This window comes from Dendropsophus ebraccatus, chromosome 14 (genome assembly GCF_027789765.1).
Source record: "Dendropsophus ebraccatus isolate aDenEbr1 chromosome 14, aDenEbr1.pat, whole genome shotgun sequence".
NCBI classification, from domain to species: Eukaryota; Metazoa; Chordata; class Amphibia; order Anura; family Hylidae; genus Dendropsophus; species Dendropsophus ebraccatus.
The window spans coordinates 57,456,556-57,600,734 of NC_091467.1; the positions used below are offsets into that span (position 1 = coordinate 57,456,556).

At 44.1% G+C, this 144,179-nt stretch overlaps 1 protein-coding gene across 3 annotated transcripts; it reads left to right on the forward strand.

Annotated features, from left to right (window-relative positions):
* The first annotated feature begins 16,369 nt into the window (after positions 1–16,369).
* On the forward strand, positions 16,370–96,320 carry MGAT5B (alpha-1,6-mannosylglycoprotein 6-beta-N-acetylglucosaminyltransferase B). Of its 3 annotated transcripts, none has more exons than XM_069953878.1 (18): positions 16,370–16,498; positions 33,731–33,845; positions 35,280–35,392; positions 52,836–52,983; positions 54,679–54,788; positions 55,610–55,683; positions 56,419–56,586; positions 59,093–59,257; positions 59,344–59,513; positions 59,968–60,099; positions 60,724–60,857; positions 62,983–63,113; positions 65,163–65,318; positions 79,854–80,000; positions 82,131–82,247; positions 85,905–85,979; positions 86,448–86,659; positions 95,208–96,320. In XM_069953878.1, exons 2-18 carry the CDS (start codon positions 33,778–33,780, stop codon positions 95,404–95,406), a joined length of 2,319 nt encoding a protein of 772 aa, XP_069809979.1. In that variant the 5' UTR covers positions 16,370–16,498; positions 33,731–33,777; the 3' UTR covers positions 95,407–96,320. The 3 variants fall into 3 exon arrangements, with proteins under 3 accessions (XP_069809979.1, XP_069809980.1, XP_069809981.1); XM_069953879.1 differs by having other exon boundaries at positions 86,507–86,659; positions 95,208–95,297; XM_069953880.1 differs by lacking the exon at positions 86,448–86,659 and having other exon boundaries at positions 95,208–95,327.
* Positions 96,321–144,179: the final 47,859 nt, after the last annotated feature.

Sequence of the window (144,179 nt, forward strand, 5' to 3'; positions counted from 1 at the left end):
TCCTTACCTACCAAACCTTCTCCTATGTTACTATCCTTACCTACCAAAACTTCTCCTATGTTACTATCCTTACCTACCAAACCTTCTCCTATGTTACTATACTTACCTACCAAACCTTCTCCTATGTCACTATCCTTACCTACCAATCCTTCTCCTATGTCACTATCCTTACCTACCAACCCTTCTCCTATGTCACCATCCTTACCTACCAAACCTTCTCCTATGTCACTATTCTTACCTACCAAACATTCTCCTATGTCACTATCCTTACCTACCAACCCTTCTCCTATGTCACTATTCTTACCTACCAAACATTCTCCTATGTCACTAACTTTACCTACTAAACCTTCTCCTATGTCACTATCCTTACCTACCAAGCCTTCTCCTATGTCACTATCCTTACCTACCAAACCTTCTCCTATGTCACTATCCCTACCTACCAAACCTTCTCCTATGTCATTATCCTTACCTACCAAACCACCTCCTATGTCACTATCCTTACCTACCAACCCATCTCCTATGTCACTATCCTTACCTACCAAACCTTCTCCTATATCACTATCCTTACCTACTAAACCCTCTCCTATGTTACTTACAAACATATTAAAAAGAACAGGACCCAGAACAGACCCATGTGGTCACCACTTGTAACCGGTCTCTGCTCGGAATATACACCATTAACAACAACCCTCTGATATCTATCCTTCAGCCAACCACAAATCCAGTGATTAAGTCCAATTTCCACTAACTTCTCAGTTCTTTATGGGAAACTGTCTGAAAGGTTTGCTGTAGCCCAGATAGGCGATATCCCCGGCATCACCTTCATCCAGCACTTTCAGACATAGTTAAAGAAATCAATGAGATTAGTCTGACATGATCTACCTGCAGTAGAGCCATGCTGGTTTGGGTTCATTATGTTGTAGGTTTTTAGGTGGTATCCATTAGCATTACTATTGCAGATGTCAAGCTAACTGGACTGTAGTTACTAGGCTCTTCTCTACTTCCCTTCTTGTGGATAGGTAAAACATTGGCCATTCTCCAATAACCAGGGACATCTGTTGTTAGAAGGACTAGGTATACAAATCAGTTAGGAGAGCAGGAATCACAGAACTCTTGGGTGGATGACATCAGCATCCATTATCTCATTCAACTTTAAATTGATACATTTTCCTAAAAGATTGGCCTCTAAAAAACACTGGGGCTAAGCCTTTACAACTGGGGGCAATGCTATGGTCCAAGCATGTTGTGATTTTGAAAGCCTCCATCTAAAAAAAACTAAACAGAAGGCTCAGTGCTGGAAACCAAACCCTGTAGGTCGATCGTGCAAAGCAGGGAGGGCAGGGAGAGAGGAGGCGTGCATGTTGTAGTTCATTATGTCCTTTATGACACTGATCTCGGAAGGAAAACAGGATTTTATAACTTTAAACAGCCATCAGATAAGAGACAGGTATCACGACTTTCATCTCCCTATCGGCTAAAGTCCATGTCTGCAGTGCTGAGCATGATATAGCGCTGACAGATTCCCTTTAAGGAATTGCTGTTGATAGATCACATATATATATATATATATATATATATATATATTAAACATAAGTATTGTGGTGAGATTAATGGATTTATATTTCAATGATTCTCAGAGCTACTTCTCTTTGCAAACAGGATGTAGCATATGAGATGATGAATAACCATACAATGGCAATGCTAAGCCACTTGTGTGATAATGCCATGTCTGTCCCCCGAAGCCGGAGAACAAATGTAACATTTCCTATCAGCATTAAAATCATGAGACATAATAGTGAAATCATAGCTCTAGCCACAAACATATAGAACCTGATTCATGGTCTGTACAATACCACCATTTTCCATCACAATAGGCTCTTCAAAGTGCAGTAAATCAGAAGACTGCTTCCATTGTCTACAGGGAATATTGGACAGAAAGGATGTTTACATGTTGATAAAAATATATCATGGTTAGATCTTGCGAGCTACATAAGCATAAAGTAACTGGATCAATACCGTACAATATATGGCCTGAAAACAAACCTGACAAGTAATAATGAGACCATCAACATCTATAGGATCATTATCTGATTCTGCCTTTGCCATGTGTTGTCATCTATCAACTAATACTGTATAATTCTTAACGCTCTCCTTGATGTCTCCAACATTGTTGGCGGCCATCATTTCTGCTTACCGGGAATCGACTTTCATCAGTGAACAGCATGGAGGCCTCTGGTCCCTCATTCAGCGTAGAAGGAGAGCTGTATGCATGAGCCCTGATCTGACCCACAGCCTCTGTCCCTGACTACTTGCCGGTCTTGCACTAGGCCCCATGTGCCAACTAGATGCCAGTCCCTACACTGTTAAGGGCCCGTTCACACTATGGAATCGGCATCAAAATTCCGTGCGGAATCCTGCCTTCTATCTGTTTGAATGGAAGGGCTTGCATGCCTCTGCTCTCCGCACCTCTCCATTCAAGGAATTTTGGCACCAATTCTGTAGTGTGAATGGGCCCTAAAGAGGTGTTCCAGGAAAAATCTCCTTATTGGGCCCGGCATCTGTATTATGAATAGAGCCGCGGCTATGGCATGTGATCCGCAGCTCTACTCATTCCTATGGCTCGAAAGAGCCGAGTACAGCGCTGTTCTGGTATACTCAGCTCTTTCTGTAGGCTCCATAGGAATGAATAGAGCTGTGGGTCATGTGCCGTACCCTCGGCTCTATTCATAATACAGATGCCAGGGCCAATACAGAGATTGGTGGGGGGCAGGGCTGTATTAACAGCTGCTGCTGCCCTAGGCACTAAACCTGAAGACGCCCCATCAACACGCACCTATTGGCGATACCAGACCTGACCAATACCACCATACCCCCCACCCCCCTGGAAAAGACACCAGATTTACTGGCAAGTCTGAACGGGAGAAGGGAAACTTAAAAATAAAAACAAAAACATTTGTTTTTTCGGTCCCCCTGCTCCTTGGTGCTGCCCCCCTGCAAGGTGCTGCCCTAGGCACCGGACCACGGGTGCCTAGTGGTAAATACTGCCCTGGTGGGGGGTACAGAGCTGGAACTCTCCACGATCTCCTACTTTTTCCCTATCCTGCGGATAGGGGGAAAGTTAATCTTTTCTGGAATACCCCTTTAAGTGCTGGGGCCGTCCGTTGGTGGCAAAAGTCAAACAGTCCGGGTCAAACATGCTACAGATATGTCAGGCTCCAAATCAGTATACGATAGGAAAACTAGAACATAAGACAGGGGTCAATACCGAGATCGCGGTATACTAGAAAATTAGTAACCAGAAGGTATACCGTAAGCCAAGCCGAGTTCGGGAACACAGACCGTAGTGAAGTACAAAATCACAAAAGGAAGCAGAGGTCAGGGAACAAATCAAAGGACAGGGAAACAGAAATTTACAAAGAGAGCAATAAGGATCGCTAGTGTAGCATCATTAGGGGACAGCTGGGGGACCTCACATGGAGGGGCCTACATTTTCTCTAGACCTAAATCCCATAGAAAACCTATAGGATCCGCTGAGTCCCTGTGTAGAGGCTCGTAACTTGTTACCCCCGAACCTCAAAGACCTGAGGGCCCTTCAAGAAGAGTGGGATGCCATGCCTCAGCAGACAATAAGTCGTCTGGTGAACAGCATGAGATGTTGTTGTCAATAATTGAGGCTCAAGGGCACATGACAAGTTATTGAGACATTGACATTTTATGTTGCTGTATACCCACCATTAATGTTGGCTTCCCTTACGTCCCATTGGCATCACAACATATGGGTAAATTCGCCCCTGCGAGCCCCTGGGACGAAGGAATATTTAATGAAAAAATAACAATAAAATTTTAATCCCCTCCTCCATGAGGTATAAATAGGCTCCACCTCCCCCTAGACCTCACTCTAGCCAGGCTAGTGGTTTATATGTATTGTAAAACATTGATTATTTGCAGATGTCTGAAATGGAGACCAGTCCTGCTGCTGGCAAAATACCTTCTAAGGAAGCACTTCATGTGCCGAGTGTGAGACTCCACTACCTGACGGCTATGGATACCGTAGGAGGATCATTTTTTTCAGATAAGATTCATCCTTTCTTTCATAAAAATATTTATGAATGCCTAAAAATATTTATAATGCCTAAGTACGCTGTCCTTCATGCAGACCTAAACCTATGAGGAGCCTGATGTTCAGGATGTAGTTGTATGGGTCAAGGACTATGTGCAAAAGACTTTAGCGGCTAATGAAGACATTCTCTAATGTGGTGTAGACAAGTCAAACATGGAGTTTTTATTTTCAGAACCCCAATGGATAACCATCACGACAGATGCTTCAGGAACAGGTTGGGGAGCTCATCTGACAGTCATCACGACTGCAGGATCTTAGAGTCAACAGGAATCCGCTCTGCCCTCCAACGTGAGGGAGCTTAGAGCGATTTACCTAGCTCTTCTTCATTTTTCTCCTCCTATTTTACAGAGAGCAGTCAGAATCCGGATGAACGACATGACCTGTGTGGCGTACCTAAACAGGGAGGTACCAGATCCCCTTCTCTCCTCAGGGAAGTAGAGAAGATTTTTCTGTTGGGCAGAAACCAGAATAACCAGACTCTCTGCGATTCATATCAGGGGTGTCGACAATATATTGGCGGATTGACTGAGTCGAGGCCTGACATTACCGGGGGAATGGTCTCTCTCAAGGAGAGTGTTCATTCAGTTTACCCAGAGGTGGGGGCTTCCTCAGAGAGACCTCATGGCATCAGCAAGCAATGCCAAACTGAGGAATTTCTGTTCCCTTTACAGGGCAGACAATCCCACGGTAGTGGACTCAATGACAATACCATGGACATACCAGCTGGCGTATATCTTTCCTCCCATAGCCATGATTCCCAGAGTTTGACGAAGATCAGTCTAGATCAGTCGTCAGTAATAATAATAACTCCCTTCTGGCCGAAGGGGTCATGGTTCACCCTGCCCATGAATATGAGCAGAGGGGAATTTTGGAGATTACCTCTGCATCCGGATCTAATATTCCAGGGTCAACATCTGTGCAGGAATCTTTCCAGCCTCAGCTTGACAGCTCGGAGACTGAGAGGACCGTATTGGACTCTAGTTTTTCTGAGAAGGTATGGTATACTCTTTCTCACGCTCGTAGTTGCACTACAAATAAATCTTATGCACGGATTTGGAAGATTTTCAAGATTGGTGTGCAAGCAGGAGTATTGATGGACTTAAACCTTCTACTCCACAGTCATTGGTATTTTTACAGGAAGGCTTCTATAAAGGATTAAAACCTAGTTCCATCAAGGTGCAGATAGCAGCCCTCTCTGCACACCTAAACTCACGTTTCTTTCAGATCTTGGAGATAAAGAATTTTGTTAAGGCTAGACTAGGCCTAACCTGGTAAAGCAGGTAGACCCATGGGACTTATCCTTTGTGTTGAGACGCCTGTGTCTTCCTCCCTTTAAGCCTTGGGAGGAAGTAGACTTCAAGTTAACATTGAAAGTTTCTCTTTTACTAGCCATTACCTCTGCTAAGAGAGTTGGAGAACTTCAAGCCCTTGGCTCCGCACCTCCATACGTGATTTTTTCCCAAGACAAAGTTATCCTTAGGTTCCTTCCAGGATTCCTGCCTATGGTGGCTTCATTTGCCAACATCAACCAGCCAATAGTATTGCCTGTATTTTCTCCTACTGGATCATCTAAAGAAGACTTGGATCTTTCTTTATTGGACGTATCCAGAGCTATCAAGATCTATCTACATAGAGTAGGTGATTTTCGTAAAGACGAGAATTGCTTTATCCCTTTCGCAGGAAAGAACAAGGGGAGAAAGACTTCAAAACCTTCAATATCCAGATGGATCTGTGACTCCATTGCCTTATGTTACTCTTCTGCTGATCTGGATCCACCAGAATTTACCAGGGCTCACTCTACTAGAGCTGTGGCCTCCACTTGGGCAGAGCGTGCCGCTGTGCCACTTGAGGACATATGCCAGGCAGCTACCTGGTCGTCTTTGACTACCTTTGTGAGATATTTCAGGCTGGATACTTCTTTCTTGTCAAGAACAACCTTTGCAAGATCTGTTCTTAATGCGGACGTAATAAATAACCCGCCCATTGGGGATAATGCTTGCTAATTCCCCATATGTTGTGATGCCAATGGGACGTAAGGGAAGCTAAAATTATTATGTTAATTTGTTTTCCCTAAGACCCATTGGCATCACAAGACTCCCTCCCTGTGTTTTATGTTTCTTTATAATTAGACTGAGGTCTAGGGGGAGGTGGAGCCTATTTATACCTCATGGAGGAGGGGATTAAAATTTTATTGTTATTTTTTCATTAAATATTCCTTCGTCCCAGGGGCTCGCAGGGGCGAATTTACCCATATGTTGTGATGCCAATGGGTCTTAGGGAAAACAAATTAACATAATAATTTTAGCTTTTTTTTTTTTTCAATAAATACTGTGAGATGAGGAAATCACCATTACATGCTTCTACCTAAGTGCCCCATGATATAACATTACTGTTGCATGACCTTTTCAACATTCTCCATACGCTTTACCCACGAGCCAAATATCCTTAACTTTTTGTGAGTCGTGTATATGGAAAGAAGTAAAGGTAATGGATGGGCCAAGCATGAGGAGGTTGATCCCCTGGATGACTGAGAAGTGCTGACGTTCCTTCCCCAAGGAGCAGAGTCTAAGGATCTCCTGGTTTTTACTGTGTCAGACTTCGCTGCGAGAAACTCCCAGGTGGCTACCCTAAGAGAAAGACCTCGGTGACCACCAACTGAAGAAGTGCTGGAGTCCAGGACTAGGTACCCTTCCTCTGTGGTAGAAGTGCAGGATGCAATGTTAGGATGTAGTTCAGGCTAAAGCTGAGCTGGACCAGAGAATGGACTGAGATCCAAGAAGCAAGAAGATTGCTAGGAAATGGTGGATAGCCAGGGAGCACGGACATGGTTGCTGACTGGCAAACCACAACAACTGAGCAAAGAGATGAGGAGGTGGAGACTATATATACCATCAGGAGAACATGCCAGAAGACTCCAGAGCCTGTGGGCTGAGCTTATATATGCAGGTGGACAGACGCATGCCTGCCACTAGAGGGAGCCCGATCCTCCAGGAGGTCAGCTCAGAGCAAGAGAAACTCCCAGAGGACAAGTAGGCTAAGAGAAAGGAAGATGATAACAGCACAGTACGACCCAGAGCGGTTAGGGGGTACCAGACACGGCCATCCGCTTTACAGTAAAGTGCTGTACTATGGTAAAAATACCAGGAAAAAAACAATTCTTTTGATGGAAGGAGAAGGAGATGACCGCCTCTCACACTCTCCTTACCGCCAGCATATTGTAATCAACAAATTGCTATTGTTCATCTACAAGAGTCAATAGAAGAATATTGGACAATGATAGCTTCAAAGCAGTTTAGTTTCCAATACAATTTCATCTTCTACTAAGCGGGGGAAACTAAAGAGATGAAGCGTTCTTAACAAGCACATAGCTGATAAATTATGAAAGCTTTAAACCTCATGTAATCTACAAAGACGGAAAACAACCAGATACAACGACATAGATAGAAAACTGAACAGCAGAATGAATGGCACAAAGCCTGACATGACTGCGGGATCATTTCTCCATTGTCTAAAATGAGTCAGTCATTAAAAAGTACCCTTTCACATTCCCTTTTTTTGTTAGGTGGGTCTCCTGTCAATAAGGCAATCCATTAGTTCCCTACCCTAGTAATCTGTGGAAGTACTGAATATCTCTGCAGTGCCCCCACAGGAGAACTAAAGCATTGCACAGACATCACTGGGCAGTCACAGACATTCTGTTCTCTGATCTGGGTAATAGAGGAGGGTCCTAATTAGGGAGACTCTGTCAGCAGGTTTATGGTGTCCTATCTAAGGGTAGCATAAACTAGTGACAGAGAAGCTGAACAGAATGATGTATTACTTACATTGTTCTGTGCAGCTGATCCAGAGATCTCCTCCGGAATAACATGGACAATAAGTAGTCCTCTCCATTATGTGCATGAGCCCAGAAGTCCTGGATATTCATGAGATGCAGAAAACTCCGCCCACCAGCTGCTGATTGGCAGTTATCTATCCATGCTGTGTGTAGCAGCTGGAAGGCAGGGGTAGGGGTGTGGCAAGAATCCTATTCTCCTGCATTTTAGGAGAACGGCTGAACAGAATGATGTAAGTAATACACTGATCTGTTCAGCATTTCTGTCACTAGTTTATGCTGCCCTCATGTAAGGCGGAATAAACCTAATCCTAGTGACAGATTTCCTTTAAGGTATTACCCATATCGCAAGGATACATTTTACAATCATGGTTGGGCCACACATATGATCGCTGGGATCGGTCATGCAGTTCCTTACATTATTGGTAATCAGTTGGTCAGGGGCTGGCAAAGACCCAACATGCCTGACCCTTTTTGGCACTTATATCATCTGTTGGTGGAAAGTCAGGAGGGCGCCATGAACCGTATTTGGCTAACTTTAGTATATGTGGGCACCCTAGGAGGCACATTAGAGAGGTTCAGTTCTTTACTGTCCATGTTTGTATCATAGAGAAGAAGAATGTCACAATACTTCCATATGTGCAAGTCATCCAGAATAAATTCTACCATGTAAGAGATACCATATTAATTTCAATACAAAGTCAATCAGCGCAGTCACATGATGCAATGTCGAAGCTCGATTACTTATCACACTTAACAGCAAAGAGCTAGCTGCTGTAATATGACATATAAGGGGAGCAAGAGATGTATTTGCCCTTTCCTAGGCCTAGAGTCCACCTCCCCTTTGCAGTGTATTTCAGCCTTGCTCTTCATATTGTGCTTAGAGTGCGGAACAATTATCATTACAGCTCCTTAAGGCCTGATAGATCAATTGTTCTGCAACACTTTTTGGACCATTAGTATCTGTTCTACAGCTGTAATGTTCAATATGAAACCAGTCGACTGAGAGAGGATGTCTGCTCTTAAACACTTTGTGCTCGAAGCTTGCCGTATAGATTTTCTTCTGTACAGATGTTGTTTCTTATTCTTTTCTATATCACACTGTAAGTCATTGCAATTACCGTTAAAGCCCCTCACTATAAGCTAGTTGTCATGTCCATACATTTTTGGACTGCTACAACATCCTCCTCTCTGGCCTTCCATCTAACACCCTTGCTCTCCTCCAGTCTATCCTTAACTATGCCGCCTGATGATCCCTCTCTCCCCTTACTCTGCCTCGACCCTCTGCCAATCCCTTTACTGGCTGCCCATTGCCCAACAAATCCAATAAATTGTTGACCCTGACATACAAGGCCATCTACAACCTGTCTCCTCCATATATCGCGCTACCATCCCTCAAGCAACCTCTGATCCGCCAATGACCTCCATTTCTGCTCCCCCCTTTTGCCCCAGCTTCCGCCATACTCTTGAATTCACTACCCCGTCATATCTGGCTCCCACCCACCATTAAGACTTTAGACATTAAAGGGGTACTCCAGCGGGGGGCACTTTTTTGCTGGGACCGGTGAGGAACCTCCCCGATTCCAGCAGCGGGTCCCGCATCGCGGACGTCTCAGGTCCGCTCAGCCACTCAGTGAAGGAGGCGGGATCTGAGTGGACTTGAAACGGATCCCGCCTCCTTCACTGAGTGGCTGAGCGGACCTGAGACGTCACGTCTCGGGCCCGCGTCAGACACCCGGAAGCGTTCGGGAACCAGGCACAAGAGCGTCCCAGCAAAAAAGTGCCCCCCCCCCCCGCTGGAGTACCCCTTTAAGACATTAAAATAAACCTGAAAACCCACCTCTTTGTACAAGGCTACAACCTACAGTAACTCTGCACCCCAATTTGACTAGCTACCCCCTTACCTGGGGTCGATGTTCCACATTTGGTGGATTTGCCCATCTATTGCGGCCTTGTGGAAAGGGGTTCGGGAGTTCTATAAAACATTCACTTCCAACCAGATAGCCCTTATGCCTGAGATCGATCCTACCAGTCCTAATATCCACGATTAAAGGGGTTATCCAGTGTTACAAAAACTTCCAGAGACAGCCCCACTCTTCTCTCCAGCTTGGGCGGGGTTTTGCTGCTCAGTTCCATTAAAGTGAATGGAGCTTAATTGCAAACCACACCTGAACTGGAGAAAAGAGTCGTGTTGTCTCTGAAAGGAAGTGGCCATGTTTTTGTAGCACTGGATAACCCCTTTAAGAAAAGTCTATTGGGCTTCTTTCTGCTGGCCACCAGGCAAATTATCCTGAAGTTATGGAAGTTATCTAGCCCCCCTACCAGACTTATGTAGGCCAAGGCACTGGGCAACCTAGTGAGAGTAGAGGAGCACAATACAAGCAAAAAGTTCTCAATCGGTGTAGGGCATGGATAATGTTCCAATCCTCCCCTGAAAAGGTCAGGTGGTTGGCAGGAGCATCCTTAGCGGGGGGTCCCATGCGGTCCTCCACTTAGGCACAGTTTTATGAAATGGGGTCAGATAAGTAAGTGATGTTTCTCTCCCCTACCATTACAGAATTCTCTGACACCACCCCAAAAGACCCCACTTTACCCTCCCCACCACCCTGTTCTCTTGGGTATGTGTAAGGATATGTTCGGTATCCTTTGTTGTTTTATACTCTATAATGTTTGATTTTACGCTGGTCACCCAATAGCTACACGTATATCTAGTCTGGTCATTTGAAACCTTGGCCCGCGGATGGCATCCCGGTACGCAGTTGTACCTTTTGTGTTTATTCTTGTCTTCAGGGACCTGTATCCTGGTGATTTATGACCAACGTGAAACATTCAGTTTCCACTGCAGCTTGTGGTTTTGTTGCACTTGATATGACCTCTCAGTGACTAGAATATGTTATTGTAATAAGCTTGTTACTATGGAACCTTAAAAAGGACCCGTGGTTATAGGGAAAAAATCTTTAAAGATCTTTGTTGTCTTAAAGGGGTTATCCAGTGCTACAAAAACATGGCCACTTTCTTTCAGAGACAACACGACTCTTGTCTACAGTTCAGGTTCGGTTTGCAATTAAGCTCCATTCACTTCAATGGAACTGAGCAGAAAACCCCCGCCCAAGCTGGAGACAAGAGTGGGGCTGTCTCTTGAAGTAAATGGCCATGTTTTTGTAGCGCTGGATAACCCCTTTAAGTCCAATGATGGTTCCTCTTTCTTGCTTCACCACCTTCCTAATATATAATATATATATATAATTTTACTATTTAGCGATTTTTACTTTTCACTGAATAGTCAGATGGGCGGGAATTTTGTCACATAATGGGGCGTGAATGCTCGGCTAAGGGTGTGTGATTAGGACCTTCACAATCACACCCCCATGAACAGGATTCACTCCCCCTCAGCCTCCTAATCACACCCCCTGAACCTAGTAGCCACACCCTATTCTGCAATAAAATTCCCACCCATCTGACTATTCTGTGAAAAGTTACGATAACAGAACTTGGGAACTGGGGATGTAGCAAGAAAGTGAAAACACTCCTAGAATCGTGGTATCCAAGGCTATAAAATAATATCAAGGGCTAATCACAGTTTATAGTCAACTTATTGTAGTCACTTAAAGGGGAACTCCGGTAAAAATTCTTTCAAACTAACTGGTGTCATAAAGCTATTTAGATTTGTTAATTACTTTTATTTCAAAATCTCTTATTATCTCTTATCAGCTCCTGTATGTCCTGCAGGAAGTGGTGTATTCTTTCCAGGCTGACATCGTGCTCTCTGCTGCCATCTCTGTCTGAGGCGGGAAGTGTCCAGAGAATTAGCAAATCCCCATAGAAAACCTCTCCTGCTCTGGACAGTTCCTGACATGGACAGAGGTGGCAGCATAGAGCACTGTGTCAGACTTGAAAGAATAAACTAACAGACTTGAAAGAATAAACTAACTTCCTGCAGGACATACAGCAGCTGATAAGTAGTGAAAGACTGGAGATTTTAAAATAGAAGTAAATTACAAGTCTATATAGCTTTCTTAACCAGTTGATTTAAAAGAAAAACATTTAGCCACAGTACCCCTTTAAAGGTTTTTTTTTCCAGACAAAACAGACTGATGGGCTATTCCCAATGGGCTATCAGTCACTCAACGGCGGGGTGCAGGCACCCCACACCCCTGGCGATCAGCAGTTCATTGCTTAATGTCGCATAAAGAACATAAGAAGCACATATAGACAGATATGGGGAGATTTATCAAACTGGTGTAAAGTAAAAATTTGACAAATCTCCCTTATAGTTTTTGTACACCGTAACTTTTCTGCTGATAAACAAACCAGGAGTCGCAGAGTATCACCAAGGCCCAGTGGTCATAGTGTGAAGAAGACGTCTCCTCTTCTCTCCTTCTGGGAGTCTGTCACATAGAAGACTCAGACGCATTCATTCCAGGTAGAGTTGCTCTTGTGAATAATGTAAGTCGATGTGCACAGACTGGACACTGGGCATATGGCTTCTCTTGGTAAGACATCATTGTGAAAATAAACTCCAGTTGCCTGGGGAAAGAGCAAGCATCTGCTAGGGGAAGGGAGCAAATGAGGTTGGCAGTAGTGGAATCTTACATTATGGTGCATCTATCTCTTTTAAGGCGTTAGGCCAGGCACACACTGCACCGCCACTCCAGTATATGGTGGGATACTGGAAAAAGGTTACGGGCCTAATGATTAGAGATGAGCGAACCTCAAACATGCTTGAGTCCATCCGAACCCGAACTTTCGGCATTTGATTAGCGGTGGCTGCTGAAGTTGGATAAAGCCCTAAGGCTATGTGGAAAACATGGATACAGCCAATGACTATATCCATGTTTTCCACATAGCCTTAGGGCTTTATCCAACTTCAGCAGCCACCGCTAATCAAATACCGAACATTCGGGTTCAGATGAACCCGGTTCGCTCATCTCTACTAATGACCTTAATGGGTCAAATATAGTCTATGTCAGATCCAGTTCTGTATAATTTTATTTTATAGGGCTCAAAACCATGGTCTTCTATACCTTTAAAGCAAATCTGTAAACACTCTGTAAACTGGCACTGTTCTTTGACTTGAGTCAATCCATGTCTGGTGCTGGTCTTCTGTCCGCACATGCGTGGTATTTTCCATTCATTCTAGGGACAGTCTTCCCCTGCTCCCCTGATCGCAGCATGATCCTCACAAAACAATTGCTATCCCTTATCCTCTAAATATGTCAGGAATAGCCCTTTAAATGATACAATTCTGGCTTCCTGCTGCGACCACTAGAGGGAGCTCACTGCGTTCAATGTAGACATTGAACTTAATAATAATACTACAATATGAAGTAAGCTCTTAAACTGCTGCTCATGTATTTATCAGCTCGGTGCCTTTGCAGAGCATGTCTATGTCGGAGAAAAGCTACGGAAATCTATTAAGAAACTCTTCAGTGGAGAATATCGGACTTGCTGGTAAAAGATGGACACTGATTTTTACAGAAGGAGCCTATTTCTTTCCTGTTATTGTGTGCTCCAGTAATCTTCATGTGCAGGACCAGCTGTAATCCATGGAACACAATCGCTTCCACACTATGATTAGAAGGGAAAATACTGAAGCGCTGCGCCTCCAATGATATTAGTTCATCAATAGGAGCAGACATAATCAAGATCAATAGCTCCATTCTCCCCGTCTAATGTAAAGGAAGAGAGGGCAGACTGTGCGCACGTTCACAGCGAGTTCACTGAACGTATTCATCTGCGCCCAGGGTCCATATAGACATCGTGCTGCACAGATCTGTCTAAATTTATCTCTCTCCACCCAATCCAGCGCTGGCGTCAGCGGGGAAACAGGAGGAATCGCCCATGAATGTGAATTTATAGATGATAAGTACTGGATGTGTATAGATCTCACTTCCTCTTCACACCTTATGCTTCGCGGCAGAGGCAACATATATTATTTATACCCACAAGGCCCTGATTTGTCTGTGAGCTGTAAATGTATACATGAAGTGGAAAAGACGAAATCACATTAACAGCAGATTACGACGACGTCTGGATGTGAGAAATATATTGTGCACTTAACGCCCCAGAAATGCAAAGAGCACATCCAGTAGTGTATGGAAGAAAGGTTTTATTACTACGTATACTGTGTATATTGGATGTACACCCTAAACATGTCCAGAAGGGTTCATTGCCAAAAACGTGTCCTTTCGGCCTCTTGTATACATTGGTATACTGCAAAAACATTAAGTATGGAATAGCATTGAAAAAAAAATCGATTAGGCTGGGTTCACACTACGTTTTTGCAATCCATTTTTTTTTTAACGTACACAAAAACGTACTTGACCATAGTTATAATGCAAGTCAATGGAAAAACAGATCAAAACGGATGAATAGTGTGAACCCAGCCTTAAAGGGGTTATCCACCTAAGAGCGAAAAAAAGAAATGCTAGCTGGTCTCACTCACCAAGTCCCCCTGAGTGTTTTGAGCCGTCTCCTGTCTTTCTAGCTGCTGCCATTCCTGAGTTAGAAGTTTTTCTAAAAGCCTCTCTATATCCAAGATAGGAAACTACATTTCCCATCATGCATCTCCCTGATTGGTCCGTTTGTGTACTCGCCCCCTTAGCTTTCTTTCCTGCCCACTGCTGTCATTACTATTGCACAGTAAACACACGACTGTTTTTTTTACTGATTTTACATCACGTCACCCCAGTATGTATTCCTTACTAGCTGATGATGTAGCAGAGCGGACGTGCGCATGGTGTAGCTATGTGCTGCATAACAGGCATCTGTTTACTAGGGGGTGGGGGGTGTAGTGCAGGTTTAGATCTCTGCTTGCTGACTCTAAGAACATCCATAACACTTACAATATGCAGAGCGGAGACACATAGGTACATATGCCTGCACTCACTGACAGCAAGCAGAGATAGCACTATAACTTTTTATATCACAGAAGCCCAGGCTCAGGGACACTTGTAAGTCTATGGAAGCAGCACAGGTGCATGGAGATGATGGAGATTATGTCTCCTGGGGGTCGGAATACCAAGTCAATAGACAGCTAACCCGACACCCAGAGAGGAGGTCACATGTCCTGTGTCTACAAAGGGAGGGGGGAAGAGGGAGCTGACTGTTGTCAGGGTGGACCCAGAGAAGAGGATTTTACACATCAAGAGTGAATTAGAATGAGAAAAAACAGGGAAAGGATACAAGATAGGTTATACATGTATATTAGACATAGGGTGGTATTGGGAAGGAGGGTTATTTAGAATATTGTTTTTGTTACCCGGAAAACCCCTTTAAATACACCATGTTAGTCTATAAGTGACAGATGCCAACGTATGGCATTCATTGCAGGCATCCGTTTTACAGCTACGTCATTAGCTTTCATAGTGTATCTGAGAAACAGACACCATTATACAGGTGACAGACGCCTATTTGTCACAAACCTCACCTACAGGTTATAATGCATCACTTTAACTGATCCTTCATGTACAAACTCACAGATTTCCCCCCCCCCATATAATACACACTTACCATCACTATTCCTGTAGAGTGATCTGTTTCATCCCAGATCTGCTTCAGCAATACATTTCATTACTGCGTCTGGGTCATGGGATCTCTGATCAGCCGCCATCTAAACTGCATTGTCTCCATTTTAACTGTAATGAGATCCATATAAATATCCATATTAATCATCAGTAACTGTGATGGGAGTTTCTGTGTCCCCTCTGTGAAGAGATTATGTAAAATAGTCCACGCAGCTTTATCATATTGGAGATTCTGCTGGCTGAGATGGTGGTGACCCAATGGAGAGCACAGAAACACCTGTCATTTCCTGGGGGGTCACCACGGGTCAGGTGATCAGATAGAAGGAAAGGATTCCAGATAGAAAGGAATATATAAATGAGATAAGACCATCGGAAAGCTGCGTAATAGATGATAATTCATATGGAACCCACATTACAACTATGTTCATCACAGCCTCTGTTTAACATATAGGTTGGGAGCTTCTCCCAGTGTATACATTACAAAGAGACCAAAAATGGCACAAGACCCCAGCCTATCTGCGCTGTATATGCCCAATGTGCATGTAGACCACCTATCCCAATAAATGCCAAATGAATAAATAACTATACCTTATACTGTTCAATAGATAAGACAAGATGGGGCACTGAATGGGTTACATTTTTCTCTTGTTTGTTTAAAAATGTATATTTTCCCAGAGCCTGACATATGAATTTATTCCAGCAGCTTTGGCAAAAAAAAAAAATGACACGTATCTAGCTCTTTGGGCTGGAGAGGGTTAAACATCTCTGGTCTACAGCCGTTTGATAGGGAAGCTGCAGTACCGACAGTTTGCCAGCAGATGGCGCAAGTGTAGTAGGTGTAATAGACCCGGCAGAAAACAATGCAGCCCCCACACTCAGCTGGCAGAGCGCAGTGCATGGCCGGGGAAGAAGGTACAGACAGGTTTGTGGAGAAGAGACAGAGCATGGAGCATCCTCTGCCACCCTGGAATACCCTGCTACCCACTTACCTTGGCTGCTGACTTATTCCAAGCACTCAGGGTAGGGGCTTTACTGAGTTCCAGGCTACCTATGTATATTGGGCAGCTGTACTAGATGCATGATGGATCACTTGATGCTTTGTATGCGTGTGAAGACTGGGAACCTCTGGCTTAGTTTGTCCTGTGTGCATAATGGATTATACTGTCTATTCCTGGCTATGAGGATTTGCCTATATGAGGAAGCATTGAGATGCTGATGGGGAGAGGTAACTTGATGCCCTGAAATGCATTGCATGAGGCTAAGGTGTTGGCATTTTTGGGGTATTTTTAAAGGGCTAAGTCTTGTCTGCAATATTTTTAAAGCTATATACCCAATAGGATGGTAGATGCACAATGTGCCCTGTACTGGTTCCAGGCACAGCAGGGAAATCTTCAACAATACAGATTTATTCTCATCTGCCATATATATATATATATATATATATATATATATATATATATATATATATCATTGAATGTCTAGGAGATGTAGTATGATCCTGTAGATGAAAGTAATGCCTCCATAAGTGATAGAAGCCTGGCCATAGGCGAGAGCCATGTGTCATCATTGATTCTCGATCTATGAGTGACTATCTAGGTGAGATGCATAATAAACCCAGCCATAGGGTGAGCACTGCAATGCTTACCAGACTTCTCTACAATTCTCTAGGTGCCCAGTCCAGGATTCTGTCATTCGCCTTTAAGAGTCGGATGCTGTGTAGGTATATTATCTATTGGTTGTTTGTGTTTTGTATTATTGTATTTTTTGTTTACAAAATATGAGATTTGTTTATTCTATTGTATTATACATTGTATCCTGGGGGGTACAGGGTCATGTTACCTTAAACTAGATGTAACAATAATGTATGGGCGTGTGGATGGGATAACTCTATAAGGTTTGTACTATTATGTCATGGAGAATGGTTACAGTGGTACGTCTGGTGTTACTTTTATATTATGGGCTGTTGTTGCACTGATATAGAAAGATAGATAGATAGATAGATAGATAGATAGATAGATAGGAGAAAGATAGATAGATAGATAGATAGATAGATAGATAGATAGATAGATAGATAGGAGATAGATAGATGATAGATAGATAGGAGATAGATAGATAGATAGATAGATAGATAGATAGATAGATAGATAGGAGATAGATAGATAGATAGATAGATAGATAGGAGATAGATAGATACATAGATAGATAGGAGATAGAAGATAGATAGATAGATAGATAGATAGATAGATAGATAGATAGATAGATAGATAGATAGATAGGAGATAGATAGATAGATAGATAGATAGATAGATAGATAATAGATAGATAGATAGATGATAGATAATAGATAGATAGATGATAGATAGATAGATAGATAGATAGGAGACAGATAGATAGATAGATAGATAGATGATAGATAATAGATAGATAGATAGGAGATAGATAGGAGACAGATAGATAGATAGATAATAGGAGATAGATAGATAGATAAGCAGTATGTATACAGAGAAATTTAGCTGTCAGATCTTTGAAGCCAAAGCCAGGTACAGACTATTAAAAGGGAAAAGGTCATGAAGGAAAGACTGAGACTTCTCCTCTTTTCAAATCCATTCCTGGCTTTGGCTTCAAAAACTGTCAGATAAATCTCTCTGTGTGAATGCACCCTTAGAGACACCAATCTTATATGTTATTCTATTTGTCTATATGGTGGCATGGTATATGTAGTATAAGTACATACATATACCTTATAAAAGGACAGGAGTTACCACACTTGCCCTCCTGCCACTTTGCTGTGGAAGGGATATATGCATTCATTTGCACCTTATGCCAGGCTGTATAACACCAAGCTCCATAGACTCTTCTCTGGCAGACAATATGTCCCTCTCTAAATTAAATACAGAGCAAACACTTAGTGCAAACCTATGCTGTATGTTGCGGCCAATAGAAAGGGAATAGCAGTAGAGTTAGGAACAGATGGTGGAGAAATATCTGTGCATTAAGTGCTATTATTACGTAGAGGACACAATTAATGGGCGCTGTTATTCTGCCCCTGTAGTAATCTCTAGAGCGCCCGCTTCCACCTGACTGTGCTGGAGGTTCAGGTGTTAGGCTGCTCATCCACAGTTCAATGGCTTGACAAGTTTTGTTCTTGAGCTTCTCATCACATTATTGATCGGCTTTGAGCCGCTCCAAGAATCCAGACCTGGCTGTACCTGCAAGGTTATTGGGCGAGTGGTATGGAATAGGGAATTGTTGGAGGAGAACATTATCAGATTATGGGGGCGCTCAGATGACTTTTATATTGATCTCTACATTAAATGGGAAGTACAGGGGTTTTATTGCAGGGAACTGTAGAAATTGCATTTAGCATCAGGGTTGGAGTGGAATGGTCACGCAGAATAATGATAAAGAAATCCAGCTCTCAAACAAAGGAGCAGCAACAAAGCCCATAAAAGATATATGTTTATTCAACAGGTAAAAAAAACCTTGTGCCTTCAAGAGGCTGACATGTAAGCAGATGCATAACCAGGAAAAGGTTTGCAGGAGTGCCTTGGACAAACAAGCAACTTCTCCTCGGCCAGAGCATTTATTTAGATTCCCACACAGGCTGACTCTTTTCAGGCAAATGTACTACTTTGGTCTGTGCAACATTTTTCTTTCATACATTGTGATTTAGCCAGTAAGTGCCGAAATGAAGAAATTGGAGCCAAGTATGGAGATAGATAAAATTTTTGGAAATTTTTGAAAGTAATGAGCTGGAGATATGGCTTTAGATTGGGATTGTTGAATGTCCAATACCCTGTATGTTGGATATGGGAATCATATGTTGGAATCTTGAGTCAGTGAGGAGCAACAGGCAGTTAGGTTTATTGTATGGGTCGAAGTTCTATCCATATACCAATGAAATAGACGTATATATGGCATTGGGTAATTAGGTAATAAAATGTGTCATTTTATGTTTCTATTGAATAATTGTAGACACCTCATGGGGTTTAAGAGGCTGCTATGTAAGCAGGGACATAACCAAAGAAAGGATGGCAGTAGTACCTTGAACAAACAAGCAATTTCACCTCAGCCAGAGCATTTATTTAGAAACAAAGCCTAGGATTTGCTAGTGTGAAGGGGAGTATTAGTCATCCTTTCTACACTCATTCATACATGGAGTATAATAATATATGAAACATAAAGCTGCTAATAAGTTAATCTGGTGCCTTAATTGTTTGAAATTATTGATGCACGTAATAGGAGAAAACTAGACTTTTATCTAGAACGACCAATTTTCTCAGCTGACAAATTCAAATGGTAGGAAAGGAGCTAAAGGATTAAAGAACAAAGGGAAGGCTGAAAACATGTATGATATAAGAGGCAAAACCCTCAGGGTCATATTGGTTCTTTATTATACAGCTGTTGATACCTCCTAAGTCTTATATAAAGAATGCCTTGTAATACATGTATTCACTGGACACTAATAGGGCATGCCTTGGAACATGAATAGTTCATGTTATGGAAAGTGAGGACTGTATTACACAGCCTGACCCCTGCCAGATTAGTGCTTGTTCCTGAGCCTATTACATGGCTTGGTATCAGCTGTGAATGATTGCTGAATCATTCGTACAGCTGTTTACTCTCGGTCGCACATGCTCTATTAAACAGGGCAATGTGCGGTAGACGAACAACAATTTCTAGCAATCAGCTAATGAACGGGTGTTTGCTTGTTTGTCAGCTGATTGTTATTGGCCTATCTGTCATATAACCTCCCCATGTAATAGGGCCCCACTATCTACATATATCATATGTCTAGTTTATGCGCATGTAACGACTGGAGTCGTGGATCCGCTGTGCCACCGCTAGCAATGGTGTAAGCTGCACCAGGGAGTGGATGTCTAAGAGGCTGCTGGTCTTCTCCAGTGCCCCTAGGTCGCTACCCCTGGCTTGGCTTGCTAGCGGCGGCGGCCGAGGTGCAGCTGGAGACACAAAGGCGGGCAGGAACACAGCAGGACTCATGGCTGGAACCACAGGGAGCAGAAATCACAGACAGGAATCATGGGCAGGAAACACGGGCAGGAGACAGAGGTGAGCTAGGACCCTAGGAAGCATGCAGAGGCTCTAGCAAGGAATGTCAGCACAGGTGTAGCATTTAAAGGGAAGGTGATTGGTGCACTAACCAATTAGGGACACACTGTCCCTTTAAATCTGTGACTCCTAGAGCACGCGCAGGCCAGGACAGCGGGGAGCAAGAGCGTGGAGTGGTAAGGCACAGAGGGTGTTGAAGAGGAAGCGGTGGCGGGCTGGGGCATGTCGGAGAGGACAGGGAGAGCGGGGGCGGTGAAGCCGGTCCGGAGCGTAAGACACTGCAGCGGATGTGAACCTATAAACAGGGTACCATTATAATGAAAAAGGGGTATTCCAAGCTTACAAAAAGTAAGAATGGATTTGGAAAGCTTCAGAATAAAAAAAAAATACTACTACTACATACTCTCCTGCCCTGAACACCCGCAGCTGCTGTGCTGACAACTCTAAATCCCTGTTGATCTTTTGTTCCTGTAGGAAATGTTCACACAGTCAATCACTGGCCACAGCAATGACACACCTCAGACAGTGATTGGCTGTGTGGACATTTCCTATAGAGAAAGCAGAAAGAAGCACACAGCAGAGGGGATCGGGAGCCATAAGTTTTGCAGCTGCTGGGGGATCTGGGCAGGTGAGTATGTTTTTCTCTTTTTTATTTTGTATGCCCAGAATACCCCTTTATCTCTTTGTAGTACCACCTTATATGTTGTGATTTCTGACTGTATTATTTACCATCTGTAGTTTCTTTTTCTTCTGCTAGGCTACTGTATGCCTGTCTGTCTATAATAAATCAGTGTTTTCTCACTTTAGTTTAAGGTCGAGTAGTGTAAAGGGCAGGGGCGTAACTAGAAATGGCTGGGCCCCATAGCAAACTTTTGATTGGGGCCCCCCCCTCCTCGACCAACCACTATGCCATCAACACACCCAGCTCTACACAGGTTCTATACACCATATAAATTACACTGCAGTTATATTAAGTGACTCACAGGGGACGCCTTCTCTCATTAGAGTTGTTTCCTTTTCATTTTCTTCTCCATCTGTCCTGGGCCATTATAAGAACTCCGAGCCACGAATCCACAGAATCTGCCAGACAGACAAATTAGGCTCTGTGTAGACAGCTTATAGATTGCCCCTTGTTCAGTCCTCCATATAGATGGCCCCATGTGCATCTACTATAGTAGAGATCCCGCTCTGTGTAATCCATTTATAGTAGATGACACCCTCTGTGCATCACCTATATCAGAGGTAGGGAATCTCTGCTCTCCAGCTTCTGCAAAACTACAACTCCCATCATGTATGGACAGTCAAAAATAAAGCTGTAGTTTTGCAATAGCTGGAGAGCCAAGGTTCCCTATCCCTGCCCTACAGTATATGGTCCCCTCTGTGTAGTCCTCTTAGATGACCCCTCTGTGTCAACCCCCCCAGTGTAGTTCCCCTTATAGATGCCCCCTAGTCCCCTTCATAAATGGCCCCTCTGTGTAGTTCCCCTTTTAGATGGCCCACATTCCCCATAAAGGTAGCCCCCAGTGTTGTCCATCCCCGTCCCGCATATAGGTAGCCCCCAGTGTTGTCCATCCCGGTCCCGCATATAGGTAGCCCCCAGTGTTGTCCATCCCCGTCCCGCATATAGGTAGCCCCCAGTGTTGTCCATCCCCCATATAGGTAGCCCCCAGTGTTGTGCATTCCCATCCCCCATATAGCCCCCAGTATTGTGCATCCCCCCATATAGCCCCAGTATTGTGCATCCCCCATATAGCCCCCAGTATTGTGCATCCCCCATATAGCCCCCAGTATTGTGCATCCCCCATATAGCCCCAGTGTTGTCCATCCTTAGCCCCCAGTATTGTGCATCCCCATCCTCACATAGCCCCCAGTATTGTGCATCCCCATCCCCACATAGCCCCCAGTATTGTGCATCCCCATCCCCACATAGCCCCCAGTATTGTGCATCCCCTTCCCCACATAGCCCCCAGTATTGTGCATCCCCTTCCCCACATAGCCCCCAGTATTGTGCATCCCCTTCCCCACATAGCCCCCAGTATTGTGCATCCCCTTCCCCACATAGCCCCCAGTATTGTGCATCCCCTTCCCCACATAGCCCCCAGTATTGTGCATCCCCTTCCTCACATAGCCCCCAGTATTGTGCACCCCTAGTCCACACATAGCCCCCAGTATTGTGCATCCCCTTCCTCACATAGCCCCCAGTATTGTGCATCCCCTTCCCCACATAGCCCCCAGTATTGTGCATCCCCTTCCCCACATAGCCCCCAGTATTGTGCATCCCCTTCCTCACATAGCCCCCAGTATTGTGCACCCCTAGTCCACACATAGCCCCCAGTATTGTGCATCCCCTTCGCCACATAGCCCCCAGTATTGTGCATCCCCTTCCCCACATAGCCCCCAGTATTGTGCATCCCCTTCCCCACATAGCCCCCAGTATTGTGCATCCCCTTCCCCACATAGCCCCCAGTATTGTGCATCCCCTTCCCCACATAGCCCCCAGTATTGTGCATCCCCTTCCCCACATAGCCCCCAGTATTGTGCATCCCCTTCCCCACATAGCCCCCAGTATTGTGCATCCCCTTCCTCACATAGCCCCCAGTATTGTGCACCCCTAGTCCACACATAGCCCCCAGTATTGTGCATCCCCTTCCTCACATAGCCCCCAGTATTGTGCATCCCCTTCCCCACATAGCCCCCAGTATTGTGCATCCCCTTCCCCACATAGCCCCCAGTATTGTGCATCCCCTTCCCCACATAGCCCCCAGTATTGTGCATCCCCTTCCCCGCATAGCCCCCAGTATTGTGCATCCCCTTCCCCACATAGCCCCCAGTATTGTGCATCCCCTTCCCCACATAGCCCCCAGTATTGTGCATCCCCTTCCCCACATAGCCCCCAGTATTGTGCATCCCCTTCCCCACATAGCCCCCAGTATTGTGCATCCCCTTCCCCACATAGCCCGCAGTGTTGCTCCTCTGATTAAAAAAACAAACAAACACATAACTCACCTAACCCCACGCTCCCCCGTCGGTCGCCGGTCTCCTCTTCTCTCTGCCTCTGCCCGATGAGCAGCCCTCTGGTGAAGTCCTGGCAGCGTCATCGCTGAGCACTCAGTGTGCGCCGCGGCGGCTGGGACTTCCGGTTTGTGTTCTTAGTACCGGAAGTCCCAGCCGCGGCGGCGCACACTGAGTGCTCAGCGATGACGCTGCCAGGACTTCACCAAAGAGCTGCTCATTGGGTGGGACACTCTTGTGATCGCAAGCGGAATACCGCTTGCGGTCACAAGAATGATTGACAGGGCGGGAAGCCTATGGCTTCTCGCGCTGTCAGTCAGAACACTGAACACCCGGGAGGCCCGCTCGGCCGCCGGGTGTTGCAAGCGGTCATCTTCGGGGGGCCGAGGCCACGGGCCCCCTGATGTTAGGGGCCCCGTAGCAGCCGCTACGGCTGCTACGGCGGTAGTTCCGCCCCTGGTAAAGGGGTAGTGCGGCGTTTAACATTTATTCACTGAATAACACACATTAAAAAGTTATACAACTTTGTGATGTGTGTTATTTAAATGAATGGCTCCCTCCCCCGTTTCCCCCCCACCCCGGAAGTGTGGTGCATTATACTTACTCAATCACTGTCGACCCCGGCTGCCATCTTTACGTCGACGACGTCATCTTCGGGAAGCCATTGAAGCCATCCCTCATGCCGGCCTCCCTCTGCTGCGTCATCAGCTGCTCAGCCACGATTGGCTGAGCATAGATTTATATGGATAGTCACATAAAAATAAATAAGTTTATAGTAAAAAAAAATACTAATGTCGTTATTTGATTGTGCCCTCCCTTTAAAAGAGAGAAGCAAGAAGTATTTCCAGCCATCTCAAGGCCAGTTTTGGGATGAGGCTTAAAGGAAATGTGTCATCAGAAAATGACCCATTTTCCATTCTCACCATTAGGCCTAGAACTACGCTGAGACTTCTTGTTACTGTACATCATTACAGTAAAAGTTACAACAGTAGAGAATGCTCACAGCTCAGCCTCCCCCTCCCTATAGAATGACCTGTGTAAAGGTCACAGAGTATGCCCAGTAACATTTCCTGTTCATGTCAACAGGAGAGGTCCCTATGTCCATGGAGCTTGCAGTAAAGCATATAACCAAATGCTGTTAAAAACGGGTCACGCAATAGGTCTGTCCCTCTAGATGTACAAAAATTGTACAAAAATTTTACAAAAATATTACAAACACACCCTGATTTAATAAAAAAAAAAAAATTAGGTTAGAACTAGTTGTTTCCTGTGTGTTGCCAGGAACTCAAGTGGTGCTTATTGTAAACCAGTGCACCAAATATTGCAGAAACTCTTCAATCAAAGTGGTAAAAGGGTTATTTTCACTCTAAGAAATTTTCTTCATTGACAATCATAAGTTGATTGGTGTTGGACCAACCATTGGAATCCCCAGCAGTTACAAGAATAAAGGTGTAATGTTCCCCTGGAGTGCACCACACGTGCGAAAATTGCTGAGCACTGAAGCCTCATAGTGAATGAATCAGACCCACCAACCGTCTTGTTATCCTCTATTCTGTGGCTGGCCGATAACTTCTTGAGCAATGTACGGAAGCCTCATAGAGGATAAATGGAGCACTGGCCATGGATGTGTGATGGGCTCCAGCCATTTCAGGGAGAATTTTCTCCCCGTTCTCAGGATCGGTGGATGTTCCATTGGTCAGACGACCACCAGTCAGCTTGCTATCCCCTAACCTGTGCATGGGGGATAATAACTTGTTGATATGGTAGTAAAATATCATGGCATACCCAGTCCTGTATTAAACTGCTTTTTAATAGGAATTGAGCCTGGATAGGAGTTATGTATAGATGAGAAAGTTATCCAACTTGTTACGATGTAGACATCTCTACGGGAATCATATGTGCTTATTACAGGTTTCAGTTTCTGCCGTGAACTTACAGCGTCAGGTTAAACAAGAGACGTTACATCTCAGACATAATATGGCAATCACAAGCAATCATTGCTCCCTCCTACTGTATTGTCACTTCTCACCTGGAGGATATGGAGACCGCTGTGCTGCTGTCTTTGGAATCACAGGGATTCGGCATATTAGCCTTAGACTTTGCTGCCGTGACCCATGTCACAGAGAACTCTAAGCGGTAATGTGTGCCACAGCGTATAATGAGAGCAAATGGGTTTCCATAACAACTGATTTTTTTGGGTCTGACTTTTCTCCAAAAACGTTAAAGTTGTTAATGGCTGGAAAAATTAACATTATCCCATTAGTGGGCTGCTTAACTTTTGAGTTCACATAATGTGCCTAGATAGAGCTGGATTTTAAGGGAATCCTTAAAGGGATATTCTGGTTCAAGAAAATAGTATTTAAAGAAAAAGTGCGGCCATTTTTAAAATCTGACAGTCGGCAGCCTGAAGGGGGGAATTTGATAACCAGTAGGAACTTGCCTCTCCCCGTGATTGTGGTGAGCGGCGGGACCAGCCTCGGGTTCCCCGCCAGGTTATGGGATCTTCGATGCAGGATACATCACGCCCCGGATGATGGACTGGCTGCTTTGCCAGTCAATGACATGGGTGTTATGTGGCTGGGTAGGTGTTATAATACCAAACGAGGCGCTTTGCATGGTGGCCAGGAGTGGTATGCGCTCACCTTTGGATACAATGACCCACAGCTTCTTGGTTTTGTAGGACAGGTCTAGGTAGTACAGGTGTTGTGGATCAAGAAGTGCTGAGTGACGATAATCTGAAACAAAGAGGTTACTTGAAGTCACTTTGTAGTCTTGTAAGAACAATAGACAGTCTATTCACAGTTTAGGAATCTTTAGCAGACAATAAATACTTGTAGTTTCACGTGTACAAATCACAGCTGGTATGCTGGCAGATAAGAGAAGATAATAGGCAATACTTTTCCAACTCAGCTTTGGCGCTGGGAGCAAAATAGAGATAAGCACTTGACACAGTCTCTGAAAACAATAGTTACTTGAAATAGACTTGACCTTGGCTGTAGTGACTTGAAGACAGTAATGGTCTTACGGCTGGTTCAGGGTAGTGGGGGCCGTCTAGATCCTAGGATTCTCATTTGGGAGGGCTTCAGAGAAGAGTTACCTACACCCACGGGTATGAACTTTCTCCTTATGCTGTCTATGGGCACAGAATGACAAAGATTCAGTGATGTAGGCCCCACCTTGTGGATACAGCGAGCCATCGGGGGAACCCCTTAGGAAACCTAGCAGCTTGCAGCAGAGACTCAATTATTTTACCTAAGTACTGACTGTGCCTGGAATGATTCTCAGGATGAGAGAAGAATAGCTGCCCAGCATAGACAGGGTTGCCCCTTGATCCCCTTTATTGCAGCCTTACCACCTTTATGCACTAGCCGGACATGGCTAGGAATACAAAGTTGGTAAGAAGAAAAATAATAGTTTTCATAAAGCCCCGCAAATGGGTCCTGGCCTCAGGCCAGGGCCTGGAAGTATCTCTTCAGCAAGTTCTTGAATCCCCCCCAACTATTACCCCTCCCCACTTTACATATGGCTCTTCAGCGGGGATCTGATTGGTTGAGAAAACTAAGATAACCCTCTCTGATAGGGTAGTTACCTAAGAGGTAGCTCTGGACCATGAATTGCAGCTGACAGATTCCCTTTAAGTGTGAGCAAAAGCCAGGCCAGTTGGATGGCATAGTGGGTCCATACCTAATGTCTCCATTTTTGATAGCTGATCGTCAAATGCTCATTCACGCTATCTCTCCCGATCCCCCATACACTTATTCACTCTCCGAATAGGGACAGAGAGAATGTTGTGGACAACCCTTATCTCCATGAGAATAGAAAGAACGAGTATGTTTAAATCCAATATGCCTGACCCATTTCTTCCCTGACATCTATTGAAATGGCCAGGGTCGGTTGACATTAGTTTCATGTGTAAGGTCAACTTAGCTGTATGGGTCTAGAGAAACTCAGCCACTGCTGCTTTCCTTGATACTGTAAGGGCATGCTCACATGGCATATTTTACCTTAAAAAAGGATGTTGAAGAATATGTGGCATAAATGTAAGATGTAGCTGTTTCTGCTGTTCCTTTTACTATCCATTGCTGCTGCAGTGGTTTTGGATGCAGATCAGCCACATTCAATGGGGCTAATCCCATCCTGGCACCATAACATGTTTTATGCACAGGAGAGTAAGTGACATGTTGCCTATGCGCATAGATTTCAAATACACGGTGAAAAAATTGTGGAGCATATTGCCAGTGAAAACATGTACAGTAATACAAGATATGCATGGAAAATACTCTGTGTCAGCATATACTTCTCTGCCCTAAGGTACTCCATACACCTTAAGTAGTTCTTGGCCAATGGATTACTTGGTCAATTCCATCCACCCTAAACACATGAATGTTCGGCTCAGCCAAACACTCACCTTTATGAATGAGGTGAGGGGAGGTAAGCCGCTTCCAAGCAGTTTTGGCAATGACTTAGATCCCACAAAGCATAAAGGATGGTGTAATGTACTAACCTGTCCATGTACCAGTGGCGGCCATGGCCTCCTCCATGTTCCGGCCCTGATGCTGTCAGCTCTGTGGCTACCCTACTGACTGGGTGGTACCCTCTTGGGTACCAAGGATGCCAGGCCACCATATTTAATTATGAGGCCACACTAGCCATTGATGGTTACTCCTAGTAGCCCACACAGTTATCTCCTGCTCCTTGGATCTTTGGTGTTCTGACCACCCGTATCCTTCTTCCCGTATTGGCTTCTCACTCTGGTAGAGTTTCTGACTTTCTCCTGGCTCTAACTTTGGCCCTGGCTTGTGATTTAGTTCTGGTTTTGTTATTGAAGTACCTGTCTAGTTGTGACCTGACTATCTTACTCTTTTCTGTGCACTTAAGGCCCTTGCACACTACAGAAATCATCCGGATAAGCTCTGGCGGATTCCGTGCACACTCCCACTTGAACATCTGGCCCATCCCATTCAGGCAGATTCCACAGTCTGCCCAAAAAAAGAATTGACAGGACAGTTCTTTGGATCTGCCTGAATAGAATGGAATCTATGGGTCAGGCAAATCTTTAAGCAGAAGCGCGGGGGGCGAGCGCACAGAATCCACCAGAGCTTCTCCGCATTATTTCCGTAGAATGCAAGGGCCCTAAGAGTGGATTCTCCAGGTAGCCAGGGACATGGGTTCAAGTGAAGATTAGGGTTGCTTGTTCCTGTCCCCTACCATTACAATGAGGCATCTGAAGTCCAAAATGCCCAACCCTTCTCGCCATCTGTTGGTTGAGAGTTGGGAAGCTCCATTGCACAATAGAGAGTCAGATGGTGCTGCTGGATCCACCAAGGTCGTTGTCAGGATGGTATCTTTGCGGAGCGTCATGCATCCCTCTGCTCATGCTGTGCGGCCGAGAAGGTGCTGATTTTCTTGCATTCTGTTTCTGTGTTTTGTTTTGTAGTGTGTGAACACTGGTTATTTGCTCACCTTGAGAGACACACCCGACTTCACCTGCTGAGTTCTGTCTGGCCATGTCAGGGTTAATCTGTGTTTTGGTTCTGCTGTGACTGACAGGTCTTCCTGCCAGTGGATCTGTTTTGTTCTCAGCTGTCTGTGCTTGGAGTTCAGGGGGATGGTCCAATTATGTTCTGGATCAGAACCCTGGCCTCCTATATAACTACCTCAGTCTGGGATACCATTGCCGGATATTGAGTTTGTCTCTGCCTGGTTCTGTTTCTCTTGCTCTGTTTATTCTGACTCTTCTGCTTTGTATTTCTGACCATCCCTGCTAGCTGCCTGCCCTGACCATATTGCCTGTTTATTGACCTCGCTTCATGGATTGTGATTTTGTACTTTTCTGCCCGATTGTTGTGACCCGGACTGTCGACTATTCTTTATTGTGTTTTGTCTGTCTGTCTTGTCTTTGTGTCCCACCAAGCCAGTACAGGGACCGCCGCCCAGTTGCTGCCCTAGGGTTTAGCCTAGGGGGGCAAGTAGGTAGAGGACAGTGGGTGGGGCTGAGCTTAGGGCTCACTGTCTTGTCTTGTCCTGCTGTCCAGTTCCTGACAGTCGTCTGACCTTTCCCCAAGGTGTATGGAGACTTAAGAGCTTAATCTCTGTTTGTACTGGAGACATCAATTGACACGCGCACAATCCAACAGAAAAATTGTAGATTGACGATATTTCACCCTAATAAAGCCCGTCCTCACAGTCACGTCTACCTCCGCAACATCTACTGTTTGACAAGTAAACTATGGAGGTTAGGGTGATTAAGTCATTGTAGTCATTCTTTATTCTCTCCTTTCATTCTGTTTGCCTTATTCTTTTTCCCATGCCACCAAATCTGATGATTTAATGCAAGGTGTAGAAGATGGATGTAGACAGAGTGATCTCTAGTGACACCCGGCTAGGCACACACGTCCACCTCAATTAAAATCCAGATCCAGAAAATAAAGTGAGACTATTAGAATAAGAGAATGAGGTGGGACTGAAGCATTTGAAGTTAATTTCTTGGGTTTACATTGGGTAATATAACCGCACTCCAGAAGCCCGTCTTTAATTTTGCATTAGCACTAAACTAAAAGCCCTCAGGCCTCATTCTTATACAATTCGAGCCTTGCTTCAGTCTAAGTACACTTGTGATTTACACCTAGGTACAACGTTCAAGAACAGAAGTACATAATGAATACGTCTGCAATCAGTGTAGAGACAGCAGAAACCAACATCCTGAACATTATCAATCCAAACAGGAATATAACACTGGCAAAATAGTATTCAGTCATTTTATTAGCTGTGGTGGTAGACAATGTGGTGTTTATCCTCCTCCTGTCTCTACTATCATGAAAGCAGTGCCGGACTGGCCCACCAGAGGACCGGAGAATCCTCCGGTGGGCCCCCAGCTTTAGAATCTGCACTAACACTGACTGACATGTCGTTTCTCACTGGTTCTTCATTGATGGGCCCCCAGGATCATTTCCTCTAGTGGGCCCCAGATACCCCAGTACGCCACTGCACAAAAGAGAGAGGAGCCCTAAAGCAAAGATCAGACTAGGTCCCCCAGTATGGTGCTGTGTTTTTACACCTTTCCAGACAGGCTTGGAGTGGACCATAAAGGGGCAAATGAATCTTCAGTTCGCACTTGAGATAGAGTGGGCCCCTTCTTATGTCTTGTTTGAGCACAATGACTCACCACATCTCTGTGGCACTATTAACATTAAAATAAAGTAGTAATGGGTCCTAGAAGGAGAGAAAAACTAAATTTGCTGCAACATTAAGGTCCATCTGATCAATGGCAGTAAGAACATTTGTGTATGAAACCTAACAGTGCTCCCCGCTACCCCATCCCGACACTTGGTCGTCACCTTATCCCATAATCTTTGGGATTCAGTTTACTCACCACAGCTGACTGATAGTAGAAGTGGTAAAATAACCAGATGTCAAGTCACCTTTCCACTTGTGTGGTGGCCCATCTTCTCCCTCTCTGGGCCATCTGAACTTACAGTGTGCCTCTTACTACAAGTGTCTTCAGCCAAGCGTGAAACAATACATTGGTTCCAGAATTCACTATATGGTAAAATAGAGACACCACTTGGAAGTACAATTAGTCCCGCAAAAAACAAGCTCCAATATGGCTCTATCGACATTAAAGTGAAGGAGTAATGGATCCTAGAAGGAGATAAAAACTAAATTTGCTGCAACATTAAGGTCTATTTTATCAACGGTAGAAGGAACATTTGTGCATGAAACCTAACAGTGCTCCCCGCTACCCCATCCCGACACTTGGTCCTCACCCTATCCCATAATCTTCGGGATTCAGATCCCTACTTGTTTGCTAATAATGTTCTTCTGTAGAGAAGAGCCCTGCCCAGGGTTCTCCTCCAACATTTATCTGACCCTAAGTTTTTTTATGAGTAACATCATGATAATTTTCACATATATGTTATCTATCAATAAATGAAATGGAAACACAATGAAAATTTCCACATGGTAGATACCTGTAGAAAGAGAAAACTGGGGGAGGGGTGTACACACTAGTCAATGAAGTGTCAGGTGCCACTTACCTGTTGAGGTTGCGCAGACACTAACGGTGCATTTACACAGAGAGATTTATCTGACAGATTTTTGAAGCCAAAGCCAGGAACTGACCATAAACAGGGAACAGGTGATAAAGGAAAGACTGAGATTGCTCCTCTTTTCAAATCCATTCCTGGCTTTGGCTTCCAAAATCTGTCAGATAAATCTGCATGTGTAAACACACCATTAGACACAACTCTAATTAGTGAGTATCGGAGAAATAGTACTGCTCCCAGAGGACCACGACTAGCACGAACACTGGAGCATGTAAATATCAGGAGGGATGCCAGCCAGGACCAGGATGGCAATGACGATCTTCTTCTAGTGCTGAAATCGCAACTTACCAAAAAAAACCCACATATATGCAGCTCAGTGAGAACAGGCCATAAAGTCCGTAGCGAAAAAAACGAAATAATTTATTAAAAACAACAACGTGTGTCGGCTCCTAAACTCTCATGGAGCCTTCATCGGGTGTTGCCATATCACAAATATTATTCATCTTAAGGCTATGTTCACACTACGTATGAGACCGGCCGTTCCGTTCCGTTCCGTTCAGCTATCTGAAGGTACAAGGGATTTGGCGGGGACAGATTGTGGGTACAGAGTCACTTTAAAGGACAACTCCGGCCAAAACGTGTCTTGGTCAATCTGATATGATTAACCAAGATACGAGGGAATGGTTTTTATAACACGTAATAAAGTTTGTATCTCATCAAAAGGTGTATACACCTCTATTGGGTAATTTACCTGTATATTTTAATACTCGTATGTTTTATTATCGATTGGATGTTTTAACTTGTATTGTGGATTTGTATGTGTATTAGTACTACTTGACCGTGACCTCTAACCCAAAAATGGGCGGAGTCCTGGCTGAGCAATGTGGCTATTAAATAGAAATCTGTCACTAGGCTTATGCTGCCTTAAATGAGGGCAGCATAAACTAGTGCTGAACAGATCGGTGTATTACATCATTCTGTTCTCCTAATATGCAGGAGAATAGGTTTCTTGTCACACCCCTCCCTCCAGCTGCTGACTGGCAGTTGTCTGCCTATACACAGCATAGATAGATAACTGCCAATCAGCAGCTGGTGGGCGGAGTTTTCTGCTTCTCATGAATATCCAGGACTACTGGGCACATGCACATAATAGAGAGGACTACTTATTGTCCATGTTATTCAGCCGGATATCTCTGGATCAGCTGCACAGAACAATGTAAGTGATACAGCTTCTCTGTCACTAGTTTATGCCACCCTTATATAAGACAGCATAAACCTGCTGACAGAGTCTGTTTAACGCGAGTAACATTTGTGATATGGATACACCCGATGAAGGCTCTATGCAAGTTTACAAGCCGAAACGTTGTTGTTGTTGTTTTTAATAAAATATTTAGGTTTATTATTATTTTTCCACCTGTTCTCATTGAGCAGCATATATGCATTTTTTTGGTCGGTTGCAATTTCAACACTAATGGAAGAGGCATCCCTCTTCACATTGTAGATAAATTCTAGATAATATAACCTTTATTTGGCTATGTTCACACTACGTAAGTTTCCGGCCGTAGCGCGTTCCGTGAGTAAGCGGCCTTAGACTTACGTAGTTTGCGTATAATGGAAAGTATACGAAGTACGGCTGCACAGTTCACACTACGTACAAACATACGCCTGGATCGTACGCGGCGCCGTAAAAAACTGAACCAGACCATTGTTTGCGGACAAAAGTGCCGTAACTTACGCACGTAGCGTTACATGCGGTCCCGTATGTAGTGGTGATTTCTTCATTTTTGCAGCTTTTTGTGCCGATCCAAAAGGTTCTGTGGGGTGTCCGGGGCTAGGCGAAGATTTCCAAGTAAAAGACCGCTGTCAGATCGCTACGTATGGCGCTCGGGAAGCGTAAGTAGACTATGGGCGTAAGTTCGCTGTCCGTACGTAGCCGGCCGCAAGTAGCGTAAATCTCCGGCTGGAGTTTACCGCGTATATGTCCGGCCGCGAAAATATGCGGCCGGACATATACGCAGTGTGAACATAGCCTTATATTGTGTATATTATATATCAGTGCTTCCCGCACGTCACTCATCTTTATTCCATCTGAACAGATAATAGCCGTGTTTGTGTTTGTTTATAGGGTGCAACGCCGGACGACCAGCTGCAGATTATCATTTGGGTTCAAGGATGCTGTCTGTCAACTCTGATGGGAAGGTTTTGGTACGAAGATGTTTTCTTACGCTCAGGCCGTTCCGGTAAGCCCCATTATAATAGACTGAAGTCTGTGTTTATTAAAAATTTAAGTCTGTAGGACATGATCTTGTTTCCTATTTATCCAATGTGGACTATATGAATGAACGCATATGCATAAAAGTGTTAGCCTGACCAATTAAAACTTTTATAAAACAATTTAAAGGGCCTGTCCTATGAGGACAACCTTTGTCCATACGTCCTGTTAGACCATGTGGGTCTGGTTTGTAGCTGCCAGACCTAGTGTCGGACTGGCCCACCAGAGAACAGAGGATCCTCCGGTGGGCCCCCAGCTTTAGAACCTGCACTGACTGACATGTCTTTTCTCACTGGTTCTTCATTGGTGGGCCCTCAGAGTCAAATCCTCTGGTGGGCCCCAGACACCCCAGTCCGACACTGGCCAGACCCATGGTGACCTGCTAAAGTGGTAGCAAGCACTCTAATAGCTGGGATACAACTGTGCAAGTTGGCTCCCACAATGCACTGCTCTCTGGTAGCAGAAATACTGCATTGATTTGAATTTAATATTCTGTCCAAGTGGACAATAAAACGTCTCATAATTAAATAGCAGCACGAGGGAAATAAATCTGTAAAGATGCAGAGACCAGGGACTGGCGGGGAGCTTGATAGTTGTAATTAGTTATAATCATTTTTGTACTCTATGAATGAATATATATATATATATATATATATATATATATATATATTATTCTCCTAAAGATAATGAAATGTCTCTGTGCTTCCTGTCCCAGTTTATACAGCAAAGCAGACAAGTGATAAAAAAGGAAACAATCAGTTTATTGTGTCTGCTGTCCTATTGGCCAGGATGCAATCTTAGATATGTGAGAATTAAATGTATATATTTTTCCCTAAAGATAAAGAAATGGCTCTGTGCATTCTGTCCCAGTTTACACAGCAAAGCAGACATATCAGCTAAAAAGGAAATAGGAGAGGTCAGTTTGTTGTGTCTGCTATCATGTTGGTCAGTATGGAATCTGGAAAATGTCAGGATGTTTTTGTTTTTTTTTAATACAAATCATGACATAAAATGTATATATAAAAAAGGCCAGAAAACTCTTAGGTTTTTTTGTTTATGACCTAAACCAAAAGATTCTTTTCTAATGAAACATTCTGTGACTGTGACTGATCTCCGTACTGCTTCTCCTACTGTAAACCTTTCACAGCCAAAGAAGTTTTTACACCTTTTTATTGAAAAATAAAAAATAAAAAAAAATATTCAACCACTTTTTCCATCTTGTAAAATACAAACACCAGTTCCCTAGTGAGGAAGTCTGACAACGTGAACTTCTACTATTTCCAATCATTGCAGCAAGAAGAATATATGAAATATATAAAAATATATGAAAGTATGAAAAGAGTTCCATAACAAGTCAATTGCTTGATATGTTTTTAAGTTACTTCTCAATTTTCTCCTATAGGATTTTCGTCCTGGGGATTGGATTTTTCACCCTTTGCTTTCTGATGACCTCACTTGGCGGACAGTTCTCAGCCAAACGACTAGCGGATTCACCGTTTACCATCAGGACAGAAGGTTAGCCTTACTGTGATTTCAGGGGACACCGCTAAAGCCACTGACTGGCTGAGAGGGCCTGGAATGTAACGTCCCAAGTCCTGTCTCTACACCGGGGACCAGACAGGAAGACTTATGATGAATGTCCACTCAAGAACACAGTTACACACAGATATATATATATATATATATATATATATATATATATATATATACACTGTGGTGCCAAAACCACTCTTAAACCAAAGCAAATTTTCCCATAAGAAATCACTGATATGCAGACAATTGGTTCCACATCCCAAAAATATAGATTTTTTTTAATTCTGAACAACATGTAGAACAGATGAAACAAACAATGAGAAACAACTGAATTAGTCATATTACACGTTACTGTACAGCAGGGGTCTCAAACTCGCGGCCCGCGGGCCAACTGCGGCCCTCGGGACACTAGTTTGCGGCCCCCACCTCAATGGTAATTTTACTGTAAGTGTGGCCCAGCCTCGGATTAAATGCCTGCCGCCCCAAATCTTTTTTCCCCCAGCATCTTGCGAGCCAGATGCGGCTCTTTTGATGGCCGCATCTGGCTCGCAGGTCGCCGCGGCTGCCCCTCCGCCTCACACACCGCCCACCCGACGTAGTGTCCGAACATCCTTGTCCAATCAAATCAGCGCATGGAGGGAGCGTGGAGCCTCAGCGGCTCCACGCTCCCTCCCTGCGCTGATTTGTGTGTGTGTGTGTTGGGGGTCAGGCAGTGTGTGTGTTGTGGGGGTCAGGCAGAGTGTGTGGGGGGGCTCAGGCATTGTGTGTGTGTGTGGGGGGGGGGGGTCAGGCAGTGTGTGTGTGTGGGGGGGGGGGGTCAGGCAGTGTGTGTGTGGGGTGGGGGTCAGGCAGTGTGTGTGTGTTGGGGGTCAGGCAGTGTGTGTGTGTGTGTGTTGGGGGTCAGGCAGTGTGTGTGTGTTGGGGGTCAGGCAGTGTGTGTGTTGGGGTCAGGCAGTGTGTGTTTGTTGGGGTCAGGCAGTGTGTGTGTGTTGGGGTCAGGCAGTGTGTGTGTGTGTGTTGGGGGTCAAGCAGTGAGTGTGTGTGTGTTGGGGGTCAGGCAGTGTGTGTGTGTGTGTGTGTGTGTTGGGGGTCAGGCAGTGTGTGTGTGTGTGTGTTGGGGGTCAAGCAGTGAGTGTGTGTGTGTTGGGGGTCAGGCAGTGTGTGTGTATGTGTGTGTTGGGGGTCAGGCAGTGTGTGTGTGTTGGCGGTCAGGCAGTGTGTGTGTGTTGGGGGTCAGGCAGTGTGTGTGTGTGTGTGTTGGGGGTCAGGCAGCGTGTGTGTGTGTGTTGGGGGTCAGGCAGTGTATGTGTGTGTGTGTGTGTGGGGGGGGGGTCAGGCAGTGTGTGTGTGTGTGGTGGGGGTCAGGCAGTGGGTGTGTAGGGTGGGGGTCAGGCTGTGTGTATGTGGTTGGGGGTCAGGGTGGGGGTCAGGGGTGTGTGTGTGTGTGTGTGTGGTGGGGGTCAGGCAGTGTGTGTGTGTGTGTGTGTGTGTGTGTGTGTGTGTGTTCCATTCATGTTCAGAAAGTTAAATGTTAAGGAACTGTCAATACAGACATTTGAATCTGAATAATAATAATTACATTTCTCTAGTCAGCAACTATATGTGGTTTTAACAGATGAAAAGATAAAAACATTTGATGACATTGGAATGTTTTTGTAAGAGCTTTTCTTGTGGAAAACCTGATGCGGCCCAGCCTCACCCAGACTCTACCTCCAGCGGCCCCCGGGTAAATTGAGTTTGAGACCCTGCTGTACAGTATAGCAATCAGCATGTGGACTATAATGTATAGTGACTGCAGGGGAGTGTGGAGTATAATGTATAGTGACTGCAGGGGAGTGTGTTCGGCATGGACCAATCAGGAAATGAGAATCACAGAGCTGTGCGGGAGGACAGTGACAGAAACTTTTCTATACAGCAGCTGAGTGACAGCTGAATGGCTGAGTGTAAGTGGAGGCACATTATAGCAGCAGTGTGTATAGCTGAGTGTGAGTGCAGGCACATTATAGCAGGAATGGAGAGGATGGGAAACACAAGGGCTGACAGAGACCACAGGGAGCATGAAGGAATAAACAGGGCAGATGTAGGCACAGTATAGCAGCACTCTGTCTGGGGAGAGAGGGGTTACAGCTATGAAGAGATTACCTCCACAGTCCTGTCCCCTGATGTAAGCCCCAGCCTGAAGTGGATCTGCTATGATTTGGAAGGTGAGGGAGACTTCCTGGGTCAGAGTACAGTGCTGTAGACCAGGCTATGCAGACCATGCCCCTCCCCCACTCAATGCTCTTAAACCAAGTTACAATTTTGAAAAACTGTGAGCTTTTCTTGCAAAACGCTCTTAATCCAAGTTACTTTTAAACCAAGGTACCACTGTATATATATTATATATGTTGGTATACATTTTCCTAAGGCTATGTTCACACAACGTCAAAAAAAGAAAAAAGTCATCCGCTTTTTCTATTTAAAAAGACGTCCCTTACTGTGCGATTTACGTCCAATGCACACAGTGCATGAAATAAGGGACGTTATCTGCGCGGATGTCAAAATAATGATCATGTCAATTATTTTCGGATCGTCCTTTCGCAGTTTTTACTATTAAATTAAATGGACTTTTCAATTCAAGACACAACCAAAGGGCAAGCAGTCCACCTGACCTAGAAACGTTGTGTGAACATAGCCTTACATACAAAGTAACTGTGCTGCTGAGTGGCAATCCATCATGTTATTGGACAAGATCTACATATTTCTATATATTTTAATATATTCATTTACAGCATGTCTGTGTTTCTATGTACATATACAAGTACGGGATTGAAATTGATCTCTATGATTATTTACTATACGGAGCTCAGCAATAACAGCGCTATAAAAAACTGAACCAGCGAAACTATTTTTCTGCATGTGTCATAAAAAGTAATCATAAAAATTTGTGAGCATGAAATTGCATTGCCGGTCCCACTAGGATGTTGGCGGTGTCAAATTGTTGTTGCTGTGTTTATGATTTTAATGTTAGGGCAAATATCTGAAAGTTAGTTTTTGTTAGAAGAAGTGAGCGGTCAAATTGCAGCAATTTTCGGGCAGCATGAAGTGGTTGGAGATGTCTACGTGCGGACAAAGCATTACACGTACGGAATAAGAACGCCCTGGGAGGAATATATTGTACGAAAGGCACTGATAAACTTAAAGGGGTACTCCAGTGGGGGGCACTTTTGTGCTGGGACCGGGGATTTCCCGACTCCAGAGGTGAGTCCCGCATCGCGGCGCTCCGGTGCCCGGTTCCCAGTCGCTTCCGGGTGTCTGACGCGGGCCCGAGACGTGACGTCTCAGGTCCGCTCAGCCACTCAGTGAAGGAGGCAGGATCCGTTTTAAGTCCGCTTAGATCCCGTCTCCTTCTCTGAGTGGCTGAGTGGACCTGGGAACCGGGCACCGGAGCGCCGCGATGCGGGACCCGCCGCTGGAACCGGGGAGGTGAGTGGACGTCATTTCCCTCGGCCACCTCCTCCCCGGTCCCAGCACAAAAGTGCCCCCCCCGCTGGAGTACCCCTTTAAAGTGTCACTGTCATTTTTATTTTATTTTTTGCAGAAATCAATAGTCCAGGCGATTTTTAAGAAACTTTGTAATTGGGTTTATTAGGCAAATATGCCATTATCTGCATTCAAAAAGCCTTTCCCCATGTCCCCCCCTCCCCTCCTTCCTCTCATTCACTGCTCATTATCAGGAAATCTTGACTCTTTTACAGGGGAGGGGGGAGGAGGGAGGAGAGAGATAAGTCTCCAGCAGAGAGCAGAAAAAAAAGGATTACACAGCGGGACCTGCGTGAAAGCCGGTATTCAGAGGTCAGAGAGGTCAGTGCTGACTTCAGAGGAGATAGCCTGGTGATGTAGCTGTAAATTAACTCTTTGTTGTCCTGTTTTGTTGCCACATCTCCCTCCACCCCTCCCCTCTCTATAAGAGAACCATGAAGACAGGGGGAAGAGCTTCAAACTGCTTTTTCATGATAAAAATGCATTTTTCGGCTAATAAACCCAATTGCAAAGTTTCTTAAAACCGCCTGTACTACTGATTTCTGGAAAAAAAAAAAAATTAAACAACAGTGACACTTTAAGTAGGAATGAAAAGGCTGATGAATATGTTTTACGATGACATTCAGGAACCGTTCTAAGATGGCACCTACAATGCACAGCGGATCTGGGAGAAAGTATCACTGATGACTAGATACAACTCAGCTGCAAAATGTCTTTGGCGATAACCTGAAATGTTTGCTGTTACGTGGATAGAATACAACGAATGGGAGTGGATGCTGAGAGGGGAAATTTGTGGGAAACTGGGAGAAATTAAAGTGGAATTTTATCTAAGGGCCCCAATATTCTGCATAAGTAGGGTAAATGATTTATACTTAAAGGGGTACTCCGAAGAAAACAAAAATGTCAAAAAGTTATGCAGATTTGTAAATGACTTCCATTATAAAAAGTCTTCCAATACTTATCAGATGCTGTATGTCCTGCAGGAAGTGATGTATTTTTTCCAGTCTCTGGTGCCACCTTTGTCCGTGTTGGAGGCTGTCCAAAGCAGGAGAGAGTTTTCTATAGGGATTTGCTACTCCCCTTTAAAGGGGTTATCCAGCGTTAAAAAAAAATGGCCACTTTCTTCCAGAAACAGCACCTGCTCTTGTCTCCAGTTTGGGTGCAAGTTTTGTAACTCAGTTCCATTGAAGTGATTAGAGCTTATTCGCAAACCACACCTGAAGTGGAGACAAGAGTGGTGCTGTCTCTGAAAGAAAGTGTCCGTGTTTCTCTAACACTGGATAACCCCTTTAAGGAGACAATTTTCTTTGATAATTAAGGGCTGTACCTGGACTCACCACAGTTTAAGGCAACAAGTCCAGGTGGCACCAAGTCCTGCTGTGGTAGCATGATATGTAAAGGCTGCAAGCGAGTGCTGATCTTCTGTATCGGCACTATTACATGGCTCGATAGCTGTGCAGCCAGGGCTGTGCTTGCTGTCACCAGCCGTCGGCCACACGTCTCCTGTTAAAGGGAGAGACTATAAGTCAAGATCTGTTAGTATATGTCAGAGTTTTCATTATGCAGTGAACTTGTGGATATTCCTTTAAGGTAAGGTAAAAAAGGGGGACTTTGCAGAAATTAATATAACAAGGGATTTTAAGAAACTCTGTAATAGGTTATATTAGGTAAAAAAGCCTCTTTCTGTATTCAAAAAGCTGTTTTATATCCTTTCCCCCACTCATTTCTTATCTGTCCATTATCAGGCAAAGCCGTCTTCATTACAGAGGAGCAAAGTGAAGACGGGTTTGCTGAGTCTATTATAACCTATTGAGGGGGGAGGAGTCAAGGGGGATGAGTGAGCAGGGAGAGCAGACAAGCATCTGTACAGTTTGGAGACTGGGCACATAAAACGCTGGATTCAGAGGTTAGAAAGGTCAGTGCTTATCTGCGAGCTTGGTGAGAGTAGATTACAGGATGTTGTTTTGTACAGCACTGCTTTTCTCCTCTCCGTGCTCACTAACCCCCTTCGACCCCTCTCCTCTCCATAGAGCATAATGGATACAGAAATCCTGCTTCTTCTGAAGTGAGGGGGGAGGTGGGAAAACAGCTTTCTGAGTACAGAAAGGAACTCTTTTTCCTAATAAAACCTATTACAGAGTTTCTTAAAATCGTTTGTACTATTAATATTTATTGATTTCTGAAAAGTGACATTTAAATGACAGTTACACTTTAAATGCTGACTGGGAATTATGTTAATCAGTCTATCATTTGCAGCTGCAGTAAATGGAGGAGAAGTCCATTTTTTTCTACTTTTAATGCGTTTCCATATATTCTTATGTGGAGGTCAGCAGCCACTGTACAAATAGCCTGAAGATATATGAGATGAGGGCAGACAACCCTTGATCCAATGAGAAGGTCTTGCTGAGTCAGACACCCACGAGATCCTGTGGGCTCACCTGCATATTTAGTTCCCTTTAATGCTGGAACATTTATACTAATAACCTCGGGGTTAAATTGATTTGCTGTCTCTTTATTTGATCTTTTCTCGATAGTAATGTTGCCCTTCTGGACATTTAGTTGCAAATTCCCCGAACGTTTCTATGAAGGTATAAACGTTAGTTTTAGGGGTCAAACCGAGAAAAATGGGGCCGTTCTGTGAATATCAATAAAGAAGCCGTAAAAAGCGGTTTCCATTTTAACCCACACCATTTAACCTTCTGAATCACACCCTGAAGGTGGAACTAGAATATCTAGGGCTAAATATGTCTGCGGGGGTGTCTCATACCAAGTTTGCTTAGGAAGTGTTATGCACCGCTCCTGAAGACTGTATGGAATGTCCAATGCTTGATTCCTTTATTGTCTCTTCATAAAACTGGACATGGAGAAAGACAACATGGACGTGTTTTGGGTTGGTACCACCCTTAGTCATCCTTCATTGTCTCTTCTGAAACCATCCATGGAGAAAGACAACATGGACGTGTTTTGGGTTGGTACCACCCTTAGTCTTCCTTTATTGTCTCTTCAAGAAACCATCCATAGAAAAGACAACATGGACGCGTTTTGTGTGGGTACTACCCTTAGGGCCCTATTCCACCGGATGATTATCGTTCAGATTATCGTTAAATCGTTCGCATCTTAACGATAATCGTTGAATAGCAGTTAACGTTGAATAACAGTTAACGACTAACGACCAAACGAGAAATCGTTGATCGTTTCATAAGACCCATACCAATTTTTATCGTTGCTAATTCGCAAATCGTTCGCATTGAATAAGAAGTCGTTTGGTCGTTCGCAGTAGTGACAAACACAATAGCGCCGACAAGACGACCCCAAGAACGATCATAAGTAACGATTATCTTTCCATGTAAATGGGTGAACGATTTCAGGTCTTTCGTAACAGCGGTCGTTTGGATCGTTTATTGTTAACGATTATGCTAACGATAATCGTCCCTTAGTCATCCTTTATTGTCTCTTCATAAAACCACCCATAGAAAAAACAACATGGAGGCGTTTAGGGTGGTTACCAACGCTAGTCATCCTTTATTGTCTCTTAACGAAACCACCCATAGAAAAGAAAACATGAACGCGTTTCATGTAGATACGACCACTAGTCTTCCTTTATTGTCTCTTCGTGAAACCACCCATAGAAAAGACAACATGGACCCGTTTCGGGTGGGTACCAACTCTAGTCATTCTTTATTGTCTCTTCATGAAAAGACAACATGGACATTTTTTGAGTGGGTTGTCACCCTTTGGATAACTAGGAGTCGCAACCCACCCGAAACACGTCCATGCTGGCTGTTTCTATGTGGTTTTATAAGGAGACAATAAAGGTTGACTAAGGGCCTTATTACTCCAAGCTTTAAACTGGCAGATCCGGCTGAATGTGTCTTTTGGTCCAGCCTAAAAATGATTGGCTGTCCAGTCTAGGCCTGTGATTGGCTGAGCGGACTGTTGTCACTTCCAGCGGCTGCGGAGCAGGAAAAACAGCTGGGGGAGTGTGGAAAGGTAACGTATATACTTTATTATATACAGCAAGGGCTGCATGGACATCACTAACTATATATATATATATATATATATATATATATATATATATACAGCCCTTACTGCACAATTATTGAGCCGTGTAAGAGGCTCTGTAAGCGAACATTGATCTAGCAGATCAGCACTCGTTTACAGCCCGTGTAATACAGCCCTAAGGGTGATAACCCACCTGAAACCCGTCCATGCTGTCTGTTTTCATGTGCTGTTCTATAAAGGGACAATAAAGGAATCTTTTCTACATTAGTCCTGTATATTCCATAAATCTGCTTGCTTCAAACTGAGCATCTGTCAGTGCTCGGACTATAGGCTGGCAGGTGAGCAGGAAAAAGTATACAAAAATGGACAACTCTGGAATAGGGGAGAGGTTGCTTTCTTAGTGTGCCCCCTATTGGAGGTAGCTGCCTATTAAGTCCAGCACAATAAGGTTGTTCCATAATTTATCTTCAAATTCCCTTCAAATGGATGAATTTCTGGCTGCCTGCAGCATCCACTAGAGGGCGCTGACTGCAGACAGATGCATACAGCTCTTATTCAGATGTAGTCAGTGCTAGCTGAGTAACTCTGTAATCCCACCACCTCTTCTCCCACAGTGTCACTTAATGCATTCATATGATGATGCAGTGAAGAGATAGAACCTGCTAGCTGTACAGAACAAAGCATATATGTATATATCCATGCAAGCTATGTACATAAACGGTGATGTGCTGTACGTAGAGGGGCTGTAGAGGACGGCAGTGCTAAAAATAGCAAGTGATGGTTCAGAGGAATCGGCTCCACGTTTTTCCATTGGAGCCCGTGAGCTGTAAGCAATGTGAGCAATGCCTCTAGATATAGAACAGCGCACATTTCCATCTACAGGATCTTAGATCGGGGATCAGAAGGGATATCTGGGAAGATAATAACGTTCTTTACATACACCTACCTAGGCCCATAGTGATCGCTGAAAACAAAGCACATGTCTAAATGGCCGTGTTCTCTAGTAGCTTTGCTGTGCACAGATTTCCATTCTCCTACTCTGCCGCTTAGATAATGAAATCTTCGGGCTGCGGGGAAGGGGATATTGCCAGAGCAGCTTAAATTCTTCTGGGAGCTGTTGAGAATTGGAATCAAAGACAACTTTATAAACCCCTCCAGCAATTCCCCCCCCCCCCCCAACTCACGAGGAACGACAGAGCCTCAAGGGACTGGGGAGTGATGAGGAAAACCTGCAGCGCAATCCGAGCTGAGAGTAATAATTATACATACAGCTCCATGTTTAATGCATAAGTGCTGGCTGTGTCAGTGTGTCACCCTGCAGACGAAGAATGGGTTCTGTGTCCCAAACATCCCCGCTGCCCTCTGTCACTGTGTCACTTTGCATATGAGCGGCAGAGTTTACTAGCAGGAGCGAGCGCTTATGGATTATTCAAATTAATGGCTCTTCAGACAGAGAAAGTGCATCGTGAATCGCTGCTCCGAAGTCACTTTGGTCCCTTATGTGTCATGTCTCCTTTGTGTTGTAGCCTGAGTCACTTGGAGATATTAGGTAGTCAACCGCAGGGATTGCTTACCTTAGGTATTAGCTACCTTCCTCGAAGACGCTCATATTCTTAAAGAAGCATACTGTATGTCCTTGTTATGGAATCTTATTATGGTGTTAATATGGTAATTGTGCCCTTTACAAGCAGGAGAGATTCTGACTGTTAATACAGTGCCCCTAACTACCTTTGCGGGTTCTGTTCTGGAATAATAATAGTTACTTAAAGGGATATTTCGCTCAGGTAAAATACATCTTGAATCATTCCCCCTCCTAGAGACTAACAATTTGTTCCATTTGTTATTATGATTTCAGTCTCCTTCCCTCAGTTCTGAATTGCTGCTTTATACTGAAGACACTGAAAACTGTGTGTGAGCTGTTCGCTCCATCTCTGATCTGATCTTCCTCCTCCCTTTCTGAGATGGCCAATGTAAACAGTGTCCCCGGATGGCTTTCTCTGCACTATGTAATGCCAGAAGGATTAATCTGAGGTCAAGTTGCTGATGATCTCACTATGATTAACCCTCCTTGCATTACAGAGTGCAGATACAGCCAGCCAGGGACCGGGTTTACATGAGCCGACATGGAAGGGGGAGAAGAATCGCTGCTCCAAAGTCACTTTGGTCCCTTATGTGTCATGTCTTATGTGTCATGTGTCATGTGTTGTAGCCTGAGCTACTTTGAGATATTAGGTAGTCAACCGCAGGGATTGCATACCTTAGGTATTAGCTACCTTCCTCGAAGACGCTCATATTCTTAAAAAAGCATACTGTATGTCCTTGTTATGGAGCCAACTTAAAAAGAGAATCTTATTATGGTGTTAATATGGTAATTGTGCCCTTTACAAGCAGGAGAGATTCTGACTATTAATACAGTGCCCCTAACTACCTTTGCGGGTTCTGTTCTGGAATAATAAATAGTGTTAGTATTCTGTCACTTAAAAGGTATTCTGCTCAGGTAAAATACATGGTTAATCATCGCCCCTCCTGGAGACTAACAATTTGTTCCATACTTGTTATTATCTTTTTAGTCTTCTTCCCCTCTGGACTGAGCTGCTACTTTCTGCTGAAGACACAGAAAACTGTGTGTGAGCTGTTCACTCTGTCTCCACTCTGATCTTTCTCCTCCTTACTAAGGCAGCTCATGTAAACAGGGTCCACGGATGGCTGTCTCTGCACTCTGTGATGCCAGGAGGGTTAATCTCACTACAATTAACCCTTCAGACATTACAGAGTACAGATATAGCCAGTGAGCGAACCAGTTTACATAAGCCGACGTGGAACTGATATCTGTAGGAGAACATTGAATATTCATATACAAAGGGGGCGCTCCTGCAGTATACAGCTTGGTTGGGGTAATTAAAGGGTCACTCAGGAGGGATTTTGCAGGGTTGTGATGGTATAAAGGTTGGGGAGTTTTAGTAGACTCACAGTTGTCTAGGTGATGTTTTCTCTCTTCTTTCTGTCTTTTAGGCATATAGTATGGTGTTCATCAAGTCTTATTATTTAGGCTGCTTGTATGATGGGTAAAGTTTTATACAATGTATTAAATAAAGGAATGGGTCATCAGAATTTTTTTTTTCTGGTGTTTTTTTCTAACTCCCCAATTTTTTTTAATCTATATTGTGAAATAATCCTGAAATCTTGCAGTTTTCAGTCTGGCCACTAGGGCTAATATTAAGCAGATACTTCCCGTCTCTTCACTATGATTATAGGAAAATATGAAAATAGTTTGGTGTACAGTGTTTGGCTAGGTTCACACTATGTATCTGTGCGGCTGTATTGCGGGCGGTAAATCATCGGCCGGATTTTTCCTGTTCATGCGTACGCTTGGAAAGTATACGATATACGGCTGCACAGTGCACACTATGTATGAATCTATGGCCCGATCGTAAACGGACCCGTAAAAAATGAACAAGACCATTGTTTGCGGCTGGAAATGTGCAAATTCACGGCTGTGGATTGACAGACGGTCCGTACTGAGTACTTCAAAAATAGCCGTCAATGATGCCGAATGCCGATGCCTCTAATAGTTAATATATTAAATAAATAAAACACATTTTCGTTGTAATAAAGTCCCTTTCGTTGTTCAATAATTTAATTCTAACGAATCCATCATTGTGCAATTAAATATACTGTTAAAATAAATATATATATAAATAAATGTATATTTATATATATATTTATTTTTTGACAGTATATTTAATTGCACAATGATGGATTCATTTAAATTAAATTATTGAACAACGAAACTGATTTTATTACAACGAAAATGTGTTTTATTAATTAAATATTAATTAGTACAGGAAGCTCCATTAAGCCGTTAATTCATATTGCCGGCAACAGAGCTTTCTGTACTAATCATCACTTTACTTTAATTAAAACATCAAATGTTTCTTCTAATTATGTTATCACAATAGCATTATTAGAAGAAACATTTAGAATTATATGTGCGCTCAGCTGATTGGCTGATCGGCTCAGCGCACATATAATTAGCGGGTCCGCATCACAGTGACTTCATTGTGCTGCGGACCAGCGAAGAGGCAACATCGGGGTGAGTATAAAGCTCTCCCCACCCCCTCCCCAGCACTGCACCCATCCCAGCAAGGAAGGGGGGTCACTTAACCCCTTCCTTGCTGGGATGGGTGCAGTCTGACATCAGTCTGGCCCCCAAGGGGTTAAGGGGGAGGCAATACATCCTCCCTTAACCCCTTGGGGGCCAGACTGTAAGCAGCGATCTGTAAAGATGCTGCATACTGTAAGGTGCACAACACCGCTCACAATGATGGGTGTTGTGCTCCTGTTTGTGTGTTTTTTTGTGTTTCTCCCTTTTTGTTTTTCAGATATCGGTATCCTGGGGATTACGTCGATGACCAGCGGTTGTTTGGTGTTTTTTTTTAATAAAATGGTCAATGAGGGGTGTGGGGGTGTTTTTATTTGAATAAAAAATTTTTTTTAACTTGTGTCTTGTCTTTATTTCTTTACTTTATAGACTTAGTAGTGGAAGCCGTCTAATAGACGGAATCCATTACTAAGTTGGGGCCTAGTGTTAGCCGGTATAAAATGGCTAACACTAACCCCCTATTATTACCCCAGTACCCAATGCCACCAGGGGTACTGGGAAGAGCTGGGTGCCAGTGGTCCCGGAGCGTCAATATTGGCGCTCCTGGACCGGGCGGCAGCAGGCTGGTAAGATTTAGGCTGGGGAGGGCCTAAACCAATGGCTCTTCCCACCCTGGTGTTACCAGGCTGCTGTCGTTTGGTTTTTAACCCGGCTGGTTATAAAAATAGGGGGGACCCTATGCGTTTTTTTTTTATTATTTATTTAAAAAAAAAAAAACGCATAGGGTCCCCCCTATTTTTATAACCAGCCGGGTTAAAAACCAAACGACAGCAGCCTGGTAACACCAGGGTGGGAAGAGCCATTGGTTTAGGCCCTCCCCAGACTAAATATTACCAGCCTGCTGCCGCCCGGTTCAGGAGCGCCAATTTTGATGCTCCAGGACCACTGGCACCCGGCTCTTCACAGTACCCCTGGTGGCAGTGGGTACTGGGGTAATAATAGGGGGTTAGTGTTAGCCATTTTATACCGGCTAACACTAGGCCCCGACTTAGTAATGGATTCCGTCTATTAGACGGCTTCCACTACTAAGTCTATAAAGTAAAGAAATAAAGACACACAAGTGAAATTTTTTTTTAATTCAAATAAAAACACCCCCACACCCCTCATTGACCATTATATTAAAAAAAACACCAAACAACCGCTGGTCATCGACGTAGTCCACGGAATCCGACGTAATCCCCAGGATACCGATATCTGAAAAACAAAAAGGGAGAAACACACAAAAATCACAGGACAGGAGCACAACACCCATCATTGTGAGCGGTGTTGTGCTCCTTACAGTATGCAGCATCTTTACAGATCGCTGCTTACAGTCTGGCCCCCAAGGGGTTAAGGGAGGATGTATTGCATCCCCCTTAACCCCTTGGGGGCCAGACTGATGTCAGACTGCACCCATCCCAGCAAGGAAGGGGTTAAGTGACCCCCCTTCCTTGCTGGGATGGGTGCAGTGCTGGGGAGGGGATGGGGAGAGCTCTATACTCACCCCGATGTGTCCTCTTCGCTGGTCCGCAGCACAATGAAGTCACTGTACTGCGGACCGGCTCTTAATATGTGTGCTCAGCCGATCAGCCAATCAGCTGAGCGCACATATAATTCTATATGTTTCTTCTAATAATGCTATTGTGATAACATAATTAGAAGAAACATTTGATGTTTTAATTAAAGTAAAGTGATGATTAGTACAGAATGCTCTATTACCGGGAATATGAATTAATGGCTTAATGGAGCTTCCTGTACTAATTAATATTTAATTAATAAAACACATTTTCGTTGTAATAAAATCAGTTTCGTTGTTCAATAATTTAATTCTAACGAATCCATCATTGTGCAATTCAATATACTGTCAAAAAATAAATATATATATAAATATACATTTATTTATATATATATTTATTTTAACAGTATATTTAATTGCAAAATGATGGATTCGTTTAAATTTAATTATTGAACAATGAAAGGGACTTTATTACAACGAAAATGTGTTTTATTAATTAAATATATTAACCATGAGAGGCATCGGCATACTGCAGAGGATCGCAAACCCCGGTAATAGAAATTCATGTAAACTGTTTCCCTGCTTTCCCAGATGCATCCAGAGGTGTTTGCATCACTTTCTAAAGATTTTATTTGTTATTTTTGGTTGAACCAGATTTCCAAGTAAATGACCGTATGTTTTCAGCCGCATGTCTATTTTTTCCCACGGCCGTAGTTTCATCCGCACATTTCCAGCCACATAAAAAATACAGCCGCACACATACATAGTGTGAACATAGCCTTAGTAAGTGTACTCACTGTATATACAGACAGCAGATTCCTGTGTACCTCATAGAGCTAAAACCAGACTCCCCTCCTCCAGGCTGTGCTGTCCTGCTTTGTGGTGATTCTTTCCATAAGATGGCCGACATGGAGGGGCATGTGACCATGCCCCGCTCCCTGTCTCCACCCCTGAGCCTGTATTTGTTTATGGAAGACATTGGGGGCGGGGCATGGTCACATGCTGCTCTATGTCGGCCATCTTATGGACAGAATCACCATAAAGCAGGACAGCACAGCCTGGAGAAGGGGAGTCTGGTTTTAGCTCTATGAAGTACACAGGGAGCTGCTGTCTGTATATACAGTGAGTACACTTACTAATACTGTACACTGAACTGTGGCCCACCCCTTTAAGTATAGCAGTCAGCAATACCATGGCAATAGTAGACAATCCTATGTGGCCCAAAGAGTCAGAGCTTTTACCCTTAAGCCTTTATAGATTTCAGTATAGATTTTAGCAGTGACAAGAAGCACTGTGGGCAGACGGGTGTCCCCGCCGCTGCGGTAATTAGTCCGGGCGGCAGCGCAGTCATTAAACACGGCCACCTAATGAGTCTCTGCAGCCTAAACAAAATGTCATATGCTTCATTCTCCCTTGAGGCTTTCGAAGGGACCGACATATAAGACATGACTTCTCTTTCTTTGACTAGTGTTGGTGTCTGATCACCAGTTATCTCCTCATAATGTCACTTGATAGAACTTGACAGGCAGAGGTTGCTGTACTGACCACAGTCTATTCTTTTTCTCAGCTCTTCAGAGATAACTCAGAGTATTAAAGCCGAAGCACACGGCCGTATTACCGCTGAGGCCGAAATAGAGCTGCCCTAGAGAGTCATAAGGACTGTGCTATACCTTCATATCCCTCTAAATGGAGGCCTATGGAGTTTTTTTTTCTGGAGGATTTATCAAACTTCCATCTTCGTACAAGAAGAGTCTGATGGCGCCGGTGCTGAAGTGCACTGAGCTCTATGCCTCCTACTACGGCACATTCTAGGGAACCATGCAGGCTCCATGCATTGCCATACAGGTTCCAAACACATTGCATTACAGAATGATAGCTTGTCTTTTTCTTTCAAATCAACTGGTTATAGAAAGTTTTATAGATTTGTAATTTACTTCTATTAAAAAGTCTTCCAGTACTTATCAGCTGATGTATGTGCTGCAGGAAGTGGTGTATTCTTTCCAGTCTGACACAGTGCTCTCTGCTGACACCTCTGTCCATGTCGGGAACTGTTCAGAGATAAAGAAAATTCCCATAAAAAACCTTTCCTGGTCTCCAGACTGGAAAGAACACACCACTTCCTGCAGGACGTACAGCAGCTGATAAGTACAGGAGATTTTTTTTTTTTATAGAAGTAAATTACAAATCTCTGGCACTTTCTGGCACCATACAAAACAAGAGTCCGTGGAGTCTCAGTTGCAAATCTCAATACACAGGATCGCCAGATATCTCTAGCCTGTTGCCACGGGGTGCCTCCATGATGGGGAGAGCACCACACCACCCTGATAAATAGCCCCTTAAGTCCCACTCGGTTGCGAGTATTGGAACATACATAGGGAAATTGCCCCAAGTAGCCAGAATCTTACTCTACACTGACGAGGGGCAAATATCCTGAAACGGCTGTCTGTGGATGGAAGCCTGCCTTGGCAAGCCCTTGTCATGATCGCAATGCTCGTACCTTGAGTTAGACATTTACAAAAAGGGGCCACCCTGGTATTGCCCTATGTATGTTCCAATACTTGCAACCGAGTGGGACTTAAGGGGCTATTTATCAGGGTGGTGTGGTGTTCTCCCCATCATGGAGGCACCCCGTGGCAACAAGCTAGAGATATCTGGTGATCCTGTGTTTTGAGACTCACAACCGAGACTCCACGGACTCTTGTTTTGCATATTTAAATTTTTGGGGGCATCAGTGGAGACTCTTAATTGAGAACTTCATTGGAGTTTTTTTCACTGTTCTCCTTGAGTTCAGTGATTACTGTGCTTTGTTACTTTCTGGCACCAGTTGTTTTGAAAGGAAACTTTTTTTTTGCTGAACTACCCCTTTAAGGGTAAATATAGACTAAGATGCGATTAGCTGTGTCAGCCTATTTCTAATAGGTACGGCCAGTCCAGGAAATTTGCTTATAAACTGCAGCATAGGCTATTAATAGAACATAATGTAAAGGTTCTTGTATATACTTGTGGCATGCGTGGGTTTTCTATCATCTTGATTCCTGTTTCCCCGCTGGTATGGTTTCTTAAAGCAGCCCAGATTTTCATTGATGCCTCTCAAAGAAACAGAGGGTTGGACTCTTATCATTCCTTTTTAAGCTTTATCTGCAGCAAGTTATAGATCAGTGACAAAGAACCTCTGTTCCCTTATATGATGCAGTATTATTCATGTATGTGGTATAGCTACAGCTGGTCTCTTTTTCTCCCTGTTACTGTAACTATCAGCAGGTTAGACTTTTAACATCTAACTAGGCATCTAACTTACTGATCTGTCCTTATAGTGTACAGGGCACTGAGGCTGAAGGTACGTTTCTTACCTTGATCCTTGTCGCTGTTTTCAGGATATTTGTAGTGGTACACTGGGGACGGAACTAGCACCCTTAGAGCACCGAGCCGGCTCTGATGAATATGGGGCTGCACTCATCACATCACTTTAGAGCACCGGATGAATAATCATTAGAAGGGGCGTGCCGGCCTGTGCAGTCGGTGCACTGAGGGTGGTAGTCCCGCCCCTGGTGCACCAAACCACCTCATTAACATATGAACTACACTATAAAGTTTCTGGAAACGGTGCTAAACATCAAGGTAAGAACATTACCGTCATCCTCAGTGCCCCATGAGCCCCTTGTGACCCTCAACAGATTAAAGTAGTTAGTAAACAAGTTGAAAACTTTATTAACTACTTCTGTCTTTAAACAACACTGTGGGGACAGCTAATACCATTGACTACCATACTGTGTCTCTGCACTCAAAATTGTTACTTCAGCAGATTAGAAGGGGCATGAATTGCCAGTAGGGATCTGATAGGTGCTCAGTCTTTTGATGGCCAGTCTTGGATCTGGCCACTAGAAAATTACATGTACTTATGGGCAAACTAGAGGTCAGTCTTTCCTGTGTTACTGATTTCCTGAAAAATACAGGATTATATCATATATAATTGGTCGCATGGTGGTGAGTGAGTGGTGGTCACATGGTAGTGAGTGGTGGTCACATGACCCAACTGCTGTAATGAAAATGTCTAGATGCAGCTGAGCTGGGGTGAAATAGATGACACTGCAGGAATACTGGTGGGGAGTGACTAGTATTTGAGTGAAAAAAAAACCTGGAATACTTCTTCAAGAGGAGGGTCTAGAGTTGAATTGAAGGAGAAGTGGGTAAAAATGTATCACTTCAGTACAAATCCAATAAATATGTCCATTTCTTTTTAGTACTAGGTGTAGGAGAATCTCGAGGAGCCCTTCGCAGAATGAATGACATACTGGAGACCCTGGTGAGGAGGATGGATATCTTAGCCAGACTGGAAAATGCCAGCGAGTCCCGTAGGACAGAGGACAATGGACACTTTGCCTTGGACAGGTATATACAGCCAGACTCTTCTGCATGGAATAAATCAGCACAAACGCTACCAAGGCACGCAGCATAACTTATCACACCATGTCTGTGAAGGGAAAGAGGAGGAGGAGGATTTTCATGAGAAATTGTCAGCTCTGCACAGAAGTCTAGGAACAGAATATGACATCATGTCAGGCTTTGTGTGCATTGTCCCTGAAATATTCCTGACAGTTCTGTGCCAGTCTCTGGATTCTTACATTTATATAGCATAGCAGCAAAGCAAGTTTACATAATATTGGAATGATGTACGGACATAGTTTAACGTAAACTCTGTGTGAGCATTAGCAGTGGGTCAGAGGTCACGGTTTTATCTGGAAACTTCATGACTGAAGTGCAATAAAACAATAAATCCAGGTAGAGAGATGGATATTCACTAGGAGTCTATGGGTGGCCCTTGGGAAAGAGCATCTGGTAAAGGCGGGATAATAGTCTGTGAGTGAGACTTGTTGCAGCGGATATGGCTTTATATAAGTCTAGTACTGTCCAAGTCTGTTATACGCAGAATTGGTTGCAAAATTTTGGCAATGGTTACTACATTGCCAGCCAAAGGATTTTCCACTCTAATCAGTTTATAAATGCTGTACTGTTGCAGCCAACATTGGACGGTATACTTCCTATTGTATCAATGAGCCTGGAATGAGCCATATGACTTGAATGTTGGAATATGGCTCCCATTGTGCAAATGACACCTGACTGACTATCTACGTCATTGCCAAATTTCTTGCTATTTTACCAAGTAAAATTTTGCACCAGTATGTGGGGTGCAAGAACATACCCACCCGATAAATTACATTATGAAATACAATAAATAAATAAATAAATAAAAAATAATAAAATAAAAAAAATAATTACATATATATATATATATATATATATATACATACACACACAGGGTAGTCCAAAAGTAGGCTATGTTCACACAATGTTTTTACAGCTCTGTTTAGAATGACGTCCATTATAACGGACGTTATTTAGCTCTCTGGCCTCCCCTTAATGCACTGACGGCTGTTGGTACATTATTCTAGTTTGGGTTACTAATTGGCCTTTGGGTGCGGCTTAATTAAAAAGTCCATTGAATTTAATAGTAAAAATGGATAAAGAAAAAAAGTCCATTGAATTTAAAATTAAAAAGTGACAAAGAAAAACTGTGTTTTAACAACTAATAAAAAACGTCCGCTGTTTGCAAAAGATGTCCGAAAATAATTGTCATGATCATAATTTTGACGTCTGCAGCAATAATGTCCGTTATTCAATACATTGTGTGCATTGGACGTCCGTCTTCCCATTGACTGCAATGCATTGCACTGCAGTCAGTTAAATGGTGGCAATAATGGACGTTTGTTTAAATAGCAAAAGTGGCCGCCTTTTCTCTATTTTTGACGTTGTGTGAACAATTACACATACTGTCCAATCAATATATATATATTTTTTATTATTATTTTTAATTTTATTATTTATTTGTTTTATTATTATTTATTTACCAGAGATTATAGGGAAAAAATTGTCCTATAGATTTTGGGGCCGGCATATAGCAGAATGTTTGATAGAGACACACCACAGGGTAACACAGTAAAATGTTTTATGAGAAAAAACCTGACAGATAATAAAAAAATAACATGTGACTGGCTGTCACTGGCAATGTGTGTATGTGTCTTGCAGTGTGCACTCAGTGGGTCTGATGGAGAAGATTCAGGCAATTGCTCAGAACGTGTCTGAAATTGCAGTCAAGGTCGATCAGATCTTGCGGAACAGCCTCCTGAGAGGAAAAGGTGAGGAAGAGAAGTCGTATGTATCCCTGGACAGGACTGATCTTAAGCATGACAAGGTCTGAGTTAGCTGCAGGCTTTTTGGTATGGTTATAACTTTTACAGTAATTTATATATAAAAATACCTTTAATAAATCACAGGTTCCACTCACCAGACACTTGGGGAACCTACTGGCCGGATCCATGCAAGGTTACTGTTAGGCAAATCCTAGGTGGTAGTCCAGGCAAATATCCAGAACCAACAAACAAAACCTGAGCAGCAACCTCATAGTTACTGTATATCCAGTAGAAGGGTAGAGTCTTTCTCTGTGTCTCTGTCTCTGAGTGCAATGCAATTGGATCAGTTTGGATATAGCCCCTAGACCACCAAAACCAAGGATTTATCCATGAATCCCTTTCAAGCCTTAGACTATCTGGAATTTAAAGTGTACCGGTCGGGGTTTGAGTGTTGAGTATGCTCCGCTCCCCGATCAGTGCCAAACCAGTTCCAGGCTAAGGATCACAGTACCTTGAGATATACTGTATATACACAAATTGTACAGAAATAGTAAATGGGAGCTATATTTTCTATTTTACCCAGGGTCTTTATTTCTCTAAAACCAGCTGTGCCTTATATCACTCTTAGGAGACCCACAGGCCTTCAGACAAAACAACAGATCTGTTATACAGCTATTTAGCTCAGGTCTAGGGAGGCCTCCAGCACATGGAGTTGTGATGGGGTCATTGTTGTATCATGTAGTAACCATTTTTTATTATTATTATTATTTTATTTTATTTTTAATAACTTGCTTCTTTACTTGTTGAATTCTTCATATATACTTCAGTTATTGAAGGTCAAAGGGATCTGTGTGAAATCCCAAGAGATCCCCGATACCCAGACTGCTCTGGAAAAGTGGAGGTGAGCAGATAATATATATTTTGTAGAGCTAATTTACTATACATATAGGGGGACAGTTATCAATCTTGTGCCATATGTCCGCTTGCCCGATGGCTGGGCATGCGTGGGGTTGGATGGGGGGGTGTTGTGGTGTTGGCATATCGGGGAGGAACTGTGAGCTCCTCCTGTGCCTCTTTTACCATGATTTACGCCTGCGAGCATGGTGGAAGTCTAAACCTGCTCAGGAACAGGTGTAGATTTCTGCAAATCAGTCCAGATTCACTAAGATTAAATCTGGCGGGGAAATTGGGGGCAAGGCCTAACGTAAGACTGGCATATGGGTACACCGGTCTTCATAAATGTCCCCCATACTGTGTTAATAACGTTACATAAGCAATGTTCACAAGTAGTGTTCAGAGGACTTAAAGAAACTGTCCGAGTTTGGTTACTTCTCCAAACTTGACATTCGATTCCCAGCATCTGGAGAAGTTGGATGCCGTCCTAGGAAATTCTGGAAAACATGGATACGCCCTTTTTCTGTATCCATGTTTTCATGGCAGCCTTAGGGCAGCATCCAATTTATTTAGACGCCGGGAAGAGTTTGGGTTTGGAGAAGTTGCCGTACCCAGAGAGTTTCCTCAACTCTGCTGATCGCTAGTCACAATAAATTGTACATATTTATACTCATTCATTACCAATTGTTAACATTACCACTCTAAACCTCCAGTCTTCTAACCTAGCCTTTACCGTTTCCAGTGGATGCGCTCACGATGGACGTCAGATCCATGTTACGCCTTCTATGGAGTGGACGGCACGGAATGCTCATTCCTGGTGTACCTCAGCGAGGTGGAATGGTTCTGTCCAGTTCTACCCTGGAGAAATCAATCTATCAGTCCATTTTCCAAACCTCACACTAAAAAACAGGTAGGCATGAGAAAAAAAAATCCCTAGTACAATGCAAAACAATAGATACAAGGCAAATGTAAGTACATGAACAACTATACCGGCCACTTTCCAAACATACCTGACCTATTGCTATGAGTTGGGCTTTGCCCGAGCAATCCGTGAGAGTTTATACTCAAACCCAGTATGGAGGTAGTGGCACTGGTCACGTGATTTAACATGTGAACGCTGTGTCCACACACCGTTTAAAAGTAATAGCACATTTATAAGATTTGAATTGGAGCTTTCAGTATATATATATATATATATATATATATATATATAGTCAAAAGATGGGAGCAGCACTACTTAAGTTGCATGCGGTGCCAGCGGGTTGGACCTTAGACTCGGGTCCTCTGCAATATATTCAAGGATAAACCAGCAGCACTCCGTTCACGTAAAGTTCAAATAAAGTGTAGTTTATTCCATATAAAGTGCACTTTATATGGAATAAACTACACTTTATTTGAACTTTACGTGAACGGAGTGCTGCTGGTTTATCCTTGAATATATATATATATATATATATATATATATATATATATATATATATATAAAAAGTTGAAAATTATATCAGTTATAGAAATCAGAGCAAAAAAAGAGTACATTGGGTATAGTGTCAGCCATCAAAAGGTGTCATATCTGCAAAATTGCTATTTTATTTCTCTCGAGAAAAGCAATAAGAAGTTGGAAACTAATAGTCAATTCCGGTGCAGCCCTCCAGGGTGAATTTATATATGCAGCCACTGACTCAAGTGCTAAGCTCTCAGATCCCCGGCTATTGAGACGTAATTGCATGAAGATCAGGGGGGCCCCATCCTGAGATTTTTTTTTTTTTTTAGAGGGTCCTCTTTTTTTGCTTCTTAAAGGTAGACCCCTTTTTTTTAACCAAACAACCTCTAAAACTTCACATATGTCTCCCATGGTGTAAAAATTGGATTTGTCTGTGAAAAGAGGCTAAACATGGTATATTTGTGATTCCGACTAGGTTGCAAATGAGAGTGAGTCTGATAATGTTAAGTATAATGGTGACTCCTTGTGCATTTTAAGAGTCATTTTTCATCTATACCAGGTCCCTTCCAAGGATTCTAATCATGGTTACATGTACTCAGATGTCCCCAGGTACTAACAGTAGAACAGCATAGGGAGACCATTATTATTGCAAAATATATAAAAGCTTGTATTGAGTCCAAATTGGAGTAGTGGGACCATTGGGTAGCCACTTACAGAGGGATCCACTATTCACTTGTGAATATTGTAAATGACAGTAGTAGTATTTGCAAATCCTAACAGACAAGGACCACATATGTTGGCCAACACATACAGAAAACACTGAAATATTGAATGTCAAAAGGAACATCCTCAGTGGAGTAAAATGATTCCTCAAGAGGTTATCCAGGTGTAGAAAACCATGGTTGCTTTCTTCCAAAAATAGCACATGCATTTGTCTCTGGGATGTGTGTGTGGTGTTATATCTTGGCTCCATTCACTTCAAAGGACCGGAGGTGCAATAACAAAAACCAACATGAGTGGCGCTGTTTCCGAAAAAGAAAAGCAACTGGATAGGCTTAGGACAAATCAATTGTTGGCAGTGCCCTTGTGAGCATGTTACCTTTAGTGGAGTGGATGATGCACAATCTTGGGTCTCATACTGTATTGAAGAGTCAAAAAAGAGTTGTGGTTAAGTGTTTGTGTCGCACTCTGGCATGCCTTACGCCTCAATCTCTGCTGCCCGGGCTCCTGCTCGCCCACACTTTCAGCTAGTGGCTCTGAATGTTTATTGCAGACTTAAACAGCCTACAGAGCAATGATCTGTGATCAGCTATAGTTGAATCTCTTACTGGAACTGTGTAGGAGCTATTGACTAGAGGTAAATCACCTACCAAGAAACCAACAACAGTATTTTTCCTGGGTTCGATTTCAGAGATGGTAATGAAATTTTTTTAAAACATTATTGTATAATTTTTAAAAGTGCAAAGAATTCCTTTGGTCCAAATTAGCTTTAAAATTCTTTTGCTACACAATGATGAGTAAAAAAACAACAACTATATTTAATTTCCATCAGGGGAATCAAACCCAGGAAAAACTGTTGTTGGTCTCTAGACAGGTGACTTACCCCTAGATCACAGCTCCTACATAGCACAAGAGAGCAGGAGGCCGGGCAGCAGAGATTATTCATGAAGAAGAGGGAGGAGAAAGCAGTGGTGAGGCGTGCCAGAGTGAGGCACAAACACTGAGCTGAGCTACAACTCCAGTGGACCTGAGATGCATAATCCACTCTACGGACAAGTTACCAAAATGCTTACTGGGGGACGGCAAACTACGGCACACTGTCAGCACTGTAGGGCCCAGGTGCTGACAGATTCCCTTTAGGGCTGAAGACAGCTACGGTCCTTATCTAAACAGTTAGCCTATATTTTCCCAATATTTCTGAACATTGCCTATATAAAATACTCCTGAATGCTCATATACGGTTTTCTATTCCCAGGCAGCCTTCCGCACAGAACTCTCTTCCCTCCTTGACCTGATGGGCACTGGTAAAGAATCTCTCATCTTCATGAAGAAAAGGCTGAGGAGGCTCGAGGCTCAGTGGCTTTTTGCTGCTAGGAGGTTAGAGGGCAAGATTCAAGCTTCTCCAAATGAGCAGAAACAGGTATTAAAAACTTTGGTTCTGTAAATCTAATCTAATCTGATGTTATATTCACATAAAACAAGACATTTTCTACCATATTTCATTAGATTTTAGTCCATATTGGATTTCTGACAGAAGAGTCCGGTGATGTTTTTAGCCCGCGGGTGCTGAAAGGTGGACCCCTGGGGGAGATGGTGCAGTGGGCAGACGTCCTTGCGGCTTTGTATGTATTAGGCCACAGTCTGAAAATAACAGTATCTGTGAAGGAACTGCAAAGGTGAGGAAGACAGTGGTACTACGCCATTTATTTGTACAGTGGACCTCCCAAGTAGTGTTGAGTGAACATCATGAACGTGTCCGGGTTCGGCAACTTCTCTGAACCTGAGCGCTCGCCATTAAACTCCCCCATCTGAAGAAGGTGTAGGCAGCCCAAGGACTGCTTGGAAAATATAGATAGTGCCTATGGCTGTATCCAGGTTTTCCAGGACTCCCTAGGGCAGCACCCAACTTCTGCAGACTCTGGGAGTTAAATGGTTTGGAGAAGTTGCCAAACCCGGTCACATTCATGACATTCGTTCAACATTTCTCTCAAGTCCAAGTCTAAATTTTTATATTTTTCTTGGCTACACGGCTGATGGTTGATGGAATGATTCTATGTTGATTCTAAGTAAATGCATAAGACCAGATAATCCTGAGAACATTCCGCTCTTACGACACTTTCTTCCTTGCAGTTACTTAGGCGTCCCTCCTGGAAGAGGAAATTGTCCACTTACAGAACCCTTAAGTTTCGATCTCATCTACACCGATTATCATGGCATGCAGCAGATGAAGCAGCATATGGGACTGTCATTCAGGAAATACAGGTAAGAGGATGTGTTCAACTCCAGGCCATGGACCCAGATATATGTATATAAAGGGGTATTTCAGCTTGCAGAATTTACTACCTATACCCTGGATAGGTAACAATGATAGACTGGTGAGTGTCTGACTGCTGGGACCTCTGGCAATTTCCAGATCAGCACTTGGCTGATGCTAGTGCCATAGACTTTAAACGTGGTGGAAGGGTGCATAGCTCAGTTGCCTTATTGTTTCTGAGGGGGTCTGAGGTCAGCATCCCCCCCCCCTCCCCCAATCTAGCATTTTTCACCTGTCCAGTGGATAGGTGATCATTTCTGTGAGCCAAAATACCCCTTTATGTCTGTAATTATATCTGGGGCTTCCAGGCTTTCTTGGACCATTGACTTTCTACTGACACCTTGACCTATAACAGAGACACCTGACCTCCTGTGGCATCATTTGGCTACTTGATGGTTTACTGTGACTATTGACTTGTCCCAGAGCTCCACCAGCTGTAATTGTAACTCCCCATAGTTTCCTATTGTGCTTTGATGTATGTTGACACCCCGTAAAGAACTAGATCCCTACACTCCACACCGACATTTGGCCCCTTACAGAGGGTCCACACCATGAACACCCCCCTCCTGCAGGTGCCGTCTGCGTGTGGTGGACACATTTGGGACAGAGCCAGCGTATAACCATGAAGAGTATGCCACACTCCACGGCTACCGCACAAACTGGGGATACTGGAACCTGCACCCCAAACAGTTCATGACAATGTTCCGTGAGTTTGGGGGAAAAAATTCTTGGGGGGGTTGTAAACTGAAGTAATCTGACATCTTGCTAAGCATGCTACATGACATTCATGTGTCTTTATTGGAGTCTGTGTATAGTCTGTGCTGGAATTTCCTAGATAATAAAGGGGAAGTATCACTGGGTATTATTGGCCCCCAACATATGGTACTCATATAGCTTGGCTCCCGAACCTCAAACCATTGGCTAACCTACAGATCTAAAGACTAGAAGATAAAACGATGACTATTGTAAACGGCTATTGTGCCGAGAGCCGTCTGGTTCTCGAAAATATAAATGGCCTTTTATCGAAACTTCCCCTTTGTTCTGCCCTTGGAGTGAATGAACGTCCATCGGGGCCCTGCGGAGTTCATTCATCTAAACTGGATCCGACGCCGTGTTGTTTTTCATCGTTAATACTGACAACAATTGTAACAGAGCGCTTACAGTATCCAGTGCACTACACCATATTAGTGGGAAATGGCATCGAAGGTGAAGCTCATTTAGAGTAATTGGAGGACAGGGAGGTGCGATGGGGAAGTGTGATTTATGAAAGAGCACATTCATTTAGGAGGAAATTTGGTTGCGTAGATAGATTACATTGAAATGTAGTTTAAAGTCTGGATAATAGGGAGTCCTATGACCTGAAGATAGCTAAACAAGCTATATGGCACATATTCGAAAGTTTGCACCTCATATAGTACAGAAGAATATTAATAGAGTTGAACCTGCATGAGGACACCTTGCAAAGCGGCTGTCAGACAATACAGTATCGAGGGCGACTATTTAAATTATACCCCACCATGCAATATATAGGACCGCCAGATTGGGAGATGCTCCCCTCTCTGTGAACATCCCAAGCCACTAACAACCAATAGGACAGATCTAGTGGATTAGCATGAATATGTCACAGTCTATGGCTACGGCGCCTACTGTGGATATTAGAATATGCATTCAGACTGACTAACTAGACTGAGACTGATTCGGAGATATCCTCCTAAATAGCAAGGACTCCGAGCACTCACGGCACACTAGTTCTTTCCATTATGTGCATGTGCTCAGTAGTCCTCAATATTCATGAGCACCAGCTCCCTCTGCCCACTGTCCACTGATTGGAAGTCGTCTATCTATATTGTGTAAATATACTGTGTATAGGCATACAGGTGTCAATCTGCAGCTGGAGGGCAAAGAGAATGGTGCGGCACCAAGCCCATTCTCCTGTATATCAGGATGATGTAAGTATTACACTGTTCTGTTCAGCATTTCTGAAGACAGCATAAACCTAGTGATAGATTCCCTTTAAGTTGGTGTTTGGTTTTATTTCAGTTAAAACTTTATGAGAAGACTCTCTGAGCTATAGAAAAGTGGTGCATTATAACTGCCGTTATGCTACATACAATCTCACTGTAGCCAAACTTTAGGGGGTTAGTGGTATAAGGGGTCATACAGTCCATACCAGTCTGTGGGAAGGAAACAACCAGGATTTAAAGGGAATTTGTTAGGTAGAATTTAAGTTCCACATTCCCAACACTTTTACTAGGGGGAGACACATGGTACCTTTAATATATGTGACTGTGCTTCCATGACATAAAATCTTTTTATCCCCCTGGGACCAAGTGTCCAAGAGGCTTTTCCAGACTCCTGAAGTGCTGAGGGCTGTAACACGTCCTCGCTCCCCATCCCACCCCTGGCCCTGTGTGTCAGGTAGTTTAGTTATCCGGCAGACCATGTTGGATACATATATACATACACATATATAAAAGTCATACATACGGTATAGTCAAAGTGTTATGTACATACAGAACATTTCTGTCAATGATTCTATCATGGGGTCAGTCACTCAGTCAATGAATGAATGAATCAATCATAGCACTTGCATGGAGCTAGTGGCCCTGTCCCGGCACTTGTGGCCCTCCGGTGTTGTTGCATGTCCCTTTGGCAGAGTCTGCTTACCTCTGTGCTTGCTGCTTTCTTTCCCCATCAGTGCCGCACTGCTTGATTCCTTGTATTGCCCAGCCTTGTACATGCACCTCTGTGTCCTTTATAGCTCCTTCCCAGCAGTATAGATGCAGAACACTACTTCTAGACTGTTTCAGCTCTGTGTCCTTATTCTACAGCTCACACTCCAGATAATTCCTTCATGGGGTTTGTAACCGATGAACTGAATGAAACTGAGCGCCAACAGGTGGCTCAGAATAAGGTCAGAAACATGGCTGTTGTATATGGAAAGGAAGCCGCTATGTGGAAGGTAAACTATTACATATTATATTCCTCACTCATCTGCCCATGTTATTATATCTCACTCATAAAAATTTATTGCAATCCTAATTTGTCATTTCCATGAATTATTCTGTTTGCTTGTAGTCCTCATGTGTTTTGCTTCCATACAATGTTTTAGACATAAAACCTCGAAAAAACTGCCCGGCACTCAGTTTACACATAGTTTCATTTTAGGGCTGTAAAACAAAGTGCTAGGGCCTCTTCTCTTAATATATGGCTGTGCATTGGCACATAATCTGTTACAATAGGAGATATATACTGAACTATACTTTGACATGACATCCATACATATACTGTTAGTACTAGGTTGAACCATTCTGTGGTATAGTTGCCTTGTGTACTTGTGTAGAGTGTGTACAGATGCATGTAGGCTACCAGTGTTGGACTAGGCTACTTGGGGCCCACCAGTGGAAATGATCCTGGGCGCTCACTAATGAAGAACACCGGAGACTTGTCTGAGCTTTGGTGAGGGTGGGAACCTTAGCCATCAACAAGATGCAGCAAGCTGCAGGGGGCCCCCTTGGGGATGGAGGCCGTGGGCAATAGCCCTGTTTGCTCACTCCTATTGCCAGCCCTGCACAAAAAGGCTCTGACTGTTCACTCCTGTGCATGCCGCTGCTAGGGCTCAGGCTGTCAGTGTGCAGTGTTCTGGGCTGAGGACCCACCGGAGGATTGTCCGATCCCCCGGAGGGCCAGTCTGACACAAATTTATTTTCTCTGATTAATTTATCAGAACTATTCTGTACTGAACTATTATTACTCAGCGATCAACTACAAGCATTTTCATTATAATTGCCTCATAGAAAGTTGATTTCTTTCTCCATTTTTTCTTTCAAACTTCACAATTTCATGAGTAACTCACATCCCTTTCTTTTTCTCTTACTTCTCCTTCCCCGATGATGTCGTGCAGTTGCAGGTATGAATGTATATCAACACCCTCCCAATTACCTTTCTCATAGCCATTGGCCCATGAACATTGAAATTTTTACAATATCTAGATGGTTAGGTTGATAACCGGTGTGTATCCCAAGATCAAAAGTTAGCCCCTATACTGTGGAGAAGCTAAACGGTCCGGGTTAGACTCTTAGGACCGCCACAGATACAAGAACAGAGGTCAGTTGACCCCCAGTTAAGCTTAGTGCTCAGCATTGTTTGGAAACCCTACAAGAAATAAATGTGTGCTACCTCTCTACTCATTTGGCATTTGACATCTATTCTCTAGATCATTGGGGCCCTAGTGGTTGGACCCCACCAATTATCTAGTAAGACCTTGTATTGTGAATATTGGATACCTTTTCATCTTTTTTATAATCTTATGACATTAAATTTCATATGAATTTGATATTGGATACAGGTAGTAGTGTCAGAGGTAAAGTAAATTAAGATGGCAGAGGGATCTTGTTGTATATGTATCTGCCCCATGTATTACATAGGGACGCATTGTTATGTATCACATTTTTTTTTTCCAAACTGAACTATTGCATGGTCATAAGTATTCAGGCCCTCTGCTATGACACTTGAAACTTAGCTTTGGGGCCTCCTACTTCTCTTCATCATCTTTTAGATATTTTTACACCTTGATTGGAGTCACCTGTGGTAAATTTCGCTGATTGGACAGAACTGATTGGACAGACGCAGCCCAGTCTATAAGGTCTCACAGCTGACAATGTATATAAGAGCAAACACCATGAGGCGGGAAAGCTCAGAGACATGATTATTATGAGGACAAAGATCTGGAAAAGGGGACAAAAAAGTTAGTCTGCACTGAAAGTTCCCAAGACCAGTGGCATTCATATTTTTTTTATTGGAAGAGGTTTAGAACAGCCAGCTGGCCCACCATGCTATGTAATCAGGGAAGGACGAAGGTCTTCATAAGAGACATGACCAAGAACCCAGTGGTCCCTCTAGCTTAGCTTAAAAGGTCCCATGTGCAGATAAGGTCAACCATCATGGCATGCTGTTTTAGTTTATTGTTAATTGAAGTGTTTCTTTTCCAAAAACCATCCTCTTTTTCTAGGGTAAAGAAAAGTTCCTGGCGGTACTGCACAAGCACATGGAAGTACATGGCACTGTATACTATGAGACCCAGAGGCCGCCTGAAGTTCCTGCCTTCGTGAAAAACCATGGATTGCTGCCACAGCAGGATCTACAGCAGCTGTTAAAGAAGGCCAAGGTGGGAGACACGTATAAGGGTGTTAGCGAGGGACACGTGGAGAGCCGCAGATGTAAAGGCTGTCTTATAAGAGACAGCAATTGGCATAACTTTAGATTTTCCAATGTTTCACACCAATTTTGTGGGGATAGGTCGATTATCTAATGTGTAAGGGGAAGTCCTGACTGTTCATTAATGGCACGTATCTGGAGAGAGAAGGTTTGGTTATTTTGGATTTTTTGCATACTCATGCTTTTATTTCCACAGGAGACAAGATAGCTCTGGCAGTGGTTTATGAACTGGGTGCTTAAGGGGTATCGGGAATAGCTGTCAGCTGAACGACTTCTTGGTTGACAGCTATTAATGGTGTATGGCCTTAAGCACTCTTGTTTGCCTATATAGTGTGACATAGGTTATGGTTAGAGATGAGCGAACCTGGAGCATGCTCGAGTTGATCCGAACCCGAACTTTCAGCATTTGATTAGCGGTGGCTGCTGAAGTTGGGTAAAGCCCTAAGGCTATGTGGAAAACATGGATTTAGTCATTGGCTGTATCCATGTTTTCCAGACAACCTAAGAGCTTTATCCAAGTTCAGCAGCCCCCGCTAACCAAATGCCGATCGTTCGGGTTTGGATGGACTCGAACCCGAACCCAGTTTGCTCATCTCTAGTTATGGTTACATTTTAAAGAAGAAGCTCTTGTATGTGTCCTCTGGAGACCCATCTTAGTTGATGTGACATTCATGGGTCGTACTTCATCTTGATTTCTGTTTCCTCTCTTAAATAACTCTCCTAATGTAACCTACATTTCCCATGATGCATCTGGATTTGCTGGTGCAGAGGGGTGAAGTATTACACTACAACAGCAGCTGGTGATAGATCAGTGACATAGAACTTCCCTCCTCTAACTCACACTAAAGAGTATTGATAAGTGAGGATGTCAACCTGTACTACACAGGAAGTCAGACACAGACACACAGGAGATATTGCCATCCTGCCTACACATTAGAGAAAGTAATTGCTTGGTTGTCAGCCCAGTGGGTAGACAGGTGTCATCATTAAATAAGTAGACAGGTGCCTCCAGTAGATTGGTAGGTAGTTTCCCCGATTTGGTAGGCAGGTGCCCCCAGTAGCTAGGTAGGTAATTTCTCCATTAGTTATACACATGTCACAGTAGGTAGGTAGTTTAATCCATTAGATAGACAGGTGCCCCCAATAGGGTAGTTAGTTTCCCACTTTACACAGACAAGTTCCCCATCTATGCAGTTTCCCCCAATAAGTACACAAGTGCCTATTTGCCAGTATGAAAAATAAAATTATCCAACTTAAACCCTACTCCCACACAGTGCACCTAAATTTTGTCTTCCTGCTCCACTGTGGTGCATCATCATGTACACCTTTCGTAGAGTGGTAGAGTGCTGAGATGCTCCCGGCATCTTGTATATAGATGCCTGAGACTTACAGGACATACAGTTGTTCCTGGCTCTTTCACAGCTTTGAGCTACAAGCATGGGTAGCCCCATTGGATAGCCCCCACCATCAGGTACACTGCTGTGAATAGACTGCAGCCATTGATGGAACTGAAGACAGTAAAGAGAACACCAGACATTCCTTATCTTTTCTTCTTCCTGTTAACTAAGCTGACAAGAAAACTAAGATTACTGCCCCTGTAATATCCCTGCACTTGCCCTAGACTAAACTGTACAAAAAAAGTCACAACTGAGGCAAGACACTGAAAATTGCCAGAGACACACGCTAAGCAAGGCTCAGTGACACCCAAATACCAAAATAAAGATAACAAGAACAGGGAACAAGAAATACAAAAGGAACAGAAGACAAGAACATGGAGTAAACAGGAACCAGCACTTGGACAGGTTGCCAGGCAACTGCCTTGGTGCTTAGAGCCGAGGAAAAGAAATAGCAGAGATTCCTACTATACGTTATCACTGAATCCCATACTGTCTTTAGCTGAATTAATTCCTTGATATGTCTACATGAACTTTGATATAGATGAGCCCAAATCAATATTTGAATATCACTAAAAGGGTAACCAGATATGAAGCTGTTACTGGGATGTCTCAGTCCTGTCAGGAAGCTGTGACATCTCCATAGTTTAAAAAAGCATCTATCACTCCTTCACGCTTGTCTATTTTAGTACACACTTGCTTAGACCAATGAAATAACTTAAAGGGGTTGGCTACTTTATAGTAAAATTGTTCAGTGTATAGTATTAGTAACTGTACTTACTGTATATACTGACAGCAGCTCCCTGTGTGCCTCATAAAGCTAAAACCAGACTCCCCTCCTCCATGCTGTACTGCCCTGCTCTGTGGTGATTCTGTCCATAAGATGGCCGACATGGACCATGCCACACACACCAGTGTCCACCACTGAGCCTATATATGCCTATTGAGGACACTAAAGGGCGGGGAATGGTCACATGCTCCTCCACGTCAGCCATCTCATGGACAGAGTTACCACAAAGCAGGGCAGCACAGCCTGGAGGAGGGGAGTCTAATTTTAACTCTATGAAGTACACAGGGAAATGCTATCAGTAATAAGGGCTTGAGTACACTTACTAATACTATACACTAAACAATTTTACTATAAAGTTGCCAACCCCCTTAAGGAGAATTCTGTATTACACCATTCCTCTTTTATTCTTTCTTACCTTATGTTCATAGGGTTATTCCTACAGAAACAAAACCCTTCTAAACTACAAAAAAAAAAAAAGAAAAAAAAAGAAACGGTCTACAAATTAGTGCAATGCACTATGGAAAATGATGCACTTGAAATACAGGATGAGGCTATATGACTCTGCAGAGGGTGATTAAAAGCATCATCCGCAGCACGCTTGCAGAACCACTAATTACATTTGAAAAAAAAATTCAACATATTTATATAAATTATTTGTTTGTTTTTTCAATTATGTGTGATTTCTCCCCACACTACAAACACATACTGATAATAATACATACAAAATACATACGTCATTTGGGACTTAGATTGTGAGCAAAATTTACATTTTAAAGCACTTCTCCGGCGCTAGATGAAAAAAAAAAGCTACAAAAGTGACTGTATGTTATTACCATTATATATGTAACTGTCAGCCCAAAACGCGCTGTTCCTCTACCCCAGAGACCCCCATTACGCTTATCCCCTCACCAAGCCTGCGTAAATTAGATGAAAATAGCTCCGGGTGGAGGCCAGAGGGGTCGACTGTCAATACAAAGACGTTTGGTCATCATTTTGACAATGGCCGGCTCGCCCCCTCCTTCAGTGACCCCTATCTATGCATAATCAGGCCAGTCTTTGATGTGCATGTTTAGTAGTGCATTTGCTGCCGTACAACCAGCAGGGAATGGGAAGACAAGGACAGTGGGCCCTGACGCTATACTTACCCAGCTGCCCCTACCTGCTTGCCATAATTACCCTAACTGGGAGTGGACAACTGGGCTATATGCCCTCCCTGTGCCAAAGGTGATAAAACAAAACACGGACAAGACAAACAAACAAATATGGATGGGGAATAAGCTAGCAGTTAGAATCTATGGTGCAACAAGGTTCAAAATCAGAACCAGGGGAATAGTCAACAGCAATAGCAGAGGGTCAGAATACACAACATATGAAAGAAACGAAAAAAACACCAATACGTTCAAATGAGACTGATAGCAAGCACTGGAATCTTGGCTACAGAACAGTTTACAGGTTGTCAGGAACCTGTCCCAGGAGTGATTGGACTGGTCCCTGACATTGCAACCACATACAGAAAGGAACAGGAGAAGCAAAGGTGGCAAGGAAAGATGTCAGTCACACCATCAAAACCCAACTCAACTGTCTAAAGGCCAGAGGGAACTCAGCAGGAGAAGAGGTGGGTGTGGTCGAGATTCAGTTACCACAGTATTCGATTCATAAGGTGGATTTAAAGCATACCCGTCATAATAAATGTCCCACTGCTGAGACCCCCACTGTGCTTCACTTCACTTACACCTGTGCGTTATCAGACATTTCAAAAGTTAATGATCGTGTGTGTGTGTGGGGGGGGGGGGCGGCGGGTTCCAGAAGACATAGCTGAGTACAGAGCTTAACAGCAGTGTGATCCGTTCCCCAGCTGTATCTCCTGATCGGCTAGTTCAGACAATGGAAATCTATGAGGCTACATTGTCGGAATTAGCGAATGGCTGTATCTCCTGATCACAGCAGGTCTGAGCAGTGAGACCCTCTGCGATCAACAACTTCTGACTTGCCTGATGACATTTATTTTTAATGACAGTGACTCTTTAAGGGTAATGAGTAACTCTTTTCCTTCTGCAGAAACCTACTTTGCAAATTTTGTAGGAGCACGCTCCAGTGACTAAAGGAATAATAAGTCCTTTTTATGCATTTTATATACGAGTCGTAGCATACCAGGGTGGCATGTTAGGTGTCCTCTCTATAGGTTTTCTGAGACAGAGGCCATTTACACAGCTTTTATGAGTGACAACCAACCAATTATTTTCTTGGACCTAAAAGACATAATTGACGTTAATGTTGATAGATTAAATTGGTGAAGGGTTCAGAATCACATTTTACGCTTACACTCCATTATTCTGACAAATCGCTGCCTCATTTACTTCTGATTAATAAGCCAGGTCAGTTAATAGGTCCATCCAGACATTCTTATACAAAAAAGACGTCAGGTGTCATTGTGTCTTTCCACATTGTTACTGCTCCTTAAAGGGGTTATCCAGTGCTACAAAAACATGGCCACTTTCTTTCAGAGACAACACGACTCTTGTCTCCAATTCAGGTGTGGTTTGCAATTAAGCTCCATTCACTTCAATGGAACTGAGCAGCAAAACCCCACCCAAGCTGGAGACAAGAGTTGGGCTGTCTCTGGAAGAAAGTGGCCATGTTTTTAGCACTGGATAACCCCTTTAAAAAGTAACACTGAACTATAGTGGGGCACATAGTGGCTTTGATCTGGTCCATTCGTTGAGTACCGACTCTATAAAGTAGTGTTCCCAGCTGTTGCAGAACTAAAAGTCTTATCATGGTCTGGACGGAGACCTAACCTAATATTAAAGCAAATATGTCACCTGGAAATTGAGGACCAAAGTGCTGATAGTGTTACATAAGTTGTGTGGAAAGAATACACGTATTACCTTTCTTGTAGCTGTACGTATAGTACGTACGAATTTTTGCTTTCTTTCTTTTTTCAGAGAATATGAATGATAACACAAAAAGTTTTTCCCCCGTTCATGGTTTGTGGTCGGAGACGCTATTTACTGTCAGACTACTGTGTTTTCTCTTTTTTAATAGTAATGACAACAAAAAACATCCAAATGACCCTGATCAAAAGTTTACATACCCCAATTCTTAATACCGTGTATTGTCCCCTCTAACATCAATGACAGCTTGAAGTCTTTTGTGGTAGTTGCGGATGAGTCTCTTAAGTTTCTCAGATGGTAAAGCTGCCCATTCTTCTTGGCAAAAATCCTCCAGTTCCAGTTAATTCCTGGGCTGTCCTGCACTTGGGATCTCCCAGACATGGCCACTCCAGAAGCTTTACTTTGTTCTGATGCCCAAGGAATTGATAATTCCAGTCAGCTTTGCACTGCCTCTCCATCCCTTCTTCCTGCCCTCATCATTAGGAATGCCCTGAGCAGGATTTTTCCTATTCATCCCTTGTGAGAACACTGCACAAGTTCCTTAACGATCCAGCTCATGTGCAGTGTTCACACAGGTGATGAATAGGAAAAATCCTGCCAGTGTCATTCCTAATGATGAGGAGGGTGGGGAGGAGGGATGGGAGGTGGTGCAAGGCTTGGGCACACACACTCTAGGCCACGCCAATTTGTTACAGGGCTGCAAGTTTAAGTTGTTTTTTAGGACAATCACTGCATTAAAGGACAACTCCCACGAAAATTTTTTTTAGCTTATTTAACACACATTACAAAGTTATATAACTTTGTAATGTGGTTAAATACCCGGTCTGGCCCCCTTCCCCCACTTTCGCACCCCCGACCCCCCCGCCCGGAAGTTAAAGAATATATACATTACCTATTACGATCGTCACGGTCCTCTTCTCCCGGGCGGCATCTTGTGACGACGACGTCAGAGCTGGGGGGCGGTCCGGGTCTTCTTCCTCCTCGGCGTCTTCATAGAGAGTGAATGGGACGGAAAAGGCTGCTGGTGCACATGCGCACCAGCAGCCTTTTCATTGGCTGGAGCGCATCACATGGCTTCCAGCTTCGTCAGCCCTGATTGGCTGAGGTTGCTGGAAGCCATGTGATGCGCTCCAGCCAATGAAAAGGCTGCCGGTGCGCAAGCGCACTGGCAGCCTTTTCCATCCCCAGGACCCGGAAATCAGAGACATCGCTGGACGGCGGACGGCAGTGACGGTGAGGCGGACGGCGGGCGAATGGAGTGGCGATCGTCACCGGAGGGATGGTGAGTATGGTGTCTGTGTGTGTCTGTGTTTTTTTTTTTGGGGGGGGGTCCCGCGGGAGTTGTCCTTTAACTGCCAAACGGACCCCAGGACAGATCTTGGATTAAAAGCAGCTATCTGAAGGTACAAGTGGTTGGGGGAGGGAAGGGGGGGTCAGATTGTGGGTACAGAGTGGCTTTAAGATCTGGGGAATTTAGAGGCCAAGTCAACATCTTGAACTCTTTGTCATGTTCCCTAAACCATTCCTGAACACTTTTGCACTATGGCAGGGTGACTTATCATTCTGGAAAGAGCCCACTGCCAGTAGGGAATGCATCTACAATGGAGGGATATACTTGGACTTTACAAGATGTAAAGATAGGCTAGCCCTTGCTCCTCTCGTACATCGGTGGCCCATGACCTTGTTGCTGGCTTATTGGTTGACTTTTATTGGTTTACCTACTTGCCCCCTCCAAAAGATCTTCTGTATTGGAGATTCTCTATCCCAGTCTTGTAGCCATTCCAATGTATTCCTTGTATGTTGTAGAGATCCCTATGCATGCCCATTTTTTCTCTTTCTAGTACATGGAAGTGATTTCACTTGCTATCCAACATATCCGACCCCTGGACAGGTGTCATTGGTCATCATATAATGTTATTCACTTCACCTGTCAGTGGTTTAATGTTATGGCTGATCAATGTACTGTATATACAGTATTCACAACCAAAAGCACAAGGCGTATAACTGACTACATCCATCCCAATTTAGTAGGCAGTGTATCCTTCCTGTATATAGATGAAACACTTTACTATACAGTCCTTTTCACTCTTGTCTTATATGTCTCTTTTATATATATTCTTATGTTTCCCGTGGGAAAAATAATACACTCGGAGGAAGCCGCAAAAAAAGGCAAATAGAGATAGCTTTCTCGGAGGGGTTGAGCAGCGTCTCTCTCCTCCGTCTGATGCCCAGCAGGTATTGTGCATGTGTACTATTAATTAGAATAGGACATGTGCACGATACCTGCCGGGCATCGGACAGTTGCCTCGGTAACTGTCTCGCTTGGCGTGCGGCATTATCTCTCTATACCCGATGTCAGATTGGGCAGAGGAATTTTCTGTTACTGATGAGATGTTTTGTATACAGTGGAACTAAGCATTGCATAATGGGGGGGGGGGGGAAATAAAATAGGAAAAGTAAAAATAAAAATTATATATATATATCTCAAGCTCAATAAAGAAAAAAAAGCACAAAAACTGAAAAATATATTTTATTTATTGCATTTTATGTTTTACTGTTATAGTGTTGAGCTAAAATTTTATTTGAATTGCAAATTTTGGGGAAATTTTTTATGTTTTGCCTGGGATATCAAAATTGTGCCGTGGTAATTTTGCTGCCGTGTATCTGCTGATGCGGCAAGCTGGGGTTGTAATTTTTTTTCTTCCTTCTGAGTCATCTCATTTAGTATTATAAGTTATTTCATAGATGTTAAGATTTATGCCAGGCTGTTTATATAGTGGAGGTCATATTTTATTCTTTCACTGAGTTGTGGAATATAGTTAACCTTGTATTACTTAGGATGCCTACGGGTCTTGGTTAATTTTTATGATCTCTTTGGAGGCAGCAGGAGATTTGTCAATGGGGGTCTGCCATGTTCAGACATCGTATGACCGGGCCGGGTCACAGAACGGACGGTGTCCAAGAAGATCAACCCGGCTGGTACTGCAGTACCGTATGGGAGATCTTCATTTCTGTTGAATTCGGATGCGGGCACACCCGTATGCGCCCGCATCCCAAATCACCAGTGCACACAATGGCCGAAGCCGCACTCTCCATTGTGTGGACTGACATGTTTGTGTGGCCGCTATTCAATGAATAGCGGCCGCAGAAAACTGACATGTCAGTTTGTCCTGTGGCCGGATGGAATCCCGACCGGTGCGTATACTGTGTGTATATGCTCCGGCCCGGATTCCATTAATTACAATATAACATATGTTTAGTGTAAATCACGCCCGTTGTTGCAAATTGCAACAACGGCCGTAATTTATGCTAAACATACGTTGTGTGAACATGGCCTTAACTTGTAGAATATAAGAAGAGGTATATAAAGCTTTAGTAGAGGACAGATTTAGAGAGTCTCTAGGGGAGACTACAACTAGGTTATCCTTGAGTCACTTTGAGTGTTACTCTGAAGATAAAGTCCAGATATAGATTAGCTCTACTGATGAATAAGACAACTGCTTGTCCCATGGTGAATAAGACTACTTAGAAGGCTTCGGTTACTCATGTTTCGTTGCGTATGATGCCCTGTGGCGAGGTATAGGCGGTAAGGTAACGTCACATAGTGTGGCTCTGGCTGGAGGCCTATTAAGAGCCTAGAAGATGCAGTTGTTCCTTACTTTTCCCATTGGAAGACACTTTCGGAAGAATAAAAATTTTTAAAAGTTCTCCCTTAAGCTTGGACTGATTGAATCTTGTGGGCGTATATTTGCTCGACATGATGTCTTGAGATTCAGTGTGAACAACCTAGAACTTATTTGAGTAGTCGATTAATTGGAATGGATTTACTGGGACAGCCAGGGTAACTAGTGTTCTGCTTAGCAGCAGCGCAAGTGATAATGTGTATAAAGAAGTATCAGGATGAATGGGTTATGAGAGGGGGTCTGTATAGAGATCGGATGGGTAACCACACCCCAGACTGCCCCTTCTCTCTGAAACAACCCTACCTCACACGAGAGGAGGTCCGCCCTGTGCGCAAAGCTTTCTGGTATCCCTCAGGAGATACAGGGTTATTATGGCCAATTAATTATACCATGCACTGGATACTCAGATATCACATGTAGGCAAATAAAATCTGTACAAAAATAGCCGAATGATCCCGCCTGATATCACAATCACTCTCCGACGTGTTTCCTTATGCAGCATTTGTTGCTCTTAGTTCATCAGGGAGAAGCTATTTATCATTTCAAAAATAATTATTGCCAAAGTAATAGTCAATTAAATTAACCAATAAAAATTAGATTTTATATGGGAATTTTTCAATTTTCTTCCTGATGTTATAGTTCCTGTAGATATCCATGACTTATGTGACCTTGTGGACAGGTCACAAGGATTCGTGCTTAGCAGCAGACCTGGCAGATGACCTCACACCTCTCTCTCCAGGGTCAGATTAACTGGTTTGGATTAACCCTTTGTGTAGAGTGAGACAGATCTGGGAGAAGACCCATGTGGGAAGGTCATGTGACCTACTTCTCATACACTTATACAGGAGCATCCACCAGAGGTAGCAGCACAGAGAGTATTAACCATTGAACACTTATGTACCACAGCGTTAAAGAGTGTAAAGGAATATAGTACATAAAAAACATGGATACATTACTAATCTACTACCACACGACAACTTGTATTGAACAGAAGCAGATAGACTGGGTACTGGGACACTGCTGGCAATAATAGGGGCCTGGGTATCTATTGTATATCTATGATTTCATACAAATGTGTTTTATCTTAGGGCCCTATTCCACGGGACGATTATCGTTCGAATTATCGTTACATCGTTTGGATCTAAACGATAATCGTTCGGTTGAATAGCAGTTAACAATTAAACGACGAACGAGAAATCGTTGATCGCTTAATAAGACCTGGACCTGTTTTTAACGTTGCTCGTTCGCAAATCGTTCGCATTGAATAAGACATCGTCCGGTCGTTCGCAGTTGCAACAAACGCAATAACAACGTCAAGACGACCGTAAGAACGATCATAAGTAACCGATTATCGTTCCATGTAAATGGGTGAACGATTTCAGGCCGTTCGCAATAGCGGTCTTTTGAAATCGTTTATCGTTAACGATTATGCAAACTATAATGGTCCCGTGGAATAAGGCCCTTAGACCAGGACATCAAACCATCATTATCTATCAAGGATTCAGACCCCTTTGGTTCTACCCAGATATTTCTGCCCCTATTTGTGTCCCTATTTTGCTCCCCTATAGTCCCTATCGTTCCATCTGCCCCATCTTATTCCAGCTTTGCACGTAGTCTGTATTAACCACTGGAGACATGTAGGCCTGTATATATTCCCAGTAGGATAGCTTTAGTGAAGACTACTTACACAGTTGCTGCCTTTACTGTATAGCGATGAATGCCAGGGTGTAGATACCCTTTAAGGAGAATCCTACTTGGGATAAAAGCACAGAAAAAACAAGATTCCGCTCTTTCCAGATGCTATGATAGATGCGTACAGACCAGCTGCCATTTGCCAGCACAGAAAAAGAACTTAGTCTATCTCCTTGATAACACTCCTGAGGACGTACACGTGAGATTTACGTGATAAAAACAGCTGGCTGCTTTTGTGCGCTGACTGACTATATGACAACTGAGGTTTATCTTTCCTCAGGATTAATACATGCAGGCAGAATTATTCCGAGAGGTTATTTTTATAGCAAGTCAAGAGACTCTTTCACTGTATTCAGCCAGTATGTAAGATCCCAAAGCTTCTATTTCCTGCTTAGAAGAATACTCAAAGTATGTTTAACTGGTATTAAAGTGATATGTGAGATACTGGAGCTGGGCTGTATTGGAAATACGTTCTTTAGTATTTCACAGCGTGTACATAAAAGAGCTTTTCCTGGCAGTAAAAGAACGGGGCGCGTCTACTATACACATATATAAAGTAAATACATTCCTACATCTTTGGCTATTGTGGAATCATTGTCTACATTTCATCTCTGCTTGTTTCTCAGTCCCCTGATGAACTTTTTTATTAAGGGGGAAATGTATCGGGCGCTGCATTTATCTGAACGTGACTATCACAATCAACAAACATTGATAGCTTGGTATATTTAGCTTTTTTAGCCTAGGATTTAAAGCTTATACCGTTAAATAACTGCTTTTAATCCAAGATCTGTCCTGGGGTCCGTTCAGCAGGTGATGCAGTTATTGTCTTAAAAAACAACTTTTAAACTTACAGCCCTGTGCCAAATTGGAGTGGCCTAAAGTGTCCGTGCCCTAGGCCTGCAACGCCTCTCTGTCCTTCCTCCTTGCCCTCCTCATCATTAGGAACACCCCTGGGCACAATTTCTTCTAATCATCACTTGTCTGAACACTGCACAGGTACCTTAACGATGCAGCACATGTCCAGTGTTCAGACTATTGATGAATAGGAGAAAACCTGCTTGGGGCATTCCTAATGGTGAAGAGGGCGGGGAGGAGGGATGGACAGGCGGTGCAGGCCTAGGGCACAGACAGTGTAAGCCATGCCAATTTGACATAAGGCAAGTTTAAAAGTTGTTTTTTAGGACAATAACTGAATCACCTGGCGAATGGACCTCAGGACGGATCTCAAATAAAATGCAGCTATCCGACAGTACAAGCTGTTTGGGACAGGGGGGGGGGGGGGAGAGGAGGGCAGATTGTGGATACAGAGTCGCCTTAAGCTTTTGGTGGAGTACTCCATTTCATTTATTCGGTCCATCCTGTGTGTTCTGGTTGGGCCATCATTTCTGTGATATACATATGCGGCCTATTTTACATAGTACCGTTTGCTTTGCATTTTGTGGCCCACATTCACATTGGTTATTGATAGTATAATATGTGTGTAACTGGTACATACTTTGTGATAGGGTTGCAACGATTTTGGTGTTGACCCCACAGTAATAGATATTGTGGCATCATGTTTGGGTTTATCAGGATTTACGGGGCTGTTGGTGAGCACGGGCATCCATCTGATAGGGAAAAATAATTATATAACGCGAACATGAGAAATATGTATACAGCGTAGAACAGCTGGAAGCTTAGCGTCTGACATTATAAACATACAGTAGTTAATAAATGAAGACGCGGGCTACTGTATCATCACCAGAGAAGAACACTGCCATGGGAATAAGGATTATCGCCATTGTAACATGATAACAATAGAAACAGTGCCTCCAGAAAAACACTATTGTTAAGCAAACACATTAGAAAACCCCATATGGATTAGGACAAAGGGCGATGTGACATGGCAGTGGTAGAACACAGCCTGGGAGTAAGACTAAGGGTCCTATTAGACAAAGCGATGTTTAACAATTGACGGTTAACAATAAACGAGTGCAAGCGAGATTGTTTATAGTTAAACTGAACTCATTCATCATATTACATAGAACAGTAGTCGGTAGTTACGATTGTTAGTACGATTGTTTACTCCATCTGATCCCAGAAAAAAATTTATGTGGAATTAAGTCCCTATTACATGGGGCGATCTCCTGTCAGGTCAGCTCTCACTTGATAGTTGCTCCCCGTTCGCTGCCGGCCCTATTACACAAGCCGGCAGCAAGTGGGGCCGCGGTGAGCTGTGGGGGGGCTGCCCAGGCAATCTTTAGATCGTCTAGGGAGCCCATAGGAAATAACGGTGGTCTGCTGCCTCCGCTTCTATTACGGAGTGGCGGCAGCAGATCGTTGCTATCCTTGCTGTTAGTCTTTCAAGATGTTGAAAAACGTTAAAAGAAAACGATCAGCCGACATTGTGCATGTCGGCTGATTGTTGCCTTTTATAACACAAAGCGACTATCGGCCGTAATGGCCGATAATCGGCCAAATACGGCTGATAATCGCTGAATGATTAGTGAGCAAATGTGGAATTACAGCAAACTATAAGCGAACGATTAACAATGATTTAAGGGTTAGAACTAGAGATGAGCCAACCGGGTTCGGGTTTGAGTCCATCCGAACCTGATCGTTCGGCATTTGATTAGCTGGGGCTGCTGAACTTAGATAAAGCCCTAAGGTTGTCTGGAAAACATGGATACAGCCAATGACTATATCCATGTTTTCCACATAGCCTTAGGGCTTTATCCAAGTTCAGCAGCCCCAGCCCCAGCATGCTCGAGATTCACTCATCTCTAGTTAGAACTAAATCAACGACACACAAACTACTATTACAATTACACAGGGCGATTATTGATTAAATTCGAACGATATAACGATTTTCTGCACAATAATCATCCCGTGTTATAGGGCCCTTACACTAATGTGACATCATCATAGTAAAGCACAGCATAGAAATAAAGACAAGAACTATAATGACATCATAACAATCTAACATGGCCTTATATAAAGTAATATATATATATATATATATATATATATATGAGAAGTCATACTCACATGCAGGGCCGTATTTATCACTAGGCACCCGTGGTCCGGTGCCTAGGGCAGCACCTTGCAGGGGGGCAGCACCAGGGAGCAGGGGGAACAACTTTTTATTTTATTTAATTTTTTTTTTTGTCTCCCACCTCCTGGTCAGACTTGCCAGTAAATCTGGTGACTTTTTGAGGGGGGAGGTATGATCAGGTCTGGTATGGCTGTGGCGCCTGGAGCTCAATCTACCAATCTTGTGGTGAGAATTCCTTTAGACAATATGCAGACTATTCTAATCATTCATTTAATGTGGAAATTTATGTTTTAAGCAGTTAAAAACTATGAAAATGCAATTCAGACAATATTTCTACATGTAGAGAAATGCATGTGGTCGAAATCACTCTCCCCGTCGCTCCCCAAGATGGGGCGTCTTCAGGTATAGTGCCTAGGGCAGCAGCAGATGGTAATACGGTCCTACCGGTAGTACCGCAAGGTTTCGGGGGTGATTTTAAATCACCACCCATCCTCTTTGTTCTTGGAGAGATAAGCCGCAACCAGAGCTCCCTGGCTACAGCTTAACCCTACCCACCCCATAGAGAACACAAGAATGCTTGGCCACGGAAAATGTTCCTGTGTATGGGGAAGACAGGTGCCGGATAAAAGATATAACTGACGGCCGAATTATCGTTCAGGCTTCAGCTATTGAAGTTGTATGTCCCCATACACATTATACTAAAGTAGGCTGCCAGTATAAAGTGTATGGCGATTTCTTCAGTCTCCACTAATGTTGGTGGGGATTTCAGGCAGGATGGATTTTTACTGCCTGACTCCTTTGTTCTTGGAAGGATAAGACGGCACCAGAACTGTCCGGCTGCGGCTTACCCCTCCGCATAAGGAACGCATGATTGTTTGCCAATGTCAAACATTCCGTCTATATTCTCAGTAATTTGGTGACATTTATAACCTTAATGTATTTAGTGATTTCTCCAACCACTCACTGAAAACTTAGCTTTATGTGTTTTTGTGTTTCAGTTGTTCATCGGGTTCGGTTTCCCCTACGAAGGTCCGGCCCCCTTGGAAGCAGTGGCCAATGGCTGTGTGTTTCTGCAACCTCGATTTAATCCGCCACACAGTTCACTGAACCATGAGTTCTTCCGCGGTAAACCAACCTCCAGGGAGGTAGGAGGCAATAACTTTTCATTAAGATCGGTCATGATCCCGGTTCTTCTAGCAGTCCGTCTCTGTGATCTCACCGAGCATTTTACAAGATTACCACCGCCTATATAAAGACTTTATATTGATTTAACCACAAGTAGAAAATTGTGTTTTGCACAGCAGGCCCGGGGAATTAATCATAGGCACCTGACAAAAATGATAATTACCTCCATTAATTAGGCAAGATTTCCCGCTGAGTTCTGATGAATGGAGGTGTCAGTCAAGAACTGTCAGGATTCACCCCCATGCATACTCATTTTATTTCCAATATCGGAATCAGTGAATTGGGAAAAATGAACAACCAAAGTGGCTGGGGCTGTCAAGAAGAAACGCGGGGAATCAAGACAAATAATGTTAACCCATTACATGCTTGTTAACTTTTTTCCTCTTAATGACCATAACGCTTGGCGGCAGACGATAAGTAGCCAAATAATTGTAGATACATAGACAAGTCGGATGTATTGCTGTGCTACTGAAGGGGTTCAGCTTTGGGCAACACCCAGGTTTTCCCTCAAAGGGTATGTTCACACTGAGCAATCCGCGTGGATCACCCACGGCGCATTTGGCACCTCGCCCCACGTTCACGGCCGCATGCATTTCCACCTGTGCCATAGACTCCATTCTATGATCAGGCAGATTCCGCCTTCTGTCCAAAGAATGAACCTGTTCCGCCTGACCATAGAATGGAATCTATGGCACAGGCGGAAATATGTGCTGCCGTAAGTGGGGGCGAGCTGCGGAGTCTGCTGTGGGTGATCTGCGCGGATTGCTCAATGTGAACATACCCTAAGGGCCCTTTTACACTGAGGAATAGGCGAGGATCTGAAGAGGAAAGTTTTCTACTTGAAATTCCTTGCCTATTCAGCTTTGTCAGAATAGAAGCAGAATTCAAGCAGAATTTAAGCCCCCATTGACTTCTATAGGATTCCTCTAGCAGAGTCCGCCCCAAGAATTAACATGTCAATTGTTTGGGTGGAAATCGTATCTGCGACTGAATTTTCCTGACAGAAATTCCACCGTTGGGAATTATGAGCGGAAAGCCTATTCAACACATCGAAAAATGAAATGTTCATTTTTTTACGGGTGGAATTTTGAGCAGATTCCGCGCACATTTTGCAGCGGAATCCACTTGAAATTTCCACGAGAAGTCCCACGAAATCGAAAAAAGTCAGACAGGAAGAAAATAATAAGTAAACTCACCTGTTCTGGGGCCACTATTGGGCCGCTCCCATGTCCCATTGACGGCCGCTTGCAGTCATCTTTTGGACCTGGGAAAATAATAAACAAAGTAAACTTACCTATACTCATGCCCTTTAGCGCTGCTCCCAGGTCCCATTTTCCTGCACCACCTGTTTGTCTGACTTTTTTCAATTTCATGGAACTTTCATGGTACCAGGGCGCTCCACAAGTGCGGTCCTGGTGTGGATAGCCGCTGCTCCAGTAGACCAAGAGGTACTGATACTTGGCACCAATGGATCAGGCAGATGAACTTAGCGGTCTGAGGAGAATCAAAGCAGTAGCAAGGGATGAGGCAGAGATCCTCTGATGTTACATGTTGACCATAAGTGTAATTACATTGAAGTCAATCTATTTATTATCTAAAATATAACTGATGCAAATCCAATATGATAGAAAACACAGATCCCTTAGCAGCCACTATGACTGTCACAGTGGTGGTTACTTTCATTACGATTTCTGATTTTAAATAATTTGACTATAATAGTGAATCTCTGGTAAGACATCAATAAGTTTATGCCACCTTAAATGAGGGCAGCATAAACTAGTGATTTAAATTCTGAACAGATCGGTGTATTACTTACATCTTTCTCCTGAGCCGTTCTCCTAATATGCAGGAGAATAGGATTCTTGCTGCACCCCTCCCCCCTCCCTCCAGCTGCTGATTGACAGTTGACTGCCTTTACACAGCATGGGTAGATAACTGCCAATAAGCAGCCACTGGGCAGAGTTTTCTGCTTTTCATGAATATCCAGGCTTACTGGTATCATGCACAAGAGTCTTTCTAAAATAAAAATCTATTTGTCCCCGATCTGTTCTTTTCAGATGAAACATTTAAAAAATGTTCTACTTTTGCAGGTCTCATCTCAACACCCGTACATGGAGATGACTATTGGGAGGCCTCATGTCATAACAGTGGACTACAATGACACAAAGGAGTTTGAGGCGGCTATCAAAGCCATCATAAGGAGCAAGGTATTATGAAGGACAAAATGGATTATAGGAGAAGTCTGGCTAAATTTTTTATTAAAGTATTGTATTGCCCCCCCAAAAGTTATACAAATCACCAATATACACTTATTATGGGAAATGCTTATAAAGTGCTTTTTTTCCTGCACTTACTACTGCATCAAGGCTTCACTTCCTGGATAACATGGTGATGTCACTTCCTGAATAACATGGTGATGTCACTTCCTGGATAACATGGTGATGTCACTTCCTGGATAACATGGTGATGTCACGTTCTGGATAAAATGGTGATGTCACTTCCTGGATAACATGGTGATGTCACTTCCTGGATAAAATGGTGATGTCACGACCCAACTCCAAGAGCTGTGCGGGCTGTGGCTGCTGGAGAGGATGATGGCAGAGGGATGCTCAGTGTCCCTCCAGTGCCCTGTGTCCCTCAGTGTCCTCCTTTCATCATCCTCTCCAGCAGCCACAGCCCGCACAGCTCTGGGAGTCAGGTCGTGACATCACCATGTTATCCAGGAAGTGAAGCCTTGATGCGATAGTAAGTGCCGGGATAAAAATATAAATATTTTTAAATAAAAATTTTACCTGGACTTCTCCTTTAAGTGTGCAAGCAGCCAGTCAGTTTGCTGCATTCATTTGCTTTAAGTAAAATAAGTGCTGAACTTGATCGGCTCTTTTAGGTAACACTTATACTTTTTGCTTGCAGTAGTAGTAATACACCCTATAGTGGCTGCTCCATAGAAAATGTTTTAGGGCAAGGATTTGTGTGGCTTAATCAGTTATTTCCCACACAACAGCATGTAATAGCCTATGATCTCTAACATACAGTATTTGTAAATTACTTAGCTAACCAAAAATAATTACTTAGGTCATGTAACGTTAGACAAGAATATCTAAAGAAGCCCCAACTTTATCATACAGCACAAACCACTGTGATAAATTCAGCGCATCCTCAGACTGCCTGGACTTAGTTACACTGTCTAAATATTAGTCAGAAATAGAAAATCTTACCCATGTTTAAATCTTCGTGGGACTGTACTGATACAGCTGTGCAGCTGTGTCAGTACAGTCCCATAAAGAGTCAGACCACAGGTGTCAAACTCAGCCCCCCCAGCTGTTACGATTCCCATCATGCCTGGCTGTTCAGGCATGATGGGAATTGTAAGTTTGCAAAAACTGGAGGGCACCCCTGATTTAGACATTTTCATTGCTCTTGGCATCATAATGATACATGATACCGGGAGGTCCGTGATTCCACCACTCAGCTTCACGGTCCACGCCTTTCACAGTTCACGAAACATGTGTACGAGGCCTAATAGACTAGTTGTAAGGAAGTGTGTTTCTGGCAATCAGTCTGTCTGCGACTACAGGTGTTCGGCTCATATGTACTGACATTCAAGATAAAGGCGGCTTGTCAAGTCATACCGTTCCCCGCAGCCTGCAGTAGTAATAAGATTTTCTGGAGCCAGAAATTATTACCATTATTCCATCATTAGGTGAAAGTTAGGGTCCTATTAATTATTGTGTGGAAAATTGTTAAATCGTTCAAATACAAAGTATAATCGTTCAGTGTAATTGCAGGCATTAATTAAAAAATCGTTCATGTGTCGTTGATCGTACATTTAGATCTGACCCTAAAATCCCTAAATTCTTTTGCTGGGATCAGATGGAGTAAACGATGAACGTAGTAATTATCGTTGTAACGATCATGACTTATGATCCGTTTACATGAAGCGATAATTCACCCAATCGATCGTTTAATGATTTTGTTTTTATAATGATTAGCATTGAGACAGAAAGATAAATTGTTTAAAAAATCGTTATTGCGATCGTTTTTAAAATTGCTTAAGCCCACCTCGCACATAGGGTGAATCGGTGAAAGAATGTTTACACAAAGCAATCTGCGAATTTTCAGTGAACGGCCAACGGCGATTTGAGAACATATTGAAAGACCAAAATTAGCGAGATCATTGGCTATGTTTACACGAGCCGATTATCGCTTAAATGCGAAAATTCGAACGATAATCGCTCCATGTAAAAGGACCATTAGGGTCCTATTAGAAGAAGTGATTTGTAACAATTAACAATAAAGTTTATCTTTAACCTGATTCACCATATTACACGGAACGATAGTCGTTGATTACCATCGTTACAACAATCATTACTACGATCGTTTGCTCCATCTGATCCCAGCACAAGAAGGAACAATGTGGAATCACACTAAACAAATAGCGCACAATTATCAATAATTTTAGGGTCAGATCTAAATCAATGATACTTAAACGACTTTTCGATCGTTGCCTGCAATTACACAGAATGATTATTGTTTAAATTCGAACAATATAACGATCATCCTGTGTGATACGGCCCTTAGTCTTATAGGGCACTCCACAACGTCTATAGGTACTTTTCCTATTTGTATGGGTGTGGACGTGCTATGACCTAAGAAGGATCTTACACAAACAAGAATAACTCAGTGCTGGTGTATAGAACTAGATTTAGAAGGGAGGGAGATAGATAATAGATAGATAGATACTTACTTGCACTAGATGTGTATTTGACACGTGTGTAGGGTGAACACACCCCCTAATTTTGTGAGCACCTGTGAATGAGATTATAAAATTGTATCACTAGTCACATGTTACATGCTTGAAAAAGGCCGCGAGAGGCCGTTGAAACGTCGCACCTATTTGGAATAAAAGTCACTTTTTGTGTTTGAACTACAGAGAACAGAGTGCTGCTGGTTTATCTACGTAGATAGATAGATAGATAGATAGATAGATAGATAGATAGATAGATAGATAGATAGATAGATAGATAGACAGGCAGGCAGACAGATAGATAGATAGATAGATAGATAGATAGATAGATAGATAGGAGATAGATAGATAGATAGATAGATAGATAGATAGACAGACAGACAGACAGACAGACAGACAGATAGATAGATAGATAGATAGATAGATAGATAGATAGATAGATAGATAGACTTTTACTGCATTCCCTTAAGCAAAAAGATAGATATGTAACTAGCTGGAGGGAGGACAGAGGGGATGGGATGGGGGGGGGGGGGGGCGGGCATCCTGGCCGTAAAGGGGCTTAAGGTCTGGCTAATGCTTCAATTTGAGGTCATTGAGCCGTAGAGGTGTCAGTTGCGGGTGGTTTAACAGCCAATATTCCTGAGAAACTGTGAGAGAGGTCTCATTATCTGGAAGGTTCTTTGCAGAAGAATAATAGTATATCACTGAGCTCAGGGACGAGGCCCAGGGGAACTCATTAGACAATGTGATGAGGAGAGAAAAGCTGCAGTCATGGAAGCAGAACCCTAATATTCTCTGTTTATTACCCCTGGTGAACAGGGGCTAGGCGCCGGTTGCTAAAGTAATGTGGCTACGTGGAGACAACTCTGTCCTTTAATATGTTGTTGAATATGTCGTCTTGCCATGGTCATACCATACATATACACAATTCTGTCAGAACTCATGTACCATGAGCCTAAATAGCCGCTGTTATGAGATGTCCGGATCGGCTTATGAGTCACGCTCCCTTTTTGGGAAATAAAAATGCATTTTATAGCTAGAGGGTGTTTGTCGTCAGATAGATTAGTCTATAGCCAGGCGTAATGATAATGCATCTTATTCATTGCCCTTTCCATAGATTGAACCCTACCTGCCCTACGAGTTTACTAGTGAAGGAATGCTGCAGAGACTCCATGCCTATATCCAGCACCAGGTAAGCCGCCTATCGATAGTGTCTGGTACTTAGATACCTGCAACAATCCAGAAAACATGCACAGCCCGCTTGACTCTTACTGAATACTCGGAAAATGTATTCTGCGCTGCCGGTGACCCTCAGTAAACTGTGCTCCGTACTACACCACTAAATTGTTAAATCAATGGGAAGCTGACAGCTGGATGGCCGTCTCCGGACCACTGATATTAGCATAGCCCGCTTAGCTGGAAATGTTCATTACAGATAATGCCGAGCCATGCATAATGGACCAGAATGTGCTTTAAATTCCCTTTCTGTTTCTGTTTCTATTTCCATCACTTGCCATCCTCCATTGCCTCACAACAACATTTCATTCTATATTTCACTTTTATCATTCGTTACGTTTATTTATACCCCTCCAATGTTAATCCCTTCAAGGAGTTTTGCTCGCCTCCTTTTCCCTTGCCCATTTCTGTTAACACATCCCAGGTTCCTCTTCACTCACCACTGGTTCTCATCAATCATACGCACTTGGTTTGGTCATCCAGCGAACCTCCTTCCTCCATGTGGCCCCCCGTCACGTCAATGCAAGTGTGGTTGTCGGCAGAAGGAGAATCCTGCACAAGTGCATGCTGGGACCGGGACTTGGTGTGTGAGCCCACCTTCTTCAATATCATCAACAGCCAACGTGTTCTGGAACAGTAAGTATATGACAGTCCAAGGTAATAGACTCTAGAATCTACTGTCTAGGTGGCCTGAAGTCTAAGAGCATCTGATGTTCCATGATAGTCAAAGACTAGTAATGCGCCTGATTTGCCAAACGTTTGGATTCGTTGAAACCCGAACACACAACATTTGACTCTCGGTGGCTGGAAAAGTTGGTTGCAGCCCAGTCCTGGAAAACATGGATACAGCCATAGGGAGTCAAATACTGGTTAGAACTAGAGATGATCAAACAGCGCTGATGTTCAGGTTTGTACAAACTCAAACCACCGGTATTTGACTCCCGCAGTCTTCCCCTTCCGTGTGGAAGGTGGAGACAGCCCGAGTCCCAGTCTGGGTCATAGGTTGTATTCCTGTTTTCCAGGCAGGACTTGGGCTGTCTCTACCTTCCCCACGGAACGGGAAGACTGCGGGAGTCAAATATCGATGGTTCGAGTTCGTACGAACCTGAACATCAGTGCTGTTCGATCTTCTCTAGTTAAGACTACAGATGAGCGAATTCACAGTATTAACGAAGCGGAGCGTTTCGTTACGTTTGGCTATCGGCTTGTCAGGCTGCTGGCTTTGAACACTGTGCCACTCCACTCTGGGTGCCTGCAAAACCTGGATCCAGTCCTGGGAAACGCCTTTCAGTTTTCCAGGACTGGAGTTGAGCCGCACAGAGTTTAAAGCCAGTAGCCTGCCAAGCCAACAGACAATCCCAAGGAAGCACTTTGCTTCGCTAATACTATAAATTCGCTCATCTCTAGTTAGGACAAACCTAAAGTTCGTCAAGTTCTCTCATCACTTATAGAGGCATGTCAAAAGTCTGATCGCTTGGGGCCTGGGTGTTCAGACCCCACTGATCATAACAAGCTGGGAGATAGAACAAGCTAGGAGAAGTGCTTGGTTTTGCGCCTTTCTCCCCACCTGGAGAGCAGCAAGTTGTGAAGAAAAGTGCTCAGCTGAGAGCTTCTTCTCGCTAGCTCTAGCGATCAAGGGGGTCTGATCTCCCAAACATTAGATTTGATCGAACCTCGGAAAATCCAAGGTTCGATCAAACTCGAACATACCCGAACCTTCCGCATTAGATTGCTGATGCTTTCCCGGTCCGTAGGGAAGGAGGAGACAGCCCGGGGACTAGGTAATAGGCTGAATCCCGGAATTCCATGCGGTCCCTGGGCACTCACCTCCTTCCACACGGACTGGGAAGGCATCAGCAATCTAATGCGGAAGGTTCGGGTATGTTCAAACTCTACCAGACATCAACCAATCGAAACTAAATATATTTCAGTTAAATAACAATACAACGTACTCATTTACGTGTACGATCCTTGGAACCGTGGATGTCCATATGTGCAAATTTCCTTTCTCAGTAATAACATAGCTCCGTCTGAAATTAGGAGAATATCACCAGATCCAGAAAGTTCTTCTTCAATATCTGCCAACAGTTTCACGTCTGGATGAAAAAAACAACTGTCCCTCAGCACTTTTGGACGGGCTGGATAGGGCAGACTAACCTGTCTGATCTTTTGTTCCAAAGTAATGCCAGGAGTGTCCGGCAGCTGCCAGTCTCGCCCCTATGGAAATAACATGACTGCCTTCCTAATGTCAGAGACGATACCTCTCTGCTGAATGACTATTCGGCTGACAGAGATCTTTTGCATAGAAGCAATTTTCCTTTGTTCTTGTAGATGCTAACTGTTCCCTACTGCCACACTGTCAATTTCCAGATGATTTACGTCTTCCTGTGAAAAGTTCACATTCATTTTACCACTCAACTTTCAAATAAGGTCGTCTCGTCTTCCATCCGGCACATAGACTTTCATGGCTATATTACGATATCAGTTGATTGCTTCCTTATCTCCATTATTATGCCTAAGGAGATCAAGAGCGCCCACTGGAAGTAGATAAGTGTGGACAGGTGGATTGCCATGTTACTAAACAAGCTCTATAGTTGAGTTCCTCTAATATAAAGAAAGGCCGACAGTGATGTTGGGTCAAGGTGATATGTTTTATAGTATTTGTAAAGAAGAAATAGAACAGTATGGTTCAATGGGTCGGACTTGGCTGTATCTAAAACTCAAAGATGTTCACAATACCGAGGGCTTTATGTTCGACTTCAAGTCGAATGTTACTTTTAAAATAGAAAGTAGGTTCTACTGATCTGAACAAGATTTTTTTTTCATCATTACTTTTTTACGTCTCCAAGGAGGAGGAAGAAAGGAAACTTTGTTTTATTTGAAGACGCGTTATTTTTGGCTTGTTTTTACTTCGATATAACGTAACGGCTTCCTTTTTGTTCCATTTTCAAAGTAGTCTACCAGGAACAAACCGTTCAAAGTCTCTATTTCTTGGTGGTTAAAGCAGGTAATGATCGGGGTTCTCGCTGTCATGGGAAATTTTCTTCAGTCAAGGTGAAATTTTTAGAATTGGGGTAAGAGAGTGAGTTACAGATGACACTTAGATAAGAGAATGCAGAAAATTATGGAGAAAATTTTTTTGTACAAAAACAGATTTAACCCCTTAAGCACCGGGCCAATTGTCACTTTTGCATTTTCGTTTTTTCCTCCTCGCATTTTAAGACCCATAACTCTTTCATTTTTGCACCTACAGGGCCATGTGAGAGCTTGTTTTTTTCAGGAGCAGGTGTTCTTTGTAATGGCATCTTTCAATCTGCCATAAAATGAATGACAGAACCCCCAAACTATCATTTATGGGGTGAACTTGGGTCAAAAAATGCGATTTTTTTGGGGGGGGGTTCCATGTGCATAGCAAATAGCATAGCAGGGATCAGTGTTATCTGCGATCTTCTGATAGAGCCGGCCTGTAGCAGACTCTATCAGAAGAGTGAAGACCTGACTGCATGGAGGAAGGTTCGAGACCCCCGCAGACATGCTGTGGGGCTCCCAATTGCTAAGTGACCAGAGATGCTCCGGTCACTTCTACTTAATCGCTGCGGCGATCGCTGTGTTTAAGGGGTTAATGGCAGACGGCCACTCGATCGCGACAGCCCGCCATTGAGGGTGAGGGCCTGGCTGCGGATAGCAGCCGGTCCTCACCAGCTATGGAGTGAGCTCAGCTTGTGAGCCCGCTCCATAGCCCGGGACCCTGGCAGGGCGTACTTTTAAGGCAGTGGGGGCGTAAATGTACGCCCATGGTCGTTAAGGGGTTAAACAACAAGGTGTCCATGGCTGTTATCCCAAGACAGCTGGGAAAAGGAGTCATCCGGATCCATCCAGTGGCAATAGGTTTCTATTTTGTTCTCTGCCAGATCTGACAGCTCTCTTGATCCGGCTGCTTTAGTGAATATTTGTATTCTTCCTGATATATAAAAGCTAGAACATCTAGACCTTCACATTTTGACTTTTCTCTTTTACTCCTGCTAATGAAAACTCAAAATAAATTTGTGCTTCCAGAACTGGTCCACATTAGTAGTTTTTGACTTACATGAACCTCAGTCCAGGCTCACATGTGTACACAAACTCCTACGCTCAGATGCTCCTACAGACTTATATGACTAAGCAGGGCCGGACTGGGGCTGAAAAGCAGCCCTGGCACACATACCCCACCAGCCCACATATATATTCCCCACACACCTATTGCACTATGTTGAGCAGAATTTTTTTTAGCTTTACTACTGTCACATTATTTTCTTACATATGTAAAGTATTACTCCCTGCAGACTATAGAAGAGTATACAGCAGTGATATCCCATAGCAGGTGTACACAGATGCTGAGAGTATACAGCAGTGGTCAGACAGTCACAGGTAGAATACAGAGCCATTACAGAGGATCTTTCCCCACTCCTGTCATTGTGCTGTTCCCCTATCCGACGCCTAAATAAATTATCTCAGACTGCTGACTAAATGGAGTTCACAGACGCTGAAATAAATTCATAACCTGGACCCCAAAAAAATGTATGACACAGGCCTAAAATGCATACCCCAACATGTAACTTCACACCCCAGGCCACATTAACTTATACTGCAAACACCAAAGGAAACACAGATCCAAGACTGCCTCTCCCCACACAGCTCAATCCCCTCAACCTCCAATCTCTCGAGTGCACCTCCTCCGTACTCCTCCATTCTCTATAGTGTGCACCACCTCCGTACTCCTCCATTCTCTATAGTGTGCACCACCTCCGTACTCCTCCATTCTCTATAGTGTGCACCACCTCCGTACTCCTCCATTCTCTATAGTGTGCACCCCCTCTGTACTCCTCCATTCTCTATAGTGTGCACCCCCTCGTACTCCTCCATTCTCTATAGTGTGCACCCCCTCCGTACTCCTCCATTCTCTATAGTGTGCACCCCCTCCGTACTCCTCCATTCTCTATAGTGTGCACCTCCTCCAGGTAACACAGAGGGGACACAACCAGAGTGACACTGCCAGGAGCCACACTGTGTGACAATGTGAGTGCGATGTGCTGCATCACCAGCTCTCACACACACCTGTCCTAGCTGATCCTTTCTTGCACAGTAAACGCTTAGGGGAAGATTTATGAAAGGGTGTAAATATACACCTGGTGTAAACTGCCCACAGCAACCAATCACAGCTCAGCTTCCAGCTCTGGTAAAATATAAGAGGAGCTGTTATTGGTTGCTGTGGGCAGTTTACACCACGTGTATATTTACATCCTTCTTCTATGCCCCATATTTTTCACTTCAAGTCCGATCTGTGCCCCATATATTTGATTAAAGCCCCTCTATGCTCCAATTACTAGTGTCCCCCCCACAGTGCCCCCACCAGAGAAAAAAAACAAACAAACAACAACTCTCCTGTGACCCATTCCTGCAGCTCCTCTCCCGGAAGCGCGTGTCTTTTCTCTATAAGGCATCAGTGTGACTTCTGGTGCTGCATGGTTTTGCTGATGGCTTTGTAGTCCTAGTCCTACACACTACTTACCCCACCTGACCCCTCCCCCCTACACACACACTAGAATCCCCTGCTGTGCTCCGATATAATAATAAGGCCACCTGTGCAGTGCCCCAATAGTAATAATCCCCCCCGTGCTCTGTCCCATAGTAGTTATCCCCCCTGTGCTGTCCCCATAGTACTCCCCCTGTTCTGCACCCCCATAGTAATCCCCCCGTGCTGCACCCCCATAGTAATCCCCCCATGCTGCACCCCCACAGTAATCCCCCTGTGCTCTGCTCCATAATACAGCCCCCATTCCCCCCCCCCCCCACCCCGCATTGCCAAATACAAACAAAGACATTATACTCACCTTATTCTGAAATACAGCGGGTCCTTCTCTCTTCTGATCTCCTCGCAGGCTGTATCCTCCCAATAAACTTGCGGTCCCGTGGGCTGTGGGTGGGCGGCACTATCGTCAGTCTGAGCATGATGTTTCGGAGGGGCGGCCGCTGACAGGGGCACACTAATTAAGATCCCCCCCCCCACACACTTACACACTACCCTACCTGCCCCCCCCCCACACACACACACACATTAGCCCACCTGACAAATCCCCCCACACTCACTACCCCACCTGACACTCCACACACACTCACACACTACCCCACATGACCCACCACACTCACACACTACCCCACCTGACAAATCCCCTACACACGCTCACACTACCCCACCTGACAAATCCCCCCCACACACACTCACACTATCCCACCTGACAAATCCCCCCCACACACACACTATCCCACCTGACAAATCCCCCCCACACACACTCACACTATCCCACCTGACAAATCCCCCCCCCACACACACTATGCCACCTGCCAAATCCCCCCCACACACTCACACTCTCCCACCTGACAAATCCCCCCCTCCCCTCTCCACTCCTCCACCTGACAATCCCGCCCCTGCCACCGCCTCCCCCCGCCTGTCCGAATCGGCGCTTCTGCCACCTCACCCCTCCGTGGCCTGCTCCTCCCACCGCAGCCCGCTTTTTTCCGTGCGGCCCGCTCCTCCCACCGCAGCCCGCTTTTTTCCGTGAGGCCCGCTCCTTCCACCGCAGCTTGTCCCGTCCTGGCCCGCTCCTTTCACCGCAGCCCGCCCCTGCTCCTGGCGTGCTCAACCAATCAATGTGGAACAGGAGCGTGGGGCCGCTGCGACTGGCTGTTGTGCATGTACAACGCGTGCGCCACAGCCAGTCGCAGCGGCCCCACGCTCCTGCTCCAAGTTGATTGGATGAGCACGCCAGGAGCAGGGGCGGGCTGCGGTGGAAGGAGCCGGCCAGGACGGGACGGGCTACGGTGGAAGGAGCGGGCCGGGAGGAGAGGAGCTGGCTGCTTGGTGGGAGGAGCGGGCCGCATCGGTGATTTTTTTTTTTTTTTTATTGTGCAACCCGGGCGGCCCACGGACTGGTAATCCGGCCAGCCCAGCGGGCATTTGCCCGGCTTGCCAGATTACCAGTCCGGGCCTGTGACTAAGAGCCCTGCTACATAGGGTCAATATCAGCCAAACAGTTCAATATTGCTTCCTGTAATAGGACGAGTGATAAGCCAACGAACAACACAGTTACATAGTTAATAGGGTTCAAAAAAGGCAAGAGTCCATCAAGTTTAACATATAACCCTACTGTGTTGATCCAGAAGAAGACAAAAAAAAACCTCATGCGTCAATTGCTGGAGGTGAAACCTTCTTTCCTCTAGACGTAGAGGATGCCCCCTTGTCATGGTTACAGGCCTAGGTGTAAAAATTTCATTTATTTGCTCCTCATCTCCTCATGTAATAGAGGATGTGTGGCCCGTAAATGATGGAAGAAAGGGATCACAAGCATTATCATTCATGCCGCCCTTCCTGCATGGCGGTTGAGAAGAATAAAGACTTATCGAGCACTGATTCACAAGATCTGTGCTGAATACTAGGACCTGCTCAACAGGTTTATTACAGCCCTGACCATTGAGAAAGATCAAGGTGACCGTGTCTGTCCATCTTTCTTCTATTAACAAATGCTGTTTGTTTGTGTATACATATATGTCTGGACTGATGTTCATGTAAATTTATGGATTACTGTCATTGATATTGATGAGCCCATACCTGGCACCCCAACCTAATATCAAGTGCGGGACAATTTTTGTTGTTTTCTTTGTTCTTCCTCTAAGACACTAGCTACACAATCTGACACTAGCTACACAATCTGACACTAGCTACACAATCTGACACTAGCTACACAATCTGACACTAGCTACACAATCTGACACTAGCTACAAAGGTTGATTATCTGTCAAATCTGGTTGATAAGGAGGGCCAGCGATCAGCCAGCAAAGAAGCTTGTTTACCCGTTTCTAACAAGTTTAAAAATCACCAGTCATCAGCCGCACATCTCCCCATAGCGGATAATAGTGGATTAAAGCAAATTAGACAGATTGTTCATGCAGACGTCATTGAGCCATGTAATAGGCTCTGTAAGAAAGCTCCAAGTTGGGAGATCGACAGTCGTTTACAATGCAGCATGTAAATGGTGCTGATGGTACTACTCACAATTATTATATCATGGGGGACACATGTCTTCACATAGCAGGAGAAGTGGTAGATGCCTTGTAACATATGAATGTATTTACGTATCCAACAAAAAACAAACATGACATTTAAAGGAAAAGTTATTTTTCAAATCTGGCAGCCGGCAGGAGCAGGGGGTAATTTGATAACGGGTACAAACTGACCTCTCCCCTTGCCCGTGGTGAGCAGTGGGACCAGCCTCAGGATCCCTGTCGAAAGGCCTTTTCCCCCCGAGTCATGAAGTCCCGCCCCTGTCACTGACCAGCGACCAGTCCATCAGTCGGGTTGTGATGTGTGCAGCAACCGAAATCCCAGAGCCTGGAAGGGGTCCTAAGGCCGGTCCTGTCGCTCACCGCTGGTAAAGGGGAGGTAAGTTTGTACTTGTTCATATTCATTACTGAATTTCCCCATGGTGGGACTAATGAAGGAGTATCTTATCTTAAGTTCGTACTTGTTATGAAATTCCCCTCTGCCCCTGCCAGCTGCCCGGTTTTGTAAATGGCTGGACTTCTTTAAAAGCATCTTCTACGTTATAAAAGCCAGATATATCACAGGTACCATGTGTCTCACTAACACTAGCGTTGAGCGAACTTGCTGAACTCTTTGGGTTTGACAACATTCTCCGAAACACTCAGCATTTGACTCCCGGCGACTGGAGAAGTTGGATGTCGCCCTAGGGTGTCCTGAAAAACATGGCTACAACAATAGGCTGTATCCATGTTTTCCGGGAAGCCCTAGGGCAGCATCCACCTTCTTTGGTGATCTTGACGATCGCTAGAATTCACGCAAACCCAAACTTTTTGCAAATTCGCTCATCTCTAATACTGATGCAAAATACTCCCCAGAACGATTTAAAAAAAAAAAAAAAAAAAAAACATTCTCCAAATCGGCATCAATTTATGGCTAGGAACATGATTCTTTGTTCTCATGCAACCACTCTCCGAACTGTTCACAGTTGTCCATTTTGATCTGATGTGTACGGACAGCTTAGGTGCTGCCGCTTTGTTTTACAAATGATGTTCTGTCTAGATGTGCTTATCCTATATATCATCTCATGTCATCTTTTCCCCCCAAAAGGCTTGGAGCCCGGTGTGAGAGCACAGAATCTGTTATGAGCCACTTGTACCCAGCCGTGTCGCCATCTGTCCGGGAATGCTACCTTCAGAGGGAGCCGCTACTCTTCAGCTGTTCCGGACAAAGCACAAAGTTCCGCAGGCTGTGCCCATGTAGAGACTATCGTCGCGGACAGGTCGCTCTGTGCAAGGACTGCTCGTGATACCATTGGTTGTCCGTCAAAGCTGATAATTTGTCTCCATTAAACTTCCAACTACTGATCATATAAACTGCTGCATGTAGAGGTCCTGCTGTACCTTTAATGACTGAATATACAGGCGGGAAGCTCTGCCCGGAGTTTTATGCCGCAGCATAAAGCAATAGTGAGCAAAATATACACTCACACAACAACCTGTGTAATACTTCTCGGAGCCATGTAATGATCTCCATGTCCTCTCAAGGGTCAACTCCATTTTTATGAGTAAAGCACAATGAAAATAAAACAGGACAGCGACCACAACAGCCAGTCGGTGGGAATACAGTCGCAAGGATCATTCCGGAAGGGCACGATCTAACTGCAATATTCTGTTACTACTCTATGAGCCAGAGAGTGTGGTGCCCCGGTGACTTCTTAAAGGGACACCACTTCCATTTCTGAACATTACTGATGTGATCATATATATTTTTTTTATTTTATTTTATTTTTTACAGAATGAGGATTTTGAGTTATTCCATCATTTTGGACCAAATGTGAAGCTTATGAAAGTAACTTATTTGAAGCCACCGTAGTAGGGTATAATAGGTTACCGGCAGATATATGCACTTTCTTCCTGAAGCTGACACTTCCAATTAAATTGGAATGTGGAAAAGAAGCCAAGTGAGCAATAGGATTTCTTTCTTTCAGATATTCATGTTAATAAAGGCTGAACTGGTGAAACTGGATCGATATTATTTGGTTTGAGTTTAAAAGAGAATTGGCATTGGCTTTATCCCAGTTTTCCAGGCGTTCCTTATGATGTATCCACCTGCTGCACGGAGGGAGCAGGCAGCGGGAGTCATATCAATCAGTGCTTGTTCAGGTTCTAAAGCTGGGGGCCCACCGGAGGATCCACAGATTCCACAGATGACATAACTTATTTATGTAGGCCATATATAGAACGTTATTCTACAACAATATATAGTTCTGGTAAATAAAGAACAACTGAGCTAATTGTTTTGTATGTAATTTGATAAAATTTTGTATGTGTCCCTTTGATTTGTTTACCAGAACTTTATATTGATGTAGAATAGCGTTCTGTAAATGGCCTACAGACTTACAGTTACATCTTGTCGTTACTAATAGCAATAAAATTATGGGGGACACAAGGCCGCTTCTGCCATGAGGCAGAATGAGTGTTCCAACCAGGCTCGGCCCGTGACGTCTCGCAACTCTCTTCGCAACTCTCATCACCTGCTGATAGTTCCCCTTTAAAGTTCTTCATAAAATTACAAAAAATGGTGATGTGCTACAGCAAAACTTAATATAGATTTGGAATCAGCATTATTGATTTAATAAAGGTAACCATAATTGGTCACTGTTTTTTTTTCTAAAGTTAGAATTTTTTGTACAGTGTTATTTTGCCAAAACTAGGTGGATTGATTCCTCCATTGTATTTTGTGGAGCAGCGACTCGATAAAACGCAAAACAGGCAAATTCAGTCCTGACCAGATCAATGATCCACTTTTGCGACGCAAAATTGTACTTTTGTCACAGAATAGACCAGCATACAAGGGATTATTACTCCTAGAATCACTTGTATCCTGGTTTTCTGTGAATATCAAGATGTGTGACGTCACCCCTGTTAGGGTGAGACCTTAATTTAGTCTCCTTAGATATACCTGGGTGCTGCCTAATCAAAAATGTAATGTGACAGCTGTCTGTGAGTATTAACCAAGACACATGAAAGCAACTTCAGTGTTCAAGCTTATCGAATTTATTAAGGGAAAATCAGTTCATGTCTTTACAATCAGGTTAAAAAAATAGAAGAACCCCGCAACAACAAAAAGTAAAAAAAAAAAGTCCAAAAAAAAGTCCCATCACTGTCCCAGAAACAAAAAAAGTCCCATCAGCTGTCCCATCGGCTGTCTCATCACTGCACAGTTGTGTAGACAAATGTTGGCGACTCATTGGGATTCTTGTTGTCCAAGACCGTGCACCCCAGTGCTGATGTCTGGTCCTTTAATTATGGGCAAGGGCAGTACATGTCTGTTACTGTCCATTGGGTCCACATCCCCCCAGAAGACCACCAGAAAGTTAGCCCATTCTTGCCACTGTCACCTCCTCAATGCTTTTGGAGGCCAGTTTTGCACAAGTTCTGCCTCCACCAGCTTGCAACCATCTGCCGCTTTGACTGCAGTCCAACCTGCCCCGGTGTCTTACCAGCAATGTCAGGCCCCGCGCTCTCAGGCTTTCCTCTATTATGTAAGCCTGGGTGAACGGAGCCACAGTGGGCAGGAGCTCCTCCGGACCATCAGGGAGGAGAAAAAGGTATATGAATGGCTGAGCCAAGGTCAACTAACGGTGGGAAGTGTTGTAGCCCACAGAGGGAGGAACATTGTCTCTGCAGTGCAGCAGGGAGGGCTGCATCATACACTTTGTATGGCACATGTGATAAACCTCATAGTGCACAGGTTTTTTCGAACATGTCCTGCCAATTGTTGATCCCTTTTGAGGACGCGTCTCTGTGAGCAGGCATCAAGGACATCATCCCACTCGTACGTATTCTGGAAAGTGCGGTAACCAACATCATCAGCGAGGAATCCCAGGCCACCACTCCAAGGCTGAACATCCTCCTCCATGAATAGTCTGTTCGTAATAATACTGGCCTGGGTGCAATCAGGTACTGCCTCCTCTTCCTCCTCAAATAGTCTGTTCTCAATCTTACTGGCCTGGGTGCAATCAAGTGGTGCCGCCTCCTCCAATAGTCTCTTTTCAACCATACTGGGCTGTTTGCAATCAAGTGCTACTGCCTCCTCCTCCCCCTCCTCCACTCTGGGTCCAATATAGTACTATTACTGCTGCTGGTTCCAATGTCTGTTTTCCACCCTACTGGATCCAAGGAACTTTGTGTCCTATGTCCCGTGTAATCACTTACACCTTGGCTAATTTTTTTTCACTATTTTTGCACTTTGATTTTTTTTACTTTTTTCATTGCAACTGCAGCTAAACTATACTCTATCAGACTCCCACTACTGTAGCTGCATTTATTCAGCCGTTATAGCAAGGTCCGTTTTAGGTTCACTTTTCAAAAGTTCGCTCATCCCTATTTATTATGTTTTGCACATAAATAAACAAGCATAACTTCAATTGGTGAGTGCCGGAATTTTCTCTTCTACTACGTCTGGGACGCCATCCCACCACGAGCACCACCACCACAGAAGTGCCGTCTCCTCTACGATACAAGATAAATCACTCTGTTAGTCTCTCCCTGCTCTGCTGTAACTGCCTGCTGCAATCCTGCTTTCTTCTCCACACACAGCCCACTGGCATCCTCCATTACAGAACCGCCTTATATAGAGGGGGAGGTGCTGACATCAGAAAGGGGCCTGCAGCTGATTGGACGGGAGCTAGGGATTATGGTTAATCCCTTTTTCCCACCCAGTGACGCTCCAGACAGCATGTGCAGCCGCCATTTTGTTTTTAGTTTTTTTGGGGGGGATTTCCTTAACAAGTTGGCAGGAATTTGCTTCGCAGAAAGAGAATTGACAGCCCGATCCAAAGCAAAGCGTACCGGCACGTCGGGGGGGGGGGGGGGGGGCGGATGGGAGGATGGGTGGCCCCACTCTGAACCGCCGCAATCCCGGCTGCTTACTGCAGTACGGACCGCGGCTATTAGCGGGTGCCGCCGATCGGCCGCCGAGCAGGTGCCACCGATAGGACAGTTAGATGCAGCTGTCAAACATGACAGCTGCCTCTAACTGTCTTGTGTCCCCCTCTCCCTGGTGTCTAGTGGCCGGATCCGGTGTACTGAGACGGCCGGGGCTCAGCATCAGAATGACGCTGATCCCGGCTCGACAATCTATTTAGATGGTCTGCAGCAGACCATTATAATAGAGCACCGATCTGATGGATCATTGCTCTATTATATACACAGCATTGATCTCAATGGGAGAACAGTGCTGTGTATATAGAAGTCCCCCAGGGGGCTTCTAATTACTGTGAGTAAAAATAAAAAAAAGTATTTTTAATTATAAAAAGCCCTCTCCCCTAATAAAAGTTTAAATCACTCCAATTTTCCCATTTTATAAATAAAAATAAATAAAAAAATAAACAAACATATTCAACATCGCCACGTGCGTAATCGCCCGAAATATTTAATTATCACATTCCTGATCTTGCAGGGTAAACGGCATAAGCGCAAAAAAAAACGTGCAAAATTGTGCATTTTTGGTCGCATCAAATTCAGACAAATTGTAATAAAAAGCGACCAAAAAGTTGCACATACGCAATCAAGGTACTGATAGAAAGAACACATCATGGCGCAAAAAATTACACCTGACACAGCCCCATAGACCAAAGGATAAAAGCGCTATAAGCCTGGGTATAGAGCGATTTTAAACATTACATACTATAAAAGTTACACATGTTATATATCGTTGTAATTGTAACAACCTGAGGAACATGCCAAACAAGTCAGTTTTACCATATGGCGCATGGCGTAAACACAAAACCCCCTAAAAAAAAATTGCATTCTATTTTCAATTTCACTGTGCATTTTTTTCTGGTTTCGCAATTTATTTTATGCAAAAATTAAGTCTATCATTGCAAAGTACAATTAGTTGCACAAGAAATAAGGGCTCATGTGGGTCTGTAGGGGAAAAAATGCAAGTGCTATGGCCTTTTAAACCCGAGGAGGAAAAAACGAAAACGCAAAAATAAAAATATGCCCAGGAGGGAAGGGGTTAATTGGAGAAGACGCTATCCTGCCTACTCCTGTAAGTACTTATCCAGTGCTACAAAAACATGGCCACTTTTCCCCCTCTCTTGTCTCCAGATTGGGTGGGGCTTCACACTCCGTTCCATTGAAGTAAATGGAGCTTAATTGCAAACCACACCTGAAAAAAGGCCATGTTTTTGTAGCACTGGATAACCCCTTTAAAGGGGTTATCCAGTGCTACAAAAACATGGCCACTTTTCCCCCTACTGTTGTCTCCAGTTCAGGTGTGGTTTGCAATTAAGCTCCATTTACTTCAATGGAACGGAGTTTCAAAACCCCACCCAAACTGGAGACAACAGTAGGGGGAAAGAGGCCATGTTTTTGTAGCACTGGATAACCCCTTTAAGGGTGCTAAATACATGACTAACATATCAAATGAGAATGAGTTGGGACCACCTGGAAATCATTTGGATTAGTTGATCCAACAAGAGGAAATGCAGCTTTAGATCTCGTATCTGGTCTTGAATCTATCACCAGTCGGAGGAGCTGAATACATGGGTCCCGTCCCCACAGCTCTCCGTCTACATTTCCCCTAGGTACTGAAGCAGAACTTGGTTCTCTATGAAATAATGACCAGGGTGCGGATCATCGGCCAGTTGCCTGCAGGGTTTGATATACGGCCACTTTACTTCTCTAAAGGAGAACAAATTCTTGTCCTTGAGCTTTAGGACAGGGCGGCTATAAATGAATATTATATATGCCTGCCACAGCCCAATGTAAGGAGAGACACTGCACTTCTATTAATATATGCCTGGCAGCAGCAAATTGATTTTCAGCAGAGCAGTGACACTATCAATTTCTTCTCCCGTAGCATGTTATTAAGTAATGAAAAAGTCTATAACCCGTGAACATGATGAGAGTTTTTGCTTTTATGTAAATAAAGCTTAAAGGGGTTGTCCTATTAGAATAAAAATGTTTCTAATTCAAAATTTGGCGCCTGAATAAGGCTCGTTCACTTTAAGGGGAAAGCAGAGTAGAAGTGGGAGTCTATATATTGTGGCCCTATAAAGGGACAACTCCCTAAAGGCTTTGGACACCCTCCAATAGCATTTCTCATTCTTGCTTTGTATATATTATGGTGCAAAAAAATTTATTTATAGGTTGTGTTTAGTAGAGTTGCTTAGTTTTGCTTCTAATTTTCTACAATGCTGTATGAGCTCTATTTTCCCTCTATAAGTGTACATAGCCTATTATGAAGCTTCCAGGGGCGAAGCCAAAGGCTGAAGGGCCCTGGTGCAAAATTCCCATCCCATCCGATCAGACAAAGTCAGAGGCAAAAGAAAAGGTATATACAATTACTCTAAGGTGACGCCTTCTAGTGAGCTGCTGTGTCCTAATGAACTGTCACTGTCCCCTTCATGTACTGTACATCTACCTCCACCTCATGTACTGTGCCACTGCCTCCACCTCTTGTATTGTGCATATGTGTCCCCTCATGTGCTGTGCCACTACCCTCTATAATTCATGAACTAAACTGTGTCATTCTCTAATCATTGTTTCCCAATCTTCGACTCTCCAGCTGAAAAAACTACAACTCCCATTATGAACTGCCAGTAGGACATGATGGGGGTTGTAGTGCTGCAACCTGGAGAGCCACAGACTGCACAACTTCAACTCCCATCATGAACTAGGCATGATGGGGGTTGTAGTTCTAGGGATAATCTCAGCTGCCCAGGTTCCTGCTCTTCTCAGGGCTCTGCCCTCCTCTGGCTGCTGTGTATGGGGGCAGAGCCAATTGCTAATTGGTTATCAGAAGATTTTCTGTTCATACGTACTACATCTCCCAGCATTCCCCAAATGAAGCAATTGTGAAATGACACATAAAAGAAAAATTAAAACATTTTAAAACTCTTTGATTATAAGTATTGTATATAGGTTCCATTACCCAGTTCGCATCTCTCTCACAACAGATCTGACACGGCCTTATGGCTATCATTATAAATAGAAGTTATAACCCTTGTATGAACGCATATTTTCGTTACATTCATAGGTAGAAGGGTATGTGCACACAAACGGAATGCGCACGTAGAACTTCAAGTGGATTCCGCTGCCTACCCCCGCTTGCAGTTTCCCGCCCCATAGGCTCCATTCTATGTTAAGACAGATTCCGCCCCAAAAATTGACATGGAAATCTTTTTCTTTCCAATCAACTGGTGTTATATTGATTTGTAACTGACTTCTATTTAAAAGCCTCCAGTCTTCCAGTACTTATCAGCTGCTGTATGTCCTACAGGAAGTGGCGTATTCTTTCCAGTCTGACACAGTGCTCTTTGCTGCCACTTCTGTCCAAGTCAGGTACTGTCCAGAACGTAGATAGAAAACCTCTACTGCTCTGGACAGTGCCTGACATGGCCAGAGGTGACAGCAGGGAGCAATGTGCCAGACTGGAAAGAATACACCACTTCCTGCAGGACATACAGCAGCTAATAAGTACTAGAAGAGCTGAGATTTTTAAACAGAAGTAAATTACGAATCTATATAACTTTCTGAAACCAGTTAATTTGGAGGGAAAAGAGAGTACCCCTTTAACTACTGTACATTGATTTTCTAACAGATCATAAGGACATTACTACTTCACTTGTCTCAGGAGCTCCATGCAGGAGGTATATACTCTTCCATTATCAGAAGCTTCATTCATTCTCGCCCCCCTCTAACCTGCTGATTTCCCTTTATGATAAGCTGTGTGAATATTCCCTTGAATAGGCGCTGGGCTCGCGTTTGTTGATATTGCCTCTTGGCTGATTTGGTCATCGCTTTCTAGCTCATTAATTCCTGTGGTTTTATTCCAGCCACTTTCAGGCTCTACACTGTCAGCGCTGCGCCTTTCCTCCATAAATCTTATGGATATTGTTTGAGTTGAAATTAGATGTGCTCAGGGATAAGTAACTTCCCCACATCATAAGGAATCACTCCGGAAATCATTATTTTCCCAAGAAATATTAAGATGTGAAATAATCTTCTTTAATGTCTCTTGAAAAACCTCATAGTTTGTAAGGCTGAAAAAAGACATACATCCTTCCAGTATGGAGCTCATTTTATACAGATTTGTAAACTGCTTTTATTCAGAAAACCTCCAGCCGTCCAGTACTTATTATCTGCTGTATGTCCTGCAGGAAGTGTTGTATTCTTTTCAGTGTGACACAGTGCTCTCTGCCCCTCCTCTGTCCAAGTCAGGAACTGTCCAGGGCAGCAGCAAATCCCCATAGGAAACCTCTCCTGCTCTGTACAGTTCCTGACATGGACAGAGGTGGCAGTAAACAGCACTGTGTCGCACTGGAAAGAATACACCCCTTCCTGTAGGACATACAGCAGCTGATAAGTACTCGAAGACTTGAGATTTTTAAATAGAAGTAATTAACAAACTTTCTGATACCAGTCGGTTTGAAAAATTTTTTTTCCTCTGGAGTACCCCTTTAAGCCCTAGACGACCCTGGGCGTACAGGCACGTCCAGGATCGTCTATGAGTGTTCAGAGCAGGGCCACACGGCTCCGGGTGCCACATGTAGCCTGGGACTGCGGCTATTAGCGGGCACGGTCCTATCGCCGTGCCCGCTAATCAAGTAATCAGATGCAGCTGTCAAAGTTGACAGCTGCATCTGATTGCTTGTTGTCAGACATCCCTGGTGTCTAGTGGGGTGGATCGCCCCCCCCCCCCCCGGGACGTTGTCCACACATCCGGCACCAGCCGGGGTCTGCGCCGTAATGGCTCTGATCCCGGCTCGGCACTCGATTGCTTTCAGCTGCAGCCGCCGAAAGCCGAATATATCTATAATGCATAGATCTCAATGAGAGATCAGAGTGTATATACTAGAAGTCCCCCAGGTATAAGTGTAAAAAAAAGAAAAGTGTTTTTATTAATAAAAAGCCCCCTCCCCTAATAAAAGTTTGAATCACCCCCCTTTCCCCATGTTATAAATTAAAAGAAAGAAAGAAAGAAACAAACAAACAAGCATGTTTGGTATCGCCGCGTGCGTAATCGCCCAAACTATTAATTTATTTCATTCCTGATCTTGCACGGTAAATGGCGAAAGCACAAAAAAAAAAACAAAGTGCAAAATTCGCATTTTCGGTCGCATCAAATCCCCAAAAATTGTAATAAAAAGCGATTTAAAAAGTTGCATATGCACAATCAAGGTAACGTTAGAAAGTACAGATAATGGTGCAAAAAATGACACCTGACACAGCCCCATAGACCAAAGGATAAATCCGTGCTCCCCCGATGTCCACCTCCGTGTCTTCAGACATGCGCTGAGGCAATCACTGACTGAGGGCCAGTGATTGGCTGAGTGGGCTGTTATTCTCAAGACACAAGAGTGACAACCCGTTCAGCCAATCACTGACCGTGGCGCTTTCTGTTCTCAGTTAGTCAGTGATTGGCTGAGCAGAGAGTAACAGCCCACTCAGCCAATCAATGACTGATTAAGCACAGACAACACCATGGGCAGTAATTGGCTGAACAGGCTGTAACTCTTGTGTCTTGAGAGTGAGAGCCCACTCAGCCAATCACTGGCCGTGGTGCTTGCCCTCAGTCAGTGATTGCCAGAGTTGCATACGTGGAAGAGGACACCACGGGAACATGGACAGGTGAATAAACTTTCTTTTTTGCTAATTTTGTTAATGAATTTAGCACAAATTTGCTTTGTCGACTAATCAAATTTTTGCTCATCTCTATCCCTGGATCAACGACCACTCTATTGGGTTTACTATGACCATTTCCTCTAACAGATAGCTCCATAGTCTCACTGCTCTAACAGTAAAGAATCTCCTTTCCTTCTGATAAAGAAACTCCCTCCCCCCCCCCTCAAGATGTAGACAATACCCCTTTCCTTATTTTTAGTCTTGCGTCATAGTTACTAGATGACCCATCTCAGTCCTCTTTTTCAAACCTACCTTTAAAAAACGTTTTCTCTGACTAAAATTTGAATAATCCTCCAGATAAAATTCATGAATTCGGCCTTATTGCTCTGGTGTATGACAGGTCCTGCACATACATTGATTATGTGTATCAACCTCCACATTTCTGTAAGTACCACATTACACATTACACCACATTATAAGTCTATGGACCTTGTCTAATGCACAAAAGACAGCAAGCCAGGGAGTGAAGTTCTCAGTCAGGTGCTTCTCCCAGCTTGTTTAGAGATTGGAGGGGGTGGGCGTCTCATTTTTAAGGGTCCAGGAGAAGAAGCTCTCTAAACTTTAAAACTACAGAGATTTTTATGGAGGGGGACCCTTACCTGAGGAAATTTTTTTTCTTTCCTTGAGGATACTACAGACTATTGTAATATACCAGGTTTTCCGGGAGTCAGGCACCATGTGCAGGCAAGCCTGTGATGAGCGGTGGGCAGATCCTGTGAAATAGTAATAGAACGTCTAGACAGGACATTAAACGTTCTCCATGAGTGGCGGGCCTCAATATATATGAGTCGTATTAACCTCCCACAATCAGCCTGATACCGCGGTGGTAACGTCTCTCGGCATTTATCTTGTGTGCTATTTTAATCTGGAATATTAGGATTCATTTAATCCTTGGCAGTCTATTCCTGACCTGTAAAATGTTTTATGGAGTAAATGACCGAGAAAAAATGTAAGAAAAAGAAGTGTTTTGCACTGTAGAGAAGTGATAAAAGCCGTGTAGCTGGTGACTGAACGGCCACAATGGAAACCATGTGAATGGTGAATAATAAGCAAATTTCTGACTAAACAACCTAAAAATACTTAAAGGGGCACTTTTTTTTTAATTAGAATAGTTAGAAGACTAATCATTTTTTCCCTTTCCGAAACCTAGCGTATGTTAAAAGAGAAAACTGCTCTGGGCAGTTCCTGACAGAGACAGAGGTGGCAGCAGAGAGCACTGTTGTAACTGACAGGGAGTATGGACTCTACTCTACTGGTTCAGCTTTGGGACACACCATGGAGTCTTAGTGGAGTCTAAGTGCCCTCTAGGTTTTTAACCCTTATCTGGCTTCAGGATGCCGAAGCTGGATTTCTGCAGTTAGAGGACACCAGGTCACTCCACATGTGTGATCCCGGAGTGAGCAGCAGCTGGTTCCCAAGGACCAGCTGCCAGGTTGTGGGCAGGCCAGGTTATCAATAGGAGAGTCAGTGCAATAACAAAGATGAGACAGGTATTGTAGTCAGGCAGGCAAAGGATCAGGGCAGGCAGGTAAGAGGCAGGTAAGACTATCCAAGATGGCAGATGGAGACGCACATGGTACAGAGAAGGGTCAGGCAGTAAGCTCTATTTGAAAAACAAGCACAGATCAGAATTCACAGAACGTCAGTAGAAAAGCAGAAACACACCTTCACTTGGAATGCAAGAATCCAACAATGCTCAGGCAAGGGGGTGCAAGTGGAATTTGATAGGCAGATGGCAATAAGAATTAGAAGAATTACAAATCTGTATAACTTTCTGACACACGTTGATGTGAAAACTATTTTATTTCTCTGCTTTTACATTCGTTCTATGTATGTGGCTGTTTTCTCCAGGTTTGATGTAAAGGGACATTTGTATCTAGGACATTGTGTGGGCAGTGTGATACTGGAAGTGTGATAGATGGTCATCTGGCCTATAATACAGACACCTTGTTAAAGAGGACCTGTCACCCCCCGTGCCGGGGTGACAGGCTCCTGACCCCCCATTATAGCCCCCTATACTCACCTGATCCCGCCGGGTCCCGCTTCCTGATCCGGTCGGGTCACAGAGATATGAGCGCCTGAAGCCCGGCGCGTGCGCTCACAGAAGTGTCCGAAGCCCATAGAGAATGACGGAGCATCGGACTCCCCATTCATTCTCTATGAGCGTCGGACTCTCCTGTGAGTGCGCCCGCTCATATCTCCGTGACCCAACCGGATCAGGAAGCGGGACCCGGCGGGATCAGGTGAGTATAGGGGGCTGTAAGGGGGGGTCGGGAGCCTGTCACCCCGGCACGGGGAGTGACAGGTCTCTTTTAAGTTCAAATTTTGCTGTTGACCTGACTCTGCTTACACCTTAAAATCACAGACACAGACATCTGATGTACGTATCAGTAATGTAAGTTTGGGAAGCGCCCCCTTTATTATTTTGTGTTAACTTTGATAGACAGAATATGGGGCGGTACTACTCATGCGCAGTGTATTCCTATGAAATGTATAAACATTCAATACAGGCGGGGTCTCAAGTCACAAGACATACATATCACACTGTGATAGGTCAATCCATAGATGGTCAGCAGTTTCCTGTCCTGCGCAGTCAGGCTGGTACAATGTGTTTGTTTACTGTAATCTGTTTATATATCAGTGTCTCTCTTGCTTCTATATCGTGACTGCACTGATAAGTTCAAGGAGCTTTGCTCATTGGCCTGTTGTTAGCATTCCTTTCCTTCTTCCAGACCATCTTTCTGTCTAATGCAGAGGGCAGTATATATAGGTGTAGTCCCACAGGTACGGTGCAAGGAGGTATAATCACATCACCTGGCCTTATCAACCTGGGGAAAAAAGTAGCTCAATCAAATATTTGTAAAGCATCTTTTCTTACCCTTGAGTTAGAATCCTGTTGTTGTATCTGCAGGTCTGCATTAACATGGGCAGCGAGACCTGACCTTCGAAAGCATAAATGTAAATTTCACATGCAAATGGAAAAGAATAGTGAGCTTCATGCAGAGACAGTGAGGACTTTCTGACAGTAAATAAAAAAAATAAAAAGTACTGAAAGGCATAAGACGTAACATGAAGGGTAGAATGGATGAAAGTGTTGTGTGGTGTATGAAACAAGATTGAGCCCAGAAAGAGGGTCTTTGTCAGTTCGGATTACTATACCGGGTTCAGCTGTCAATTATAGTTCAAGGACAGCTACCGTGGGATGTTGTGGCTGACAGTCCCAGCAGTCGGTACAAATCACAGTATGGAGCCCTATGCCTGTGGCACCTACAGTCCATTGTGCAGACAGTGCCGCCTCATTGTAATTATAGTCAGCACCAGGAGTCGGCTACACACTGGGAAAGTCAAGATCAGACGGAATTAAGGGTGAGAATTATAAGTGAGAAGAGGAGGAAGGAGCAGAACAAAGTCAGGCAAAGATGATGTGAATAATGTGGTACTGAAGTATGCTGAAGAGACAAAATCTAATTCTATGAGTCTTTAAAGGGGTGCTCCAGCAGGGGGGCACTTTTTTGCTGTGACCGAGGAGGAGGTGGCCAAGGGAAAAGACGTCCACTCACCTCCCCGGTTCCAGCGGCGGGTCCCGCATCGCAGCGCTCCGGTCCCCGGTTCCTGGCCGCTTCCGGGTATCTGACGCGGGCCCGAGACGATACGTCTCAGGTCCGCTGAGCCACTCAGTGACAGAGGCGGGATCTGAGCAGACTTGAAAAGGATCCCGCCTCCTTCACTGAGTGGCTGAGCGGACCTGAGACGTCACGTCTCGGGCCCGCATCAGACACCCGGAAGCGACCAGGAACCGGGCACCAGAGCGCCACGATGCGGGACCCACCGCTGGAACCGGGGAGGTGAGTGGACGTCTTTACCCAGCAAAAAAGTGCCCCCCCCGCTGGAGTATCCTTTAAGACTGAAAAACACTGTGGGGGAGATTTATCAAACATGGGGGGAGATTTATCAAACATGGTGTAAAGTGAAACTGGCTCAGTTGCCCCTAGCAACCAATCAGATTCCACCTTTCATTCCTCACAGACTCTTTGGAAAATGAAAGGTGGAATCTGATTGGTTGCTAGGGGCAACTGAGCCAGTTTCACTTTACACCATGTTTGATAAATCTCCCCTACAGAGTTCAGAAGTAGTCGCAGAACAGTAAACTTTTTCTTTAAAGGTGCAATACAATATACAGATACAGTCTTGGTTCACTCCCTTGTTAGCAAGGCGGTTTAGGCTTGGGATCAGGTCCGTCAGCAGCTCCCTTTGAGACTACTTTAGACTCTGCTATAGCAGGAAGACTGAGTTTAGGTAGACTTGATTTAGGATAAGGCCAAATATGAGCCTTGATTTTGATCACTGGGAAAAAGGCTTAAAGGTGGGCAACAGAGTGGAGTAACTAGAGGGGTACTGTGAACAGTACTCTGTAGGAAGGGGGTGTATTGAATAACCGACTTTGTCAATTAAACCGCCAGCCTTTCAGCACTTCTCCGCTCCCCACCGCTCCACCCGGGTGTCGGGGAAAAGCTGGATACAATCCTGGGAAAGTGGGAGAAGTTTCTCAGGATTGGATCCAATTATTCGCTGATGTTCTTTTGCAAACGGACGTTATCTTTAGTTGTTCACACACATTGTTTTTTTTCACCGTCCTTTCACCGTCTTTACTACTAAATTCAACAAACCTTCAAAAAGAACCACACCCAAAAGGGCCTGAACTGCAATAATGTACCAATGGCCGTCATTCTAAAGACAAGCGCCCAAAACGGGAAATGACAGACGTCATTTTGAGGAACAAAAATTAAGAAAAAAAAAGTGGACAGAAAAAAACCGTCATGTGAACATAGCCATAGAAAGGAATTACATGCACATTGTAATGTAATATCACACATGTATCCCACTTCAGAAGCATGGCAGATGAACCGCATCACCCCATTGGCCTACGGCTTTGAAGAACAGAGGGACTCCATACACGCTTTATGTACAGTCATGCCATGTGAATGAGGCTTCAGGTTATGTGTGTTCTACCAAGCGTGTGTTAAGCAAAGACTCAAACCATGAAGGGGTGAATCTATTCACTGGACATGGCAAAGCAGATGGGTAGCGCTGTGCATTTATTGTGAGGTGGCGAGGACAAAGAGGAGGGGGTTGATTACGGGCACAGAGCTTTGTATTCATTAAACAGATAAAACTGGCACTTAACAAAATTACTAATTGGAGCCTTTCACTGCAGCGTGAGATGAGACCCAGAGCTAGCAATTATACCTTGATAATTGATGATATAAAGCCGGAGCTGATAATTGGGTTAGAGTCTCTTTTGCTCAATTCACAGCTGTTTTTACGCGGCATACCATTAACCCTTGTGAAGCTAAAATTTAAGAAAATGTTAAGCAATAGATGTCCCCAAGCATAGCAGTACTGCAAGAGTATTCATGTCACCTACCATGAAGAACCCTAACTACTCCACTAAGGAGAATGCAAAAGGAATCGAAGGCAACTTCTTCATTTTCACCCTTAACCCTCAAAGGAAGTTAAAGGTTTTCTCAAATGAGTGTCCGGGCTATGACCTCTGAAATAGCAAGTAGAGTCCTAAGTCATTAAGTAAACTTATAGATAATTAAGGAAAGCAGAGTATGTGCGGGTCAATAAACAGATAGAGGTTGGGTCTAAAATGCAAGAAGAGGGCAACACAGAATGGAGTTCGAAAATAAGCCGAGGAGAGTCCATCATAAAGTTGTGTGGAGATTTACAGGCCATTCCTGCTCCACTAGGAATTCTGGGAAGAAAGAATATACAAAATAGCTCTCACCTCTTAGACAAAGATTTCCCTTCAAGTCAGTGTCTCACTCTAGGAGTCTTACAGCATTGATTGGGAATCTTATGCCAAGCCAATCTCTCCAAAAGCAAAAACTTCCCATCTGCAGACAGCTGTTTCAGGGTTGTTGCCCCTCTTCAGTGCAGTGCAGAGTGTTGGCTGGCTAGGGAGAGGCCTATCGATGTGGGATACTAATTCTCTTTAATGAGAGTCCGTCATAAAGGCGCATGGAGACTTAGAGGCCATTCCTGCTCCACAGGGAATTCTGGGAATAAAGAATATGCTAAATAGCTCTCACATCTCCTAGGTAAAAAGATGTCCCTTCAAGTCAAATCTCACTTAATCTAGGAGTCTTAGAACATTGACTGGGGATCATAAGACCAACCATGCAGAACCCTTTCTGCTCTACTAACTAGAAGGTCAAAGGAATCAAAGGCAACTTCTTTATCTTTACCCTTAACCCTCACAGGAAGTTAAAGATTTTCCCAAATGGATGTCCAGGTCATGACCTCTGAAATAGCCTAAGTCATTAACTAAATCTATAGATAATTAAGGAAAACAGAGTATGTGTGGGTCAATAAACAGACAGAAGAGAGCAACACAGAATGGAGTTAAAAAATAAGCTGAGATTGGCCTTAAGGAGAGTTCGTCATAAAGTTGTGTGGAGACTTACAGGCCATTCCTGCTACACTGGGAATTCTGGGAAGAAAGGGTATACAAAAGAGCTCTCACCTCTTAGACAAAGAAATTTCCCTTCAAGTCAGTGTCTTACTGACTCACTTAGAACATTGACTGGGGATTTTATATCAAGCCAATCTCTCCAAAAGCAAAAACTTCCCATCTGCAGACAGCTGTTTCAGGGTTGTTGCCCCCACCTTCATTGCAGAGCACGGTGTTGGCTGGCTAGGGAGAGGCCTATCGATGTGGTTTTACGGAAAACTGATCCTCTTTTTAAGAAAAGTCTGTGGACATTAACAAGCCAGGGAATTCTGGGAAGAAAGGATAAGCAAAATAGCTCTCACACCTTTTAGGCAAAGAGATGTCCTTTCAGGTCAGTGTCTCACTCTATCTAGGAGTCTTAGAACATTGACTGGGGATCTTAAGACCTACCATGCAGAACCCTTACTGCTCCACTAACTAGAAGGTCAAAGGAATCGAAGTCAACTTCTTCATCTTCACCCTTAACCCTCGCAGGAAGTTAAAGGTTTTCCCAAATGGATGTCCAAGTTATGAACTCTGAAACAGCAAGCAGAGTCCTAAGTCATTAGGTAAATTTATAGATAATTAAGGGAAGCAGAGGATGTGCGGGTCAATAAACAGATAGCGGTTGGGGCAAGAGGTTAAAATGCAAGAAGCGGGCAACACAGAAAGGAGTTCAAAAAGAAGCTGAGCTTTCACAAGATGGCCAATTCTCCTTAAGGAGAGTCTGTGATAAAGACGTGTGGAGGCCATCCTGCTCCACTGAGAATTCTGGGAAGAAATGATATGTAGAATAGCTTTCACACCTCTCAGGCAAAGAGATGTTCCTTCAAATCAGAGTCTGAGGGCCCTTTTACACGGATTAAATCAGTACTTTGAGAGTGGATGGTAATATTTTTTAAAAAACTTTTATATAGTTTTTGAACACATTGTATGGTTTCTGGAAACAGTCAGCACTTTTGTTTTCCATCTTTTACTAATAATGCGTCACTTTTAAGCCGTTATACTGTCGTTTGTGTCTGGGTTTTTTCCACATTAAATTAATTAAAATAGCGTACACCCTATGTAAATCTGGAAGGTTTTTCACGGGACAAAACTAAAACCCGGCCATCCCTACACTATTAAACTGTCTGGTTTGTAGACTACAAACCCCATCAAAAAATTACAGTTTGCCCAATAAATCTGTTGCTTGTGGTGGGTTTTAAAGGACACACCCATGACATGCCCCCTTGGCAGGTTTTTGGACGAAAATGACGGGTTTGTGGAGTTGGAAAAACTAGTAAATAAGGCAGAACACCAAACCGACGGGGAAAATGGACACAAACCTGTCAATTTGATGCCGGGGACACATTAGTAAATCAGCCCCAATATCTCCATGGACATATACTTCATTCTTGAATTTGTCTATTTTTTCCCCTATAGCACCAACACAGAGAAAAAGAAGCATTACATACTAGCCATTATAATCAATGGCCTGGGTGTGTATCTTAAGGTATGCTCCTCAACTTATATTACTGAAAGATGGTTACAGAACATCTATCCTCTTTCTACCATTTCTATGGATAGGGGATAGCAAGCTGATCGGCGGTGGTTTGACTGCTGGGATCTGCACTGATCCTGAGAACAAACAAGTGATGCAAACTGCACATGCGCAGTTACTGCTCCATTCATTCTCTATGGGAAAAGTTGGATGAATGGAGTGATGGCCATGTATGTGCAGCGTACTCCATTCATTCAAGGAACAAATATATTCCTGCCAATATGCATCACCACCAATCAGTTTTTCATTGGATAGCGGATAACAAGTCGAGATAGGAATATCCCTTCAAGGTATAGATACCTAGTTCACTATATTGCAGCAATGAAACCCTACAGATAACATATAATGCAAAAAGAAAAAAGAAATGATCGGGGGGCCCTCACCATAAAATTCTTCTTTATTTCTTTACATTAAAAACTCTGTGTAGCAAGGACCGAGGACGCCAGCACCATGATGATTACAGGGGGCGTGACAGCTGTTTCACACGTGATTCGTGCTTCTACAGACTTCTGTAGAAGCACGAATCACGTGTGAAACAGCTGTCACGCCCCCTGCAATCATCATGGTGCTGGCGTCCTCGGTCCTTGCTGCACAGAGTTTTTAATGTAAAGAAATAAAAAAGAATTTTATGGTGAGTGCCCCCCGATCATTTCTTTTTTCTTTTTGCATTATCACATATCTACAGTCTGAAGAAGGGGTGAGCACCACATCTTTATATATATATTATTGTATATATATATTTTTGTTCACGTTCCATTTCCTGCTACATTTCCTTTCCCTCTACGGACTTTATACTAGTGCCAGCCTCTGTATCTTCTAAAGTCTACAGATAACAGGTAAGACGGGATGAAGGGGTTATGTACTATGCTGAAACGCATTTGGGGTCATAAATATTTATCATGTCTGCTCTATAAATACTAAAGTTAGAGAAGCCCAAAATCCATGTCTAAAGAAGCAGTCAAGCAGCCATACAGTTTTCATTTTGTTCCCCCTACCTGATTCCTTGTGATCAGACACTATCTTGACTTTCACATTTGGTCCTGCATTCTCTCCCTCTGTGCTCTGCTATCAGTCCCATAATGCATCCCAGCACACAAGGGCAGCTAGAGACAGTACTATCTCTACTGGCCAGGAGGACACTGTACTAATCCTCCCCTCTATATTCTCCTAAATAAGCTAAGACCATGAGTATAGAGTCAGGAAGGCCGACCTGTCATCTCCTCCATTATAACTGTGTGGCAGTAGCTGTATAATAATCTATCGATAATCATCATAATAATCACTAATTGCAATAGGAATACCTGTTCTCTCCATACAGTTTCATCACACAGGAGGTTCTAACAACTAAGATTGAGAGCACAGAAGCACATGTAATTTCCAAAGGGTCACCATGAGATCACGTGACGCAACTGAAGTAAAGGAATCCAGATAACTAAATAATATTAACTAAATATGGAAATACTGTAAAAAAAAAAAAAAATACTGATCCCTCTGGTTAGTGCAAACCCCAACTTTCAGCAGGTTTCCTCATCTCTAGTGGTTATTCATACATAATTAAAGGGATACTCCAGCAAAAATAATTCTTTCAAATCAACTGGTTTTAGAAAGTTATATAGATTTGTAATTTACTTCTATTTAAAAATCTCCAGTCTTCCAGTACTTATCAGCGGCTGTATGTCCTGCAGGAAGTGGTGTTTTCTTTTCAGTCTGACACAATGCTCTCTGCTGCCACCTCTGTCCGAGACAGGAACTATCCAGAGCAGCAGCAAATCCCCATAGAAACCTTCTCCTGCTCTGGACAGTTCCTGACATGGACAGAGGTGGCAGCAGAGAGCACTGTGTAAGACTGAAAAGAAAAGAACATTTCCTGCAGGACATACAGCAGCTGATAAGTATGGGAGGATTTGAAATTCTTAAACAAAAGTAAATTACAAAACTATATAAAGCCAGTTGATTTGAAAGAAAAAGATTTTTGCTGGACAACCCCTTCAATGTCGAACTATTTGGGTCGTCTCGAGGATTTTACATGGAAACTATGGAATCGTGTACTGCTTTCCATTCTGAGAGGGATTGTTTTCAGAAACTTTAATCCAGTATGACGTCATGGTAGGATAGATGTGCACTATGATCCAACCATACACAATCATTCTAGCCGTATGTGAGCTGGACTTTATGTAGCTGGCACAGTGGAAACTAGAGCAAGGTCATATGTACATGAGTGCAGATCTGCATTTCATTCTCCTTATTGCCTTTGAATTATTGATGACTTATTAATGACGGACCATGAATTTCTTCCAGTGAGATATAGGACTCCAGAGATCAGAAAATTATACTTTTGTTCGGTTCTAATATTTCAAAGCGCCATGATAGCATCTCGGCAGAAATGAGGGGTTAATGGAATTTAAAGCTAAGTGACTCATTTGTAAGATATCATTTGCAATTGAAATGAAATTAGGAATAAAATATTAGACGTGATTGCATCTTCTCACCAGAATCCGAGCAGATTTTTTTTTTTGCGGATAGTCTATTGTAAGGCGAAAAACATAAATTCTCATAATATCCTTCACTTCTATATGGGTTCTTTGATATACAGCACTATTATTCATACACTTTTAAGTATATACTATAATACTGTCAGCCTAACTTAGTAAGATCCACTTCATTTAGTCTTGGGTGTCTCTCAGGTCCGGTTCCACATGTCTCCACATCATTAAAGTCTATGTGACTCCTGATATCCAAGTGCATTTAAAGAGCCACTTTTCTTTTAATAAGCTTCCCTCCATCTGATAACCTATGTGAGTCTTAAAGGGGTATTCCACTCAAACATAACTTTTCATATGTTGCTGCCCATGGTGAGACTAACAATTCCTTCCATACTTGTTATTACCTATTCAGTCTCCTTCCCCCAGTTCTGATCCTGCTGCTTTGTGCTGAAGACAAATAAATCTGTATGTGAGCTTTTCTCTCTGTCTTTGCTCTGAAACCCCTCCTCCTCCCTTCCAAAATGGCTCATGTTAAGAAGTCCCTGGCAGGTTGTATCTGCAAATTTGTAATGCTGGGAGGCTTAAAGGACAACTCCCACGGGACCCCAAAAAAAAAAAAAACACAGACACACACAGACACCATACTCACCATCTCTCCGGTGACGATCGCCACTCGATTCGCCCGCCGTCCGCCTCTCCGTCGCCGCCGTCCGTCATCCAGCGATGTCTCCAACTTCCGGGTCCAGGGGATGGAAAAGGCTGCCAGTGCGCTTGCGCACCGGCAGCCTTTTCATTGGCTGGAGCGCATCACATGGCTTCCAGCAAGCTCAGCCAATCAGGGCTGAGCAAGCTGGAAGCCATGTGATGCGCTCCAGCCAATGAAAAGGCTGCTGGTGCGCATGTGCACCAGCAGCCTTTTCATCCCCATTCACTTTGCATGAAGACGCCGAGGAGGAAGAAGACCCGGACCGCCCCCGGCTCTGACGTCGTCGTCACCAGATGCCGCCCCGGAGAAGAGGACCGTGACGATCGTAATAGGTAATGTATACATTCCTTAACTTCCGGGGTGGGGGGTCGGGGGTCCGAAAGTGGGGGAAGGGGGCCAGGCCGGGTATTTAACTACATTACAAAGTTATATAACTTTGTAATGTGTGTTAAATGAGCAAAAAAAAATTTTTGTGGGAGTTGTCCTTTAATCACTGAGAGTTCATTAGCAACTTGACCTCAGATTAATCCTCCAGGGACTTGTTTACATGAGACGTCTCAGAATGGAGGGAGGAAGGGGGGTTGGGAGGAAGAAAAATGCTCACACGCAGATTTTTGTTTCTTCAGCAATAAGCAGCAGCTCAGAACTGGGGAAAGAAGACTGAATAGATCAGTGCTCTCTAACTTCTTCCACCTCAGTGCACCTCTTAAAAAAAAAATCACTTGGGGCACCCCTACATAATAACGTTCTACACAAACATCGCCATTCAGTGACTCACAGGTGACGTCTTTTTTGATCTGAGACGTTACTTTCCCTTTTCCTCTCCATCCGGTCCAGACCACCAAGACAATTTCTTCCAGCTACAATTTATCTCTTTAGAACCTGTTAGACAGACATCTTAGGCTCCGCACATTTCTAGCAACTTTCTTCCCTTTCTCCCTCCTATAGGCTCCCAAACTATAGTAATTGTGCTGTTTGGTGTCATGCGCAGTAAAGTAAGTAGGTATGTGGGTTGTCCCCCATATAGTAATAATATCCCCTGCTGTTCACTCATATACTAATAATGACCCCTGCTGTGCCCCTCATTCAATAATAAAGCCCCCTGATGTGCTCCCTTTTAGTAATAATGTCCCCTTATGTGTACCCTTATACTAATAATGCCCCCTGATATGCCCCCTTATACTAATAATGCCCCCTGCTGTGCTCCCACATAGTAATAATGCCCCATGCTTTGCCCCCACATAGTAATAAGGCCCATACCATGCCTTTCATAATAGAAATGGCAACTGTTGTGCCCTTAATCATAATAATGCTGGCCTCCATAGTTATGCTCAGCCAATCGCGGCTGAGCACAGTTATGACGCGGCAGAGGGGGGCCGGCATGAGGGACGGCAGGAGCGGGTCGGCTGGCCTCCCGAAGATTACATCACTGTCAGAAGACGGCGGACGGGGGTCGACGCGTATCAGGTATGTATAATGCACTACACTTTCAGGTCCACGAGCGGGGGGCGGGGAACACGGGGAAGGGGTCATTCACATACATAACATACATTACAAAGTTGTATAACTTTGTAATGTGTGTTATTTTGTGAATAATTTCTTAGCGCCGCACTACCCCTTTAACCATGGAGGATATGCCAGTCCTGACCTCCCCTGATATCTGAGGCCACCAGCTATGGAGCTTCCCGTATGTGTTACTCACCGCCAGCTAATCATGGCCTTGTATAATTTCTTGCATTCATTCTCTAGGTCAGTGAAGAATATGTCCCCGTCTGCAGTAATAGAACCCTAAGTATAATGTCCACATTTCCCGGTTATCTTCTGCTCCCAGGTAGTCGGCTGCTCCTGTATTTTACTCCTGCTCAGCAATCCTTCACCTTTTATTGCCGTTCTATGTGAAGAGAGGCAGGAGGCTGTAAAAGGATCTAATTTCAGTTCACAAGAAAATAAGTCTCCATAATGTTTTACAATATTTTGTGTTGTAGAAGAATCGGGAGAATAAATCTGAACAAATTTAAAGCAGGGATGAGTACAATGTGTTTGCACAGTGGGTCTCATTGACAAAGCACTTAATGTCAGTCTTTGGCTTAATAAAGATGTAGCTCATTTGTGTTAAAACTGTAACTTTAGCAAGAAATGTCACTTTCTTGCTAAATTTTAAAAAAGCACAAATTCTAGCATAGTACACAGAATAGTTGCCCACATTTGAACCCTCAAATTGTACTGTTGTATACCCTCACATAGTAGTAAAGACCCAGTTGTGCCCCCATATAGTAGTTAGGCCCCCTCTGTGCCCCTATATAGTAGTTTGGTCCTTTTGTCTGCCCCCCTCCCCCATAAACAGTCTCTCTGGTACAGTGTCAGACTGGGGTATCTGGGGCACACCAGGGGAAATAATTCTGGGGGCCCTTCAATAAAGAATTGGTGAAAAACGACATGTCAGTCAGTGTTTATGCAGGTTCTAAAGCAGGGGCCCACCGGACGATCCACTGGTCCTCTGGTTGGCCAGTCCGACATTGCTCTGGTAGGTAGTCACCCTCTGTAGGCAACCCAGCCCAGTACATAGCCTTCCCCATGTAGGCATCCTCCACTTCCCAGTTTGCATCTCTCTGGTAGTTAAACCATCCATTATGCATCCCCCTGTAGGTAATTCCTCTGGTAATTAGCCAGATGCCCCAAGTATGTAGTATCCCTCAATGTAGTTGGGACCCCACTATAGGTAATCCCCCTTTTAATTAACTCCCCCAAGGTAGACAGCATCCCCTATGTTAGGCATCCCCGCTGTTACTTAGGGGAACTTAAAAAAATTACTTTTGACATGTCATTAGACAATAAGTTAAAAGTTATTGAACACAGTGGGTGTTACTGTGGACACTCGCTCTGATCAGGAGATAAAGCCGGGGAGAGACTGTGGCAATCGGAACATTCACTCCCCTGGTGTATCTCTGAAACTGCTCAGTCTATCAATGGGAGTCTATGAGACTATTTTGATGGTCCGAGCAGGCACCCGGTTAGTGGATTGCGTTGCTTCTCTGTCCTGTCCTGTCCTGACTGTATGTTCCGATCCCATCGGGTCTCAGCAGTCTGATAACATGTCAAAACTTATTTAGAATGACAGGTACTCTCTAACTTGTAGCCCAGCATGGCTGTATCCACGCATACTAGTGGTGGGCCTTAGTGGTAGTCCTGGGGACCTTCAAAAGATATCGGGCTGCCATAGCAACCCATTGGCATCAGGTGACTGTGTCGCCAGGCTGTCAATAAAGTTAGAGAAACCTGCTGATCTGTTAAATGGATTGGCCACTTTATACTAAATAGTTCAGTGTACAGTCCCAGTAACTGTACATACTGACAGCAGCTCCCTGTGTACCTCATAGAGCTAAAATCAGACTACCCTCCTCCAGACTGGGCTGTCCTACTCTGTGGTGATTCTGTCCATAAGATGGCCAACATGGATAAGCATGTGACCATGCCCCGCCCCCATTGTCTTCCACTGGGCCTGTTTAAGTCCATGGAGGACACTGGGGGCCGGACATGGTCATATGCTTCTCAATGTCAGTCATCTTATGGACAGACTCACCACAGGGCAGGACAGCACAGCCTGGAGGAGGGAAGTCTGGATTTAGCTCTATGCGGTACACAGGGGGCTGTCAGTAAGTGCAGTGAGTACACTTACTAATACTGTGCACTGAACAATTTTTCTACAAAGTGGCCAACCCCTTTAAATGGCACGTGTTGCAGTCATGGTTTGACAGTGGCATTTAACAGGTTAAACTGTCAGGATCAGAATTTCCTTGAGATCTGTGTGAGCCCAGCTGTCATACAGGAGACCTGTGCCAGGCTACCAAAAAGAGACAGTGGCCTGGCATAAAACCCCTTAGTGGCCACCATAAAAACACATATGGAGGGTCCCTGAGGGGTTAAACTGGTGCACAGTATGCCAGTCTTGGTTAATGTGGGCCATTGTCTCAGTGCCATGAGGAAAATAGCAGCTGGTTATCTGCACGCTCACATTTACATATCTCAGCTTTCTGCAGCTCTCTCTGCCGCTGCTGCTGCTGAGCTATGCAGAATCTGGGATTAGCGAAAAATTGTGCCGAATGTGGAACAATGAGAGAAAGTAAAAACAAAACATACACATATATATATATATATATATATATATATATATATATATATGAACCTTTAACCCTTGTGATCCCATGATCAAAAGAAATTTGCTCTTTGACCCCCCTCCCCTACTGCTAAAGGGTTTGTTGTAAACTTGAAACACGTTGTATCCTGTGCAATAAAGAAGGTCTACAGGACAAGTCACAGTGTCCCTGATCAATAAGCCGCGCTGGTCCCAAGATTCCGCTTTGTTGGTGTGAATTATCATATGGATCCATCAGCTGACTTCTATACTGTGGGTTAAAACAACAGGAAGAAAAAAAATCAATATAATTTAGAATGTCATAAAATGAACGGCAGCATAATGAGCAGAGAGAATCCATATGAGCAATACCCTTATAGCAGCATACAGAGCATCATGTTAGTATGCTGTTTTGGGTTTTCATTTTGAGGGTTCTCTCCGAATACAAATAAGTAACAGTTCACGTAGATTAAAGGAGAACTCCGGGCAAAATGTAATTTTTAATATGTTACTACATAAGCAACGTTAGACAAATTCCTGATGTATGCTAAATATACACATAGTGCTATTTCCCTTAATTTAGTAGATCAGGCAGGCTTCAGTTTCTCTTAAAAAAAATGTGACATCACAACCCAGTCTATACCTGAAGGGTCCAGCAGGGGGCGCATTATATGTAGAGATTACATGTAAAAATGATGTTATTTTTTACATGTAATTTCAACATATACTGTTTCAAGGGAGGGTAACTAGGGGCTTCACCGGGGCGGACTAATACCCACAATACTAGGGGTATCTCAGAGTCAGCGCATAATTCTCAAGGGCAGGGGAATTTAACCCCTTAGTGACCGCCGATACGGCTTTCTACGGCGGTCACTAATGGTCCTTATTCTGCTGCCATCAGCTTTTTACGGCGATGGCAGAGAATAAGGCTGCGGGGCCGGGACGGCCCCCACCCCATCCCCCCGGCTACCGGAGGTAGCTGAGGGGTTGGGGCAGTGTGTGAGGTCCGTCCCGGCCCCCCCCCTTACCGACGATCGCCGCTATTAACGTTATAGCGGCTGCCGTCGGTAAAGGGGATTACCGGTGCCGCCGCCGCCTTTCATCTCCCCCCGCCGTGAATCTACGGCGGGGGGAGATGAAATAAGTGTATATCAGACCCCAGATCAGACCCCCCTAGTGCCCCGATAACTAACCCCCCTCCCCCGGCGGCCATCATTTCCAAGATGGCCGCCGCCATCGCTGTGAACCGACTAACGTCGGTTCACAGCGATTAAAAAGTTAAAATGAATGAAAGCCCCATGCTCTCCGCCACCGGAGGTAGCGGAGAGCATGGGGCAGTCATCGGGGACCCCCCTGTGGGGTCCCGGTACAAGCGATCAGCGGTATATACTATATACTGCTGATCGCTTGTACCATGTGCTCCCGGCACTTTTTATCCCCTGTCACCATAAATGATTGGTGACAGGGGATAAAAAGTGATGTCCCCCCCACCCCCCAAGTCGCCCCCCACCCCCCCTGTCACCCCCGTCCCCCAGTCACCCCCCCTTCCCCATATACTCACCGGATCCACGGAGCTCCTTCCTCCTCGACGTCCTGGCTGGTTATGAAGTGCGCATGCGCTTCACAACCAGCCAACTCTGAAAATTTAAAGTGACAGAGACCAATTTGGTCTCTGTCACTGAACTATGATTACTGTGATAGAAAATATCACAGTAATCATAGTAATACAGTGAAAATGAATGTATAAAGTACAAAAAGTGAAAAACATACAAAAAAATAAAACACACACTTTTTATTATAGTAATAATTGCAGTTTACTCCCAAATTACCCCTAACCCCTCCCCAGATTACCCGTAACCACCGCACGTTGCCCGTAACCACCGCACGTTGCCCGTAACCACCGCACGTTGCCCGTAACCACCGCACGTTGCCCGTAACCACCGCACGTTGCCCGTAACCACCGCAAATTGCCAGTGACCCCCTCCAGATTGCCCGTAACCACCCCAAATTACATGTACCCACCCCAGATTACCTATAAGCACTTCAGTTTATCAGTAACAATCCCAGATTGTCTGTAACCCTTCCAGGTTGCACATAACCCCCCCCCCCCAGGTTCCCCGTAATCATGCCAGATTACATGTAACCCCCCCAGATTGCACGTAACCACTGCGCGTTGCCTCTGACCACGCCACGATGCCTCTGACCACGCCACGATGCCTCTGACCACCGCACGTCGCCTCTGACCACGCCACGATGCCTCTGACCACGCCACAATGCCTCTGACCACCGCACGTCGCCTCTGACCACCACACGTCGCCTCTGACCACCGCACGTTGCCTCTGACCACCCCAAATTGCCAATGACCCCCTCCAGATTGCGGTGCCCATGTCAGATTACAGGTACCCACCCCAGATTGCCTATAAGAACTTCAGTTTATCCGTAACCACCCCACATTGCCCGTAACCACCCCACGTTGCCCGTAACCACCCCAGATTGTCAGTAAGCACTGCAGGTTGCGCGTAACCACCCCACGTTGCCCGTATCCACCTCAGATTGTCTGTAAGCACTGCAGGTTGCCCGTAACCAGCCAACGTTGCCTGTAACCACCCCAGATAGTCTGTAAGCATTGCAGGTTGCCCGTAACCACCCCACGTTGCCCGTATCCACCCCAGATTGTCTGTAAGCACTGCAGGTTGCCCGTAACCACCCCACGTTTCCCGTAACCATCCCAGATTGTCTGTAAGCACAGCAGGTTGCCCGTAACCAGCCCACGTTGCCTGTAACCAGCCCACGTTGCCTGTAACCAGCCCACGTTGCCCGTAACCAGCCCACGTTGCCCGTTACCAGCCCACGTTGCCCGTATCCACCTCAGATTGTCTGTAAGCACTGCAGGTTGCCCGTAACCAGCCAACGTTGCCTGTAACCACCCCAGATTGTCTGTAAGCATTGCAGGTTGCCCGTAACCACCCCACGTTGCCCGTATCCACCCCAGATTGTCTGTAAGCACTGCAGGTTGCCCGTAACCACCCCACGTTTCCCGTAACCATCCCAGATTGTCTGTAAGCACAGCAGGTTGCCCGTAACCAGCCCACGTTGCCTGTAACCAGCCCACGTTGCCTGTAACCAGCCCACGTTGCCCGTAACCAGCCCACGTTGCCCGTTACCAGCCCACGTTGCCTGTAACCAGCCCACGTTGCCTGTAACCACCCCACGTTGCCTGTAACCAGCCCACGTTGCCTGTAACCACCCCACGTTGCCGTAACCACAGCAGGTTGCCCGTGACCACCACACGTTGCCCATAACCACCACACGTTGCCCGTAACCACCCCGCGTTGCCTGTAACCACCCCACGTTGCCTGTAACCACAGCAGGTTGCCCGTGACCACCCCATGTTGTCCGTAACCACCCCAGATTATCTGTAACTACCTCAGGTTGCCCATAACCACCCCAGGTTGCTCGTGACCACCCCACATTACCTGTAATCTCATTTTTTTTATTCTATTTTAGTAACTGCGCTATTCTAATAACCATTACTAGCTGCGGTTTTGCTCCTGTAAATTGGCGCTCCTTCCCTTCTGAGCCCTGCTGTGTGCCCATACAGTGGTTTATGCCCACATATGAGGTACCGTTTTACTCAGGAGAACCTGCGTTACAGATTTTGGGGTACGTTTTCTCTCCTGTTCCTCGTCAAATTGAGAAATTTCAAACTAAACCAACATATTATTGGAAAAATTCGAGTTTTTCATTTTTACTGGCCAATTTTGAATACTTTCCTCTAATACCTGTGGGGTAAAAATGGTCACCACACCCCAAGATGAATTCTTTGAGGGGTGCTCTTTCCAAGATGTGGTGACTTTTGGGGGGAATCTATTCTGCTGACACTACAGGGGCTCAGCAAACGCACCTGGCGCTCAGAAACTTCTTCAGAAAAATCTGCACTGAAAATGCTAATTGGCGCTCCTTCCCTTCTGAGCCCGGCTGTGTGCCCATGCAGTGGTTTATGCCCACATATGGGGTACCGTTCTACTCAGGAGAACCTGCTTTACATATATTGGGGTGACATTTCTCTCCTGTTCCTCGTGAAATTGAGAAATTTCAAACTAAAGGAACATATTATTGGAAAAATTCGAGTTTTTCATTTTTACTGTCTACTTTTGAATACTTTCCTCAAATACCTGTGGGGTCAAAATGCTCACCACACCCCAAAATAAATTCTATGAGGGGTGCACTTTCCAAAATGGAGTGACTTATGGCGAGATTTTACTCCGCTAGCACTACAGGGGCGCTGCAAACGCACCTGGCGCTCAGAAACTTCTTCAGCAAAATCTGCATTGAAAAAGCTAATTGGCGCTCCTTCCCTTTTGAGCCCTCCTGTGTGCCCATACAGTGGTTTACGCCCACATATGGGGTACCATTGTACTCAGGAGAACCTGCGTTACAAATTTTGTGGTACTTTTTTCCTCTTGTTCCTCGTGAAATTGAGAAATTTCAAACTAAAAGAACATAATATTGGAAAAATTTGAGTTTTTCATTTTTACTGTCTACTTTTGAATACTTTCCTCTAATACCTGTGGGGTCAAAATGGTCACCACACACCAAGATGAATACTTTGAGGGGTGCACTTTCCAAAATGGAGTGACTTTTGGGGGGGTTCTCTTCTACGGACACTACAGGGGCTCTGCAAACGCACCTGGGGCTCGGAAACTTCTGCAGCAAAATCTGCATTGAAAAAGCTAATTGGCGCTCCTTCCCTTCTGAGCCCTCCTGTGTGCCCATGCAGTGGTTTATGCCCACATATGGGGTACCATTGTACTCAGGAGAACCTGCGTTACAAATTTTGGGGTACTTTTTTCCTCTTGTTCCTCGTGAAATTGAGAAATTTCAAACTAAACGAACATATTATTGGAAGAATTCAAGTTTTTCATTTTTACTGTCTTCTTTTGAATACTTTCCTGTAATACCTGTGGGGTCAAAATGGTCACCACACACCAAGATGAATTCTTTGAGGGGTGCACTTTCCAAAATGGGGTGACTTATGGGGGGTTTTCTCTCTGCTGACACTACAGGGGCACTACAAACGCACCTGGCGCTCAGAAACTTCTTCAGCAAAATCTGCATTGGAAAAGCTAATTGGCGCTCCCTTCCTTCTGAGCCCTGCTGTGTGCCCATACAGTTGTTTACGCCCACATATGGGGTACCGTTGTACTCAAGAGAACCTGCATTACAAATTTTGGGGTACTTTTTGTCTCATATTCCTTTTGAAAATGAGAAACTTTAATCTAAACGTCTATATTATTGGAAAATTAAAATTTTCTATTTTTTTACTGCCTAATTGTGAATACTTTCCTCCAGCCCCTGTAGGGGTAAAATGCTCATTATACCCCTAGATTAATTCTTTAAGGTGTGTAGTTTCCAAAATGGGGTCACTTATGGGGGTTTTCAGGATACCAGACTTCTAAATCCATTTAAAAAAAGAACTGGTCCCTAAAAAAATCAGTTTCACGAAAATGTGATAATTTGCTGATAAATTTCTAAGCCCCATAACACCCTAAAAAAGTAAAATATGTTTACCAAATTATGCCAGAATAAAGAAGACATATTGGTAATGTGACTTAGTAACTAATTTATGTGCTACGACTTTCTTTTTTTAGAAGCAGAGAATTTCAAAGTTCATAAAATGCAAATTTTTTCAATTTTTCATGATATTTTGATGTTTTTCACAAAAAACACACAAAATAGTGACCAAATTTTGCCACTAACATAAAGTGCCATATGTCACGAAAAAACAATCTCAGAATCGCTAGCATACGTTAAAGCATCACTGAGCTATAAGAGCATAAAGTGAGACAGGTCAGATTTTGAAAAATTAGCCTGGTCATTAAGGCCCAAACTAGCTGCAGCACGAAGGGGTTAACTGTGATGCTAGGGGCCTCATGGGGGGGGGGGGGTTAACAGCAATACTAGTGGCTTCATGGGGGGGTTAACTGCAATACTAGGGGCTTCATGGGGGGGTTAACTGCAATACTAGGGGCTTCCTGGGGGTGCTGACTACTAACCACAATACTAGAGGTATCCCTTGGACAACGCATAACTCATGGGGGTTAACTGCAATACTAGGGGCTTCCTGGAGGTTAATTGCAATGCTAGGGGCTTCCTGGGGGTTAACTGCAATACTAGGGGCTTCATGGGGGTTAAATACTAACCAATACTAGGAGTATGGAGTACTACCAAGGCCCCGCCCCACTCTGCCAGGCCATGGAAAAATCACGCCAGTCCCTGGAGGAAAAAATGTTGGGGACCACTGCCCTAGTGGATATTGGATAAACTGCAGCAGTGTCAGAAGCACAGAGGGATGAGAGATAAAGTCTGCGGACATCTGCTACCATGGACTGCAGAAGAGCGGCCCCATGTGGTGATCAGGAGAACAGCAGCATTCCAGCCCCTTTAACTGTTAGACACCGTTTCATCATTTTGACTTTAGTCTTTTGTTCTTTCTTAATAAAAAGCATGACTAATGCCTACATCTGTCTGAGATATTTATATAGATAATTATAGTGAATCAATGATGTCAATGCTGGGTACATCTAAGCCTTACAAAAATGAAAAACATACAAAGCATTTCTGTATCTCTTCTCTCACATTTAGCCTATATACAGGACGGGACACCATCTTGGTTGGCTTGGATACCCAGCAATAATTTATTATTCTTCGCCAGAATGCTTGATTTGCACAAGCCATTAAAGTTGCATGCTAATATATTTTCCAGAGCATCTCCTCACTTAACAGATTGCGATAACTAATTGTAAGGTCTAAATACTATTGATTGAATGCGTGAAACTCTCCCGCTCAGAATTAATTCATCCAAATGCAGTCTCCTCGAACGGAGCTCTAAGCATGTAAATATGGGAATCTGGGAGAGATGATTTTAGAGGCGAAATCAGGCAGAAAAAGACACGGCAGAGAAATTACAGACGGAATCAAATATACATGAGATGTGAATGGGCGACACCTACTTGGCACGGATTACATGAACAATTCAACATGTGAGAGAAGAGAGCTTACGGGAGAAGAGAAAAGTGATTGTGAAGTAGGTGGCTTCAAATACGTAAAAAGGTCAAGGTTGAAGAAGTTCTTTAAGGTGAAGATAGAAGAAGACCTCTATGAAGAGTTCTGTAATAGTGACCACAAGTGACTCCTACATCATACATAACACCATGGAGGACATTCATTACTCATACACCGGTCTTAAATAAAGTCCTGTCCCCAAATTTACAGCCGGATAAATCATGATAAATCAAGCGCACATAGAAGACAAGCCTCCTCCCCTCCTTGCCGCATCGCCTTTCCTTCCCCTTGACCGTGCCCCACCAATATCTGTGCCTTTTCCATGGTGTAGGCTGGGGCACATTTTGATTAATGTCCCCCCATATGTGTAACTGTAGACCTGAGGTTCAGCCGTATAGTTTAAACATTTACCTCACCACAATTATTATCCTATAACTTCAAATGATCATCTTTATATATTAAATATATATATCTTTACATTTTCAAAATCTATAGGGCCATGTAGTATATCTTAAGATGGCCCGTAAATCTACTATAATTCATACCATCAGCTTCCATGTTTATTTTCTTTGAGTGCACTTAACTACAGTTCCCAACACCTCTTTCTTCTACATACCTCTGAAACCTCAAGACTAACTAAGGCCCTGGGGGAAGATCAGGAAGAAAGAATAAGTAATAAAGAGAGAAAGAGAGATTGTCTGTCCACTACATATTGCAGAAAGTCTTATACTGGAGGACACTGACAAAAGACCCAGAAAGAGTCTTGAAAGCCCATCAGATCACTCCAAAAGGAAAGGAAATACTCCTGGAACAACATTTTGCAGATCAACCAAATCCACAAGAGTCATTCACGGTACCCTGCACAACATCATTGTTTTAAATAAATCTTCCATACAGTTTTCTTGCTCTTTTTGTGGGTATGTATTGAGCTTCAGCAGTGGTTTCCCAAGTCAACCCCTGGCAGAAAATAAAGATCTTACTGTACTTCTGTAGAACTTGCAGTATATTACAGTCAGTAGAGTAAAGATATAGGGGTCGGCACTATCTCGTGTCCATAGTGTTGGTTAGCCAGTAGTATATGCCGTGCTCTAGAAGAAATACCAAGCCATCGGGGGTGCAGATATACAGATGAGGCTAGAAGCAGTACTAGTAAACAGTCATATATAGAGAAAAATTCTGTATGCACTCACCACTTTTGGCAGATAAAAAGTCCTTTATTTGCACATTGCGGCAATATGCTGTGAGTCCAATGTGCAAATAAAGGACTTTTTATCTGCAAAAAGTGGTGAGTGCATACAGAATTTTTCTCTATATATGACTGTGAACTTGCAGTATGATTCAGGTGCAGTTATAGTAAAGTGAGAACTACAAGACATCCTGCTCATCAGGTTATCAGAAAGAGATGTTACATATTACTTGAACAGCCCAGTTATTTCAAAGAAGATTTTATGTGGCTGTAGTGGTAACCAACATGATAGTGGGTGCACTATTCTGTTTTCTCCACTATCACGTCTAGCACCACAGAATCTATGCACTGGAGAAGGGACTGGATTTCCTTACTCTTGTAGGTACTTAGCTGCAGGGGCATAACTAGGATTCATGGGGCCCCATAGCAAAAAACAGTATGAGCCCCATGAATCCTAGTGTCCAGGGGGTATTGTGGTGGGAGCACACTTGGGTAACGATTAGAGTGGCTCTTACACCCCCTTGGTGGTGCTCAGAGCAGGTCTCAGGCTCACAGCACAACATCGCCCCGGCTCTCACAGGACACCCTTTCCACCCTGGGATGGCACTAAGATTGGCTCTCACAGGGTGATTGCTGCATTAGAGTCACTCTGAGCATCATCCCGGGAAAGAGGGTGGTCTGTGAGAACCACCCAGTAGGGGACTGGGGTAATTGCTGCGCCGTCAGGGAGGCTCCGAGCGCCGTCCCGGGGGAAGGTGGTGGTGGTGGGGAATTAGCAGAGCATTAGACTGGCATGATAGACCTGATGTCCCAGATCTGCAGCTATACTCGAGGAGGGTTTGAAGTGTTGCAGTCCATGCATCTCCTCAACTTCCCACTCCTCTAGTTCAATCTGCAGGTCCCGTTACTGCCAGGTGGATCAGCCTGAGTGTCTGCAGAAAGAAAAAACATGGTGTAAAGAAATGTAGCTCTGCTTCCTCCAAAGCACCTGGTAGAGGAACCTGGATCCCAATCCACATTCAGCCCTCCCTCATCCTCAACAGCCCTAGCCTGTGTCTGAGCGCTTAACCACGGGGACTGGGGGGTGGGCCTGTCGCATGGGCCCCATTGCAGCTGCGTGGTGTGCCTCCATGGTAGCTACGCTTAGCCTAGCAGTAAGCACAATGTGCCAGGTACTTGCCGCCACAATACTGTTGCCCTACATCTTTATTATTACATGGTGGTGCTGCATGGAAGTTGAATACTTGCTGCCAGGTTCCCTCACTGAGAATAGCTAATTGTTGGAGGTCCTGATAGAAAGACTTTGCCTAGTGGTAAGCCACCACATTGCTGAACCTAACAGCAACAACTATATTTTACCTGTCTTTTGATTCTTTTGCGCTCAACATAGAAGTAGAACTAAATGCGGAGCATTATAATCACCCAATGCATGCATATACAATGCACCAGGACAACAAGTGTGGGTGGTCTGTGCTCACCCATAACTTCCACATTCACATGCCAAGGGAAAGTCATTAATATAAGCTATAAATAGGCATTACACCACTGACCTGCTTCCGCTTGACCAAATTCTCATCTAAATCTCTTCTCTACCAGGTAAACAGCAAGACGCTGCCAATTCTAATTGCAATTTTATTCTGTTTCTCTGTTATTTCAGTATATAGTATGTGATCTACCATCTCATTGAGTTCAAATCCTGCATAGTCTTATGATGTGTGTTTATTTTGCATGCATCCAACATCTGTCAGGTATACCCACCAGCAATGGTATTAACCCATCATACAGGTACACTCACTGTGCCACGTTTTCTAGGCTCAGTTTTATGTAGGTAACGATGTCCACGCAGCCCTTGCTCAATTTTATGTAGGTAACGATGTCCGTGCAGCCCTTGCTCAATTTTATGTAGGTAACGATGTCCGTGCAGCCCTTGCTCAATTTTATGTAGGTAACGATGTCCGTGAAGCCCTTGCTCAATTTTATGTAGGTAACGATGTCCGTGCAGCCCTTGCTAAATGACAATCAAGTGCTCGTTTACATTATTGATCGGGCCCTCGTCGGCTGTTGTAATAGGACCCAAAATAGCCCTTGAGAAGAAAAAGATCCCCGCCCAGCTATAGCCTATATAGAGCTCTCAGGTTTCTCTTTCACCAATTGCAAGCAGGTAGGATCAGGCTCAGGCTTGCAAAAAGTGTTCAACAAAGTAGATGCACACGTGATTTGCTTTAAGAACAGGAACAGAGCGAACATAAACTCATACAGAATAAGCCTTGCTTCTCCCTGTATTCCAGCATTGGCCTTGCCACAGAACACTCCTCACTCTCTACAATTATTATTCAGGACAATAAGGAGTCGGTCTCGGACGTCAGACGTCATAATGATATCTGAAGCTATGGCTAACCTTGGGAGGACTGTGCATCTGGTGTGCAGAATAGGTTACTGCATCGATTAATTACTATTTTATGGACAAGGAAGGACAGCCATGGGGCCAGGAAGGCTCCCACTGAAGAGGTAATGGACCTCTATGGGAATTGTCTATGGTACGTAATGTCTTAGATGAGACGGTACGGCGCGCTGCCTTTATTATCATCCTTTAAGAGAATGCACTGTGGGATATGTGCATCACTGTCCATCAGACAGCTGCCTACCATAAAATCCAATGATCCTTATGTAGCAGTGCATAGCTGGGGATTGTTGTGTAGTGAACACAGCCTGCGGGCTGGCTGGTCCTTGTGGTGCCATAGCCAGTCATGATACACAGTTAGGATGGCCAGGAGGCTTTTTCAGGTTAACCCCATGCTTTGAGGGCTGGTCCTGCTGCTTGGGCAGCCGCACAGTAATGGTGTAGGTAGTAGTTGCTCCAGGGAACATACAGATAGTAAGATGTGAGATGTAGATATCGGAGCAACAAGACAGTCTCTTTACTGAAGGGTACACTCTTACAACACCATGGCAGTCTAGAAGACAGTAAGGCACAATCTACTCTAGGTAGTACAAATTTCCAACAAATATCTATAAATGACTTGAACATAGGGGCACCCTTGGGGATATGTAGAACTGAAGAATAGGAGCCATTATGCTTTTGAGACATTGCTTTGCTCATGTAGTCATGGTGAGCTGCAATGCCCATGGCAGGGTGCAGGTCCTCAAGGAGGTGGATGGTGGCAAAAAGGATATCAGGTCCAGCCTGAAGTCCTGAAGGGTCCTAATGTAGCAATTGGGTGATTATAGATGCCCCCAATGTCTCTCCATCTTGCTCCTTATTTACTCTGGTGTGTTCACTAGGATGTAATCACCTTGTCTCTGCAGGGGCTTTTATGTGCTAGGTGTTTGCCCTTGTTAACAGCCCACAATGAAAAGTGCACAGACACCAAAAGCGTAAAAACAGGGTTATCACAAGTGTGCAAAAAAAGTGCAATGCTATACAATTCTGAAAAATGCAGAGAGCACTATCCCACAACCAACGTAATATCCGTAGAATAAAACGCAGTGGGACACTGCATTTACAAAAAAAGAATGTTATTCTTTCATTCTCTCTTCAACTTTGCAACCTTCAAAACAAAGGGCCAGCTAGTGAGGGTAAGCTACACAAGGACCTCATAGTTTTCCTGTTACCTGCACGTGCCTCAGGCCTGGACCAGTACTTTGTGGCTGCCACGTAATGTCTTGCACCCTGACATAGGAAACTGCAGCTCAACCATAGAGAATGTTAAACTTTTTCAAAGGCTTAAAGTGTACCTGTTGTTTCATTTTTTTTTTTTTAGAAATCAATAGTCCAGGCGATTTTAAGGAACTTTGTAATTGGGTTTATTAGGCAAATATGCCATTATCTGCATTCAAAAAGACTTTCCCTGGGACCCCCCCCCCCCCCCCTCCTCTCTCTCATTCACTGCTCATTATCAGGAAATCTCGACTGGTTTACATCAGTTGGGCCCTGTCTGCTTTATGGAGAGGGGAGGGGGGAGGAGGGAGATCAGTCGGCAGCAGAGAACAAAGGATTACACAGCAGGAGCTGTGTGAAAGCTGTATTCAGAGGTCGGAGAGGTCAGTGTTGACTTCAGAGGAGATAGCCCTGTGATGTAGCTGTAAATTAACTCTTTGTTGTCCTGTTTTGGTGCCTCATCTCCCTTCACCCCTTCCCTCTCCATAGAGAACAATGAAGACAGGGGGAGAGCTTCAAACTGTTTTTTCGTTATAAAAAATGCATTTTTTGGCTAATAAACCCAATTACAAAGTTTATGAAAATCGCCTGTGCTATTGATTTCTGCAAAAAAAAATTAAACGACACTGACACTTTATTGTCCACAGCTTGATATCTCCAGCTCTTCCACCAGTTTATGAACTCCTCTTGGCCTCTGCACTTGCTATGAAGAAACGCTGCTTAGAGGACCCACTGATGACTGTTTCATCATACCCATTTTCCACACTTATGTTCACAACTCCTCTACCTGTTGCAGTGTTTCTATGACTGTCACAACTAGCCTTGAAATAGCTACTCGTCACATATAAAACAATGAAAATGGATCCCACGCATAGACCATAAATGAATGAGAGGGGTCTGGTAACAGCAGGGTGCAAGACACAGCCAGTCAATTCACTGTCAGTAACACATTTAATAAATTCAGAAAGTCTATTCTATCTGCAATTTACTTTTTGGCTTGCGGTTTATTTTAAGCCTGCCTTTATATTCTTCTCCCACCTATTGTTCTCAGCCTCATCTCTTTGCTATAAATCAAAGTTAAACATGTTCTTCCTCCCCAGAACTGATGAGACCCCTTCCTCCTCTCCTCCACCCGAGCAGACAGCTCTGTAATGACACTGCCAGTCTCTATGTCTCCGCATCTTCTTCAATCTAACCTCCCACTGCATGAATACATTTCTCTTTATATGAGTTTTGTCTTGTTCCCTGAGTATTTCTCTACAGCTCTTTGTATATGCCGGAATTCCATCTAGCTGGGGTATGGATAGAATATAGAGAGCCAGGCGTAAATGAAGATACCGAATATAAACAGCAATATCAAAACTATAAAAGCAAAGGAAGTCATATAGGAAAGAAATTAAAGGGGTACTTCACTCAAACAAAACTTTTGATATGTTGCTGCCCATGGTGCGACTAACAATTCCTTCCATACTTGTTATTATCTATTCGGTTCTGAGCTGCTGCTTTCTGATGAAAACCCTCAAATCTGTAGGAGCTTTTCTCTCCATCTCTCCTTCCTCCCCCTCCCTTCTGAGACAGCTGATGTAAACAAGTCCCTGGCAGGCTTTATCTGCAACATTGAAGCTTCTTTGTAATGCTGGGAGGGTTATTCAGAGGTTAAGTTTCTAATGATTAATCCTCCCAGCATTACAAAGAATCTACAATGTTGCAGATAATGCCTGTCAAGGACTTGCTTACATCAGCTGTCTCAAAAGGGAGGGGGAGGAGGGAGAGACAGAGAGATTTGTCTAACCTGCTGATCATTCCCCTTTAAGGGTGCGTTTACACGTACAGGATCTGCAGCAGATCCACAGCAGGTTTGCAGCAGATCCACAGCAGATCCGCAGCAGATTTGATGGCCCAGAATTCATTTTCTTTAAATCTGCAGCTTCAAATCTGCGCCATCAAACCTGCTGCAGTTCCTGTACATGTGAATGCACCCTAAGGCTGGGTTCACACTACGTATATTTTCAGGCAGTATTGTTGTCCTCATATTGCAACCAAAACCAGGAGTGGATTAAAAACACAGAAAGGCTCTGTTCACACAATGTTGAAATTGAGTGGATGGCCGCCATTTAATGGCAAATATTTGCTGTTTTTTTTTAAAAACAACTGCTGTTATATTGAAATAATGGCCGCTATTTACTGTTATATGGCAGCCATCCACTCAATTTCAACATTGTGTGGACAGAGCCTTTCTGTGTTTTTAATCCACTCCTGGTTTTGGTTGCAGTATGAGGACCACAATACTGACTGAAATATACGTAGTGTGAACCCAGCCTAAAGGTGTATCTCCCCCAGAAATACATTTTATTAAATTATTCTGACTGGAATACCCATTTAAAACTGCACACAATCCCACTTATCAGTTTCATCTCACTGGACTCCAGCAGCTAGCAGCCTGAATAAAGTACTGTGATGAAACATCATTTAAATGGGAAAATACAAATCAATGTGGCTAAAAACCCAGCAACATCAGCTAAAAAAGTAAATAAATCTTGACACACACTTGAATGCTTGACCTTAGTGCTCGAGGGAGGTGCTTGAGAGAAGTACAAGAGGTAGTTGCATAGGTGTTTGTGAAGAGTAGAGGAGAGGAGTTTGCCAGAGGAGCCCTAACCCAGTGTAGCCTTGGTACAAAGAAGAAGAGAAAACACCCCTGGTGGGATACCACACATGCTGCCCTCTCCAAGTGCAGAATAACATAGGGACAGACATGTTTTTATGGGTCTATCCCTTATGCTGTGATGTACTGGAGACATTATCCACTTTGCTGATCTAGGAATGTAGAACATAGCCTTTACAGCACAAACCCTGGATGGTGTTTATTACCATGTGCCTGAATGCTTTGTGATCCTGTATATTCAACTGCGAAAACTATTAGGATGCTGTAAGTGATATTTGTTTGATGCAGTTCTGTATTGCCAGGGGGAACAGTGCCCAGGTCCCTAATTGTCCCGATCACTGGCTACAAAGGCTTAGAGGGAACATTGCCAACTATGCAGCCCAGGAAGGGGGCCAAGAAGAACTTCTGCACCAAGGCCTATGAGCCTTTAGCTATGCCTGCCATAAGAGGCACCTGCACGCACAGGAGCAGGTCTCACGGCTCGTATTCAAGTTTCATCAAAAAGCTGAGCAATGCAACACAGGTAGCGGGTATTATTATCAACTGTAGATTTCAGTTTGGATCTCAAATATTCAGGTTAGCAAATGACTAAGGCAAGAAGGGATTTTCTTCAGGTCCTATTTTCTAGACATGGTAAAGTTCATGATAATTATTCACGGACGTGATCATTATGAGATTCCCCCCCCCCCCCTTACCTCACTATGTTCTCAAAGTGGGAACATAGCCATGGACTCCCTAGGACTGTATGCAACAACGTCAGCCACCAGTATTCAAATGCCCAGCCATCCAGCTGTAGCACACTCACATAGCTGTGAACAGTAATGTCTGGAGATCTCGTAAACGGGCAAAAGAACAGACGGGAAACGGGTACAGTGCTGCCAATGCAGTACCAAACCACACAACTGAAAGAATAGTCATAAAAAGGCTGCAATACGGTACCAAACCCCACACCACAAAATAGAAAGAATAGTCATAAAACAGACTCAGTGCCAGAATATAGTACCAAACCACACAACTGAAAGACTAGTTAAAAGGGGCTGACCACTTCATAGTAAAATAGTTTAGTGTATCGTATTAGTAAGTGTACTCACTGTATATACTGACAGCTGCTCTGATTCCCCTCCTCCAGGCTGTGCTGTCCTGCTCTGTGGTGAGCCTGTCTATAAGATGGCAGACATGTGAACCTGAATATGATTATAGAGGACCCTGGGGGCGGGGCATGGTCATATGCTCTTCCATGTCAGCCATCTTATGGACAGCATCACCACAGAGCAGGACAGCACAGCCTGGAGAAGAGGAGTGTGATATTAGCTCTATGAAGTACACAGGGAGCTGCTGTCAGTATATACAGTGAGTACACTTACTAATACTGTACACTGTGCTATAAAGTTTCCAATCTCTTTAAGTGTAGGAGTAGTATCTCACTATAAAAGTATTGTTAGGGATGCTATGTGGTTTTATATTTGATGCTGCTTTACTTTATGCCTTTTAAAGGTATACGCCAGCGAAATTTCTTTTCATTTAAATCAACTGCTTTGGACACGGTTCCTGTCACGAACAGAGGTGGCAGCAGAGAGCAGTGTGTCAGACTGGAAAGAATCCACCACTTCCTGCAGGACATACAGCAGCTGAAGTAAATTACAAATTTCCTGCACTGACATTAGTTGATTTGAAAAAAATACAATTTTTTCAGAAGGATAACTCCTTATGGTAAACTATCAGGATAAATGTTTCCTAGCTTCATCCTCTGCGCCGTTTCTGTGATATTAGCAATGGTAGTAACATTAGATATTAGGTACCCCCACCAAAACATTTTATTAGAGTAAACTGCTAATATCACAGAAACGGCGCAGAGGATGAAGCTAAGAAACTTTACCTTTATCTTAAAAAAAGGTTTCTCTGTACTCAAACTGTAGACACTTCAGAAAGGGACAGTATAGCTTAGCCAAAGCCCAGCTCAGTCTTTAGGGGAAGTTAGTTAAGGCCATATTACATGGCACAATAATAAGAGGGAAGCGAGCACCGACCTGTCCGTTCAGCGCTCGATTACCCCTCAGTGTGTGTAATAGCACAGGCAGTGAGCGGGGAGCAGTGCAAGGGGTTGCCCGAATGACCCTTAGATCATATGGACTGCCCACTGAAGTCAGCAGCGGTCTGCTGTCGCCACTCCTATTACACGGTACAATGAGCGGCAGACCTCCACTGACATGATGGTGATTTTTCAAGACCACGATCAGCTGACATCGTGCACGTCAGATGATCGTGGCCTTTTAACATGTTGATCAAACATGTTGAATGACAACGATCAGCCGATGATCGCCTCCTAGGCTGATCGTTGTCTTTATTACATGGAGCGATATCTGGTCCTCCATTACTACACAGGTCAGCAGAAGATAGAGTGTCAGCAGAGCACTAGTCAGTGTGAAAAAGGAGATATTGCAATTAGAGATGAGCGAGCCGGGCCGAGGATCAGGGTTGTATGAACCCGAACCATCAGCATTTGAATCCCGCTGTCCGCCTGCTCTGTAGGGAAGGTGGAGACAGCCCAAGTCTTACCTGGAAAACATCGATACAGCCTTGGTCATCTGTATAGTCTGGAGGAAAGAAGGGAAAGGGGGGACATGATTGAAACCTTTAAGTATGTTAAAGGACTAAATAAGGTTCAAGCAGGGAGTGTTTTTAGTAAAAAAAAACTGAGCTCAAGAACAAGAGGACACAGTGAGAGGTTAGTTGGGGGAAAGATCAGAAGCAACGTGAGAAAATATTATTTTACTGAAAGAGTTGTAGATACCTGGAACAAACTTCCAGCAGAGGTGGTTGGTAAATCTACAATAACAGAATTTAAACATGCCTGGGATAAACATACATCTATCCTAAGATAATAAGAAAGAAAATACTAAAAGGGCAGACTAGATGGACCCAGTGGTCTTTTTCTGCCGACAATCTTCTATGTTTCTATGTCATAGGTTGTATCTCTGTTTTCCAGGTGGGACTTGGGCTGTCCCCACCTTCCCCTACCGACTGGCAAGACAGTGGGATTCAAAAGCCAATAGTTCCAATGGTTCCTTTACCCACAACAGTAAATTCTGACAAATTGACATTCCCGAAGTAAAATGATAGTTCCTATACTACAGCGAATAGAGATCAGATGACTCCTACGGTGGTAAGAAACTAGAGTAGCGCCCATCATTGTGAGCAATGTTAGGATCAGGGAGAGAAGATTTACAGAACCTAAATGGAAGTATGAATATGTCTCTGTGATGTGCCGGAGATTGGACCTTAGAGTGTGGAAGCCAAATAAACAGATAATGGTGGGAATATATCATTGCCAGGCTGGAGAGCAAAGTGGTTCCATTAGTTCACAACCTTCAATAAAAATGCTGAAGGATAGCAAACAATGAGTGGCGTAGGTGGGCACATTACACACACTGAGCGCTGGCTTGGGAGCCGCTAAATGATATAAAAGGGAATTGCATAAAAAACAATTCCTCGCTATTACTGTTCGTAGATCGGTGACCTTTACGCAAAAAAACAAGAATAAAATGTAAAATGCATTGACACAATAAATAAAATTGGCTGCGTAGGTAGACCTAGCCTTTAAATGATAAGTTCTGTCTGCCTGCAGTCACCATGGGAGGGAGTTTACTGCGTATGGATTTATCATTGAGTGAGCCAGGATTGTGTGAACGGTATCAGGGGACCCTCAGCGCTATCTTTGAAAATTGAGTTTAGGTAGCAATAAAGATATAATATGAAATCAGTCAGTGTGGAACCTGGATAGCAAAAATGCTGCGTTTCCATGTTCTGCTTTCTGCAACAAAATGCGGCACCCGGATGTTTCTTGTAGGTCAATAGGGAGTTATTAAACACGCTACTGACAGTGCTCTTTTTCGCTGTGTTGTTTCTGTCTTTTGGTGTGTTTTGGGTCCAAGGTCACCTTATATTACCTTTTGGCTTTTCACGTATGTTAATGTGGCTCCATTAAAAGGGTCTTAAAGGGGTAGTCCACCCAAAAAAATTTTCTTTCAAATCAACTGCTGCCATGAAGTGACAGAGATTTGTAATTTACTTCTATTAAAAAATCTCAAGCCTTCCAGTACTTATCAGCTGCTGTATGCCCAACAGGAAGTTGTATTATTTCCAGTCTGGAGAGCAGGAGGGGTTTTCTATGGGGATTTGCTCCTGCTTTGGACAGTTCCTGACATGGACAGAGGAGGCAACAGAGAGCACTGGGTCAGACGGGAAAGAAAACACTACTTCCTGCTGGACATACAGCAGCTAATAAGTACTGGAAGACTTAAGATTTTTTAATAGAAGTGAATTACAAATCTCTGGCACTTTATGGCACCAGTTGATTTGAAAGAAATTTTTTTTGGGTGGACTACCCCTTTAAAGTCCGGGCAATAACTTTTTTTTTCAAAACTGCCAGGAACAAAACAACATGCACCTACTTCCTCCGCTCCAGCACTGTGGTCCCCCGCTCCTTTTCCAGATCCCAAGGCACTTTTAGGTCTGAGTGGGGACCTGGGACGTGACATGTCAGGTCCGCTCAGCCAGTCAGCGGCCGAGGCGTGACCCCACTACAGCTGCTGACTCCCTGAGCACACTTGGAACGTCACGTCCCAGGTCCCTCTCTAGACCAAGAAAAGTACAGGGACCAGGAACCAGACCAGAGGACAGCAGACCCCAGTGCTGGAGCCGAGAAGGTAAGTGCAAGTTGCTTTGTTCACCCCCCCTCCTTCCCGGCATTTTGAGAAAAAAAAAGTCAGGGCTGCCTTTACTTCTTCTATTGCACTCTTGTCCCACTCACAGCGCACCTTAGATACGCTGAGGAAGGAAGTCACATGGGTAGAGGAGGTGCATGAGTCTTTGTGTTGGACATTGTAGAGGAAGGACGTAAGCTAGAAAGCTCTCTACAGTGGTCCTCTCTGGGCCCTGGCCCTCTGCCAGGTCCCCCTACTCTCAAGAAGTGCGGTCTTAGTCAGATCTCCATATGGGTAGGAAGCAAGACAGGATACAGCTAACAGTTTCTTCTCAGTTTACACTACACAACACTATTCAGTGTTAGAACTCCTCACAGGAGAGGACAAGTCAGAGACAACCCCAACCCATGCCGTGGCCTAGGAGAGTCACAGAGCAGGACAGTATCCACAGACAGCAGTAAGCTAGGAACTGATCCAGATAGAGCAAAGTTGCTAAGGCCTAGGAACTCTACCTTGCAGCGCAGTTGTCAGTTGGAAAGGTCTAGGGCAGACATAACACCCCGGGGGCACACCACAATAGGGATCCCACTAGGTCTTACTGCTGAGACCCTCTGAAATCAGGACCAAAAAGATGCCAAAAAACAGTATGGTACCATATGTTCTTTGGTATTTTTTGGTTCTGCATTTTGTGGTACTTAGTGGCATCCCCCATGATAGTTTATTGCTTCATTTAGGTTGAGCCTCCATTTATGAATTTCTAAAAGGTTCTGAAATCAGGAGGTATAGTCAGGGAGAGGATGCGGCAGTAGTGCAATCCAATGCTAGGCGGGTAGCCTCACAGACTTGCATGAATGTTACAGATACATCTGGGAAGTGAATGGCACAGCTGCTGTGGTCTCTCCTCGGCTATATTTCCTGATTTTAGTGGGTCTCAGCAACTAAAAACGTGGCAATCAATAACTTTTGACATGTTTTTAGTAGAGAAAAGTGCAACTCAAGCATGCTCAGGTCTGTCCGAACCCAAGCATGAGGCGATTGATTAGTGGTGGCTGAAGCTGGATGTAGCCCTAGGGAGTCTTGGATACAGCCTATGGCTATGTTCACACAACGTATATTTTCGTAAAACCATGACCGTTGTACAACAACCATGATTACTACGGAAATATACGTTATGTTGCTGTCTATGGGATCCTGGCCGGAGCGTATACACATAGGATCCCTACCAGCGCCGCAAACAACTGACAACTGTCAGTTTTCTATAGCCGCTATTCATTGAAAAGCCTGTCAGTGCACACTATGGAGCAAGCGGCTCCAGCCGCTCGCTCTGTAGCGTGCAGTGGAGAGTTCTGATGCGGGCCCGCACGGATGCGCCCGCATCAGAACTCTGCGGGGCTAAAGATCATCCGGCCGGTACTGCAGTACCAGCCGGGATGATCTTTTCAGAGACCGGCCTATGGCTGTATTAATGTTTTTCAGGCGGCCTCAGGGCTGCATCCAACTTATTCAGCCTCCGATATTCAAATGCTTCATGCTTGGGTTCGGACAGACCTGAGCATGCTTGAGTTGCACTTTTCTCTACTGATGACAAAAGTTATCATTCTTGATAAGTACACTTTAAGAGGCAGATTTTGTATTTTGTACTCATCACTAGGTGTCTATGTTCTTCTTTTATCCTTCATATAGTATATGAGAAAAAAAATCCTGAAAAGTTTTGACACCAGTCATTTCAGGAAAAGAAGTTAAAAGTGCCCATTGTCGTCATGCCTCTGTGCTATAGCGGCAGAATCCTGGCATGTTGCCTTGAGTATCTTAAATAAAAAGGCACGTGGCTCATCAGTTCTCCAAGAGACAGATGTTTCCGGCTATTATTAAATCAAGTGCCTCTTTAGACTCTAATGTTACTGTATTGTAATACAAAATTGTCTGCCATTCAAAATAGGGAATTTCTGAGGCCATTGTTATAGAAATTGCAATCAAGACATTGACTAAGCAAACGATATGGATTAAAGTGGTCGTTTTATACAAATACTGTGTGTGCGAGTGTGTGTCATGTATATGTGTGTTTATTGTGTATACATGTATGTGTAGATTTATATGCTAATGGAGGGAATGTATCATTACCAGCCTTTCTTCTGCGGGTATAAAGTAAAATGCACTAAAGAAGGCGCAGTGGCTGGAAACTGAGTAGAGTAATGGCATAACTTAAACCGGGCTGTGTGTTAGGGGACTGGGGTGGGCCTGGGCTGGGAAGGGTGCCGGGAGGGTCCAAAAAGGGGAGCTGGGAAGGGCCTGGGCTGGGAAGGGCGAAGGGACAGTACACATTAAGGTTACTGGGGCGGGCCTGAGCTGGGAAGAGTACAGGGAGGGTACTCATTATAGGGCTGGTGGGGCGGGCCTGGGAAGGGTCAGTGTTATGGGGCTGGGCTAAGGAGGGTGCTAGGCTCACAGGTTTAAGGAGTTCTAGCTGGGTTTTAGTGAGTGAAGGAAAGATAAATTAAGAGATTGGGTGGGTAAATGGGTTTAGGTGACTTCACCTTGCCGTGGTGAGGGAGTCTGCATGCCTTGGTCATTCCGTGACCAAACTGGGGGGAGTAGTACTCCTGGTGGGGTCACCCATGCCAGACAGGTCAATGGGGAGAGGCCAGACTAAGGGTAATTGTTAAAAATCTAAGGGCCCTATTCAAGCCCGCTTCTGCCATGAGGCGGAATGAGCCTTCCGCCTCAGGCGGCAGATTTTGCAGTCTGGCAGTGGTCGGCATTATGTCGCCCCTGCTGTCAATTTTGTTAAGTATTACTTAACAAAATGACAGCGGCCGCTCACCTGTCCCGTCGCCTGCGCTTTTCGCTGTCTCCACATCCCGGGACCTGACAGGATGTAGAGACAGCGGAGAGCGCGGGCCGGCTGCGGCGTGGGACAGGTGAGCGGCTGGCTGGGGGGGGAGGGGTGTGATCACTCAGGGGGCGGCCGCCTGAGGTTTGCCTCAGGCGGCAGAGACCCCAGAATCGGCCCTGGTCCTATTACACGGAACGATAATCAATAATATTAATAATAGATTTTCACTCTGTTTAGTAAAAACAATGATCAGCCGATGGTAACGATCATCGGCTGATCGAGTCTTTTGGTCCAGACCTAAAACCATCGGCTGCCAACTGCGCATTGCTGCGTGTAATAGCAATGCATGGCTGACGGCTGGTGATTGTGTAAAAAATAAATAAATAAAGTTCACACATACCTGTCCATGCTCCCCGGTGCTTCTTCCTGATCCCTGGTGTCTTCCTGGCTTCTGCCCACAGCCGCCGATGGAACTGCAGAGCTGTGGCCACTGATTGTCTGAGCGGCCAGTCACTTTAGAGGCCGACTCTCCACCAGTAACTGCGGACAGCGGGCAGACGACAGGAAGATACCGGGGAGCGGAAGGAAGCACCAGGGAGTGTGGACAGGTATGTATCTATAAACTTTATTATTTTGCACTTACATTGTCATCGAGCCATGCAACGCGGCCCTAATAGGACCCTAAAGATAATCATTAATTTGTGTCAGTCAGTAAGTGTGTGTGTGTGTGTGTCAGTCAGTCAGTACTAATGTGTATGTCATTAAGAGTCTGAGTCAGTAACGTGTGATTGTGTTAGTGATGTTGCAAGTGATTGTGCATAGTGTGTGGATGATGGGTGCATAGTGGATGGATGAGGGGCATGCTGAGGCTCTGGCGTTCAAGAGTCCTCAAAAACCTGGAGCCTACCCTGCATGTCATATTTATGTGGTGTCCCACCACGGTTGTTGCTATTAGTTACACCCTTCGTAAAAGCCTGTACTTTGTAAGTGTAAGTGGTGATGTAGTAGTGTCAAAGTTTCGCCACTAGAAGTCGCTATTGCGAGTATGTGTATTCAGTTGTTGCACAGCTGTAGTACTGAAGGGGTTATTGTTTGTTTATATGTCACATGGATCTGTAGACCGATGAGAGTACACTCTTCTTCTGTCCTATCATTTCTTTCTTTACTCACACATGTACTCCTCACCCATTCACAGCACACTTTACAGGGACTGTAGATAGGAAGTCACATTCGTAGAGGAAGTGTAGGGTCTTTTGTCGCTAGACTCTGTAGAGGAAGGACACCAGCTAGAACGCTCTCTACAGTAGTCCAGTTGGGCCCTGGCCCTCTGCTAGGTCCCCAGTCTTAGTGTGCAATCTAGAAGCAGACCTAGGCACATGCAGCCTACAGTTTCTTCTCAAGTAACTCCATTCAACACTATGCAGTGTTAAACCTTCACTAGAGAGGACAAGTCAGAGATAATCTCCACCCACGCTGTGGACAAGGAGAGACACAGTGCAGGACACTATCCATAAGCAAGTCAAGAAACGGATCCAGATAGAGCAAAGTTGCTAGAAGCCTATGAACTCTATCTCACAGCGCAGGTGTAAGCAGGGAATCCTCAGCATTCTGCTCATCCCAGGAAACAAGGTCCGGGGCTTGTGTCACCCACTAGGACAGGTCCCCCGACACTGGTAGGGCAATAGGTGGTGCAAAGACCCACGACTCAAAACACAGGCACAAGTATTCTCTCTCTTCTCAAGTATTCTTCTATTTTTACCTTCGACATCCCAGCAGAGCACAGTAGTGTAGGGACCCATGTGTATCAGATACCTGCACGCTGTACATGGGGCAGTGTGGCTTGATCAATTCACATACAGAATTCTGATGTTTTTTATGCAGCCGAGAGGTACTAGTATCATCCATAGGTGTGAGG

Excerpts from the sequence above, each read along its gene's own strand:
- MGAT5B (XM_069953878.1), top strand. The coding sequence starts at position 33,778 with ATGCTGTCTGTCAACTCTGATGGGAAGGTTTTGGTACGAAGATGTTTT. Across the intron at positions 80,001-82,130 it reads GTAAACCAACCTCCAGGGAG|GTCTCATCTCAACACCCGTA; the intron begins GTAGGAGGCAAT and ends CTACTTTTGCAG. Across the intron at positions 85,980-86,447 it reads ATGCCTATATCCAGCACCAG|GTTCCTCTTCACTCACCACT; the intron begins GTAAGCCGCCTA and ends AACACATCCCAG.